This window comes from Sebastes fasciatus, chromosome 10 (genome assembly GCF_043250625.1).
Source record: "Sebastes fasciatus isolate fSebFas1 chromosome 10, fSebFas1.pri, whole genome shotgun sequence".
Lineage (NCBI taxonomy): Eukaryota > Metazoa > Chordata > Actinopteri > Perciformes > Sebastidae > Sebastes > Sebastes fasciatus.
The window spans coordinates 30,054,576-30,198,754 of record NC_133804.1 but is presented as its reverse complement, the minus strand read 5'-3'; the positions used below and the strand labels follow the sequence as shown (position 1 = coordinate 30,198,754).

Here is a 144,179-nt window from a genome sequence, read left to right as displayed (position 1 = left end):
GTCCCGTGAGTTACTAGTCTCATGAGTCGTGAGTCACTCTGTAATCACGTTAGTCGTTAGTCAGTGAAGTTAACGTCAGCAACAATCTTTTCCAAACCCTAACTAATTGGTTTTGTTTCCAAAACGAACGTATATTGATACGCCGCCCCAGACCAACACATTCTCATCCCAACTCGTCACAATCGCCGCTTTGTCATGCCCCCTTGGCGTCACTTTAGGTTTGGGCAACAAAACCACTGTAGTTAAGTTTAGGAAAAAACAACAGTCATTTAAACTGTACAGAAACACGACTCCAAATGAATGATAACGCTATTGCAGAAACTACTGGATGTGTAGCCTAACCAAGTGTTTGCCAACAATTTCGCCAAATCATAATCCTGGTGACAATACGCTGTGTTCACAACTTGTTTCTGCTGCCCCCAAGTGGCCAAAAAAAGAAAGTTATTGCAGGGTTAAGAATAAAGAAGAGCACTCATTACTTCGGTTTTATCTGAAAAAAAAAATCTAAATCCCCAATATTGGAAATACCTGGTTTTCATTGGACAGGGACAACATATGCTACAAACTATGCAGGGACATCAAAACATTGCTCTTCAGCGCCACTAGTGGTCAAAAACGCCACATGATACCTTTAACAAAATAACCTTAGTATTTAAACTCCAAGGTGAATATTACATTTAGTTAAGCTCCTGAGGCAGAGAAGGAAACACGGAAACATGCGAGTCAAATAAGTAAGCGAGCCCCTTGGGATTCTCAAAATTTGAAGGTAAGTCACCTACTCCTGTATCTTTGTTTGGTGTAAAAAATAACAAGCTCTACTGAGCCCGTGGGTAAAATTTGTGGAGACAAGGGGATAAATGAAGAGGGGATGCACTGCACAAATGGAGCGGCTCCACTAGCTTTGAGAAGTGCAGGTGACTTGTTATCTCTATCTGCCTGTCTTCTGCTCCAAGGATTTATTGTTGTGTAATAGAGACGGATGCCAACAGTGTGTTTGTATGTGTGTGTGTACGTGTGTGTGTACGTGTGTGTGTACGTGTGTGTGTATGTGTGTGCATGCGGGGGTCAACTTTTTTTTTTTTTTTTTTTTTTTTTTTCACACTGCTATGTTATCTCTAAAAACCTCTCTGACTGTGTCCTGATGGATTCCCTGACGAAGCACACACAGAACTTTGCGATATCGCGGTTTGGCCTGAGAAATAGGAAAATATCCAAAGCTAAAAGGAAAATAATGTGTGAGGGAGAAGCAGCGAGAAGGAGGGGACGGAGACTGAGAAAGGGTAGAGAAAGAGAAGATAAGACTGCGAAGATAGAGAAGACAAGAAAGGGCAGAGGTGCACACAGAGGGAGAGCGATGGAGAGAGGGGAAATAAAACACCACAGGGTCTATTCATTGAATGACCTCAGCCACAAAACCAATGACCTTCAGTGAGTTTAAATAATCTCACTCGTTCTGCCCTCTCGTGCCCCCGGGCTAAAGCTGATGGACAATTTCATGGGGCTGAAAAGTAGATGTGAAATGGTACAGTGCTGTTTCAAGATTAGCGATGTCTGGTGTTCAAATCCTTTGGTGCCAGTAAAGCTACAGTTCTGCATAATAATTTCTATTAGAATCAGTTCTTGTGGTCAACTTGTTTCCTCCTTATCTTCAATGTTTAACATCTTTGGACGCACCAGCATTTTTATCTAATGAATTTAATCATTCTTCTCCACCTTGTACCAGATCAATAGTTGCAGGCTTCTATTTGTAGCTTCACGAATCCCTCGAGGCAACTGAAAATTCTCCATCACCTTTTCTTCTGTTGCGCCTCTGTTATGGAAGTTATTTAATGAGAATGTGTTTGCCACAAGGGATGGGCCAAAGAAAGAGCTGAGCTGATGTTTTTAAAGGCAGGGTAACGTTGATGAGTCTCTAATGCATTCCAAGGGGATTGTTGACTTGGCTCTTTTCAGCTCAGGGATACACATCCTTACCTTGAAGCGTAATGCTGGTGTCCTCAGAAAGTGGGGCCAGCACAGAGGAATCAAAGGGCCAAAATACAACTTCCCTTCAGGCATGAATTCCTTTGACAACCCAGTCTCACAGGAAAGCGTAGAAATAGCACAACATTAAAGGGACATTGTGCGTAAGCCACTTCGTTAGGTTTAGGAAAACAACCTGTTCTCACTCCCAAGCTGCAAATGCCGCCGTTTGGTAAGTGCCCCTCGGCATCAAAAAACAACGCACAGAGGCACCCTTTAGCAATAGTATGTAACAAACAGGGCTTTCAACTAACTGCAATGTAAACCCACCAGCGGCGTTAATAGACAGTCGGAGCAAGTGACGTAGTAATAATAGCGTGAGAGTCTGCCATAGGTCGAGCGGGAAGGGAGGTGGATGGGTCAAACAAACAAGACTTTCAACCAGGAGACCACTGTTCATGTCCCGTGTGAAACTAAAAGTAACGTTGACTTCACGTCAGTCTTTAGTCACGTGACTCGTCAGTATCGTCAGTCCTGTGAGTTTCGCGAGTCGCTAGTCAATGAAGTTAATGTTTTTTGTTTTTTTAAAGGGGTATCCCGTGCATCGGGGGTACCAGACAGTACAATACATATACGTAAACAACGTAACAAAAGTATGGTAAACACATCAAAAAACATCACTAAAACACACTTATGTAACTTACAAAACAGCGGTCTCCTGGTTAAAAGTCCTGTGTTTGTTGGATTCATCCACCTCCTCCTCCCGCCCGCCAAGTGGTCTTTCTCAAGTTTTATTCTACGTCACGAGCGATTAGCGTGGCATATTTATGCGGAAGCATTTACATAGCAGTCAGTAGTGACTGCATGGCGTACAAATGACACCCCAAAAGCAAGAAAGGCGTTCTTATTGCACGCTATCGTGTCATTCATTCACCTTTTTCGTGCAAACGGGCTGCTGTGGAGGACTCGAGGGTGCTGTAATTTATCAATACAATGTTCACGTCCTTTTTGTAAAATAATTAATGAACTGTTCGTCACAACTTTTTATTTGTGAACAAATATAATTAATGAAAGATTAATTTTAAAAGTTTTCTGAATCTGCTCTTTTAGGGCAAACATTTGCAGAAGAATTACATGTTCAGATGAAGGCTGTGATATGTGTAAATAATTAAATAATCATTTAATTAGTAAAAATTATGGTTCAAAATGATGTAAAATTGCATAGATTTAAGTCAAAAACCTTAAAATGACCCCCAAACCCAATATCACCAACTATCTTTTATTCACTGTTGAAATTCAGAATATGTCTCTTTATCCTGCTGTATAATATGTAGGAGCATACTGACAGGGACACTGCTCCTAAAACCTGAATGATACCCGACTACAGGCTACAAATTACACAGGAAAGCACTTTAACTATTAACGCTAAATACAAACACACCACCTTAACCCTATAATGTTCCAGTTGGAATATTATTGCTATTATTACAGGCCTCTATCGACGATGCATAGCCCAAGTATAATAATAATATAGCAATAAAACCACAGCTGATTATGACTGTCACAGTAGAACAAGCTACAAGAAATAATGAATAAATAGGAATAAGTCGCTGCTTGCTGATACCGGCCAATACACGCGCCAACATTGTACTGGCACTAATCTTTTTCTCCACTTCAAGCACTGGACTCAACACAACAATCAAGTGAATAATGTCATAATTAAAGTGTCACATTTGCAGCAGCTTACACAAATATATATGGTTTGCTTTTGAGTCCGTGTCTTTGTGTATGTTTGCGGTTCTATCTTTAATGGGCATATGACAGCGGGCCCATCATTGTATGTGCGGTACATGACAGCAAATGCATTTCTTATGTTCTCTGTCCATGTCTTCTTAGTCATCCTAACATAGCTGGCTTTAGAAACAGTGGGGTGTTTGGTGGTTTGGACAAGAGGAAAAATACATTCGTCAAAACACAATAAGACAAGTCCCACCCTGGGGTGTGTGTGAGAAGAATAGTGGGAAAAGCCCTGATTCTTTTATTTGCGAGTTTGAATGTGGTGACTCTAGACTGTAAAGACCCTCATGAGGAGACACAAAATCTAACAACACTGAGCTCACAGCTCCACTGCAGACCCCCCAACACTGTTTATTTCCTCTCTTTACTCCATTTCTCTTTCTTTGACATCAATTTATCCTCTCTCATTTCTTTTGATTTCCTCTCTGCCAGTCTCATACCGCCCAGTCCCCGTCCCCCTTCTTCCCTCCCTTCTCTGGCTGTAAATGAATGAACTGTGTGTTCATTAAACATGACACTTGGAAATAGAATAGCCTGCCGCCGATTGAATGGAGTGGAGTATCATAATGAGAGGAAGGAAAAAAACAGAGCACAGCCATTCTTCATTTTGAAACGAGGCAACCACAAATGGTCATCATTATGGGCTCAGTCTATCTCCGCTAAATCTCACTGCGCTGCCAAAAAACAAAATATAACAACTTAAGTATGCATGTAGCTGATTGCATACGAGTGCATGTATAGCACGCAATGCCATTAATGTGGGGGAAAAAATGCATGGCACATAATAATGGGGCAAAATTGCATTTCACAGGACTGTGAAATGTACTAACTTATTTACAGCGTCATCAGAAAGCCATAAATAAAGTGAATGAGTCATTTCAGATATACAATAGAGGGGCCATTATAGACCACTGACTGCTGTCAGCTACTGCAACAGCTGCGGACATTTATTACTGTACATAAATAAATATTTCCAGCATGTATGTATGTATGTGTAATCCATTTTCTACCGCTGTAAAGCCAGAGATGTGTGTCTGCACAGCAATTCACGGGCTATTTCACTCCAAGTGCGAGACTCTATTGATCTTCTAGACAGAAAATTAGATGGAAACCACGAGAAAACACAATTTGTCACGTTGAGCAAGATGAGAAATTGACAACAACGTTCATTCAGACATTGTGTATTCAAATGGAAGCTGCTGAGGCAACAATGCGGAGGTGTCATTTTTAAACCTCGCTTAATGCGTTTTGCAATATCATATTGTTTATGGGCTAGGAGCGTGGAAACATTTACTGTAAGATTGACCACCATGGATCAACCAATGATGCAGAAAGCAGAATGAAGTAAAACCGAGGGGAAAAAAATGGATCTGCAGAATTAGACGGGGTCAGAAGGGGAAATCCCTTCCCAATACACTGGATGGTCCATTTAAGTCCCAGAGGATGAGGAAGGGGGAGGGCAAAGAACATGAGCTATTAGTGCAACATGGGGTGTACCATTAAAGCAGCATGCTCAAGTGATCGTGTAGTTGCTGCTGACATGCTTAAACCATGAGGGCACACTGAGCCTTGACGTCAATTTGACTCTCGAGAGCCGGAGGGGATCTCCATGAACATGTTAAGGTTCTACATTACATATCCTTACTGCAGGAGATGGTCTGTATTCTCTTGTGGCACAAAAACACTTTTTTTGTATTATTGTAGTGAATAAATCTTGGATGATTAATATTTAAATAATCTATAACTCGTCCACTCTTGAGACAAACTAGCACGCATTTAAAGCAATAGTTTTTTAAATCATGTTTTTTTTTTTATAGTTTCCTTAACAAAGATTACTACAACAACCTAAACCATAACAAATAAAATAATATGTATATATAATAACAGATAGTAAACTGTAAATTGAAAAAACAAAGTATTCAAAGACAAGGGAATTTTTTTTAACAATAATAATAATAATAATAATAATAATAATAATAATAATGATAATAACAACAACAACAACAATAATAGACAAATAAAAATCATACAATTAAAAAAAAATAAAAAAAAATAAATATAAAGTAAAAAATGAATAATTATAATAAATAGATATAATAAATAAATGAATAAAAACATTCACAAACCAGATTCTCAATACCTACTTATATCCCTGTGGTCCCGCTCCCACGTTAATCTATTTGCTTTCTTGCTGAGAGTTTATTCCATACCTCTCTCATGACTGTAAGTTAAATACAAAGCTACAAGACTAGAAACCAGGGAAAGAGCTAGCCAGGCTCTGTCTAAAGATAACACAGTTTACCTGCAAGCACCTCTAAAGCTCACTAAATTACTATAATTATTATTATATCTTGTTTTTTTTTAATACTGTTTAATTTGTTTTTATGTTTTTTGCACTTCGGCTTTAGTACAAATTAGATATACTTGTTAATCAGTGAGCTCAGCAAGAAACCAAATAAGATTATTTCCCTAAATGTCAACTATTCCTTTAATGATGATTTGTGATAGTTTAGTGGTAAATTGACAAACCAGAAATTAAAACTAGAATATGTTGCATCATAAACCTAGCAGCTGGTTACTGAGTTGACTTCACAAGGTCATATAAAAAAAAAATGCTGGATGCCGTGAAAACCATACAGAGCCAGTGGCAAGAAGATCAAAAAACACTGTCTTTGAATTACTTTCCAAAAGGAAGAGAGATAATTAGGCCTATGAAGGGAAAAAAGCAGCCTAAAGGTATTGGAGGACAAACTGTGCAGTCTCATGTGTCAGATTGGATCAGGGCTCCAGAGTGGTGGGCTAGCAGGCTGACAGCAGGAGGGGAGCGTTGGACTTTATGCCTCTAAGCTCCTCTGATTGCTTTGACACCCGTGGCATTCGCCAGTAGGAGAAAAACAGAGACCCCAGGCACTTTTATACAGAATGAAGAGAGGGTGGTGGTGTTCCAGTTGCATCCCAGTTATGTGAACGCACTGAAGAAGGCATAAAATATGGAGGATGTATGAAGATACGCTTCTAGATTAACGTATTTGTGTCATTGTCTGGTGAGATCACAGTAATCATTTTACAAATCATAGATTTAAGGTTTCAATGAGACTTTTTCTATTCATTCACTTTCAGTATTATAAAATGTTTGTATCCACGTTAAAATGTTTCCCTCGATGGATAGAATCCAGAAACACCATATTCATCTGGAAATCTCACCTGGACAGGATCCCCCGCTTCATGCAACTATGGGCACAACCTTAATTGGGAGATTGCGAGGCTTGGCGTCAAAAAGCGGTTTAAAGTCAGCCAGCTCTCTGGTGATTGAGAGATTGGCAGCAATAATGATGGTGCAATCATTTGCAAAAAAATGTCTCGGTACAATAAATACATTTAATTTTTGAAATGAGTTTTCTTTGACTTTAACCTCCAGAATACAGTATTTTCCAAGATAAATATCAATTGTTGTAATTATTTTTGTTTAATATATTAAGATGTTGTTGTTGTTTTTTGTTTTATATATTAAGATAATTAATTAAGTTCATTATTTAAGTTATAGAAAGGTTTTTTTTTTCTGCCTGTTCCTATTCGAACATATGCATTTGCTGTATATGTTTACAGGTTATTTTTGTTTTGTTTAAATATTTACCTAGTTTTACCACTTGAGGGCAGTGATATAATATGTAAACACAAATCATTGGCATTTTATCACGTTATAAAGTCGATATCTTAAACGTGTTAGCAAACAGTTGGCTAATAAAACACATCCAGCAGACTCAGAACAATATTGTAATTTATGTGGAGTCATGTTTCTGGCCATCTGATGAATGTATAAACCCAATATTCACTCTCATTTTAGCTCTGTTTTTGGTCTCCACCAACTCATGAGGAAAACATCTGTCCACTATATATGTTCACCAGCTAGTCACTAACTGTCTGCTCTTTGACACCGGGCAGGCAACATACTGCAAAAATATCTGACTAGCAATTAATTATAAAACTGACGATCTCAACAAGCTGCACAGATAGTTACTGAATATGCATTTCTCCATCAGGATATATAGCGGCAATGTCCTTTTCTGAATTGATATCATCCTCCATTCTGCACACTTGGATAATAAACTCACCCATATGTGATGAGTTAACATTCGGAGCACATCTGTTTAACAGCTACTGAATATTATCTGCAGAGTCTCACTAATGTGACAGACATGAAACAACTGTCAGCGGACTGAATAGTGCTGCGAAGCTCAAAGGGGCAGAGAGCATGCCAGCTGGTCAGAGCTGCTTCAGAGCCATAAAAAAAAACGTATTTAAGCCATTATGGTGAATGCAAAACATGTGGCATCTCATTTTAAAAAGATCCAGCAGCATGAAGAAATTACTGTCTGGTTAATTTTTGGAGATAGAGATTGACTTTAATGACCATTTAGGATAAAAACAAACAATATGAATACAAATCAGTCTCAATCTAGTCTAGTCTCAATTATATCTATAACTAATGGACATTCATTGTAAACTATATACCCTGATCAGTGGGCTACATCCGGGTCTGAGAAATGAAGCCAATACAGAAGTGCCTTAAACTTGCATTCTCTCTAACAGCCAGCAGGGGGCGACTCCTCTGGTTGCAAAAAGAAGTCTGATTGTATAGAAGTCTATGAGAAAATGAGCCTACTTCTCACTTGATTTATTACCTCAGTAAACATTGTAAACATGAGTTTATGGTCTCAATCCTTAGTTTCAAGTCTTCTTCAATACAGCATGATATTCATTTAGTAAATTATGGTTCCATCTAGAGTCAAATAGACCATAAAGCAGGGGATGCTTTATGGCGTGGCTACCTTGTGATTGACAGCTCGCTACCACGGCATTGTTCGATCTGGGACTAGTCCGTGTTTTCATCTTACAACTTTAACCGATTTCATGAAAGTTAACAGTAACATTTTGGTTGGTTGGCTCCACCCTCTCGTGTCACTTATGGTTGCAAAAAAACAAGTTGGCGACGGCAAAAATGCCGAACACGAGGCTTCAAAACCGTATTCCACAAACAAATGGGTGACGTCATGGTGACTACGTCCACTTCTTAAATACAGCCTATGATCCTGATAGAGAAGATGATCAGGATAAATCCTCTTTTCAATTGATAGCAATCAATTTCTATAACCTTTAGCAACAAAATAACAAAATGACAAACATCAAAGAAGTTAATTTTCCTCTCATGTTGTCCTACTTTATCCTCCCTCTACAGAAACACCTGTGGCAACTAAATACATATTCAAAAACTTCTTACAACTCTGACACATCATTGCGCTTTGTCAGAAATGAATGCATTATTTAACATAACTTTAAGGCAATAACAATTCCTTTAAAAGTACAAAAAGAGAAAGAAAGTTAATGCCAGATCTGTTCAGAATATTCAATGAGATAATGACAAATAAACAACAAAGAAATTTAACAAAACCAAGCAGCAATATAGTCCATCGCTGCAGCTACATCCCCTGGTTCAATTTAGCAGTGTAATATTTTTAATCAGTCTGCTAATCCTGCCCATTTAACCCTATTGCCCTTAGCAATAAAAGCTTAATAACTAGTTTTACACTGCTAAACACGGTCCATCCTTCTTGCTTAAAGGAGGTTAGTCCTTTAATGAGTTATTAGTGACAAGAAAATGAAAGTGCCAGATACGGTTTTCGGAAATGACTAAGAGTGACAAAAAGGTGACAGGAAGTATGATTTCAAGACCTCATTAATGCTGATAGATGAGATGGTGCATATTATTATGGTATCAGTCTCACAATCAAGTGTTTATAATATCAGCTTTATTACGTCCTGCGGGACAGTGTGTACACTCCACTCACTGTGCATTTTAATTAACTACTTGGCAATTAATGCCACAATGAGAATTAGGTTGTATAATCGCCTTACCCCTTGGCAATTTATAAAACAAATATCTGGCAAAGCAGTGACGTGAAACAAACAACTCATTCCCTATCATAGCCGTGGTGTATTTACTGTTTGACTGGGGAGTCAAACAGCCCCTGGCATCTTAAAGTTAAGAGAAAAAAAGCAGCTAAATTAAGTCCTGCAGTATTTATAATTGGAGTAAACACAACAGCCATATATATTAAAGTTATGAAAAGTAAAGACTGAGAAACACTATCCCAAAAAGCACACTCACATTGCAGTTTATTTTAGTACTGTGAGTTACAACTATTCTTATTTTTCATAAAGAGTGATGGATTTGGAAATTGAGAGGAAAGTCTTTTTAACAACACCTGACATCCAGACTTCCTGCCGTCCTACCTGCTCCTGCTGGCCGCCTCCAATTTGCTTTGCTCAGCGGAGCGCGAATGAAGAATGATAGGCCTTGTAAGTGTCCGGCCTCAAACCACTCTTTCTAAACTGCCCTCTCCACAAGTGCGCCACTTATTTATAGATGATGGGCACGGTGGATTAACAAGAATCCCCAAGACTACAGTTGGGAGAAATGACTTTGAGGGCTTTTTTGGCAGGGTCCAGCAGTCCATTTCCCAGCACAAAGCCCAGCTGAGCCTTTTGGCCGGGGTTATAGACGTGGTGCCCGTTGGTTTTAGACAGCACATGACGGACTGAGGCTCTTGGAGGGGGGGATACAGATTTGTGCTAAACCCTGATGGTTACAGTAGAGGTGCTTTGTTACACCATGGAGAGGAGGACTTTTACACCAGCAATAGCGTCACATTTGAAAATCGTATAACTTGTTTCATGTAATTTGGATCCTGATGTGTTTTGAGATTATGGAAATGAAACGCTTTTTACATAACTTGACATCCCCCCCTTCAAGACCTCTTAATAATATTATTTATGCACATAATATCTGAAGAAAACAGCTCTGACTGGGTGGTTTTTTTTACACTGAAATGCTAGTTAAATTCACTGTGAGTCAGCAGCAAAAAGCAGCAGTAAGGCTTGCACTGGATGTGAGTAAATTAGTGAAAACTGTGCCCTGTCCATGCCTGTCTGTGCTAGATTAGTTCTGGGTGACAGTATGTCCTGGCAAAGCTCTGGGTCTTGGCACATGTTGGCAAATCTATGTAGAGACTTTGTCTGACAGCATTTGGCACAACTGCACAGCATCAGCACCCATAGCTGCAACATTTCCACTTCTCTGACAGAGGCTCTAACAGCGTCGTGGCCGGCCACAACATAAACCTTGAATCTGCTTTCTGCTTTTCTCCCGTGTAGATAAGCAGCGTTGCTCTTGGTTTTACTCGATGCAACACATCCTTTCAGTCTTGAGCGGAGATACAAAGTGCAGCCATGCAAAGCAACCCTGGCGCTTTCGGGTCGTAGGGCGATATTTTATATTTATCAGCTTTCCAAAGAAAGTGCAAGCCTTGCTATAAGCTTACAGAGAGGAACAAAATAAAGCATTCAGGTTTTACAGAGTGCACATCTAAAGATGTTTACAGGAATAAAACAGAAAGCGTGGCTCGCCTGCGAGTTGTTTATTTATTTTTGAGTTAAAGATTTGTCAGCCTTTTATAGATAGTTTATAGTGAAGAAGGACAGGAAAACTGGAGAGTGATGAAAGATGACATACATTAGGTCTCAGACCAAGCAGGGTTGCCCTTTCATCAGTTTAACTTCACCAAATTAGCTTAAGAAATTCACAATCCCTCATTAGGCCTGGGGAAAAAAGACATTGGTGATGACACACAAAATCTTCCCCGTTATCATTTTGCAGAAATGTAAAACAGCAGGGAAACATTAGAAAAGAGAGAGAGAGAGACCATATGGAGCCGCATCATTACATTACCAGGAATTGCACTATAATTTTCTTTCTACCATTCTTATTAGATTTTATTTATCACACACTCGTTATTACATGGCTTTGTCTTTATAAAATGAGCATAATTGTGTTGGTGCTCTGAACACAAAGAGAGACAAACACTTTTCCCAAACACAGAATAATAAACAAAGAAGCTCTCATAAGTATAGTTAAACTGCAAAGTAAAGACAATGAGGTTCATAATAAAAAAATATATATTTTTCAGTAAAAAGGCTCTGATAAACCCAAGCACCAAATGACAGACAAAGTTAGCAACTAGCTGGTAAACATAGCGAAGCATTTAGGAGCTAAAAGGCCAGATATTTCCCTCCTGAGTTGGTGGAGACCAAAACAGAGCTAAAAAGGAGAATATTTGGTTATATGACTCCAAAAGAATGCTCGGTATCCAACCTGTTCTCACTACCAACTCGTCAAATGTAGTTTGCTAACAAGTTAACCATATCCACTTTAAAGAGGGTAATATGTCAGTTATGTGTTAACAATTTGTTTCTGCCGTCCCCAAGTGGCCTAAAAACATCTGTTACTGCAGGTTTAAAGTTTTCAGTCATTCCGTGGCAAGTTGGAGCTGAATGAATAACATTTAATTTCTGATTTGACTACAACTAATCTCAACCATACTGTACAAATATACTTTATTATTTACACAATCTTAATCCAGCAGCTCTATAACAAGATGAGAATTTACCGTCCAAAACCCTCAACTCCAGAATACTTCAACGACTCACTGTAGTCTCAACACTTGGTCACAACTCGGTCTCACACACAGACTGTAAGAGAGAGAAGACAGAAAAGTGCTGCTTCTACGTGATATCTATCACGCTGAGACGATCAGCAGTGTATCGCACAGCTCAAATCTGTGTGCTGTGGGGAATTCTCATCAAGGCTTTCAGATTGTGCTGGTTGGACAGAAGATACGGTTTCTGTTTTAATCCTCTGCCTCTGTGATAACTGTGATATCTGTCAGTGTTGAGAAGAGTCTCTCCTCGACCACAATTAAACTTCGTAGAAAAACACGAGATGAAGTTCAAACTTTCAGACGTATCAATAAAGTGCTGAATTTTATTATTTTATCTCGCTGTTTGGGGACTAATCTGAGTTTTTTTTTCTTCTCCAAGGGGAATCCCGTAGGATCTGATTAATGGGTTTGTCCCCTCACATTGTAAAAATGACAGTGCTCCACCCTCACGGCTGAGGGAACAGTAACCTCACCATCTCTTTAAACTTTAACTCTTGCCCATGGCATCATTTAAATTAAGACTCAAAGGGCATCCCTCTGCAGCTTCAGCCTTCATTTCATATTTAATGGGGTTACCATGGAATTGGAGGGGCGGGGAAAACAGCCTGCAGGAAGTTCAGACGTCTAACAGGAATATTCACATCTACTTCACCTCCTTTTTCCAGAAACACGTGCGCCGTCACCCTCCGAACTTCTCCGGTGGTTTTCAGCTCAGAAAACAGTCAGAGCTGGAGATTAGCGAGCCCTAAGTGAATATGCACATGCTGCACATTTTCCTTTGATTACAGCAGAGAGAGGAGCCTTTGCTATGGGATACTGCACTAGAGGGGATGGAAAAATGCTTTAACTGCTCCCTCACGAGTTGCTCCACTGCATAAATGAAAAGAGCCTACAAAGAGATCTAATGAGGCCAGGCTACAGTCCAAGTAATATGTTCTCCATTCATTATTTAGTGTCATTGACAGCTGTGGGTTGTATTGACGCACAGTTTGGGAATTATGTTAATGGCAAAGTTTCTTACTGTATAGCTTTGTACTTAAAATATTATATTTGTATGCTCTTTTAAAAAGCTCATAAAACTTTAAAAGACAGGTGATTGAAGTAAAGGATAGAAAAAGACAATGAAAAATTCTTCCACAACATGAGTAAAGTATCTCAAATCAACGTATCCTCATACAATGGTTTGTATGTTATTCCTCATTTTTCGTGCATTTTCCTACAAATGTCCAGCATCACGTGTCAATTTCCACTCGTTACATGAATACAGTATTTTCAAAATAAACTTACGTCTTCGCAGGAAACCATTTAATTAGGTTTAGGCAACCAAACTACCGAGGCAACAAAACTAGTTAACAAAACTTAGTTGGGATTAGGCAACAAAACCACTTAGTTGGGATTAGGAAAAGATCGACTTGGTTAGGTTTAGGCAACAAAACTACTTAGCTAGGTTAAGGCTACAAAACTACTTAGTTAGGATTAGGCAACAAAACTACTTAGTTGGGATTAGGCAACAAAACTACTTAGTTAGGATTAGGCAACAAAACTATTTAGTTGGGATTAGGCAACAAAACTACTTAGATAAGATTAGGCAACACAACTACTTAATTAGGATTAGGAAAAGATCGACTTGCTGAGGTTTAGGCAACAAAACTACTTAGCTAGGTTTAGGCAACAAAAGTACTCTGGCAATGAAATTACTTAGTTAGAAATAGGCAACAAAACTACTTAGTTGGGATTAGGAACAAAAATACTTTGTTAGGATTAGGAAAATATCGACTTGGTTAGGTTTAGGCAACAAAACTACTTAGTTAAGTTTAGGCAACAAAACTACTTGGTTAGGTTTAGGCAACAAAACTACTTAGTTAAGTTTAGGCAACAAAACTACTTAGTTAAGTTTAGGCAACAAAACTATTTAGGCAACGAAATTACTTAGTAAGAATTAGGCAACAAAACTACTTGAGCCACAAAACTACTTAGTTCGGTTTAAGAAAAGATTGTGGTTTGGGTTAAAATAAGTGGCGTAACTTGACTACAGAAGTTAGGTGAGGAATAAATCAAAGTTGTCTTCTCAGCATTCTCCTGGGTGAAAGTCTGGTGTTTTTTGACCTGCCCATACGCCCCGACTTCCTCTCTACACAGAGTTTGTCGCTCTTTATACTTCCTGGTTCAAGATTTCATGGGATTTATACGGATTACAGTGTAGTACTTTTTGTATAGCTATAACTACGAACGTTGTATGAGAGCAGCCTGCTCAAATCTGATTCTGTCTAGCACATTATTCACTGCCTTCACCTATATGCCAACAACACAGAGACATGCAACACTGGCGAGGATATGGTGTACTTTCCCCAAGCCGATTTGAATAATATCTCCACTACAAAGAACCCTGGGCTCACCCGGTTGGAAAAGCATAGGTGGGTGCTGCCTCCTTCAACAGCAATTGATCCGAAGGGATTTTAGGTGGATTACCATGTTATTCATCCTAGATGCCACCACAACCTCATTTTATGCACTGTATGAAAAGTGAGAGCTTTCCTCCAGCTTGGTTTGTCTCGCTCGCCTCTGGTTCCAGGTGATACTGTAATCTGTGTTCAGCGTTTGTATGCGTTGGGGATGAATTACAAAGCTTCGACTTCACGATCCCTGTGTAAAGACATTAATTGGCCAATCAAGCTTGGTTAATAATTACGCTATCAATATGAGTATTATCTACTGCTCTCTGTGTGGGCTGATTGTGCCTTCAGGTCAATCCAATTTGGAGACATAATATATGACGCTTTAATTTAACAATTATATCTTCAGCAGGGAAAGTTGGACGAGTAGACGTCTCGATGCAGAGAGATCAGAGTACACACGACTAACTCGCTGACTGTGCAGACCGCAAGATCATTTGACAAGGACACCAAAACACACGAAGTGAACAAACAGACACACCACAGGGCCCAATTTATCAGCATGCATTTAAATATTCTCTTTAAAGTGCTGCGCAGCTGCAACCTTGTTGCACCTCGGTAGCAGGCAGGAGGCCTTGGCCTGCATTCAGAAGACGGCGGTGCCAGAGAGAGCAGTCTCACACTGCTACGGTAAGTAAAGGCAAACCAGCCACTTCAGCAGCCATGTTTTTGCCAAGTCCAATTCAATTTTCCCTGCAGTTTCTCTCTGTGTGATACCTCCTGGTTCCAGAAACTGTGAAATGTTATTCACCAAAGGTAAATGTATTTATTTAGATGGGGGTACCTAAGTGTTTCAGGTAACAGAGTGTGAAATAAAGTTGTGATTTATCTTGCTGGTTTGGCTTGATCATGTGCCCACTAAGCAACTAGATTTGTCACACTAGATTTTTTTTCATCTCTGTATCTGGGAGTCACTTCAAGGAGCCACAGGGAGATGATGTTTGAAACATCAAATGTGTGTCCTTGATGTGCAGTAGTAGCCATGACGCTGCATCTATCCAGTAGCCGTTGAGTCCTTCAGCACAGTCTGCAGATTGTTGCTTCTCAGATCTTGTGAATATAACTAGACAGACAGACTGTCATGTGAATCTCTGACCTTCTAAAATGGTTGTCAGATTGCAGCTACAAAGGGAACAAAAAACTCTCCAGTCAGAGATGGAGGAACAATGCAGTTGTAAAGAAGCTATCGTGCTAATATGGGACTTTGTCCAGATCACACAGTGAATTTGGGCAGAAAAAAAATCACTTCATGATATTTAAAACAAATGGAACAAATTAAGCTGGTATATGAGCAGCTCATTTCTTAAAAAATATGCAAAGATAACTGAAATTCAGTGCTGTATATATGAATTTAATTAATGATTCTTTTGATGGTTCAATTTAAAATTGCTTTTTAGTTTTTACACTTGGTCATAATATTACAAAAGAACAATGCGTTGATGCCATTTTGTACCCTAATGTCCCTGACAGTTCAATAAACAGCACACATTCTGACCAGTGAGGTTCATCTTCACCTTAAATGGATAGTTTGGTTTGGTGTTTTGAAGTGAGGTTGTATGAGATACTTATCCATAGTCAGTGTATCACCTACAGTAGATGACGTTGGGCACGCCCCCAGTTTGGAGAAACAGACAGGAGTTACCACACAGGAGCAAAGCAGTGTACTGCTGTGGACAGGGCCGGCCGAAAAACATACTTTAGCCACCGTAAAGAATGACCCCCCTAAAAAAAATCAATATCAGTTTAAGTGTACGATATATTTAGAATATTTTATCCCTGTTTACCTTTCCGTGCCACAGCTATACAGTCTATATTTCCGATGGGAACTAAAGCCGTTATATATGCTCTCGCTAAAAACAGTTTTTCAATGGAGTCTGGTGGCTTTGTGGAGAGCATAGATTATTACAACAGCTTCAGTTCCCCGTCAGAAAAAGCTGTCTGTCGGCAAGGTAAAGCGATGAAAATATTCTAAATATAGCGTTCACTTAAACTGATATTGATTTTTTTAGGTGAGTCTTTCTTTCAGGTGGCTAAAAAACGTTTTGCTGCTGGCCCCGTCCACGACAGTACATTGATTTGCTTCTGTGCGGTAAGTCCTGTCTGCTTCTCCAAGCTGGGGGCGTGCCGACCGTCATCTACTGTAGGTAATACACTGACTATGGATAAGTACCTCATACAACCTCACTTCAAAACATCCAAACTATCCCTTTAATATTTGCTTTGAGCCGAGTTTCATGTGCCTACATTTTCTTAGAATTCATAAATATTATTATATCTACAAATATTTTAAAAATGCATGACGAATGCATGAGGATTTTCCAAAACAGGAAGCAGATTTATGTATAATAATAAATCTATGAGTAACACACTGAGGGATGACTGTAAATCGATTTCACAACATGCTATTTTTGACGTGTTACTCATTTAACCTCAGATATTACACTTCCACGCCGACACATGCAAACAATATATAAACTGTCCTCAAGCGTGAAAACAAGCAATTCACACTTAAGTGAGTGTGAATCTAAGTAGTGCCTCCCGGCCTGATGACTATCTTGTTTCTTAAATGTCAGAGGGAGGTTGGAAGATGTACTATTAAAAGAAAACAAACAAACAAACAAACTTGACCTGGTTTATATGAATTAGCAGGTAGCTGGATAATGAATAATGCCCCAAGGCAAACTGAGATGTACTGTAAGCCATATGACCTAACAAAGCTTGTCTCATGTATTGAATCGGATGGCCTTTTATAGTGAATTAGGCCGTCATTAGATCTATTTCCCGCTCTTGATGTGTTCATCTCAGCTTCAGGATCCCCGCTCTTATTGGAGATGCACGCCTGATTTAACACATAGGATGTCCTGTACAGTCCAGCGCTCCTCCCGTCATTCAGCCGAGGATGCTATTAAAAGGCTGAGTCAATATGCAAAGTGTTTTACGACCTGAAAACATTTGACTGAAACATGGATCGCGGAAGGGGTTAATTCTTCTTCTTGAAAACAAAACAATGCGATGTCAATGATGCAACGGGGGCGGAAGAAAGGGGAGAGTGAGATTACACCTCGCTGTTCAATAAAATCTAATCAATAGGAGCTCAAACAGAAACAAAGGGAAGAACATTGAGCTCATTCATTACACCTGGTTGACTTAATGTATTTTCCATCTGCGGAAAATAAAACCATTGGTTAAATATAAAGAATAAATTCAGCAACACATTGTACTTCTTATGAGTCTGAATGGAATAACACAAGTAGTTTGACAAGCATATGTCTTGTAAGCAGTCCAATCTTTGGTATAAACGTAGAGCTTTAGGCCGATTAGCGCAGATACAGCGTTGTTGTGCATGAAGACGCGGGTTAATGGAATAATGCAATGTGGCGCGCACTCCAGCCTGCAAGCATAATGCAAATATTTACCTTTCCACTTCAGCAGAGCGGGATGAGCCAAACATGCATCTCATTTACATCACAATACCAGATGTACAGGAGAGACAACATTTAGGCTGGAACACCAGCAAAGGAGAAAAATAAGTCCACTTAATTTCTACCCATGGGAGATGGAGGTTTTTTCCCGTCATGCGGTGAGAAATGTTGCCAAGCACAATGTTGAGCATTACATATTGACACCATTTCTTGTGCTTATTTTTAATCCTTTGCTCCTTTACAGAACATGATAAAAGAAAATAAGCATTTCATTCAGTCTCTCCCCACTGGTTTCCTAACACTTGCGATTTGCACTTTTTTATCCAGTTCTATGGCTTCAGGCAACAACAAATGGCTCCTAGTTTCGCCCGAGGCTGCGTTTATCAAATTACTCATCTGCCTCGAGCTTTCTACGCAAATGCGCTCTATGGATATGTAGCAGTTGCATTACCTTCACGTATCTATCATTTGTTTGATGGTGTATAGTTGAAACAAATGCACTTTTAATGGCTAAAACCTTAATGAGGAATTGAAAAATTCATGAAAAAAGATGACCATTAAGGTTAAAGCCTCGCTGAGGTTTCCCCTCCGGTGTGCTTCTCCAATCGCTTATTAATAGACCTTGTGCATGTTTTTGACACCGGCTGTCAAAGAAACCATTTGCACACTTAATGAAAGGAGAGCTTCTACATTCTGCCAATTCTGCAGAAAGATGGCAGAGCGCAGCAACAGCACTACATTTAATTTTATTTAATCCATCTCAAACTAGCGAGGAGGGCTGAACGCCACAAAGAGATTTGAGAGGACTAAAAAAGTGAATTTGTAAACTGTGGGCACTACTGCAGCTGTGTCATCCAGAACTTCTTTCTGCTCTCGCCTCATTTCCCCCTTTAATCAAAGTTGATTTCTAGATGCTTCTCGGTCAGTTTGCACTATACATTCAATCAATGGATGTGTTTTTACTAGAGCTGTCAAGCGATTAAAATATTCAATCCTGATTAATCACATGATTGTCCATAGTTAATCCCAATTAATCACAAATTAATTACACATTTTTTTCTGTTCAAAATTAACCTTAAAGGGAGATTTGTCAAGTATTTAATACTCTTATCAACATGGGAGTGGGCAAATATGTATGCTTTATGCAAATGTATGTATATATTTATTACTGGAAATCAATTAAGAACACAAAACAATGACAGATATTGTCCAGAAACCCACACAGGTACTGCATTTAGCATACAAAAATATGCTCAAATCATAACATGGCAAACTGCAGCCCAACAGGCAACAACAGCTGTCAGAGTGTCAGTGTGCTGACTTGACTATGACTTGCCCACAAACTGCATGTGATTATCATAAAGTGGGCATGTCTGTAAAGGGGAGACTCGTGGGTACCCATAGAACCCATTTTCATTCACATATCTTGAGGTCAGAGGTCAAGGGACCCCTTTGAAAATGGCCATCCCAGTTTTTCCTCACATTATTTAACCTCCTTCTCGACATGCTAGACTCTTTAGGTTTTTCTAGTTTCATATGATGTATCTTCATTCTAGCTTTAAAACTCTACAACCTAAAAATTGCAAGTTGCATTAATGTTTTAAAGAAATTAGTGGCGTTAAAACAAATTTGCATTAACATGTTATTATCGTGTTAACTTTGTCAGCCCTAGTTTTTACCATGGACTATAGAGATGGATGACATGACAGCTCCCCAAAAGTGAAGCCAAAACATCTCGACCGCTCCCTGGTGGCTGGATGCAGTAAAGGTCATAAAGCCTGCCTTCTCCATGTTAGCGGATGGGACATGGGCCAAACTAAAAAGTCAAAGAACACATCAAATACATTTTTCCCAAAGCCGGTTTCTGTCATTTTAGGCTCAGGCGGGTGTTTGGACAGGATCTCGATACCACAGCTCCAGACTCTTGATCCCTACTGTGCAGACTCCAAGTGATATTTTGGCTTCACTTTTGTACAGTGGGAGGAAATGGAGACGCGTCGTCCATCTAAAGTATATGCAGGTAATGGTTTTAACATTGTAAAGCTGTTCAATCAAGAAAGGTAAATAAGGGCTTGTGGCCAAAAATGCCACAAGACTGGAGCTCTCCTTCAAGCAGGCCGTCCTCATTGATATGCTACACAGGTAATCTGTTTTTGGACACACTCCATTCACTGTCACTTTGATTCAAATTAGAACTGTAATTTAGGGTTATTAAATGACCTACGAACCATGGCGAATGAAAAAAAAAAAAGTGATCCGGCTTTAAGGATGAGAGGAAAGCCGTGGTACAGGAATATTCCTTTTTCAGGTATTACTCCAGCTTTATAGTATCTTTTGTCCTCTTACTCCTTTACGTCTCATCGTTTTCTACCCAGAACAAATTTCCACGGTGGGACAACTGGAATCCCACGTGACAATCTTGGCAGGATTTGAGGCTCAGAAGTTATTAGAGCGAAACTCGTACTCAGCACAAAGTCATCGGGTATGAAACGGAAACCGGGCCCACCTTTGTTCTGTTCACACCTAAAGAGCCCTGTCAAAGTCTTTTCCTGTCAGCCTCGCCCTCCTCTTCCAAGCATCAGACTCTAAGGAATTCAACCTGTCAAACCAGCACTACAGCGATCTTAACAGCACAAGGTCTCTTCTCCTAAATTAAATTGGAAGGCAAACAACTACGGTGCTAACAACAGCTATCCCTCCCTGTTTAATTCAAAGGCAACTCACGCCTCATCTTTTTTAAACACCTCTTATGTGCAAAGGCGAAGTGGGTGTTTGAGAGTGGAGTCTGTTCATACATGAGTAAGTACGCTCTCACACACACACATGCATATAAATGCTTAAACACGTATGCAAGCACACACAACACACACATGATCCGAGGAAGAGTGGCAGGCCGATAAGGCAGAGGTGACAGGCTTTTTAGTCGCGCACACGCACACATGCATGCAGTTCCCAAGCGTGACTCGGCCTCTCCATCCAAGAACGTTAAGAGATTTCCCCACACCGAGGCCTTTCTCTCTCTCTCTACCATACTCATAATCGCCCCCCTCATCTCCCATTCGCCGTATTTGTCAGCTCTGTTTTGCTGGTGAGCCTCAGAGATGAGTCCAAGCTGGGCTCATCTGTTCACATGATTATCTCAGTGGGGAGAAATCTCCCATCTCACCTTTATTTGTCTCTGATATGCACTATAGCTTTCTCATCTCTTATCTGGGTTCCAGTGAGGGTGTTAATAACTATACGCCTTTGCTGCAGGATTTTTTTTCTCAGTCATCTGAGTCGGTGTAGAGCCTTTCCTTATGGCGGATAAAAATCATCCTCTTCTAGAAGTACACTACGTACCAGAAGGGGGATAAGGTACAGTATCTCATTGCTCATTTCTTTACTCTTGATTGTTCCTTTGGAATATAAGAGACTAAAATAATTTTTTTCTTACGCCGGGCACACACTACATGAGAATCAGGCCGATATTGGGCCCGATTCCCCCTCTGCCGACAATGGTCAGCAAAGGTTACATTTTTTTTTATGGTTCTAAAGATTATCTTTCCAGATATTCCTGTGGTGTGAGGTTTGTTGAGAGTGTTTTTTAAATCCCCGATCGGCTCGAAAGTCCATCCTGGCCGCACCAATCTTAAACATGTTCAATATTTAAGATATCCTGTTGTGTGTGGGGAACCCCGAAGACAGACGATGACGCCGTCACGCAGCAAAAAACGATAGCCAGTTGAGAACCAAGCTGACTCAAGATGGAAGGACAACCACTGCCGTCATGGCGGGCGCAGCAAATGCAAACACGAAGCATAAAGTAGCAGTGAGAAGGACCTCAGAAATGGACCAACTTGTTGATTTGTGGCAACAATACGAATGTTTATTTAGCATCTCTGTGACCTCATCCATATTTCTTTTGTTTTTCTTTGTGAATTTTAAGTAGGAAGTAAAAACATCGCTAATTCTTTCTGCCCGTGGTCAGCCATGTTTGTACATCACTATAGTCACGTTTGATAATGATAGATTTTGCGAGATTTACAGTTTTCCAGGGATTTCTAGGTAGGGGGGTTTATATTCCTAGAAAAAACTCAGAATTTCCAAGATTAAAGTCATAAATTTACAAGAAAAAAACTCACAAATTTGCGAGATTATAAAGTCATAAAGTTACGAAATGTACTCGGTAGCTCACGTTACCGCAGTGTTTAACATATTTGGTGTGATCAGGTTGATCCAACCTTGCAAAGTGAAGCCTTGTGGTTCCTGATAACAAAAAAAACTATTATATAACCGTACCCCAAATTTGTTGTCTTGTAAATTCATGACTTTATAATCTCACAGATTTGTGAGACTTTAATCTCAGAAATTCTGATTTTTTTCTCTGAATATTACCCCCCTCCCCCAGATCTGTAATTATTATTTTTTTAACCTATAATGGCCCTAAAACGCTGTCATAGTTCTGTTGAATATAGTAGAATATAAAAACTTAATATAAAGAAACCCAGATGAATGCCAGCATTATTAATACAACTTTTAATAATTTATACTTTATCACTGAGTGTGCATTCTGTTTAGAGGGCTCTCGTGTGCTTCTCCTGGCAATCTGGCGTTGCTACTGTACATGCCAGCATCTATTATGAAAGCATGACCCTTTTCTCATTATTTCTTTTCTTTTCAAGGCTTCCGAGAAACAATGAGCTTTGAAGTGTAAAATATGATCCCTCCACATCTGCCGCTGCAGCTCGGCCTCATGTATAAATAAGTTGTCAAATGCATTTTGCTTACTGTACACTATGACGCACTGTGTGGTGAATAAAAGGAAATGCACTTTTAATGTAACAGTGAAGTATGCAAGAAAGCGTCAGGGCAGTATAAGTGCACTTTTGCAGTATTTTTCACAGATATGGCGACTGCTTACAAATTCAGAACATTCTTCAGAGGCATTTTATGAACCTTCTTTGAAAGGTACCATATGCATTCAGTTATGTTGGGCCATTATGTAACGCTAAAACTATAGTTAAAGACTAAATAAAATCAATCAACTTTAAAAGTTAAAGCCACTCCACTCTGTTTTGCTTATTGTTACTTTACATGAACTTTTAACCTTCTACCCAATTTCACTGTTATCAGGCCATTAAATGTGTGTTATCTGTTGTTATAAGCACCATAAATGTGGGTCAGTAGGGGCCTACTATGTTGTAAAAGTGAAAGCGAAACTTAAAAGCGACACGTTTTAACACAATGTAAAACTGTCTTTAGGTTTAGCAACAAAACAACAACTTCTTCAGGTTTGGGGAACAAAACCACTTAGTTTAGGGAAAAACATTGTGTTTTGGCTTAAAATAACTTTGTTTCAAAAGTGCAAGTGAAACTTAACTCTTGTGAACACAAAGACAACTACACGTTGTTGGTTTCACACAGGATGCGAATCCCATCCACCCCATACAGACTTTAATGCCGTCTACAGCGCCTGACTTCCGTTTTTGCTCCTGTCATAATCACTACGGTCGCAAGACGTCTCTTCCATCTCCTTCATTCTATCGGAGATCGACCATGTGAATAGATGACAAAATCTACTAGTGGGCCCTACTGACCCACATCTATGAGCCTTATAACCACTGATAACGCCCCATTTAATGACCTGATAACAGTCTAACCGGCTGAACCTCCACTGTGCCTAATGATGCACGTGCAGAGTTTGACACTAGAAGGCTGTTTACACAATCATCTGCTGAAGGGAAAACTTTCTCTGTGCTCACCTTAACTCTGAGGGAAATGCATACGAGATGTTTTTGTGACATCCTTACTCATTTTTAAGCCGATCGTATAGTCCAATATGCCACATACGCAAGAGTGATGTGGAAACTTGGAGCCTGCAGCCCACATGCACTGAAAATATACTTTTTAGTGAAGTCGGAGACATCTTGTGTCCAAAAGTTACACTTCAGAAATAAAAGATATATTTGCATACACTCACAGATGCTGGATTTTTCAACGAGAAGGAAGAAGTTAGATGTCATTTTTAATGTTGATCAAGGTAATTGAACTTGTTAAGAGTACATTCCATATGAGACACAGATACATTTAGTAATTCTGTGCCTTAAAAGATGTGTGCATAGGAATATATATGCACTTTGAAGGCATGTGCTGTTGTAGGGTTCAATGTTGTTGTTTTTTTAACTTTCGGGCAAGTGATCCGAGATCTTCTCCCCTGAAGTAAATTTTTACTTATCCCCTGTTATTACTGGTTATCTGATAACAACAAAGACTAAAGTTAAATGTTGTGTTTTATCCGCCTTGCTCTCAGACTTGTGGTAAACTGCATATCACATAGGCTAGTTGGAGTTTTGTCCAAATCCTATAACGCAACCCAACTAAACTCTTCTTTCCAGGATAATTGAAAGGCCGGCTTGCACTTCAGCTCATAAACTTTGTCTTTACCCAACACCATTTTCTCGCGAGCGCCTGATAGGTACTGCGCACGTGCAACTCTCAACAGAGATGACAAAGAAGCGAGATGTCTAACTCCGCAGCTACTTCCATCATCAGCGTCAGAAAAAACAATCTGAGAGAGAGAGAGAGTGAGAGAGAGAGAGAGAGAGAGAGAGAGAGAGAGAGAGAGAGAGACTACACTTTAAACTATCTACTCATAATTTGTCTATAATTATAATTAGATGACTCATTGAACATGCAGCTTCAATTTAGCAAACTAATTGCAGGTTAGTGAACCTGTTGGATGTGTCGGACCTGCACAATGAGGAAAGAGTTTGTGTTTAGCAATCTACCACGACTGATTAGTACAGCAGATATAGATGAAGGCCATTCAGACTTTTGAGATTTCAACAATATCCTGAGCCACAAACGACAAAAAAAAACAACCTAATACAATGTCATGTGCAACTTTTGTCTGCTCGTCTGCTCTGTTACGTAAGATTTCAGCAGGAAGTGACAGTAACTGTCAAAACACAACCGGTCCTGTCAGCCCCAAACAGCCAGCTGAGGAAACAAGATGATCAGGACAGGAGAGTTTTCGGTGTTGGAACTGAGCCTGACAGCCTCACAGTGAGAGTTGGCTCTGCTGTAGCACAGTCACCTCTATCTCCTCTCTCTTTTAGGGATAGTTATCTACTTGTCAGGAGGAGAGAGAGAGAGAGGGAGAGAGAGAGAGCTCTGTAATACCTGTCTCCACCTTCAGGGACTCCTCACTTGATTAATGAAACAATTGACTCGGTGATTAACACCTGTGCATCGAGTTACTAAAAAAAGCCCAGGGAGACCTGAAATGTTGAGATATTGATTTCCTCTCTTCCCCGAGCACAGCTCCCATCTCCCCGTCACCTACCCTATGACCATGAAGAAGGAACCGAGCACAATGCAGTCTTTCTAATTAATCAACTCATTTACATACTCACGGGGCTTCATTTACATCTGATCACTCTGCGGTTAATACGAGAAGTGCCCCCCCGTATTAGCATGCAACTCTTTTATATGCATAAAGGGAAACTTGAAACTGCTCCCCAAACAGTGTTATATTTGTGTAGTTAAATGACAAGAGAGGCTGATAATGAATGAATTATGAGATCAGTTTAATGCAACATTTTGGACAGCGTGCCTAGTTGGTGTTGTTCCTGTGTCTTGTTTGCTTTAATAATGATTGATTGAAGTTGCTCTCTGTATTTGACCACTGACCCGGCCTTTGATTACCATACTGTATGTGTATATTCACGGACAAGTAACAATATATCCTTTATTTAACCAGGTAAAAACTCATTGAGATTAAAATCTCTTTTCCAAGAGTGGCCTGGCCAACCTACCAGCGACCTGGTAACGTGTCTGTGCAAGTGTCATAGTGTTTATGCATGTTTGGGCAACCTTATATCACGCCAAATGCATGTAATAGACTTGTTTTTCCACCAGAGGATAGCTTGTCAGTGCCACGTTCGGCCCTCGCCGAGGTGAGAGTATTACACATGTGTATGAAGGTGCAGTACCAGCAGGGGGGGACAAAACCACTCACTTAGGTTTAGGAAAAAACGTCATGGTTTGGCTTAAACTTCGTACGTAAACTAAGTACAATATGTACGGAAAACAACGTAACATAAGTACGGAAAACACGTCACAAACATCACTAACAAAACACCGGTCTCAAACATGGATCTCCTGGTTGCTTGGTGTGTTTGTTGGACATACCACCTCCCCTTCTGCCCACCATAAGCAGTCTTTTTTACTTTTTTATTCTACGTCACTAGCTCTGAGCGTATAGCATATTTACGTGGATGCATTTACATTGCAATCAGTACAGACTACATGGCGTACAAATGAAGTGAGAATGGTGTTCTTATTGCACGCTTTTGCCTCGTGCATTATCATGCGACCGGGTTATTTTGGGAAGTAGTGAGCTTACGACTGGATAAATGAGACTTGGATTATACTGCACGAGTTGTGTGAGAGTTTGTAAAGGGATGCTTTGATATAGTTTTGCTGTTGTTAAAGGCGGCCCTTCATTTACTTCAATTCATCAAGACTTTTCTCCGTTTTTGGTTTCTTCGTTCTCTGTTTTCTTCAAAAATTCAAGGTAACAGGGTGAGTAGTTGATATACAAATGGTCATTTTGGGGGTGAAGTATAGAAACAGTGTTATGACCCCACCACAGATCCAGTTTAACAAGATCATCTGCTCCTTCTTCACCCCAATGATGAGGGCAAATAGAACGAGAAAGAGGGGGGATGGTGAGAGGAAAAAAGGTGTTTACTGTCAGCATTTACATCTGTCCGTCCCTGGAGCTGTGGCATTATTCTGTCACATGTATAGATCAGAGGGGGTCAAAAGTTCCCATCTCTTTACACGGGATGCACACCTTCCCCCTCAACACTCCCTAATGAAGGAGACAGCAGGAAGTGTGGATTCATTAATTGGACCGGAGGTGCTGTGGGTGGGTGACGGCTTTGATGGGAAAGTAAATGGCAAACTTTCTATGTGAAAGTCGGTTGTTCTTCGTACAGGGACCTCGGCTGAAATCCACCATAAGCCTCCCTTTGGTGCCAAAACCGCTCCTATCATCTACTGTAAATACTAAAAAGGGGGATTATGTAACATGAAGCGATGCATAGGATGAAGATGGAATTATGTTACATCGCAGTCCTTTGAGACGACGGATCATATGAAAAATGGAGGGAATAATGCAAGAAAAGGCCTGTTTTAATTGAGTGTAATCCCAAGGAGGGAGGATGGGTAATAAATCTCTCACTCGTCAAGCTACAAGAAAGCTTTTCTTTGTAATTTGTTTGAAGCTTTTCTCTTTTTTTTTACATTTTCAAAATGATGAAGGTTAAACTTTATTTCATAAGAAAAGGTAAGGAGGTAAATAAATGAAAAAGCAATAAAAAGATATAACATTTTCTCTCCTACATTGCACTTTTTTTTCAAGTAAAAATAAAGTCATTGCCCTATAATGTGGATGATATTACAGAGAGCCCTGCATGGCCTCCAGATACGTCTTGTTTTGAAACACAAGACGATGTGCAGCCCTTGAGAGGAAGCAGCAGCAGTATCTCTAATGCTGCCACTTCTAAACATTCAGACACAATTACTTTTTATAAATGTCACCCTGTTTATTCTAACCATTTTATTTATGAGAGAACATTTGAGAACGGGAAGCGAAGGTGAGACGATATTCTCACACAAAAAAAAAAAACACTGGAGAGGGAATAGGATATAAGCAATTTTGTTTTCTTTGATGAGTCTATTATTTCAAATATGGAGCAATCATGCAAGAAAACAATTGTTTCACAAAATGATTTTGTCTGTTTACAACATCAATACAACAGTCTAACCCCCCCCACGAAAGGCTTTCGATCCCTTCCGAGTTGTTTTCCCAGAGTCACTCCGATTACAACGAGAATATGACGTCATACTTACACCAGACGGATCCTTTCTAGCCATAACTGCCCTCTCTAGAGCCAGTGTTTGGTTTGTCCATTCTAGGCTACCGTAGAAACATGGCGGGGCAACATGACGGACTCCGTGAAGAGGACCCGCTCCCTATGTAGATATGAAGGGCTCAATCTAAGCTAACGAAAACACAATGATTCTTAGTTTCATGGGATTATACACTAATGAAAACATAGTTATGAATATTATATTCCATTTCTGCTAATAGATCCCTTGAAATCCTTCAAACCGGACCTTTAATAAAGAGGTTATTTTTAACCATGATGACAAATATACTCTAAACTTAAAGTAGTAATTCTTACACAGACTATCTTTCCCTTGATCCTAACCTAACCCAACCCTTAATCTTAGCGGTGTAAGATCAGAAAAATGTTTTATTTTGGAAATTTGTACAGTTTTGGAAAGAACAGACCAACGGTGCCATCCTGCCGAAAGCACGTCCGATCAGAAATCCCTTACACGTGTCGCTCTAGAGAGCAATGACATAATAAAAATAGTTCAAATAACTGCGATTAGAAGTTGGTACTTGAGAAAGAGAGACCAGCATTGGTTGCAGCAGGAGTGACAGCTGGACTTTGAGCTGAGTCTGGCTCTTCCACCAGCAGATCGAGGACAGCCGGCTGCCCAGATGTGCTCTAAACATCTAAACAGAGTCCCGCATGGCCCCTCTGCCCCTGAGGCCTGTTAGCCTCAGATGGTGCCGTTCCTGCTGCCCGTCCAGACTCCACATCTCCACTGAGCAATGAGCCCGTCGCTGTGGGACAAAGTGGCACGGCAGCATTCCCACACAGATGTCACTGCTCAATTCATCACGCTGTGCAGAAGCACAGCGGTGGACCTGTGGCTCATTGACCCGCCGACACAGGTTTCTATATCTGTTTATTACACGGTGTACACGGTTACATTTTTAAGTAAGTAGCCGTGTAATAAGCGGGATGATGTACAGCTAGCGGGTCATTGTTGTGAAAGAATCCCCTGAAGGGGCTCGCTGTGCATTTTAAATACAAACCTTTAAATACAAACACACAAAAGCAACTGTTCTCAACATGACTGCTGCTCTATAATGTGGACTCCCCTGAAGAGAAATACAGCACATGGTAATAACACACTGCTGAAATGAAAAAGTATTTTATTAGCTTTGAAGAGAGCTCGAGGCATCGAAAAGATCTATATATGCTGTCATGATTTCATCATACTCTGTCAGGTGAGCATTGATTTTTTCTCTCTCTCTGTCATGGAAAACATGACACTTCAGCTGTGTGGTTTGTTTTTCTTACAAAACAAATATGGGTTTGAACAAAGCACACACAATCTTTATTTTTGCAGTTTTCTTCCTTTCTGTTTTATGTAACAAGCATCCTCAGTATTAGGAATATAGGTGATCACCAAGGAGGTAAACACTCAGAAATCACAGCTCAATTACTGCTTGAAATCACTTCTGGCATTGCACATCAGTTTGAGTAGCAACACTGTTGTTCTCTCAAGTTTAGGATGAAAACAGAATCAAACACATAAAATGTGTGCCCTCCCAAATTTATGCTTATTTAATGCAGAGCAGCAACCAAAGAAACAAACATTTTCAGCCTTTGGCTTTCATCATCATCATCATCATCATCATCATCATCATCATCACTATGAGTGCAAGAATTCATGTTTTTTTTCCTTCGTTATGTCCCTGAGTCTTTCCTCAGTATGGAGTTCTTTGAGGGGGATGGTAGAAGCCTGTGTGTCACAATATAATTAGGAACTCTACTGAAGCAGAAACTGGAATTAAGGCAAAAACTAAAGCTAAATACATGCTTTGCTATTTTTTAAATTAAGGTTAGGCTATTTTTGGATCTGATCGATCCATTTTATTCTGTTTTATTTTATTTTATTTTTCAGTTTTTCTTATAGACTGTTGTTTCAACGGCTAATGTAAAGACCTTTTAAGTAACTTGTACAAGAAATGTGCTATACACTTTTTTCACATCTATTTCATCAGTAAAAAAGATCTGTCCCAGAGTTTATTACATTCATTAATAAATTTGGACAGAGACATTTTAAAGAAAATTCTTCTTGCTGAAATATTCAGCCCGTTCGCACAAAAAGGCGAATAAATGCCACGATAATGTGCAAGGCGTTTAACGTGCAATAAGTACACCTTTCTTGATTTCTGCATGTCTTTTGTACGCTGTGTATCCTGTACTGACTGCAATGTAAACACATCCGCGTATAAATGCTACGGTAAGAGTTAGTGATGTAGAATAAAAAGTGAGAAAGACCACTTATTGTGGGTGGATGGGCCCAAAAAACATCAGACTTTTAACCAGGAGACACGTGTTCACGATCATTATTGACCGCTAAGTTGTTAGGGACGTTTGTCACGTGACAATCACGTGTTTTTTTTGTTGACATTTGCGACGTGTTTTCTGCATTCGTTTCAGTACGTGTTTTACTTAGTTTACGTACTTATTTTAAGCCCAACCTGGACGTTTTCCCTTACCCCAACTAAGTGGTTTTCTTGCCTGAACCTAACTGCGGAAGTTTGCGTGGCTTATTTATACGCCTTCCCGTGAGACCGGGTTGGAAATATTTCAAGATTCTCACATCACCGGGCGACATGCATTTTAATTTAAATGATATCTTATCCACTTGATTGTACATGCCGGCCTTTCAGTGACTGAGCGACGCTCTGATACTGTTTGTGTTTTTTTTTCTCTCTCCGATACGACAGAGGGGCATGAAGGGGTCTCTGTTTACTGCAGACATGTCACAGTGATTGCAGAAGCCATTAAATGTCGCTTCACTGACAGCTGTTCAGGGTCATTCATCAAATGATGGAGTGAGAGAGAAAAAGTTGGAAAGATGAGGCGAACAGGAGGGGATGCAAATCTGCTGAGGAAGGGAGCGCACAAGTTGATGAAACATTTCTTGGACGATTACCCCCCAGGTTCAGCTGGTCCTCGTCGGCCATTCAGACAACTCTCAGGTTGCTTTACTGTGGAGTTAGATCATGCCTGTCAATAATAAAGCGTTAACGGAAATTAGCTATCAATTTATAATTTCTTAATGATGGTTATTATATAGTGCAAAGTAAAGTATAAAGTAGAATGTTTTTTTTTTTATCTTATGACTTCATAGAAAATGGCAAACTTATATTTACCTACACAGAAAATGTCCTGAAAGAAATCCATTAAAAGTTACCAACCACATTGTGTCGATCAAGTCTAAAATGTTCAGCCCACCCTGATCTGATCTACCTGAAGCTGAACTCTCTTGAGTGGCAGCCCGATTAGCCCGAGCTGACACTTTCTCCTTCTGTCGCACAACACAAACACACCGCTCACCGGCACGCACAAACGTGCAAATGTCCACATGACAAAAGGTGAGGATCATCTCATGGTGTTTACTCTTTAATCACCTCTCAAGGACACGGACCTTTATCAGGGCTGACCAGCACTGTGTGTCCCACCTTCCTCCCCTCCAATATGCCACTGAGTTATGGAGTGCCTGCTGATGCTCCTTAAAGGGCAAGCGGGACGAGAGAGAGATGCAGCGTATGCTTAACACTAAGCCGATGGCTCCAGACACTCCCCATCCATCACTGTCTGCCCTGAGCAACCTCTTTTTGCCTGCCATTCCACCACTGAACTGCAGGCCATCCAAGTCGTACTTACATATAGTAGAATTATGCAAAACACTTCCCTGAAAGAGCAGCTATTTAGAGGATTTCTGGTAAATACAAAATAAAAATGAAATATTTTTCTATTTGCAAACAGCAGGTATAAATCAAAAGCTTGAATCTTCAAATGAGCAAAATCGTTGCTGTTGCCCTATGAGCACCTGATGCCTGAGGGTCTGCTGAGGTGGAAATATATTTTGTTATAGTTTAGGGCAATATCAAGTTCTTCCATTCTTTTGAAGATGCACAACCTTGTTGTTGTGCCAACCAATTAGACTGTTGTCAGGCTATTAAATAGGCGTTATCAGTCGCTATAAGCCCCATAGATGTGGGTCAATAGGGGCCTACTACACCCACTAGTAGGTTTTATCATCCAGATACATGGTAGATCACCCAGGAGACCGGAGTTTGCATCCCATGTGAAACCAACAATGTCTAGTTATCTTTGTGATTGTAGTTATTTTAACACAAAACACAATGTTTTTCCCTAAACTCAACTGTTTTTTGTTACCTGAACCTAAAGAAGTTGTAGTTTTGTTGCTTAAACCTAACTCTTTTGTTTTGCCTAAATCTAAAGAAGTTGTAGTTTTATTCCCTAAACCTCACTGTTCTTTGCCTAAACCTAAATAAGTTGTTTTATTGCCTAAACCTAAAGAAGTTGTAGTTTTAATGTCTAAACCAAATTGTTTTTTGCCTAAACCTAAAGAAGTTGTAGTTTTATGCCTAAACATAACTGTTGTTTTGCTTTACCTAAATAAGCTGTAGTTTTGTTGCCTAAACCTAAAGAAGTTGTAGTTTTATTGCCTAAACCTAACTGTTTTTTGCCTAAACCTAAAGAAGTTGTAGTTTTATTGCCTAAACATAACTGTTGTTTTGCCTTAACCTAAAGAAGTTGTAGTTTTATTGCCTAAACATAACTGTTGTTTTGCCTTAACCTAAAGAAGTTGTAGTTTTATTGCGTAAACCTAAAGAAGCCCTTTTGTTTGCGTTCAAAACCTGACGTTCATTCAGTTTTACAAAGTGTTGCTTTTAAGTTTCACTTTCACTTTTATAACACAGTATATGTAGTAGGCCCCTACTGACCCACATCTATGGTGCTTGTAGCGACTGATAACGTATATTTGATGGTCTGACAACAGTCAAATCGGGTGGTTGTGCATTGTTGTGTGGGGTCTGTTTCAATAAAATACTTTCATCTGAAAAAGTAAAGAAGCTGCCTTTTTCAGTTTTTTGTTGATACTAGTCTAGACGTCTGGCAATAACATTATATAACATCTCTCGTTTTATTTTTAAAGCTCTAGTTTCTCCTTCCCCTCTAGTGTCCGCTATGCAATTACGACTAGAACACTGTTAGTGCAGTTAAGGCAGAGAGACAATCGGAGGTATTTCCATCAGGGCAAAATAAAATTACTTAACCGCTCAAGGTTACAGCCCACTTGGTGATAAGGCAGATTTCTATTCGCTTTGTGAATGTATGGGAGAACTGAAGCATTCCAATCTCGTTAATGTATGTATCGTGGTGAGAGCGTCGGCGTACGAGATTATGATCCAGTTTAATTGGCGGCCTGTGTCATTCTTACTCTGTGGGTGTGACTCCTCTGGTCAAATATAATTTTCTCATCAGCGCTGCTGGACGTCAGCAGGAGCCAGTTAGAGCCTATGTGATTCCAAACGAGTTGGAATTAAGAAAATGACTCAATTAGTGGATATTTATTCACAGCTGCACACTGCCCAGGGGGGCAATTAACTCGTTTAATGCTGGAGCATGAGTCAGAGGTGCTACTAGAAACGTCTCACTGTGTGCAAGAAGTGAATGACAAGGTCAAATCATGCATGTGTATCATCAAAGAGAGGACCAGATGAGTGGTTGTGATGATGATAAGTGACTGATGATTTTACTAATGCTACACAAATAGCCGCGCTGTAGCCCCACTTCAAAATACATCTTGACTTAATGATCAGTCTCCTTTCGGTTCTTGATATTTTTGATTTGTCGCTTGACATTTTAGAATCACCAAAACAATATGAAATTCAGACTATAAATCAGAATTGAAATATATTACTGTAGATTACTGATTTGTATTGAATTTGTATTCAAACTAAAAAGAACAAGCAAGAAACAGCTGGAACTTGTTCAATAGTACCTTCAGTGTTATAAGTGTGATGTGTGATGGAGCTAACTCAAAATTTTATTCAAAGGATTCAATGGATGTATAAAAATAACTGGATACAGCGTTGGAGGCAGGCTCCTGTTCATTCCTATCAGAGTTGTTCAGTGGCGCATGAAGCCAAAATGGCTCGACTGCCGAGTGATTAAGTACCCGGATCATCCGTCGATCTTCCGCATCCATTGGGTCCATAGAGCAGGCGCAGTAGCGTTTCCCTTAACTCCGCCTCTCAGCCCTCGCTCCAGCCTCGGTCTGGGTCTCATTCACATGAACAGAGGAAGGAAAATAACTCTGGATTCAGCTATTAGTGCATATTACAACTTTTAGGACCTACTGATTTAAACAAGGGCTATTCAAGTGTTCGTTCTGGGAAGTTGATTCACCTCAAAAAAAAAAATCTGCCCAGTTACAGACGTCTCTTTCCCAATGTAAGTTTATGGGAAAAAGTATTTTCTGGCCCAATGGCATCATATGACGGACACGGAAGTTGTAATTCCACCGTTTGGCCACTACGAAAATCTGCTTTTAAGGCTTGCACACTTCCTAGGTGCTTGCTTCCTATCCCCTTACTTCCGTTGCTCTTGCTCGGACCACACCCACTTTGACCTCGACCTTCATTTTGATCTCAACTACACACCGAACTATTTGGCAGGTTTTTTGTTCAAAAATAAAGTAGCAATAATGTTCAGCAAACAGTTCATTATATTTACCATGACTTTGCTAATAGCTAATCCACTTCTGCTGCACATTTTTTTGAAAATCATTGTTCGATTAACATAATGTTTAAACAGGAGTATAACGTTTTAAATTCCTTCTGCATGTTTAGTTATCAATGCTTATTTCATTTGGAATTATTCAGGGGAGGGTGTTCAAGTTTTCATTTAAGTCAAGTGAAGCATCCAAAGAAAATATTAATTATGCTTTTTAAAAGAAGTGAAACATTTTTTCAGCCCAAAGGGTAAAACAAAGTATTTAGTTGTGGAATAATTCATGGAGTTCAGATGGAGTTCAGAGTAGCATTTAGCATTTTCATTATTTGAAATGTAACTTTTAATCTACTAAAAACAGCTTTGCTTTTCGTGTTTAACCATGGACTGGTTTTGAGTTGCCACTATAACCAGTTAGATAAACACACTTCTGTCTTTGTGATGGTTCTGTGTAACTACATCAGTGTTTTGCAGGGTGTGCATCCACTGTTCATTTGGCTCAGGCATAGATGGCAGCGGTGCCGACTTTGCCTGGAGAGCGCGAGTCTGTGTGTTGTTCCAGGTGATAATTAAGGTGACATAAAGTGGATAGCGCGCTGCTCGCTCATCTATGCAAGTAAGTACTGAGTTAATGGGCAGCAGGAAATGGAAAACTTTACTTTGCCACAGCGTTGTGTTTTAATTGTGTGCACCAGCCTTGGCACATTTTGCTGTATAGGTCCATGTTAATTTGAACGCCGCGCACATCTGACTGGTTTCCTTTTTAATCTGTTTAGTCACCAGTGTCACTTTCAATAGCGCTTGGTGTTGAATCTCGCTTTGGAGACGTGCCGCTGGGCTGTAAAGATACAAGAAATTTGTTTTCGTGGTGCGTTGGTGTGGGATTGTGCTGTGTTTTCACTGATGTCATCTCTCATTTCGTCTTTGTTGCTTATTCACTTACTGGTAACCTACAACGTTCAGCAGCATTGTGGCAACACTTCCCTTCGCTGCAGGCCATCTGTGAGAGTATAAACTGTAAGCAAAATCTCTCTGCATGCTTGTTTTTCATGATTCCTCCAAGGAAACATAAAGTTTCAGTCATCGTACCGTCAACAGAAGCAGCGAGAGGGAGATTGAAAACATCGGGAATATTGATGTTTCTCAAATTCACAAGCATATACAGTAAACACAGGTGCACACACTTGCACATGAAGACTGCCTGCCTTCATATCGACACACAAACAACCTTGAGCTTCTCCTTCAACACCATGTAGAAAACCTCCTATAAACATCTCCCCCCCCCGTCCCCTTCAAACACATATAGAATACATTTCTATTTTATGTGGGCCTGTCTTGGATTTATGAGAAATGGTGTATGTCTATACATCACATCCATCTCGTGCACTGAAAGAGCTGTGTGGCATCAATGTCCTGCTATAACGTGACAGTTTAAACCCTGTATGGGGCTTTACAGAGCACTGAAATGGTTGTATAGCAGCAATTAAGGTATTGTAGAGTGAATAAAGGAAGCACTACGGGTTTATGATGCAAAACTAAAGGTGCTATTGTAGATACATTTTACCTAAAATATACAGTAGTCAAGGCTGAATAAACAACAACACTTGAGTGCTTAGTTTTAAAGCCCATCTTTACTACTTTGGCATCTTTAAATTATTTCACATGGCAATGGCAGAAGCACAGATTTATAATTAAGGCATTCATAGTGAAATGATAATGCTATGAAGCTGTCAGCAGGGTGGTTATTATAATACCTAAGCCCATATCCCAAAGGGATTATAAAACATGAGAGAACAGAGAAAAGCTGTTTTCTACTTAATTTATTACAACTTCCTCTTTGTCCTCATTTTCCTTCTGTAAGAATGCACTCTTAAAACAAAACACAAACAACTCTTTGGCTACTAAGTTTTATTGGACGATAATTATTGCAGGTCTAATGCCAAATTACATTTGACTGTGCAAGAAGAGATGAAAATGTCAACAAAAACATCGGGAAGCCAACCTCAACACACGTCCTCTCCATCTCCATCTCCATCACCTCTGGGGTGAACATATCACATATCACATATCACATAACCTTATTTACTATCTACCACTGGATCTGGGTTTTTATTACGGTGGAGAGCGAGAGCTTTATTGGGCATCCCTCTTCGGGGTGTTTCCATTATGACTGCCGAAGTGGTACACGTATGAACGAAACAGAATTATTACACGATTACATCTCGCTCCTGCTCTTTGTACTCCCCCCACGAGGCTCTTGATGATATTCTGAGCTGGTGTCCTACATGCCGCTCGCATACCCTCGCATATAAATCCAAAGGCAAGATGGCATTTGGGATTTTACGACGTACGCAATCCAAGTCAACAGTAGAGCCTTGTGCCAGCTAAAACAGGCTTGTGTAAAATTAGAAAAGTGATACAGAAGAGATTGAATGGCAAGAAGGTTAAATATAATGTCATATTGTTTTTGTATCTAAAGCAGTATAAGTGATCAGTAGTTACAGGAATAAGCTCAGCGTTAGATCCCTTCTCTCCGGTGGCCGACAAGTACAAACACGCTACAACGGCCCAAAACGTTTCCATTAGGAGAAACGTGTTGCTGCTTCAGAAACGATGCCAACTCACATACAAAAATCCAAAACAAAATCAACAGAAACATGCTGAAAATGAAACAACATGTTGCAGAAGTCAAAAAAACAAAAACCCAGAAAACAAATGCATCAGAAAAACGCGTGTCCAGTGAACACAGCGGAAGTTCTCCGGCAACATGAAAAGGTACATATTCTTTTTTACTTTTGCTACGTCAATCTGTTGCTGTTTTATAATATTACAAAAGACTAACTACATACCTTCTTATGTCACCTCTTCACTCCACTTTTCTTCCAGCTTCAAAAACAAACACACTCACGTCTGGTCTCTCTCTCGGGTCAGAAATCAAGCTGTTCCACGTATGCTGTGTTCACACTACGAGCGACAAAGCAACAGGCTACAAGCCATTTTCAATGGAAGCCGGTGACAGGAAGCTACAAACTGACGCACAACATGACACACTGCAAATAAAGTTTAGCTGGTCTCAACTTATTCAGCGCTCCAATGACGCGGTGCATCAACCAATTATAGGTTTTTGTTTCACCCTGTTGCGTTCCGTCTAAAATAATGCCGTCAGCAAGTTCCCAGTGCTATTTAATGACATAACTACGTCAACCATGGATGTATAAAGAGAATTGGAAACAGCGTTGGAGGCTGGCTCTCCCGTTCATTCCTATGAGAGTTGCTCAGTGGTGCATGAAGCCGAATGGCTCGACTGCCGAGCGATAAAGTACCCGGATCATCCGGCGATCTTTTGCATCCATTGGGCCCATAGAGCAAGCTCAGTAGCGTTTCCTTTAACTCCGCCTCTCAGCCCTCGCTCCAGCCTCGGTCTGGGTCTCATTCACATGAACGGAGGAAGAAAATAACTCTGGATTCAGCATTTCACAACTTTTAGGACTTAATTATTTAAATAAGGGCTATAAGAGTGTTCATACTGGGATGTTGATTCACCTAAAAAAAAAATATCTGCCCAGTTACAGATGTTTCTCTCCCAATGTAAGTCTATGGGACAAAGGCTTTTTGGGCCCAAAGGCATCATGCGATGGACACAGAAGTTGTAGTAGCACTGTTTGGCCACTACGAAAACTTGCTTCACAGCCCGGCGCTCTTCCTGGGAGCTTGACATCAACGAGCACTTCAATGGTTACTTATCGACAATGTAGCTGGCCACACTTGGCTGTTTTGTTGCTTCTGTCGCTCATAGTGTGAACATAGTTTTAAAGCTCGCCCTACAGGCCTGGAAAACTTCAGTTGTGTTCACTGGATACGCAGCGTTTTTCTGTTGCATTTATTTTCGGGGTTTGTGTGTTTTTGACTTTGCATTGTTTCTGTGTTTGAAGCGTGTTTGCTGTTAACATATTTGTTTGGCTTTCTGCAGCACATTTCTTTATTTTGCAACATGTTTCCGTTGTTGTATTTGTTTTAGATTTTCTAATGTGTTTTTGAATCGGCATCATTTCTGAAGCTGCAGCACATTTCTTCTAATAGAAATGTTTCGCCCCTGTCGACCATCGTACATCTCCGTTAATAATTCAGCACAACAAAAAATAGATTCCACAGAGATTAAGCCCATAATTAATCATGATTGATCACCTGAGTGTGTCATTAAATAAAATTGATAAACTCAAGATATTGTTCACTTGCTACAGAAATACAAACCCCTTTTCCCCCGTCGGTGCAGAATACAAACTGGGTTTGTGTCCATGTTCAGCATCTGTGTGTGTGTTTGTGTCTCTGTTAAGGTGGGCTTCAAAAGCCAATGGTTGCCATAGAGACGAGCATAGAGAATTAGGGGTGGAACAGGCGCTAAGGGAGACATCAGCGGTGTTTGTGTAGTTATTGTTCCAATATGCTCCCATCCCTCCTTCGTGGTCTTCTTTCTCCAGCATCCTTAGGGTCAGAATTGACCTCCATGTATGTATGTTTTTGTTTTATAGCTTTACACAAACCTTAGTATTCTGTTGACGTGTAACCCCTACATACGCTCCGACTTGTGTTTCCCATTAACCGTATTTATTGGTGTAATTCCTCACTCTTAAGGCAGGATGAGCAATATTGCGTTCCCTGCTATCATTCCATTAGTGTCTGCTGGTTTCATTGTAATGTAACAGCAGCGAGCAAACATGAAACCCATTATGAAATCCCCCAGCGCCCACCCACCCCCCACTCTCTTCTCAAAGTCTTGAGAAAAGTGTGTTTTAAGATGAAGTATTCAGTGCTGCAGTGAGAGTTTGTTGCAGTCGGCTTAATTTGTGAAGTAAGATCTGGCTCGGGGTGAATGCAAAAAAAAAAAAAAGGTCTAATTTTCTCGCTCTCAAAGAGACAGACGGCAAAGAAAAGGTTGTGCTTCTCTTTTTGGCAGCAATAACAGCGTCCAAACAAACCAGACAATATCAACAAAAGACTAAATCCCTGCTTTTATTAATCAGTGGATGAAAACAACAGTTTCAAAAGAATTCAGTTTTGTGGTTTCTCTTAAGGACCTCAGCTGAACGTCAAATCCAGAGCACCTGACTCTTTTATTTTAATTATTCCCATTCTCTCTATTCCTCTCTCTTCCCTACACATCTATTAGGCCATCACACACAAAGAAACCCTATGTGGACATTCTGTCTAATTAAGGGATTAGATACACTTCCCTGGTCCGGTAGAAAAGCCCCATTTATTTCTTCTTATTGAATTTCCGTTTGTGTTGTTTCTGTTTTATTCAATTCTGCTCTGCAGTTTGTATTCATTACGGGGGCAGCAGAGAGAGTCAGTGGGCATCCCAAACAATGCCACGCAGAGTTTAAGTATCTCCGCCTGAGCATTGATCGGAAAGTATTTGCGCGCATTACCATCTAAATGTTCTCGACTCTTCCTCCATCAAAGAAGGCATGGCAGACATCCAGACCTCGCTCATATATCATGTTAAAACATTACCCGACTTTTATTTTATAATCTGCATTGGCTGCAGTGTCAGAGAGCATCAGGTCGCTTGTCAATCATTATGCTATATTCTGAATACACTGCAGGGTGCTTTCAAATACTTCCCTTTGAGGAGAACAATAACATGAACACTTGTCATTCGTTGCAAATGTCCAAAGCAACATCCGTTTATGTTCAAGTGACAAAGACTGAAGAGGCCAAAGGAATAATGACTCTTGTTTGTCTGGAGGAGGAAATAGTGTGATATGTTTTAAATCTACAAAGTCCCAACACTCAACTCGTCACATATACTGGCGCTTTGTCAGGACCCCTTAGCGTCACTTTCTAATGTAGCCCAGCGCATCAAACGATGGCGCTTCACTAAGGTCGCAGTAAACACGTGGTTAACATTGGGAATTCACCTGATGATGAGTAATAGTCATTCTTCCACTAAGATCCAGGTGTTTGTGTCCTTTCCACCCCTATCTCAAAACACATCTTTTCTCCTCTGCATATCCGTAGACCCCTCCCTACCCCTACCCATCAGTCCGTGTGTATGTATGAGAGTGTGCCTGTGTATGTCGCCTGTTTTTGTCGTTCGTCTCCTGTCTGTCTCACACCGTTTTCCCCCCGAATATGTTAAGCGTCTTTGAGATCCTTAAAAAGCGCTATATAAGTTTAATATATTATTATTATTATCTCTGACCCCTGACCCCGGCTGTATCGCAAATCGCTGGATTGAATCCAGGGGATTCATTTTCATTATCCCAGTAGTTAAGATAGACTGCTTCCTTTTGTCCGGTGTTAATGAATAATTTAAGCACCAAGAGGAGGATGAAATGTTATAGTAGTTTTTAAAATTCAAACAAAACAAAACCACTTAGTTAGGTTTAGGAAAAAACACGGTTTGGCTTAAAATGACCATGTTTGTAAAGTGATTGTAAAGACATTGTTGGTTTCACACAGGACACCTCTGTCTCCTGGCTGAAAGCCCCGTGTTTGTTGGACCCATCTGTGTTTTTTCGCTATTTAAATTACGTTACCCCACACCCCGACCACTATTTCTGAGCATTTAATATTTTACATTGTATTTGGTTTACATTGTATTTACTTGAAAGCCCGGTGTGTCTCACACAGATGCTAAAGGGTTCCTTGTGCGTTGGTATCACACGGCGAAGGGCGTGACAAAGCCTCGGTATTTGACGCACTGGGAATGAGAATGAGCTAAAAGTCCACGGAGGGAGGTACTGTACTGTAGTCATTATTTTAACCGTGATGACAAAGGTCTCCCAACTTTATCGAAATAGTTATTTAAACCCAAACAGGTTTGGAAGGCACTGGAGGAGGGGTCAGATCAGAAAACGCTAACATGTTACGAGATGTATTTAGTAATTTCATTTGGAGGATTTGTTGGGAATGCACTAAAATTCAAACTTCACTGACTCACACTTTCTGACCAATGAGACTCATGAGCCAACACAGAATATAGCTTTTACTGTCAGACAATGGGGAATACAATCATTTTTCCAACCTCAAAGCTACTTATAAGGAAATGTTAAAACCAGTCAGAACCTTCAGCTTCAGTTCAAATCTGTGACAACCTGCACCTGTGTGTGTCAAAGGAACAAAGGCATTTCTCATTTTCCGTCCTCTCCATCTAAGTACAGATATACAATTATCTACATTGAGACTTTTAAGACGGAGAAGAGAACTTTCGATATAAGAAAGAGGATACTGTCAGTTGGCTCCATGGCCTTATCAGTGCATCTCAGCAGGGAGGCCAGAGCCAATCTGCAGCGGCTGGTTTTGTCAGCATCCATGCCACGTTAGGGCTTTTGTTCCTTCAGCCTCCCCGGAGAGCTAGCCATGAGCCTGAGAGACGCGACTGAATGTCAGCTTCTCTGAAAAGAAGATCCCGCAGGTGTCTCAGCAGGACACTGTTTAAAGAAGGCCTCCAAGACAGTTGAGCACAAACCGGCAAAAAACCCTGCCTGAATATATCTAGGTAGGGCATCGTGCAATTCTGTGGTCTGAAACAAAAGGTGCAGGGGGAGTTTTTGTGAGCCATGAAATCGAAGCTGACATAAAAAGTTCATAAAAAGAAGTGAGAAATTAAAAATAGTAGGGTATTTTTACACCAAAATAAGCAGAGGCTCACCATCCTAGTCGCAAGCAGAGTCATAGATTTAAAGATGCAACTTCTTGGAGCTTGGAAAGTGTTTTGCAAATTTGAAAAAAGGCAGTGAGACAAGTCCCAGAGGGTGGCTGTCATTTAGGTGATATATAAAAAAACACAAAAGGTTCTTTGTGAGGCACCGTTGGGGGATTTGAAAGCAGGAAGATGATAATTACCAGTATGATGAAGATGCAAACAAAATGGTAAACATACAGGAGAGAGTGTGATTTTCATTAACAAAGACATTTATGTCGGAAGGAAAAAGTACTGAGTGAGCATGTCTGAATTTTAATAAGCCGTAAACAAAACACAAAAAAGAAGAGTGAAGGAAAATTCGAGTGTTTTTTGTGGTCCCTCCTGAGTGGGTGGTGTATCCTACAATAGAGACATGTAGTTGCAGGGCACAAAAGCCATCTTAACCAAAGAAGGGTGACCTAAATGTTCATGTACGGACTCGGTGATTAGAGGGATTCATTCATAAGAGTAAGCATCTTATTTTGTCTGTGGGTACCAATGAAAAAGTTGTTTCCTCCATCAGTATAATGGATATTACACAACAGGGTGAATTATACATCCTAGAGACAGCAACCAAAGTAGTTCAAAAAGAGATTCTGACGTGTGTAGCCGAACCGGCTCTCGTTTCCAGACTCTGCATTCGGCTTTCCTCCCCATTAATTTTCAAAATAAGATGTTGTGCCTTTGCATGTCATAAACCTAATTACCCATGATGAATGTTAGACAAGTTTCTGACACAAACTAATAACTGTGTTGATCATTCCCGGAGAGTTTGCTTCTTCCATTTCCTCCCACACCGTAACCCTGCCTTCCATCATGTCTGGGGATGCTTTGACAAAATAAACCCACAACATGCTGATGAATTATTCAAATTTGACTCAGTGATGTATGAAGACGGAGTTGCAAGAGATAGAGATGCGGTTAGCACTACTCGGAAAAACCCCTCCCCTCTCGCTGACTAAACCTCCAGTCAAACCAATTACCTCTCCAGCTCTGGAGCCTCGTGTGAGAAGAAGAAGTGGAAGCGGCTGCTGACATTATTCCAGAGTCGCTGCAGTCAAATACTGCTGCCGAGCAAAGATGGAGGTGATGGAACTTATCAATTCATAGAGCAGCGGAAAGTGATTTCCAGTTGTTTCAGCGGTTTGTCGATGGCAATCTGCTCTACTGAGAGGAACAGGAACACTGATGTGATGTTTTCATGACAAATTATTCTGATTTCTACCTTTTATTTGAAGTGAATACTGTTTGTGTGTGCAGGGCTCTAAGGATGGTGTCATAAGATGAAGCAGATCCACTTGAAGGCTGCTCATGGGGCTTTTATTCTATTATTATTACATTTTTCTCCCAGCTATATACACATAACATACTGTATCACACTGTACCTCGCCATATTGTTTTCACTGATTGAAATATATCAGCCATTTGGAGTCACTTAGGTTTTGCTTGCAAGCATGGCAAATGTGTTGTGGTGCCTGCTCTCAAACAAGTCCAGTTGATGTCACAGTCAACCGACTGACTCAAGATGCAGCCCTCCCCCTCCTCATCCCTATCATTGTAGCCCAGAGGTTTATGGAGCTTACCATGAATCGCATTGTCCCTATTTGAGTCCGGTCAGGGACCCATGCATGTCTTTTCCCATCTGCCTTTCTGTCATCTCTCTAATGTCAACTTTACAGGAAGACAAAACACTTTATTAAAAGACTTCAGTACTTTACTCGCTCCTGCAGAACAAACAAGCTTTCTTTTTCTTCTGTGTTGTTTCATTATAGGACGACCCAGTCACCAGAAAAAAATGTTGGCATGGCACGTTTCTGCAAACCACGGGATACGTTGAATGTAAACGTTTCTGAATCAAAAATATGTTTCATAAATACGTTTCATATCAGCCTTGTATCATGCTTGCAGAAATGCCATGTTGTGAAATGATTAGTTAGGTTGTGGCAATAAAACTACTAGGTTAAGGTTAGAAAAAACCCTGATGGTTTGTCTTGAAATAAGAATGTAACAACATAACATAACAACCGTAACAACCTAACTAAACAACAACCGCCCTTAGCAGACTTTCTTACGTCACGTTTACGTAACAAGCGTAAAGTCACCGTTCACTTTTGGTTGCACACGGGACATGAACAGCGGTCTCCTGTGTGAAATACTGAGTAGACTTCCTCGCTTGTTATACTCCTTATTATACCCCATAACTTTATTAGCGGTCGCTCGATATATTACATCACTTGCTCTGCACTTCATTCGTTGTTCTACACTATACTTGCTCTGACCGAATGCAGGAATGTACAACGCCAACATGTTGTCCTGGTGACTGGGCTGTATAGGGATAGGAAGGGTACCTACTGTAAAGCTGGGTAGTTTTGATTTGCGAGGTGAAAAAACACTAAAACTGTGAAGAAGAACTGAAGATTTTTGTTGTTAAAGTAAAACTCAAACATGTGATCAACGCCATTCCAGTTATAAAGCAACATGGTTTAGGTCCTGACTGCAACAGCTCGCCTATAGGTTATCTTGAACCAATAGAAATCCACTATAAGCCTTGCTCTTTATTAATTACCCTGTATTAAAATTGCCTTCATAGTGTCACATTGTCAAGAATAATGATAAATCCCTTTGTTAAAAACAATCCGAACAAAAGCATTGGTGGAAGCGGTTGGTCAGCCGTATATATGGAGAGACACTACGGTATATTCGACCGACCTATTGCACAACTTTTGTTCCTTTGGGCAGCAGCAGACAGATATAATGGGGTCTCCACTGTCGGGCTGAGTGTATGGCATTGACCCACAATCTCTCACTTTCTCACTCTCCTCACTTTTAATTCCTCTCCCATTGTCCGAAACTGTAACTGTATGATACTCTTTCTCTCTCTCCCTCTGTCTCTCTCTCTTTCGTGTTGCCCCCGGCTGTTGGTCTGAAGCTCTCTTAAATATTCATAACCAGGGAGAAGGTTGAAACTGATGAGGAGAGCAAAGAATCACACACAGTCTCAGGAAAAAAAGTACACCAGTATTGCACCTTGTTGCTGGTGAGGCTGGTAAACTACACTAAGTCACGTTTTGGACCAAAATTTACCTTTGTGTGCTACCTTTTAATGATCTTATCTTTACCAGTTTCACCAGGTCAGCATGACCATCATTCCCTACAGACTTCTACCTCCTCTACACCGACACCCTGACCAGTCAGTAGGAGTCATTATGATCCCTCACTGGCTTCCCACCCCTAAATGTGTTTGATGGAGGGCCCGGCCAGGCCAGATGCTCCACAGTTGGGAATTATTAAACCGATCTCTATGAACTATCTTAAAGATAGGGTCAACGAGGTTGGAAAGTTAGCAGAATTTGAAAGTAGCTTCGCCTCAGGAGCTCCGTCTAAACCCACCAACTCCCCTCGGGGTTCCTTCCAAGGCAACGCCCCCCCACACACATGCACGAGCACCGCCGCATCGTAACTACTTCACAGACACAGAGCGGAGAGAGGACCTCAACTCAACAACGCTACCTCATGACAAGTAACCGTGGCAGTGCTACTGCAGGGCTGAGTTTTCTCTTCCATTCTCCAGTAAACTTGCGGCGGCGACGCGCTTTGAGTTCAGGCTGGTGCACGCCAAGGGTAGAGTATGAGCAGGGAGGCATCTGATTGGTTCTGTCCAAGCGGACCGCGAGGCAGTGATTGGTAGATGTTTTTACAGGATTACAGCAGCTACAGATGACGGATCTTTTCCGGTCCTTTTTCAGAGCTCATAAGTAATGGATCGCTGTCGGGGTGTAAAGACCATTTCAACCAATATAACAAACAGTGTAGACTGGAGAACATCATCAACCCTGCCTTTAACTGACTTTATGTATTGATTCTGACACATTAAATGTTAAAACTGGACTCATAGAGGAACAGAAACCAGCAATAGACAATCATTTTTTTATCTTGACTAAAAAACCCTTTCAAACCTTTTGTAATAGAATATAAAAACATGATGCATTGCTAAAAAGGTTATCTGTAATAGCTCACTCTATCTATTGCAAAATTACGTTCCCATACAACTAAACTGCATTCTCAATTATGTTTTGGCGGAAATATATTTTCTCTTGGATTACGGTCGCAGTTTTAAACACGTGGTTAATGCTGTAAATTGAAACAAAAACACACAAAACTAATTGGTTAGGTTTAGTAAAATATCATGGTTTTGCTTCAGTATGTTTCTTATGTTTGTTACGTTATCCAAGTTACGGGCGGAAATTAAAATAAGAAAACATTGACTTTTAGTTTCACACGGAACACAAACAATGGTCTACTATGGTACATCTCTTAAAAGTACACAGACATGTACTCCTGTATCTTTATCTCTGGGTGTGCAGCAGTGAGTGTCCGGCTGAACTGTTAGAGTGTGAGTTCCCCAGGTTGTCTTTCTTTTTGTTGAAGTACCAGTAGGTCATGGCTGTAAAAGACCTCAAACTGTCTTGTTTACAGTGTTGTTGAACCTCCTGCTGTTTTGCAGCTGTGGGCTTATTTTGAAGCCAGTATGTGAACAATGTTGCGCAGCTGAGACAGATGAAGGTCAGGCCCCCCAATACTATAAGAATATTTAAACCATGTTTTTTAAACCGAAGTGGTTGCTCATCGGTTCGTCATGGGTGTCTTCCAGAGATTGAGAGAAGGAAACAATCATCTTTTCTTTAATTTAAGTGTTTATTTTGTGTACAGTTCAGAGTGTTTAAAGGGCTGACTTAATCTCACCTCTCTTGAACCTTTTCTCTACTGGTCTCCTACATTCATTGATTATCATAAAGTGGACATGTCTGTAAAGGGGAAACTTGAGGTCAGAGGTCAAGGGACCTCTTTTAAAAATGTCCATGCCAGTTTTTCCTTTTTGGAGCATTATTTAACCCTCTTCACGACAAGATTCCTCAGGTTTTCTAGTTTCATATGATACCGGTATCTTCACTCTTGCTTTAAAACTGAGTCCGCTACAACCTCTAATAGATCGATTACGTTAAAGAAATTAGTGGCGTAAAAACAAATTTGCGTCAACGCATTATTATCACATTAACTCTGACAGCCCTAATTAATATACACATATTTCTGAGTAGTAAGGAATGACGAAGGAAAAAAAAACATTTTGTGAATGTAGCCATTGTATCTGTTTGCTGTTGCACTTCCTGCAAAGCAACGGGGTACTATATCACAATGAAGAATTTGCTATTACTCTTGAGAGATCCTTATCTTCACAAGGTCCTGTATAGAATAAGCTTTTTTTTATCTTTGAAGCCAGTACGGACTTCCTTCTGCTTTGGGAAAGATGATATAGGATAAATAATTGATTGGTAAATTCATAGATATGTGGTGTAAGAAATGCACCAACACTATAAACAACACCAGCTACAGCAGCTAGTGGGGTCGGTTGTTTGACCTCAGGAGTCACGATACATCCAGTGAGAATCAGAGTCTAAAGTTTTGTTGGAGAAAGTAAAAACTTCTGAATTGTCTTCTGCGATAGTCTATTTGGAAATGACCTCACAGGTAAAACACAATGAATCATTTGAATGCTATAAAACACCTTTTCAATATATCTACAACCTTCAGTGTTGGCCCCAGTACATCCCGTGCCACCTCACGTAAGCACATTCCTGATACTGCACCATGAATCATCCTCTCCCCCGTTTACTGCACTTGTTCTCTTGTTGCAAGCACAATTGTTGGTTATGCCGCCCTTTCGCTCCGACTATTCTGAAACGAGCAGCATTAGCTAACAGTCTTTTTTCCCCCCGAAAAATCAGCTTTACCCTTGAGCAGCAGGTATATAATGTGCAAAGCAATTGATTTCTGGGAATGGTAACCTCTCAGGTCTGTTACCTGCTTAAGTGGAACACTACAATGTCAACCTTTTCCATTATAAAAAAAAGATTAGATGCAGTTGCTCCTGGTTTCATCATACCTTATGTAAGAGACATTTCTTGTTGAACTCTGCAGGTTCGTCTGGACACCTCTGGCAGCTGAGAAGAGCTTCTGCCTTGTTTATTTTATGTAACGCAACTCAAATCCCTCTTAGACCCATTAACTCGGAGAAGCATCTCCAGATCCCATCGCATCAATAACAATTGAGAGCGGACAAATGAACCTGTTAAGATTCAAGGATTCTGACCACAAAGGGGTCAATCAACTGTATGTTAATTGGCTCTATTTTCACCCTGACTGATTTTGCACCTAATTTGTATCGCAGCTTAGAGTCACTGATCAATTATGAAAACGTTTTCGGAATCCGCATGCACCTCAAATGCACTTTCAACCGTGGTAGAATATGAATTAGAGGAGCCTATCCGTTGTGAATTCCAATTAATAATTTACATTTAAACAGACATGTTCATTTCAAATGCCCCTGTTGGTCTGTTGTTGTGCTCCGGTCACAGTGAAAGAAAGATATCTCCCCTGAGTGGCTCTCATACGTCTTTGTACTTCAGTCTGAGACACTCAGGATATGGAACTAAACCAATTTCCGGTGTATTTGCTCAAAACATCAGATGGCGCTTACTGTATCTGTGCAGGTTTACGTGGCCAAGTAGGATCATTACTCATGTTCAAACATCACAGCACACTTCACAGCAAAGACAGATGCTCAATCCGACTGTGTCAAATTATAATGTTGATATAAAAAAAATCTGTAAATCAATGGAAATCTTGAGACTGAAGCCAGCGGGCAACCTCTGCTTCTGAAAAGTGAAGCCAATGCTGAAGTGCCTTAAACTCACATTCTTTCCAATAGCCAGCAGGGGGCGACTCCTCTGGTTGCAAAAAGAAGTCTGATTGTATAGAAGTCTATGAGAAAATGAGCCTACTTCTCACTTGATTTATTACCTCAGTAAACATTGTAAACATGAGTTTATGGTCTCAATCACTAGTTTCAAGTCTTCTTCAATACATCATGTATTCATTTAGTAAATTATGGTCCCATTTAGAGTCAAATAGACCATAAGCAGGGGATGCTTTAGGGCGGGGCTACTTTGTGATTGACGGGTCTTCCTCCCCGTCTGGGAGTTGTTTGTGTTTTCGTCTTACAATTCTAACCTTTTCACAATGTTATTTCAGTTCATGAAAGTTAATTGTAGCATTTCAGTCACCTACAAATGTCAGCATTCGGTTATACTTAGCTCGACCCTCTCGTGTCACTTCGAGTTGCAAAAACCAAGATAGCCACGGCCAAAATGCCGAACTCAAGGCTTCAACGCGGCAGTCCACAAACCAATGTGTGACGTCACAGTGACTACGTCCACTTCTTATATACAGTCTATACCTGAATAAAATGCTCAATAACAACATATTTTAAAAAGCCCGTGGCAAGTGAATTATGACTCCTATAGTGTGACATAATAGCAGCACAAAGTTTACAGATGGAGGAGGTCGGACAGGTTAAGTGGGTTCACAAAATGTTGAACTTTAATACAGGAGACCGCTGTTCATTTCTCATACCCACAGTCAATGTGGCTTTCCTGTTACCATAACCAAAATGTTCCCCTAACCCGAACCAAACCTGAATCAGATCTGCAGTGCATAGGATTGTTTTTTTGTGTAATTTTGCCTTTATTTGACCGTTAACAGCATAGAGAGAGAGTAAACATGGGGAGAGAGTTGTTGTGGGTGTTGTGGGTAGGTGGTATGCACCTTAACCATTTGCTTATGAATTATTTGAGTTAAGTGTATTATTACTATTTCTGTATACTGTGCAGCACAGGTGATTTTCCAAGAAAAGTAGAGGTTAAAAATGGATGTGTGCTATAGGGTCTCTGCGTCGAGACATACTGTACGTGAACTTCACAGCATCCATGATTGATCATAAATCCATAAGTAATTTAAAAACATGCAAGGACACAGGTTCAATACAACTCTAAAGAATACACACAGAAAAATTCTACTTCCCATAAGACTGGTGTGAAGGATAACTACAACCAAGAGGCAGATTTCTTAACTCTTCACTGTCTGTAAGCTAATTAAAATTTAATGCATTACCACATTGCTTTGCATTCTATTCATTTCCATCACATACTCACAACAGCAACATAAAAGAAGCCATAGGGCACAGTGTTGTGTTGTCTCTCACTGTTTCTAGGCCTGCGAGTGTCACAGGCACAACGTGGAAAATAGGACAGCCATTGAATGCTCCTTCAAAATCCACTCCAACAGAAATGAGTCACACAGACACCGTTCAAGAACTGCAATCTTCAAAAACTTATTTTACGAGCTGTCTCATATTAAATATGAAAAAAGATCCACAGTTCCACAGTTTATTGACTACGTTTTGCTTCAGTAAGTTAAAAGGAGAACAAAGACGGTATAGAGCGCCTTGTTTACGGCTGCTTGCAGGCTGCTGCCCCATAAAGCTGCACATTCAAGCCAACACAGATACAATTGTATTTCATGGTTACAACTCTTTGATACGGCGGCTCGTGTGTCGTAAAAGACGCTGCAATTAAAACCCACTGCATCATAGTTGGAACATGACACAAAGCGTACCGGCTCCAATCTGCTCAGTGTGTAAATCATTACAAGTCCTCCAAAGAGGATGGTTGTGTGTGTGTGTGGAGTAAATATAAGAGTGTGTATCAAGTACACAAGAATACAAGCATGTTTTATTCTTGGTTGCCTTGAATGTCATTGTGTGCAATTTGTCCGTTTTCTCCACCACTCATAATTCAAAATGTGGATTGTTTTACTTAAAGGTATAATATGCAAGAATTTAAAAAAAGGAATTTAGAAAAAATAATCCCTCTCAATCATCACTTTTGACCCACTAGAAGTGTGTGGTGGTGTCAGTTTCTGCAGAGACCCTGCAGCCCTCGGCCTGTATTTTCTTGTTTTATTTCTCTGATTCACTGCTGTGTTCTCACTAACGCCACTCCCTCTCTTCATTCACTCTATAGATCGCTCGACCATCGCTGCTCTTTCTCTCCCTTGCGCCCTCGTTTAGCCGAGGAGCAGTGTCGGAGGAATGTACCACAAAGCATTCGCTATACTATGTTGTTTGAGGACACTGTTCAAATCAAACAGCAGACTATGTTGAAGACACAGATAGCATCGCTTGTTCAACGCCTTCTATAGCATGCAAGACGGACGACACAGGAATGCAGAACGGTGAGATACGAACTCTCTGTGATCGGGCCTCAAAGACATTCACTCCTGACCTCTCCTTAGGGGGCCTGCCTGAACCTGTGTCTCAATATTCACGTCGTGTCATTTAAACTTGACCTTTGATTTCCATTTTAGTCTGTTGAGTTATTTAGGCTACAGTTAAACATCACATGCCCTCAGTCAAGCTGTGCAACCCCTCCCTCCCTCTGTGTGGCTCTGTGCAGTTGTTTGGCAATATCAAGAGATGCCGTGCTCTCCTGACAGGGGTCACAGACTGGCATATAGCAGGTCAGATAGAAGGAGCAAGGAAGCTGCACATCATATATTTAATTTTTTATTCTATCTGGGTTAGTGTTGGTAGAGTAGAGAGTATGTAGCACTTTGTGAGTTTTGTTTACATGTTAATCAAGTGATAAAGGCTGTCAGCGTCAATGGAAGCTTGAGTCAGAGGACATGTGATACTACTAAACTTAGATTTACAACAGAGTGCACATGACATTCCTATGTGAAGGATTAGACAGTAAAAATTGGGAAGTAGGTTAGGCCAAAGTTAAACCAGGAGGCAGCTCTGAACGGCAATGAATTACAGTAGACGATGTGGGTAATAATGATATTGACCTTTTGTTTTCAACTCAAAATCTGTTATTCACATAATTTTGGTTAAATGGGGACTTCCAGTATCTCTAAAAATGAATGTTTTCACAACTGATACGATGACCGAAAGTACAAAAATAAAGTTTTTTATTTAAGTAATAGTTGGACATATTGGACAAATATGTATATATGCTTTCTTGCACAAGGGTTAGGTGAAAACATCGATACCACTGTCATGTCTGTACGCTAAATATGATTCCGAAGCCAGGAGATTAGTTAGCTTAGCTTAGCACAAAGACTGGAGCAGGGGGAAACAGCTGGCTGGCTCCATTCAAAGATAAAAAATGCTAAGCTAAGCTAATCATCTCCTGGCTGCAGCATCGTATTCATCATATTTATTGATTGTTTCATTTACTGTCGCTCTCACAGGAAGGCGAATAAACAGCACAACATTACACGGATATTTTTGGCTTTTTGCCAAAAAAGTATGGTAACCAACAAAAAAGTATGGTAATGTCTGCAGTTAGGATTAGGCAACAAAAACACTAAGTTACTATTAGGAAAAATGTCAAGGTTGGGCTTAAAATAGGTATGTAATCTAATTAAAATACGTATGGAAACAACATAACATACGGAAAACACGTGACAAACCTAACGTAACTTACAAAAAACCCATCCACCTCCGGCCATTAGCAGTCTTTCTCGCGTTTTATTCTACGTCACTAGCTCTGAGCGTAGCATATTTACAGGGAGCGCTTACATAGGACTCGGTACAGACTACATGGCGTACAAATGACATGCGAAAAGCAAGAAAGGCGTTCTTATTGCACGCTAGATGCCTCGCGCATTATCTTGTAATTCATGCGCCTTTTCATGTGAATGGGCTGTCAATCAAGTGTATTCCCCAAAACATCAAACTATTCCTTTAATATGCAGGTATATGCATGTTTTATATTACCTTATTACAGCAATTAGGAACAGCTCTTAAAACATTCACTACATCTATGCTATTTTGTGTTTTGCTCAACGAGAGGATCCACACAAATGTGTCTGCACTGTAGAAGAAAGTGTTAAAGAATCAAACTTTAGATTAAATCAAAATGAAGATCTGGCTGCATTCTCACAAACATATCCAAACATAAGTGTCTAATGCTGTTTTTTCAGGCTGACTTGTGTTTTGTTCACAAACTAATCATAAAAAATGTAATCACCCAAAGCGAAACCAAACCTTAAACCTCAAATAATACAGGTGGAAGTTCCTTTATTACAGTTTCTCTCCTCTCATATGTTCTGTGAAGGAGATTGCTTCTGAATGGAGGGCTGCGGTGCTGCAGTGAACTACGTGCTCATGAATCCTAAAAGAGTCTTTGAGTACCACTAATATGAATAACATGTAGAGCCCATATTGTGTTAAACTTACTTTGACATTGTAATCTTCCAATAATTTGGCTGACTGCCTCTGACTGACTCTGTATTGCCCCGTCATTTCATTCGTGGCGCCCATGTCTGTCTGTCAAAGCCCATCAGTTCTCTTTTGGATTGGCTGTCTACTTTGGCTGGCTGTACAAATTGAATGGATGCTTTATGCATGCAGACTGATGGACATGTCTGTCTGGATTATTTCTTTCCCCTTTATACATCTGTGAAGACCTGTGGAGCGTTATCTTTACACGTTTATGTACACACGGGGAGAATTCATCCCTTTTTGCTTCATACATCTTATCAAGTGATTTAAAATAAAAATATTTACAACACACTTTTCTCCTGAATAAAGTTTGTCTGAAGTCAAGTTTTTAGAGTTGAAAACGTGACTGAGCAAACGGCAAAGGCCATGAGGATTAGGCTGAAATGGGTTGAGTCCTATATTTATGTATGAGGAGTTTAGATATGACCAAGCACGTTCTTCGTTGAATGGTGGGTAGTTCTTGAACAGGTTTATCCTCCTAACTTTTAAAATACCTCATCAAAAAGTTTCTTTCACATACACATTTTTTTTGCTGATAATTCAGCAGTTATCCAACACTGCCTCATTAGTCCACACAGAACTACAGTACTCAATTTATAAGATCTGAGCATTGACAAAATGAGACAGCAGAACATCAAAGATTATATCAAACCAAAAGTAAAACCTCAATAAATTCATCCAATAAAAAGTAGAGCTACAAAGAAAAAAAAGGAAACTAAACAAGAAGAAACAAAGATATGCATTTTTAAATTGTACTGTATTGTTTCTGCACTCCTTATTTTTGTTGCTCATTGTGTTTTATTGTACCACATTAAACATGCATTTATAAAGCACTGTGCTACTGAGATTGTTTTTAAAGTGCTACACACTGTAACTTAAAGGGACAGTGTGTAGGATTTGGCAGCATCTAGTGGTGTGGTTGCAGATTGCAACCAACTGAGTACCCCTCCGCTCACTCCTCCCTTTCCAAGACTGAACTAACGTGAGCTGTCGAGTGCAAAACCGTGGTAACGCCATTTACCTCGCTCAGAGGCCATCTTTACTATAATAACTCTACTTTAGGAGCAACGGAAGTCAGACCGCGGCTACCACGGTTTTGCACTCTTCAGCTCACGTTACTGCAGTTTCAAAAGCGTGTCGGAGGACTACGGTGGCCTACAGGTAACATAAAAATGCCAAACTTTACAAAAACTGCTTGGCTAAAATGATACGTCACAAATGTAGATTTATAAACAAAACTCAGTTAAAAGCTAAAAAAAAAAAATTAAAAACAATGCCAGCCTCCTTACACATCTGGGGCTATTGTGATTATTATTAGAACAAATGAGTAAATGATTTGATTAATTGATTGACTGATTGACCTTGCTCTCTGCTTATTAATTTAAAATGGTTTTATCATTCAATTGAAGACATTTTTAAATATGTTTACTGACCATTTTCTAGTGAATCTGAATAAGAAAGCACCTCTGCCGCCTCACCAATGACAACACCTTGAAAATATAGACAAATACATGTAGACATTTACAACGTGTAGATGCTGTACATTGATGGAAGACGACAGTTGTTACCAAAGTACTTTCAAATCCAGACAGCTGAGATCCAACCAGAGAGGATGGCACCTTGACCTTGTCTCCATGCAAGTTTCTGTAAACATTTTGAGGATAATCACGTCTTTAGGCCATGAACAGCATGGACCGCTGCACAAAGCTTTTTGTATTCACCCAGACCAACGTTATTTACTCTCCAGCTGAGGATAAGGAAGAGGTTGGGGCCACAAACCGGCTACTCCAGCCACAGGTCAATCCCTCAGGTGGGGGGGGGGAGCTTGAGATTGGGATTTTGTGCAAGGCTGAGCAACCATTTCTCGGGGACTAAAGGGGGGTGAAAACCCTCTGAGGTACAATTTAGGCAGCTAAAAAACACTTTCACAGCAAATGCAAGGCTGCTGGACACGATGACAACATAATGGAGAGCCGATAGTCGGAGAATTACACAGAAATGTTGGAAATGTCCTCTCTATGGGTATGTTTCTTGTCAAAATCACGGTCTCACGGCGCCTGGGTTAGCTCAGTTGGTAGAGCGGGCGTCCATGTATTAAGGCTTGGTCCTGACCGCGGCGGCCCGGGTTCGAATCTGGCCTGTGGCCCTTTCCGCATCCACTCTCTCTCTCCCTCCTTTCAAGACTCTATCCACTGTCCTGTCTTAAAAATGGAAAAATGCCCCCAAAAAAATAACTTTAAAAAAAAAAAAAAAAAAAATCACGGTCTCAGGATCTTTCTTTCTTTCAGAAACAAGCCTATGATGCAACGTGGGGAAATATAAAAGCCAATCTCAAACATATGCTCCTTAGGTTAGCGAGTTAAAAGGTCAAGTTTGGTAGTGACCATGAATAAAACAGCAGGTGTATGGTTATATTATTGTAGGTTGGTCAAAGAACACGTTCCATTCGGTTGTACGGGTGAAACCTCAGCTGGAATGTGACCTTTCATTGGCAAGCGAGCCATTAATATACAAAGCTGAGATCAGAGCAGGTCGAGAGGTCACGGAGTGACAGGCAAGATAAACGGGGTGACATTTTCAGCATTCGCTTCAGATATCACTTATCAGCAGCGTCTTTTCTGTTTGCAGAGTTCTTTATGTTCATGTTGTAACATTAAAAAAACTCTGAGGTGTAAGGCTCTGTTCAGACCTGGCATTAGCATGCATCCTGAGTGATACAATCACAAGCGGACAGCTCTAAGTACAGCTGTGAACGCACTCATTGAGGACGCGTTGAGATCCGATCTTTTAGACCACATTCAGATATGGGCAACATATGGCCACATTCTTTTAGCAGTGTGTAAGTGAATGTGTCCCGGGCCACATTAAAGACCGTCTTCTCAACTTACGTCCCTCTGGGATCCGCGGGGTCTCACTGCGCTCCTCCTGTGAATAGATGTGCAGACGTGAGCGCGTGTCTGCCTCGCAGCATGGAAACGGCTTCTGTGCTCTACTGTATTATGTCAGTACAACTGTATTTTATTAAAATATATCTGATCTATTTTATTATCATTATTATCATACTGTCGGTGATGTGTCTGTGTTTTTGTTCCGGTGCTTTGCACAGAGCTGACAACATCTCGCTCTCATATACTCACTACCAAACTAAATGTATATTAATCCGCTGCTGAAAATAGTCCCCATCAAATGCACCTTTGACTCCTGTTTGAGCAACTTTTTCTAAAAACTGGCCCAGATGTTTAAGGAAATTAGTTTTTAAAAAGTGAAACTATACTATTTGTGACATGTATAGCAGAGCCAAACACAAAAGCAACATTTAATTGCTGATTAATATACACCATTTAGTTATTAATATATTGTATCAGAGTGGAAAGCCAAAGAGGCTTATGATGTTCTGTCTCTCATAAGAAGAGAGAAATCCAGTGCAGCTTTTATACCCATGCTTCAGTGAAGCAGGAACAAGGAGATTGAGTATTGTATAAAGCAAAGGTTAATCTGTGGTGTTTTCCCACATAAAAGAGTGACACCTCCGCCTGCTTAGGAAACACCAGATCTGCTGGCTGTGATCCACTCGGGGAAGACGAATGACTGCAACAGAAGCCATTTGATGGTCAGACCCTGTGAGTGATGTGTCACATTGTGCAACTGCCCTGTGATCTTTAATACACAGAGACTTTAATGGATCCTGAATGTGCGGACACACTGATCTATAACATCGCACATCTGACAGACACCTAGCAGGTATGTGATCGCCACAGAGATTTATTCTCTGATGGGGAAAATACAGCCCATTCCCACACAGAGGGATGATACTGTATTTGAGACATCCCAATTGAATTGTTAGTGGCAAATGATCGGTAAAATCTAAATATGTGTACATCATAAAGGAATAATAATTATCATAGTTACCTAAACCAAGTTATTTTATCAGCCCAATCTTAAAGCCCCCTATGTATAGGATTTGAAAAAGTCTCTCGGGGTCAGTGCAACAAGCTGAAAACACAGCACGGACATTAGCCTTCTGCAGTTGATATGGCAACCAATTTCCTAATTACACATCTATTTAAAGATAAAATGCTTAAATAGCATATTTTTAAAGTCGTGTTTATGTCCACCTGATGAATATAAACACAATTATCACTCTGCTTTTGGCTCTTTGGCTGCTAAATGCTCCACTATGTCCACCAGCTAGTCGCCAACTTTGTCAGGGTTTTTGCACTGTGGATTTATTTGAGGGAACAGGAAAGTTGGTTGATAATTTTCTTTGGGTTCGACCGTATACTGTATATGAAGTGGACGTAGTCACCGTGACGTCACCCATTGTTTTTGTGGTCTGCCGTTTTGAAACCTCAAATTCTGCATTTTTGGCTGTCGCCAACTTGTTGTTTTTGCAACCAGAAGTGACACGAGAGGGTGGAGCTAAGTATAACCGAACGCTGAATCAAACATTTTTAGGCGATTAAAAGGGTATAATTAACTTTCATGAACTGAAAACACAAGTTAACGTAAGACGAAAACACGGACAACTCCCAGACCGGACAACGCCGTGGTAACGACCTGGCAATCACAAGGTAGCCACGCCCTAAAGCATCCCCTGCTTTATGGTCTATTTGACTCTAAATGGGACCATAATTTACTAAATGAACATCATGCTGTATCGAAGAAGACTTGAAACTAGCGATTGAGACCATAAACTCATGTTTACAATGTTTACTGAGGTAATAAATCAAGTGAGAAATAGGCTCATTTTCTCATAGACTTCTATACAATCACACTTCTTTTTGCAACCAGAGGAGTCGCCCCCTGCTGGCTGTTAGAAAGAATGCAAGTTTAAGGCACTTCTCAGACCCGGAGGTTGCCTATATTGTGTTCGACACTACAAGCGACTGCTCTCACGTAACTCATTTGATCCAAGTTATATTTGAAATATTGATAACTGCAGCTTTAAAGTCTATCGCAAACTATTTTGACACACAAAATAATAAATCTTTGTTATTGTTTTGTATCTGTTTTTATTTATTTTATGTTCGAAATAAAGTCTTTCATTCATAATTTACTGACACAATCAACAAAAATCTCAAAACATTTTCAGCCCATTACAAAAACTCACTCACTGCACTCCCACACACACACACACTTTATTTTGCTGAAGACCTCCTCCTCCTCCAACGTCTCCTCCTTTCTAGAAATGTTTCACTCCAGATTGGTCATCACCACAATGTATTCAACACTGCAATTTAGCTCATCATCATCATCACCATCATCATCATCACTCCCTCCATCCCAATTAAGCCTAATTACACACGAGGCAGCCATCAAAACAAAAGCTACCGTTCCTTTAAATCTTCATCCCCCTTTCTTTTTTTTTTTTTTTTTGGAGCGAGGAGGGAAAATAGCATGTGAAACCACACTGTCACAAAAAAACACAGACACTCCCCTCCTTCATCAGGAGCACCGTCACACTGACTGACTGAGCTTCCTGCTGCTGTGTTGGATGTTGGATGTGTGCAGCCCTCTGGACTCTGGACTTGGTGGGAGAGGGAGAAGTTTCCCCAGCAGACAGAAGCTGCTGCTGCTTGGATCACTGAGAGAGAGAGAAGAGAAGAGAGACGATGATGATGATGCCTTCCTCCTTCAGCCCAGTCTCTCAAGCTGCTCAGTGGATTTGCTGATTTTTTCTCGAAATTAATTTTCTGCAAGTTATTCACTGAGGACTGAGGGGAGATTTTAAAGCAGAGGATGCTCCCACAGGTCATTCGGATTCTGTATGTCTTGTCTTTCTGCTTTTTCCAAGGAGGCTTTATCAGGTGAGGCGCACTGACATGTATTATCCTCTCTCTCTATGTGTGTGTGTGAGTTATTTTCTCTCCTATTTTCTGCTTGACATCAACTTTTCGACCATCACAGTCGACGCTCCTTGGTGCTCTTCACATCATTTTGTCATTTCACAGACTTTTTTTTTACTTGATTTCTATGCAGCTCTCCAGATAATCTCCCCTTGTTTGTTTGTTTATATTGTTGACTCGAAAAGAACGTGTTTACCTTCAACTAACTCTCCATTTATCAGCTGTTTTTTGGCATTAAATAAAATGTAAATAAGCGCCTCTTTCAAAGAGGTTGCAGGAGAATACATGTGCGCATTATTTACCAAAAAAAAAAAATAATCCAGCATTTTACGCACAAAGAAAACTGAGATTTCTCGTCAACAACTCGCATACAGATCACATTTTGATCTCATGGTTGCAGTTTTTTAAACTATAAGTGCATTCACATTCAGTAATAAGCATTCATGCAAACAATTTACCATGAAAATACAGCATCAGATATGAAACCTTGTTGTCTTGACGCGCAGAGAAAACCTCTCCTGGTTGCAAACTACCTGTGGATTTCCAGCTTGTATTGCAGGACTGATTGGTGGCTTTTTTTAAAGGGTATCCTTAAGACTCCCAATATATGATATAATATTTATTAGGTGATAAACAATTCACCAACAACATGTGGGAAACATCCCATTCCTTGCTTGCTTACTGGAGCATGAATGATGTCATGCATGGATAGAATTTGCACATCTGATGTTTTCAGAAAAAGCAAGAAAAGTGTTTGGCAGAATCGATAATTATTGTAAGAAAAAGGGGGCAAGCTCCAGTCAGTGTGTGTTCAGTGCGTCTGGGGACAAACAGAACAAAAACACCTCCATCTCTCTGTCTGTCTTTCCCTTCTTTATTCTCTCAGTTGGTCCTAAACACACCTCATGTTCCTCTTTCGCTCACTCAGATCATCTACTAGCCACCAAGCTTCTCTCTCTTCCTTACCTCCTTCTACCCTTCCTTCCTTCCTCCCCCCTTCTATCCTTCCTGGTGGCAAAAAACTTTTATTTGCATTGAACACTTTTCCTTATTTCATGCCCTGCCAACCTCAGGTGTGAGCGAAAGGGAATTAAGATCTGCATAATCCTGGAGCGGAACAGAGCCGTGACTCCGTTGAACCCAGGGGCGAAGGAGAGCAGCTCTTAGCCTGGAGAGCAAGTCAACTGACAGCACCTCCTCTCACAAATTATATGCTCTCCCACCAGCCCTGCTCTGCTCTGCTCTCCATGTAGGGAGGGAACCAGAGAGGAAAGGGGAGGGATCGAGGAGGAAGAGGAGGGCAGGTGTAACAGACATGCAGAATCTGATGAAGCTGTGGAGAGGTGGTGGTGGGAGGGAGGGGAGAGGTGGAGAGTGAAAATGGGAATAGAGCAAACTGGAATGGAGAGAAATGCGAACAAGAAATTGAGAGGGTGATTCATTTAGCTGGAGGCGGCGTGGAGATTAGTAAAGTGGAGGACGTGGCCGGGAGATGGAGAGAAATGGTTCAGATAGGAAAGAGATGGAGCAGAGAGAGAGAGGGGGGGTGATGGGTGTGAGAGACAGGAAGTGTTGTAAGAGATTTGAAGAAAAGATTGTCATGTAAAGTAGAGCACAAACTGGATTGGTATGATAGGTTAGGGACTGTATGGTAGTCGACAAGAGGAAATGAGAAACAGGAGTAAAAGGGTGTGATAAATAAAGTTCATATCGTAGTCTGAGTGGGTGGTGGCTGAGGGTTAGGAGATCACACCGATCTCTCTCCTGTGTGTGAGAGAAAGAGAGACTGTTGGGTCTTGTATTGTTGCAGGTCAGCTTGAGAGGAAACCCTCAATCTGGTTTCCTGAACCTAATGTGTGTGGTGACAGATTGCGTATCCCCTCCGCTCACTCCTCCCTTTCCAAGGCTGAGATAACGTGAGCCACCGAGAGCCGCTTAGAGGCCGTCTAACCATATTAACACTACTTTAAAAGCAACGGAAGTCAGACGGCGGCTGGCGGTACCATGGTTTTGTGCTCTGCGGCTCACGTTACTGCAGTTTCACAAGCGTGTCAGAGATTTCAGTGGCCTTCAGGTAACGTAAAAACATGAACGTTTCTCTTTGGAAACCAGTGTTTGGTTTGTCCGTTCTGGGCTACTGTAGAAACATGGTGGACTCCGTGAAGAGGACCCGCTCCCCATGTAGATATGAAGGACTCATTCTAAGCTAACGAAAACACAACCATTCTTAGTTTCAGGTGATTTTACACTAATAAAAACATAATACTGAACATTATATTCCATTTCTGCTAATAGATCCCCCAACATCCTACACACTGGACCTTTTAGCACCAGCAGTTGAAGCTGTGAGCGCTCAGTTGGGGGACTATAAAGACTCTTGATGTATCGTATAGTTAACTCTGATTTGCAGGCTCCTCCATCTGGTGTGGAGTGTCAAGTCACGCTACTTGCCTTCGTTCACAGTGGGCTCTTAAACAGCAGTTTGGATTTGTTTCTGGTAACACGACACCCTAAGAACTACACATTGAGAGACTTTTGTTCACTCTGAGATGTTTCGTTTAGCTCAAAATGATCACACACTTGCTGACTTCACCAGTGTGTGCAGATCACAACAGCAGACGCACGAATTGTGCAAATGTATATGTAAATGTATATCCACGCCCTCTTGTCATCTGATGTGTGTCTGCTCATTAGCAAATTGAGAGTGAAGCATATAGTGAACTGCATTGAAGTGAAGGGCAGAGAAACGCACCGAGGATCCCTGCTGTCCTTGCCTCCGGTCAGTGAGAGATCATGAGTCAGACTCAGAACTGGAAATATTATAGAAGAAGAAGTCTTATCGTTCGATGCAGTTGGGTCCTCATAGCCTGGTTGTGTGGTGTCCACTTGACTTGTGTGTGTTTGTGAGTGAAAGAGAGAGGTAGATTTGGTGGAGGCCTACTGTGTTTCCCTCTTAACTGTAACTAATTAATTCAAGTAGATAATGGCTTTACTTAAAGTCATCACATCGTCAGAAAAGTGGGTCAGTAGCAGAATTATCAAAATAAACAAATTATATGACTGACTTCTTTGGAATGAACTTTAAAAATGCTGTAATTCAGTTTGGGATATAACAAGGAAAGTTATTTTCTTCTTCACTGAGAGAATCCTCACTTAATTGCATGATCATGTGTCTCATATTTGGTCTTAAATATGTGGAATTATTTTAATGTACGGTCACTGAGCTTACAGAAAAAAAAAATCCAACTTAAAAGTTTGTTAAAAAACTATTTCAGATTTGCGTTTCGGAGTCCATTTAGTTTCTTGTATCCCCATGGATGCCCAATTAAGATGATGTATATGCCACTGATATAGTTCTACTGTTACTGCAATTTTGTTTAATAACAGAAGAAATGTTCAGCTATATAAACAATCATCTTTAAACGTCACATTTCAGAATCAAAGAACAAAGACTTCCAGACTCTCCAGTTTTTGCACCAAAGTCCCAAAATCTGTGTTTCAGGCTGAGAGCTCATTATTTCTGTTTCAAATCCCTGTTTACTGTAAACTGTGGTGAACTGCGTCCTCTTATAGCGGGAAGCAAAACTACTTTTAATGCATTCTTTTCTATAAAGTTTGTAAAAATTAAAATGATGAGTGTTACTAATTATATCAGCAGCATCTTATAACATGACATTAACTTTGCTCCCAGTTTGAGCTTCTTTTTTTACAGCTACTGCACAGTTTAAAAATTGCAAGTCAGAGGGTGTGAAGTGCAGGGAGAGGAAGACATTTTAGGACTGGCTCTGGTCAGTGTGAAAAGGAATGGATGATAACATTTTGTACCAAATGACGTCCCTCAGGATAACTCGCCTTGAACACAGTTAAACTTTTTCCCTGAACACCGACTTCTCATTTGAAGCACTGCTGAACGGTTGCAGGTTTAGTGGCAGAACATTTTTCCTCAAATACTGATAATATGAAGTGCTGTACTTGATACTTGCATAGTAGGCTTATTAAGAATAATTTGGAGCTCTTGTAATAACCAATTTAATAGAGTTGCTTTTCTTAAGGCCCGGTCACATTAGCGTTTAAAACAGCAAACTTTTCAACTTCATAGTTCTGTCCTTTGAGGGAAACGTTGAACCAAAGTATCCAAAATTGGAGGAAGCTATTGCAACTTACTAGCTGTGTTGCATCATCCACTTTTTTAGAATAAACTATAAAGTCAGAGTATAAACTGTTCCACAAAAGAGGGATGTTTTGCAGACAGTTGTGGGGCCTAAAAGTTGTCGATCAAGGACTTAAAAGGTGCAATGTGTAAGATCTGGCCAGGATCTTAGAAATAAATCAAATTAAATAACATAAACAACGGAATGTGAAGACGATACAGTGACATAATGTCAAAGATGTCTATGTTGTGTTGCGGAGATATTTACGAAATGAGCATGCTAACCAGCTACAGTAACCCCGGCCTGTCCTTACTTGTAATACCACTTGTTCCTCGAGAGGCGATAGTGAGTCACTGTAGCGTCCAGTCTGCCCTCAGTCCAGAGAATGAAGAAGTAGAGCTGCCCCGAGGGCTTGTCAATAATGCATCCATGGTCCGTGTGTGTTTTTTTAGTTTATTTATTGGATTAAATTGCACCCTCGACTCTTCCTCTCCGCTGCTGGGAGGCTGCTTCACCACGAGTACAGCGTGCGGTGGCTCCCGAAGATGGACGATGCTTCAGTCAGCTGTTAGTTCGAATTCACCCAAAGCAAACCTCTCTCTGATCCCGGGAGGACTGCTGCCCCGACTCCCCGCCTGATCAGCGCACATTCTGTTGCTGCTGTTACACAGGTTAGACCCAGCGCTCCACCAGCACGCTTTGACTCCCGGCACTTGGGCCTTCCGCCGCCCAAATCCAAGCCGCCACAGCCCGCTAACTGAAGCTTGTCCCCTGGAGCCACCTCACGCTCCCCTCCCGGCGAAGCAGTCCCCCCGTTGGCGTGGAGGCCGAAACAAAAACACAAGTCATTTCTTTGTCTCCGTCACCCCGGACCCAAGCCAATAACTTGTACAGCCCCCCGTTTAGTGTCACAGTAAACACAAAGATGGCTAACGATAACCATACGTGATGATTATAAGATAGCATTGTTAGTTTGTTTCAGCAGTTTGATTGAATTTTACACATTCTTGCCCTGCTGTTGGTTGGCGTTTTTATATATAACTGATGACTGTAAATTTAGATTGTGTGTATTCAGTAGTAGAGGTGCAATGCTGCCTTCCATGTCTTTGGAGCATGTGGCTGACGTTGCATCTTAAAGCAGCTGTTGCACTCAATATTGTGCATCACAAACTTAAGTTAAAACATAAAGTGAATAAGGGCTTCCTAAGGATAAAGATTAAGAGGTAATAAATAAAAAAAAAAACTTTGACCAAGTCAATATGCGCTTATAAACTCCCCATTCAAATTACTTGTATCAAATGTTTCCTTTTGAAGCCCGTTCTAAGAAACACCTGTTATACAGCAAAAAAAAAAACAGTATTCACAAGAAACACTGTGGAAAGAAGTAAACATAATTTAGCCAGTCCAAACTTCAAAAGCTCAGTTGTTGGGCGAGGACACAATCTTTCTGTGATTGCTTTAATTAAATTCTGATGGTAGTCCCAGCTGGTATGGAAGTATCTGCAACAGCAAAGTAATATCTGGAGGCTAGTAAACAGGAGAGGGATGAGGAAAGCAGTTTGAGTGCCTTCATTTTAAATGTTTCTCAACCAACAAGGAGTTTAAAATGTGGCTTGTCCCTTACTAAAACAAATTGCATATGAAAACTTGGGTGAGAAAAGGCTATTTCTTCCTGTGAATTTGAGAAGTGGAGAACACTTTTGCATTGAAATTGTTGCACTTGAAGCGATTAGTGACACATTTAGCAGCAGATAACTAAATAAAATTGGTCATGTAAAAAAAAAAAACATGCAAAAGAAAAAGCAGACATGCTTTGAATTCACATGCCGGGTTTTAATTTGTCATTTTCTTTGTACACAGCAGTGTGAAAACAGTATCAAGTGAATGTTACTGAGATGTCACCTTGAGTTACACTGTCACAAACACTTTTAGGGCTCTCTTATATCCTTTCCAAAAAAAACAAATCCCCGCGTACTTGGCTGATACACAGAGTCGAGCAGCGAAGAGTGCTGACGAAAAGGAAGCGTGAAAGGACGACAGATGGGATGTTTACGTGAGTTAATGACTAAAAAATGAGCGCCAAGCTGGAGACAAGAGTCGAACAGACGGTTTGCTCTCCACTTCGAGCGCCACCAGTAGTGGTATACTTATTAATGAAATATGAAGACTAGGGATACAAAGAAGATTCATCAAAAGATAAAGTTTAATTTTTGTGCTGGTGAGGTTTTAAATCCCGTTGAGGATATGTAGAAGATTTAATTGTAGCTTGTCAAAAAAAGAAGTAATTATTTATTCAGCTGGTTCTCAGAGGAATGTTTTGATTTGTTTTTTCTACAATTGGTTTAATTTTCACAGTAAAAGTCAGTGAAACACATTAAGCAAAACTAACCATCCTCCCTCCTGATTATAAATATTTGTCATGAGCAACTTTTAATAAAAAACAAAGAGTTGGTGAGCATGCAGTCTATTCTTAAAACCCTGACAAGAAAGCAGCGTCCGACACAGATCTGCCCATTGCTTCAGTGGCCGTTAGATTTGTGTTTGGATATATGGTGGAGGTGACAGCCTGCTGATGGTCTCAGCAGTCGGCCGGCGCTTTCGGTGTTCAGCTGACACCTCGGGCTGAGAGATGTGACTGATGGTTTGCTGCCCGTTTCAATCAAACCACATATGACCTTTCCCCGTTTCTATTATATGAAATGTGCATATCAACCTCCTTTGCCACATCTTAAAACATAGTTCCTGATTCTGGAGGATAAAAACTGTAGTTTTGCCCTGAAATATGCCAACCATCTTTTCCCTTATTAAGGGCCACACATGAGTTTAAAAGCTATAGACATCTTACAAAAATGTTATTTTTTTTCATCAAGGCAGAGAAATGCTCCCAGTCTATTCCTTGCCAACACTAAACCATGTGTTTGTGACATGCCTCGGCTGCCAGCTGAAATCAATACTCCAAGCCACTGAATAATAAATGCATCATGAAGTGTAACTGATGGGCATCAGCTCAGGGTAAACTTTTAATCCCCACAGATATGTAGCCAGCTAACGCCAAGCTGGAAGAGCATTAACATGCAATATTGTCCATTGGTCATGCAGGGAACCACAAAAAAACACATTTCAAGCATTTATTCACAGAGGTTAAAAATTCAAATGTTCTTTTGTGCTTCACTCGTTTCACACACATGCATGAGAACAAGTAATGCCAGAGGTTAAAGAAAGCATTGAGTTGATCATCTCATGGCCACAAAATGTACTAGCCTGCAAACTGCAAATAGATTTAATCCAAGACAACCCGAATAACCTGGGTAAGTAAAGAGACATTTCTATTGTATGTCAAAAATCCATCAAATTAAAGTACTTGAATAACTATTTTCATTTTAATACTGGATTAGATGACAATGTATAATTTGAAAGGGGCCACTCAGAGACAAATCACAGAGAATTATCACCTGGCTCTGCAGTTCCCCTCAGCTCTGTGGAGCTTTATTAGCATATTTTTGGTTCAACAGATCCTCATACAACGGTTCATATGATAGCTTACGAAAAGTTGTTCCTAATTTTTTGTTCATTTTCCTACAAATATCCAGCAACACGTGACGCACATGTCCATTTCTGCTCCAGTCTTTTCAAAATAAACTTCCATAGGTTTAGGCATACAAAACTACTCAGAAGAAAATTATGGTTTGGGTAAAATAACACAGGAAGTGGTGCAACTGAAGTACAGAAGTTATGTGACAAAAACTCCTTAGTTAGGTTTATGAAAAGATCATGGATTGGGATTAAAATAAATCCAGAAGTGGCGTAATTTAAGTACGTAAATTACGTGACAAAGAACTCAACGTAGACTTCTGGTTTCACTCAGGGTACGAACAGCGGTCTCCGAAAGTTCGGTGGTATTAGCCCCTAAGCGGCATGTGTCGCTCTTTATACTTCCTGCTTCACGATTACAAGGATTACATACAAATTGATTTTGTGTATGAATTACAATGCTTTTCGCAGGTGCAGCTGTGTATGTATGAGCACAGCCTGTTTTGGTTTTATAGCCTGTAATTTTACTGTTCATTCTCACCAGCATCATTTTCAGGTGCAGGCAGCTGTTTTCAGTGAAAAAGCTCTTATAAACCCACTGTATACTACTTGCCCTGCAAACAGCATATAGACACAAATAGTGACTAGCTGTTGATCACAGTGGAGCAGCTCTAGAGCCAGATGTTTCCCTCAGGAGGCAGCGGTGACCAAAACAGCTGTAAGGAAAGTTGGACACAACTCTGAACATTCAAATGTTTCAGTTTAAATATCTGCTCCTCACATGACTTTGTTAATTAATCAAACACAACACATACTGTTAGATCAGTCTTGTATGTATAGGCTTTGGAATTGACAAGCTTGCAGCTAAATGTACATGGATGCATATTTGTGTACATTTGAGGAAAGTCCCATACTACAGCTTTTATATTACCACTGAAAGCCTCTCTGTCCATTGTCAGTAGTGATAACAAACTCTAAAGTCAGGCAGGCTGACTGTCTGCAAAAAGACATTTCAGCACTTACTGTAGACACAGCAGGTATAGTCAGAAATGAATGGCAGATGTTTGGTTGGCTTCACTGGGGTTATAAAACCACAGATGTGTGCCTACAAACACATGTGCTTCTTTATGTTTCTCTCACTCTGTGCACAGATCAAACCAACGCAATATACTGTGTGAGTCAATATCTAGATAACAAAATATGTGACACAGTGGTAAGGTAATGCAATTAAGTGGACCTCTCTCTTCAGATTAAAATGGCCACTTATTGACTGGAGCAGCACTTTGGCTCTGAGGTTCACCGCTGTAGGTCATTATGTTCTCTGCAATTAGAAGCATGAAGTGGGGGCCCATTATGAAACCCTCCATCACGTCATTATGTCGGACCATACAGACCGTGCTGATTACACTTTCGGGGAGAGGAAAAGTCTGTCCTACAAAAAATAATCCTCATAATATATGGTTGGACAAAAAGAAACAGTGGGCAGTGGAGTCAAACTGCAGCTCTGCTTTGTAATTGAATCAAAACTGAACCATTAACTAAACCATTAAGAATGACCGCGCCACAATAAATCAGTTATTACAGAGGACTTTAATTTATCAGCCAAATACTGCAGGCTAAAGCTAACAGTAGTAGAGCAGACTGCACGTATTAACCATGAGTAAAAATTACACCTCAATCAAACCCACTGGCTTTCATTTTGGTCATTTTGGCTGTTTTTTAAGAAATCTAAATTGGTCCTAAATTGCCCTAAATTAACTCTTTAACACCCTCCATCTTTTGGGATGTTGACAATAATATTAAAAATAAATGTAGCCATTAATTAATTGATAAAATGTGACACAAATTTATATTTCTGTTTTAATTTGCTTCTTTATTTATTAATATTTGTATTAATTCCCTTATTTATTAACTCTTCTGTTTAATTTTGCCTTTATTTTGTATTTATTTTTGCATTCATTATTTATTTATTTATTTTTGCATTTATTATTTATTTATTTATTTTTGCATTTATTTATTTATTCATTTACTTTTTTTTTTAAATCTATTTGTTTATTTATTATTTTATATTTACTTTTAAATGTTTTTATTTATTTATGCATTTTCCCCTTTGCATTTCACCCCTAATTTATTTCCCCAAACATATTTCTTTATATATTCTTTTCTTTATACATTTCTTTATGCATTTCTGCCTCATTATGCAAATGAGGGGGCTGTCACTCAACGTGCGTCATGGGGTCAGAGCATATGGGTCAGACTGCATAGATCTCCTCCCCGAGGTTTAGCTCATTCAGAATGGGAACCTCCAGGCTGATGTAACAAGAAACCGTCGAGAAACAACAAAGTCTGATTAAAATGGAGCAAATGTTGGCTTGTGAAAGTTCCCCAAATTAAAACAAATGGACCATTTTTTTTATGTTAGACCCATGCAATGAATATTTCATTTTTGGACTGCTTTGAAGGCACATGTAGGGTAGAACAACATCATCTCAGCTGTTTTTAATAATGACCACAAATCACCTAAAAGACTTATAGTCTAATCTTTAAATTCATATATTGCATATTGCGCATATAATGTGACATGTTATAGTACCAGCAGTATGTAAAAATGTGGTAGCAGCCTAATTTTACTAAACTCCCTTGTGCCAAGGGAGTTTGGAGGAAAACAACATTCAATATCACAGAAAAGTTTTAATTAAAAAGATGTTTGCTCATACTATTAACATTTTCTTTGCAATGATGCACTTATTATAGTCACTGAAGAGCATTCCTATGACTGTAATGTAGCATTTCACCGATTAAAAAAAGCTTTCTGTGTGACTCATGTACACACTGTGATCCTCTTAGAGACGAGACGGCACATAGTGACACCCAGGTCACTCATATAAGGAAACAGACCTAGCTGCAGTGGAAATAAAAACCAAAACAACAAACAAATCGTCCCTCTTCCACCATTTCACTCCAGCCGAGGTCACACATGACCAGCGGAGCGGAGTTTGTTGGGCGGTAAAGGGGGTCGAGAGGGTTGTTGAGGGGGATTAAAGCTGTGTTCCTAAGATAACAATATGGCAGTACGGGGGTCTGTCCTCTCCAGGAGCATGAAATGAAGAGTGGTGCATGTTGGGATACAATGCAGGAGCCTGTGTAATTCCTCTACACACTGAATGAATTAGTTTCTGATGTTAGGACACACAATTCTCACACACTACAGGAAGAACTAAATCACCGTCGGTAAAGAAAAAGATGTATTTATGTTCATGGGTTGCTATGTCTGTGAAGCAGAATAGGTATGTTTACCTTATTGACATGTGCCTCTCTCTAACAGCTAGAGATCCAATAGGGTCTCCAATAATCAGCTACCATAGAAATAGCTCTGTATTGATGGGTAGACTTACTGTTGGTGTCCAATATCTGACACTTTGTGATATAAGTGGGCTGTTTGCCTGCAGGTTACTCAATTTATACACATTGCAAAGCTGCTTCAAGGGTAAAACACCACAGATCATGTACTTCCACAAATCCCTGGTGCTCTGACCTCTGGATCCCTGGCAGACTTTTCTCCCCACATTAGTGAGATGACTGGTCGTCCTTGACAGGTGAAGTGCTGTATAAATGATATCATAGTGTGCTCGAGTAAGAAAACCTGACAGTAGCTGAACCCAGTTTTTCTTAAGAGGAGAACACAACAATTTGGAGCTTTGAAAGTTGTTGTTGCAAAGCCCAAGTATATTTTTGGGTTGCAGCTTCATAGAGAGAATGATTTTGAAAGGATGCAACTCTGACTATAACTCTGCCAAGAATGTTTTATCATAATAATTGCTGTCTGCAGTTTACAACCAACGGCACTGCTGTAGAATAAACCTTATTTAGGAGTAAAATATTTGACATTCTAGCCCCTCACAGTCTTATTTTACCACCTGATTCGACTGTTATCAGGCCATTAAATGTGCGTTATTGCTGACTAAAAGCACCCAAGGAGGGTGGAAAGAAGAGATGTCACGCGTCATCAATGCGTCATATCTTTGAGGTACAACACATGCGCAGTAAAGTTTGGTCTGCAATTGCCGTAATTGAGCCAATTGCAACGCATGACCGCAGATTCAGTTACACTGCGCATGTGCTAAACCCCGTACCCCAAGACCCGTGTCCGCCCGTGTCCCAGCCTCTTTCAATAGACCTTGTAAGCACCATAGATGTTCACGTTGTTGAAAGCGAAACTTAAAAGCAACACGTTCTAACATGTAAAACTGAATGAAACTTTACGTTTTGAACAAACAAAACAGCTTCATTTAGGGTTAGGCAAGAAAACCACTTAGTTAAGTTTAGGTGAAAAACATTGTGTTTTGGCTTAAAATAACTACGTTTCAAAAGTGATAGTGAAACTTAATGCTTGCGAACACAAAGACAACACATTGTTGGTTTCACACAGGATGCAAACTCCTGTCTCTGTCTATACTAGAGCGTCTCAAGTCTGCTTTTGCTCCTGTCGGTCCTATGGTCGCTAGAGGTCACCATCGTCTTCTTTTATTCCTTCTTTCGGTTATCGACCATTTGAAAAGATGACAAAACCTGCCATTGGGTGTAGCAGGGCCCTACTGACCCACATCTCTGAGGCTTATAACCATTGATAATGCCCCATTTAATGACCTGATAACAGTCTAATCAGCTGATTTTACTATCTACCATCGAAGCAGAAAAACATCAGTCTGTTGATTCCTAGAACTGAGAATGAGATACTGTAAGTAAGCCTCATTTTGGACAAAGAGCATTTAATATGCATCTCATTGAACACAGTACTGTTAAACCAATTTGTGAGCTTATTCATTTGCAGCACATACTGCTGATGGGAAGTTTGTGGGTTATTTGAGACAAGCAATATAACGTAATTGAAAAAAAAAATGATTTTGAGTTCCTGCTGCTCTGCTTTTCTATTACAAGTGCTGTGTATGTTAGTTATGATGGTTCTGGTCTGAGGCGAAAGCATACACTCCTTGTTCTGTACTTCTTCTAATGAGGTGGATGGAAATCGGATACTAAACATATTACCAGTATGGCAGGCTTTACACCAAATGTTTCGGACTCTGAAAGTAGTCCGAGTCCATATTTATCAGTCTATTAAATCCTATCCTGAGTCTTTAATTAACTCTTCCCCCTCTCCTTGATTCAATCAATGACCTGCCAGGCGTTTATCTTCCCATGAAAGGACACATTCATGTTAGTTGTTGAAATCATGTTAGTGGGGTCCGACTGATAATCATCAAATTAACAATTGTTTTATTCATTAACAGTTTAATGTTTAATACAGTAGTAATATTTAGATTTTATCGTTGATCTCTAGGGAGTAATTGTAAAAGCTTGTAGAATTAATCAATAATTCATTCTGCATGTTATATAGAGTTCATGTGCCAATCTAGACTATTCATAGTTGTTACTGTTCTACATTAAAACAGTCTAGAAACAGGCTCTAATGCATGCACTTGATTCGGCAAGGGTAAATAAAATGTAATGAGTGTTTTGAGGTCAAAACAGGACTATTTCAATTTATTTAGATTGCCATACAGTATTTGAGCATGGAAGCGTTAACATTTAGATACCTATCACAATGGGCGCCTAGTTATATTTAAAAGTGTGGTTGCAACATAAGGGACCGTCAAGGGGAGGTATGGTAAGAACATTTTCATTTAATTAAAACACCTGAAAGTGCCATTTCCTGCAATATAGAGCCTTCAATCATGACCAATAAAGCGGAGTTTGTATTACACTATATATTCAAATATTTGTAATATTTTCTCCAGCTGTAAGAGAATAGTTTTGACTGCAGTTTTGTTTTGACTAGGCCTGAACACTATGCTGTGAAGCTAGCACTAATGGGAAAGAGCACTTCCTGCGATTTCTTATAAAATAAAAGCCGCTTTTATTCGTGGTGAAAAGCTTAAAAACGCCTAATTACTGTACAACCGCAGCATTATTCGCGTCATGTCCTGCCTCCTGCACCCCTCACCTAAACCAAATGTTTCCAGGAATGCCAGTCGATGAGAACATGTCTGACATATAACTATTTTAACATCCAAACTCGCTCAAATAAAATTGTTTTGGGGGAGCAAACGCGTGTTTCTGCATCACCACTTTTTGATCATACAACTTTGCTAATAATGGGGTGTGCAGCTGCTCTGCTTGCTCCAATGCTCAGGCGCCTATGCCTATCACAACTTCTATAAAAGTTCATCTTCACCCATAAACTTTTGATATGTTCCACTTGATAAGTTGATAGGCAACAAGGGAAGTTGGTAGGTCAAGTAGGTAAGTAGGGAAGTCACACCGATGTTACAGTCAATATCTGTCGAGTGCTTACTTTGATCTTTACCGTTGGATGGCTGTGTGTCTGGCCTCTCCAATCGAGTTTTCACTGCGGGTTTCCACCTCGTGCCGCTGTAACCATTCCGTCCTCCGCACAGCAATTGCCTCATTGACATTATGGTTCCCTTATAGCAATGGGTTTAAATCTGAAATATTGGCACAAAACAAAAGAGGCTTCCGTGGTTACATTCAACTCGTGTTGGAGGTAAAATTCAATTAAAGCAAACAGTTGAAATGGTCATTTCAAGGTAATCCTATTCCAATGCCCTATAGTTTTATTGACGTCACGTTTTAAAGTCACATTGACATTGAGTAAAAATTATAGACACCGCGGTCATGAAGAATGTGCTCGGACATTTTATTATGGCTATTTGGAGGACACAACTTGGATGCCTTCCTTGATGTTTAGAAGACGTGATTTTTATCGTGTTTTTGTAGCTGGTGACGCACACACACACTATTAGTCATGCATGGCCATACTTTGAGCCTAGTGTGTGGCCCGAGATAACCACGAACAGAGCTTCCTAACCATCCATAACAGGGCTGGAGACACATCTCTTTATCAGGTTCAACAGACACTGTGTGTGTCCTGAGTGCGTTCTTCCTCTCACTTTGGTGCTTGACCACTGAAACACCCTTCATTTGTCTGTTTGTCCCCACAAGACGCCCACATTGTTTCCTGGAATGGTGTGTCAAATCCGGGGTCCTCTGGGGACGAGAGATGTTTGCTTTTCAATAAATGGGTGGTACGCTCGAAAAATGTGTCAAGGACTCTGTTGATGACGCCGGGTTATGCTGTTGTCATTAATTCCACCAGTAATTTCCTGAAACATTTCAGATGTGTTGTTCGTCTTTGTAATATGTGCCTGCAGTGTAGGGCACATTACACCAACACAAAAATAGTCCAATTCTAGTGAAACCAAGAGAGATTTCTCTTGTACAATAAAGTATCGGGGTATTATTGTAACAATATAATTTGCAAATGTGTGTGTAGAGATGTGAAACTGTATCTCAATTCCTATGTGCGTAAGATTTGTAAATGTGTACGAGAATTTGTCAGGGATGGCGTGTCAATATACGCTTGTTACATGCATAGTGTCCTTTCAAAATAAACTTCACAGGAAGTTAGGTTTAGGCAACACAACCACTTAGTTAACTTCACTGACTAATGACTCATGTGACAAAATAAGTGAACGTTGACTACACAGGCCAAGAACAGCGGTCTCCTTGTTGAAAGTCCTGTGTTTGTTTGACCCACCTGCCCTAAGCGGACTTACACACTCTTTATACTACTTCAGTTGCTCTGACCGTCTCATAACGCCAAGGATGGGTTTTCATTGGTGTTAGTTGAAAAGCCTGCTGCGACGCATCCAGTCGCTAAAGGGTGCCTCCGTGCGTCATTATCCGATGCCGAGGGGCAATGACCAAGCTGCGTTATTTGACGAGTTGGGAGTGAGAACGGGTCGGATTTGTCAATGTGTACAAAAAACTACATGTGCATTAGATTTGTACATTGATACAATCTGAAAATAGTTGGGCTGTCCTTGACCAAAGAAATTCTTAGTCGCCTGACGCCTTCTCCACAAAGGATTGCACAAAAGCACCACTTTAAAACCAGAAATGTGCTCATAACTTTCTTAGAAATAAGTCATTCAGCTTGAAAAAAAGGATAAAAATTACTAATCGACTAAAGAAATCTTAGTCGACTAAGACCAACAATTTGTCTTCCTAATCGACTAAAAGGGTCAAACCCTAGAAAATAGCTACTCAGTGAACCTTGAGGTGAGAATATGTTTTCAACTGCTGTTTTCCAAGGTCAAGTATCGACTTTGAAACTCTACATTACACAATGGATTCAGCTGTGGATTAGGCTTTTACTTCCTCTGATTTACTCTGACTGTCAGCGTCTTCTTGGGCTTGCCATCATAACATGACATTGTCTGACACCTATTTTTATCTTTTTTTAAACACTGCAGTAAAAATGTCAGGAGAGACTTTCCAGTCATTAGGAATTTATTTCCCCTTGGATTGCAAATAACTTTGGTTGATTAAAGTGAGCTTATAGACACTTTTTGTAGCTGACCAGCTTGCTAACTACACCTGCCAGCCGATTGTAAGGACACAAGAAGTCCATAATATATCTCTCGCTTAAAAAAACAGGCTCGTCCTAGTAGAGAAAGGAATCACCTGGGAAGAAGTTTTGAACAAAATCTTCTCATTAACAAAAATCATATATAATGTGTATTTGAGAACACGTGTTAACTGGTGTTTACTATTCATGATTTCAACTTTAATTGCATTTTTTAGGTGCTCAGGAGGGGTAAACCTTCACAAAAAACAAAACTGTTACAAATGTTAACATCAAAGTAGCTAGAAAGATTAACATTTCCATAAAATATTTGATGATTTAGCCAAAAGGGATTTTTTTCCTCTTATTAGAGCTGACAGGTACCAATTAATGCTTTATTTTTTCTGAGGCGGGATAATTACGAAAAACCAGCATGAGGTTCTCACAGTAGGAAATGGAAAACAGTGCATAATAAATAATACCTCCTTGTTAATGATTCTTTTTTTCTAAATAATGTACTTGACAATGTGTTAAAGTGGGTAAATACATTTATCTTCTCAGCAAAGATTAATAAATTATTATATTTGCGAAAATGACAAAAGTAGCAGTAAGTAACAGAATGTATTTTGGGATTTGATTATGATCAGTTGCAATGATAATTATCTTCAATAAAGATAATGGCTAACCTGACATTTGTCTTCAAAACTGTGACAATACAGTCCATCCTGACAGGATGTTTCGTTACACATCTGTTAGTGGCCAGAAATGTACCAGAATAATTACACAAAACCCAAAACGCATAGTAAAAGTTCTCATCAAAGGGTTTAAAACCAACTTCTACCTTTATACATATAGTGTAGTTCTACGTTAGCAGCACTGGGTGAAATAAGAAAGTAGCATTTCAAGAAGCATTGTTAGGCTGCCTCCTTTATGGGTATGATTCAGAAAATCCCTGGTAGACGCGGCTCCATGGTGGCTTTGTTATGACGCTGTTGGTTCCAGCCAGCAGCTTGATCAAGCGAAACAGGCCAGCGGCTATGCCTACAACTTCTTTTGTCCTCACTGTCATGTCCAAAAATATGGGTCATGTAGAGTGCAGTGGCTGTGTGTGTGTGTGTGCGTGTCTTTGTGTGAACCATTTTCTGTACGACAACCTGCTTTACCTCTGCTGGGCTGAAACATCGCTTCACTATACAGATTGACAGCAAAACCCCAGTAGCTTTCATTCTTTGGTTTAAGGCACAGACGGACCATACAGTAACTGGGGCCAAGCGCACACTGACTCACCCGCTGGCCCTTTGGCTTTCACATGCCTCTCTTTTAATGCAGTAGGTGCTATGGTGCCGTGGTCCCCGGGGCAAAATGATAGAGCCACCAAACCCCTACCTTCTCCATAAGCAGCAACCGTTAGCAGTTAATAACTATAATGGAGTAGCCAGAGGAAAGTCAGAACTGTGGAAGACTAACCCAGGGCTAATGTTGTATATATATATAGAAGGGATAACACAATTGCATAAACCGCTCAAAGCAGTTAGACAATGGCTTATAGAAAAAAAAAAAAAAAAGATTATGGCAGCTGGAAATGACCTGCGGGTAACAGGAAAACAAACATATGCTATCAGAGGATGTGATTTATACTGCGACTGATGGGAGCTGACACCTCTATCCATATTCATATAGGTGCATTTAGCAAATGGAAGACATTAATCATCACAGTCAAGCAGTCTACGGCGTCTAATTACATGTTCACTGTACACAGATTGTTGACTACTTCTGTGATAATCCAGCTGGAGAGATTTCCCAGTGGCCTTTAAAAAACGGAAGGAGGAGGATGGGAGGAGGTGGAGAGCCCCAACATGTGGAGGCAACACACAGCTGATGAAACCCTCTTTTTTTTATAGACATGCACAAACACACACTGCGTAGTGCTTCATTATGTCATGCAATTACCATCCCATTCTGGTTGCAGCAAAAAAATCCAATCTCTCTCTAAATCGCTGCATTTCATTACCTTGACTACAGTACATGGAGAAGATGAGAGAGACAAATATACAGCTTTGATCATGGTGTTTATACCCCCTGCAAGTGAACACAACCGCTTACATCAAGCTTCATAACAGTGGCATAAATTGGCATACATCAGCAATGATAGCCTAAGGAAAGCACAAGAAGTGTTGATTGTGCAGATGATAAGAAGATAGATGTATATACTGTATATATGTGCGTGGTTCAATTTGCATGAATCTAGATGTGCTGTATTTTCTGTTTGATCCAAGCGAACAAAATGGACAATTATTGTAGCGCTTTACAGCGCCCCAGCAACATGACAAAACAAACCTAAAGCTTATGTGGTGAGGAGCTGACTACTGTATGAGGATAAAGCCGCAGTCCGTCTCAAGCCCCGAAGCGGACACATCAAAGCAATCTTTTGCCGTCAGTATACTCCCTTTCTCTCTATCAGGAATCCTGCTAGCTCTGTTTCACGGAGAGTGACAGGAGGCAATCCGTGCTGATATCAGATCTTTGACGTGGAAAAGGTGGCCTGAATACAGAGAGGCTCGGAGAGACACATCCGGAAGATGGGTAGGTCTGAGAACGCTCTATGCTAGATTCATCTCCCTTAAGGGGAAAGGTCACTTCCTCAGGTTTTATCACATAGATTGCCATTTAAACTTTGTTTGTTTGATTTGGCTTTGGGGAGAGCTAACAGGAGCTGAATGTGGAACACTTCTTATGCAGTTAAATACATACTTCTCCTTCAAAGTTTAATGCTAATGGCCAGCTGGAAAGGAGGCTGTCATTTAAACAGCCTGGGTAGAGTCACCATTGATTCAAATGTCACTGATAACTGTAGGTTTAAGATAAGAATATACATGTGATACCATTCGTAGCACATATTTAACAGGGACAAAAGGGCTTAACAATAGGGGCTCCCCTCTGATGGTCGTGTCGAGAAGGTAACATGCAAATTGCGAAAACTCTGGTGAGATGGTTAAAGTTAGGCATCGACCTCGAATGGTTAAGGTTAGGCATTGACCTCGAATAGTTAAGGTTAGGCATCGACCTCGAATAGTTAAGGTTAGGCATCGACCTCGAATGGTTAAGGTTAGGCATCAACCTCGAATGGTTAAGGTTCGGCATTGACCTTGAATAGTTAAGGTTAGGCATTGACCTCGAATGGTTAAGGTTAGGCATTGACCTCGAATGGTTAAGGTTAGGCATTGACCTCGAATGGTTAAGGTTAGGCACTGACCTTGATTGGTAAGTTTTTCGCAATTTGAGGGTTACCTTCTAGACACAACCCTCTCTGAGGATAGTATGTGGATAGCCAACCAAGCAGACTGTTCTTATACACTTTTCGTAGCTATACCTTTTATAATTCGTATATAACCCTAACCCAAATAATCTATTATTATTCAAATCTCGGTGGCTTTGTTGAAGTTATATCGTTGAAAATTGGGAAGCTGTTGACCGTGATGATCAGGGCTCGAGTTAAATTCACATGAATGGCATCCCATTCCATCTCCAGTGTTGGTATGTGTGACATATGGGGCATAAGGAGAACCACCCAGCAAAGGCAGTGAAAATATCAGATCAAAATATAGGTTGACGGCTAAAATTACAACCCTACAATCCTGGTATCTAAAGTAAGCATACAGCACACAGTGAGCTCTCATGGCTCTGACATTTCTGCAAGTTTTTATTAGAAATTAAAATTCAGTTCCTTATATTCCCAAAGTTTTAAATGTAAGAACATTTTCTGAGATGAGCACAAAAAATAATATTTGCTAGATAATGTGTGTGGGCTGAACAATTCATTCTCTCGTTGACAGCAGTTGTAGCAATTAGGAGTCAGAGAAGGTGGACCGTTTTCTTCAGTTTTAATCACAGTGTTCAGAAACCCCAGCAATAGAAGAATTCAATCACAAAGAGAAGGATATCATATTTCACACAAATAGGAGTTTTAAATCACTAGACTGGGATGTGTTAGAGTGCTGAAGATTAGTTAAGGCTGCATGGGAAAAGCCCGGGGGTGGCAATACGAGTTCAGCGTAGTAGAAACGGGCCATCGTGAGCATAAATCTGTCATCGGGCCGCAGCTCATTGTGCCCTCGTCATTACCGTGGCACATCCTGGAAACATAATTTCTGCCGGGTACTCCAGAGATGTCAAGCCTCACTCCCACAAGATTAAAGATTGCATTACAAATTACAACGCATGAGCAATGGCGCAGACTTGCGATTTACACTGCGTTAGCATAGATTAATCTAAATCATTAAACCCCGGGGTTTGCATTGAGACAGCTAAATAAACCTTAACAAGAAGTAGATTCTACCAGTAGCGTTGGCTCATGGCTGAACTAATTATGCTTTACGACAAAACAAAAGATCAAATATAAAACAGAGGAGAATAGAAATAGTTCAAAGGTAGGGGGTGGTATTAAAAGCAAGCCCGGTAAACATCCCGACATCTAATGGGAACGATTCCTCTGCCACTATTTAAAGTCTGCCAACTATCTTTGTTCTTCCAGCTGTCTAACCCTTTGATCCAAACTGAGGTGCATAAAAATAGTGATGGAAGCAATGTAATATACACTATGTTATGAATGTATACATCTATTCTTAACTCTTCCTTGACATATACAACGGAGCTCGTGAAAAGACCAAAGCCAACAATAAATTGATCCTACTTGCATGAGTAGCCAAAGCGTGAAATAGTATTGCTCTGCACCATAGACCTCCATTGATGTCCACAAACTATTAAACACACATTAATGAGCCACACCGTTGCGCTGGCTGATATGTTCCCTCATTACAAATAACATGGGTGATGTAATTTATTTTGAATCGATTCCACGTACACCGCACGTAGTGCCATAAATACTTGTGAGCGTGCTGAATCTGTAGCTGGAAATTGTCCCTTTATTATATATTTATTATTGAGTAACATCTAAAAACAGCAGTGCCTTTTATTTGCCTTTTTTTTAAATCAAAAGTATTGATTTGTGAGGCATTTTTAAATAATTATGTAAGTCAGAAAGTATTGAGAGACAGATTTATTGACAAAATAGAACATCGGCAGCCTTATGCTGCATTCACATGGAGTCAGGCAGCCGGTAGACAACACCTTCTGGACGGCACAGTCCAACAGAATGACAGGACGGCAAAACCAAACCTGCATGGCGATATGTTGCTATGGTGATGGAATAAAATATATTAAACTAAATTATTTTGAGTCTACTATTTTATGTAATTATTCTAGTAATGCATGTAGCTATAAAATTCAGCTTTCTCTTAATATTCTATTGCAAACTTTCTCCGGTGTGAGAGAGCTGCGTAACATTGCTCTACAGATTGAGATCATATGCAAAAATAAAAGATTCAGGAGTAATCGCAAATCATTCCGTCTTATATTTTATCTACTGTAGATTGAATATGCATGTATGCCCTGTAGGCTTCTCCCATGACATCATAAAACCACCGAACAATTCAGAGTAATCTGCCTTGCAAAGGAGACCTCTGTACTGAATCTGCACATCATTTCGATTAAATAATTGAGTCGCGATTAATTGCATGATTGTCTGTAGTTAATTGCGTTTAATTGCAAATTAATCACACATTTTTTATCTGTTCAAAATGAACCTTAATGGGAGATTTGTCAAGTATTCAATACTTATCAACATGGGAGTGGGCAAATATGCTTGCTTTATGCAAATATACAGTATGTATATATTTGTTATTGGAAATCAATTAACAACACAAAACAATGACAAATATTGTTTAGAAACCCTCACAGGTACTGCATTTAGCATAACAGCTGTCAGTGTGTCAGTGTGCTGACTTAACTATGATGTGCCCCAAAGTGGAGTCTCGTGGGTACCCATAGAACCCATTTTCATTCAAATATCTTGAGGTCAGAGGTCAAGGGACCCCTTTGAAAATGGCCATGCCAGTTTTTCATCGCCAAAATGTATTGTAAGTTTTGGAGCGTTATTTATTTTTCACGACAAGCTAGTATGACATGGTTGGTACCAATGGATTCCTTAGGTTTTCAAGTTTCATATGATGCCAGTATTTTCACTGTAGCTATAGTCTATATCTGTATTTCCATACCTAGAGGTGTCACTGTGAAGGAGTGGCAGTGGTCATGTCATTGAAGATAGATGTGCAAGGTTAAATTGCAGTGTGCTTCACATCCCATTCCCCAATGAGCTTATTGATCAAAGGGGACGGTAGTAGCCATCGGCCATCACATACAGTAGTGTGAAGAGGCTGCACAGGTAATTAAAGACAACAAAAAAATTACAAATCAATGTATTACCAAGCATGCTGTGGTTGAATGTACTTTAATAAAAAGGCCTGTCACTAGTCCATTCGTATGGTTTGGTTGCCTGATAGAAAGTTGTGATTGTCAAAAAGCATTCAAGCTCAAAGTGAGAGCCCTACTATGAGAGCAATACCTAAGGCTCAAGTGGATGTCAAGGGCAATTGGACAAGTAGGAAATTAGAGCAATGTGTTTCAACAGGCGGCGAGAGCAGTTTTGTTCCGTTTCCCATTATGCTAATGGCACTAAAAAGTTAGTATGTTCATGCATGGATGTCTAATGGGCCTGATATCCCCCAGTGCTTTCCTTGCAGGAAACCAGGGAAGAGCCATACTGCGCTATGATGTGCTTTTCTGATCACCAGCTTCTTAATGAAAAAGCAATTAAAAGAATACGTTTGCACTCCATGGGCAGAATCCCATCCCATCTAATTAGAGGTAATTTTCATCGGTTACTTCCAAATCTGAGGCTCTATGAGGTAAAACAGAATAAGATTACAGACAAAAATGCTTCTTGTTGTTTCTAAGTGAAAACCAATCAACCAGTCTTGTGGACTGAATACATATTAACCTAAATCTAAAAGGCAAGCATTTAGCATTTATGTCCGTCCATATTTGCACTATATACTGAGGAATTGTGCAGATATAAAGAAATGTTGGTCTCTTGCTGACCTCGCCTCCCAACCACCCTCTCCCCAGTCCATTTACGTCCACATACATTTGGACTGTATGTACTGTATACAGGATGACAGCTCCAGCTCCTTTTCTTTTACTGTGTATGGTTATATATTCCTTGTAACTAAATGATGCAACACACTGGAAACGGGTACCAGTTACACTGCTTCTCATTCCTTGCCTGAGCTGTCTGGTCACTGAAATTCAACGATGGATATCACTTACAGGACGTTGTACTTTTAATGGAAGCTTGTGATGATCAGCAGCTAACATTGGCTTACAGGATCCATTTCCCCACTTTGTGGCTTTACGTCATAACTGGAACTCAGCATGCATCTCAAACACAAGCTGCAACAGCCCAGTATATGTAGGACTTATATCCATATTGGACGATTATACACACACCTTATGTTTTAAATCCAGTGCCAACATTCAATCCAGTGCATGTTGTGAGCCGGGAAAAAAATTATGTTGTTCTTTTCTGGTGCTAGGGTTAGGTTGAACCATGGATAGATTACTGAATGGGTTTACTGGGTACAGGGCCCCCCCTGGCCTTTAGCTACAAAATGACACTCAAAGAGGCATGTACCAACCAGGAAGAGAACCAAAATGACCACAAAGAGACATCAAATTACTAGAAAGTAACACAAAATTACTACAAAGAGACAAAATTACACAATATGACCCAAAAGAAACACAAAATGACCACAAAAAGGCAAAACATTACACAATTTAACTACAAAGAGACACAAAGTTATCACAGAGACACAAAATGACACAAAATGACCCCAAACAGACACAAAATGACCACAAAGAGACACAAAATGACCACAAAGAGATACAAAGTTATCACAGAGACACAAAATGACATAATATAACCCCAAACAGACACAAAATGACCACAAAGAGACACAAAATGACCCCAAACAGACACAAAATGACCACAATGAGACACAAAATTACATAAATGACCACAAAGAGACACAAAATGACCACAGAGAGATACAAAATGACACTAAATGACCGCAGAGACACAAATTGACCACAAAGTGACATAAAATGATATCAAATTACCACAAAGTGACACCAAACAGATACAAAATGATCCCAAAGAGACAAAAAATTACCACAGAGACACTAAATGACACAAAAGAACCCAAAAGACACACAACAACTACAACCAAAAGAGGCTTAACGACTACAAAGTCTCTGTGTGTCTTGCTCCTGTGTAGGAAAGGTGGTGGGTCTTTTTGTATGTCTGTGCCCAGGGGCCCATTGTCTCATAATCAGCCCATGGGTTGAACACATATATAGTGTGTCCTTCACCCTGATGAGGTCTCTTCGGACAGAAAAGAATGTTTTTCTGTGCGGAAGAATGGGAAAACCAACAATGCAACCTTGGCCATGCATCCATCCAAGTCTGCAGAAAACGACTACACGCTGTTTCCCTGAACCGTTGGTCCCGTGCACGTATACTTTGATTAAAATTAATGGCTGAGTGAATTTTTTTTGCTTAAAGCCAGGTGGGCTGAAACGGTTATGAAGTGCAGAGCAGCTCCTCAGATGAGTTTCTCATACAATGGTTGATCTGCTGACAGCACAGTCCTGACAGGTGTCATAACAGTGTTTCTGTCTCATAGCTGCAGACTGTTGAGTTTATGTGCGCACGGGATGATGAACAACTGCCATACAAACTCCATCCAGAATAGAAGTACTGAATCTTTAATGTGGTTACTCTATAGCTGCAAAGGATGCCAAGAATAAAAACCACGTTTTCAACGTCTATTTAGACTTCTTCTCCTCAGAGAGAACAAAATATGTACAGTAGTAGCTGGCTGGCATACTGACATTTCAAAGAAGACTAAATCATTTCTGAGCAGCTGTTTGAATTCTACATTTGTATAACCACCTCTGTTTTCCTAGCACTTGAAAGTGTGTACAATTGTGCTTCAGTTTTGATTCAGCTTTGCTGTCAGAGCCAAATAAAGTCACTTACTAACAAGAGTGACAGCCAGAACTTGCTCTATAGAGGAAGGAAAGAAAGGGCTGTTACGTATTCTCGACAGCAGTCTGACATGGATGCTCCAATGAAAGGGACGTGGGGGGAGGCAAAAGGTCAGGCTCATTAAATGTCAGCAAAGAGCATCTTAATAATTGAATCACTCAGACAAAGAACCACATAATTTAGCTTTGAAGGGACGAGGAGCCACTTGCAGTCAAACTTGTGGTTTTGTAGTCACTAGAAACTGCAGATATAAGATTGACTTTTGTACAGTGCATTAACCTCAAAAGACCTAACATCCAAAAACAATTATACAGGATATTGTTTACCAATAAAGACATACATTTTTGGAGGTTGCCAGTTTTGATTGGTTTTATTTTTGACCTGATGCACTGCCTTCAAAGAGTCACACTGGATGCACATTTTCTGGTGGTTTTGTGTCAAAAACACAACAACAATCATTTCTATTTGGGATTATTCTTCTCTCACCCTCTCCTTGATAATGTTGAAGCACTGATGACACCATACACAATAGTGAGGAGTCCAATTAGAAATGCATGAGGGCTGATCGAGAGGTGATGTGAGCCCTGAGGGAAAGCACCCGCAGCTCAGGGTGAGAAGTTCAGCTGTCGACCTCACCACAAAGAGTTCACTTAAAACTATGATTTTTCTCTGAATAACATTATGCAAGAAAAATGATCCTTAACAACAAACCCTTTCGCTGTTGTACTTAAAGTTCATATAATTATAATTGCTAAATTTCTGATACTTCTGAAACCTCTGATATGAATACCCCAAGATGTACTGTATAGATAATAATGTCTTTGTGCTCCCAAATTAATTTAAAGATACAAGTTTTTCATCATTAATCTACCCAGAACCACAAAATTCTGCATATGTAGAGAACATTTTGTCATCGGCGTATAAATAGCACAATATTACAAGGTCTCCACGTGTCGTGAGGAAACATTTTAGGCTTTTTGCGTGTCATTTGTGACCGCCACGCAACAAAACTACGGTAACGTCCGCAGTTAGGTTGAGGCAACAAAAACCCTGAGTTAGATTTAGGAAAACATCATGGTTGGGCTTAAAATAAGTACATAAACTAAGTAAAATGCGTACGGAAACAATATAACATAAGTACAGAAAACACGTCATTAAAAAACGCTAGCTTATTGCACGCTAAATGCCTTGCGCATTGTTGTTTCATTCATATGCCTTTTCAGGCGAACGGGCTGATTAGTGACATAGAAACAATGACAAAGGCCTAAATGTAAACGTGTTTTAATATTTTTTTTTAAGATCTGATCATATAGTAAATGCATACTATATGCAGACCATTGTGTTTGATAGGTATCATAGAAATAACAGGACTATTTGACTTACAGCTGACGAATCTCATACTGTTGTTTCATGTTTATTAGCATCAACTAGCAGAAATGACTCAGATCCACAGATCTAGGCTGCATTTCACTGAAAAATGTGCTGTGTATGTGTTGGTGAATAGTTTTGACTTATGAGTCTCCGAGTATAGAAATGAACCTTGTCTGTGTTAGAGACCTTTTCTTCTTCTATCAATACATCTTGAAAACTATACTGAGTTTCTTCTCACAACCATTTGTCTCTGAAAGCTTGTGACCACCTCTCAAAGAAAATCACACTCGAGACCAAACAGGATGTTTTATTGTTTCGTGTCGATCCGTAAAACAAGCGCAGCCCGAGACAGACAGTTCGTTATCAATGGCTCTCTGTAAGCGCAAGAGTCTGACCATCAATCCATCTCCCTGTGTATGTGTGTGAGTTTCTAACTGTGTGTGAGAGGGAGAGAGGGAGAGAGGGAAAGGGAGAGGGATGAAAGGAGTACCAATATACTGTAAAATCAGCAACACTACAGAGTGGACTCTAGCCAGGAGCAGTGGAGTGGATCAGGGGACCAGTGAGAGCTGAGCTTTATAATGTAAGAAAGACTGAGATCTGTGCGCAGCAGCTCCTTCTGGGAAAATCAACAAAAAAGGTGCTGGATGCTTGTGTCGTTTTTAGCTGTACTAGTGGTGTGGCTCCAGGGATGGAAACTATTGGATTAGCAATAGAATTTGTTATGTTACCATGATAACTGTTACCATGATAACATGCTAATATGGTAGATGATGTAATGTTACATGAATTCTCCGGCCCTCACTATGCTTGTACAGCTATGCAGCAGCAGAGGAAAAATATGAGGCCGTTGGGAATATCAACATTTTCATCAGATCTATTTTAAAATTATTAAGAAAAACAATATACGACTAAAATTACACTACATTCACTTATTATGCACCGAAAAATAAATTTCCATGCCCTCCGCCATTTCTGACAACGTCAACAAACACGTCACAAGTCATGAACTCGGAGCTTTCAGAAACTTTCCACTTACGAGGTTGTGAATACGACATATGGACTCATCTCGTAAACACGGTAAACACGGTAAACACGGTAAACACGACCCCTTTTGAAGGCACCAACAGAAAACAGCTTAATGTCCATTCTCTCATTCTATTTCTATGGTTCTCTTCCTGCAGCACACGCTGTACTGAGCTCAGGGAAAAGGGAACCAACTATGTAGCCAGTGACTAAGAAACTTTGAAATGAACGAAACGATTCAAATCAGCAAAGTGATTCGTAATTTACACCTCGACACATGAGTTAAAGTAAAATGAGTAAGACACATAAAATTATAGCTGTAAAAAAGTACTGTCTTGTGTATTTGGAGAGGGAATAAAAAAGATGGTTTAACTGCAGCTGCTATAGAACTTTGCCAGTAGTGGTTGCTACTAGCAACAGAAGGTTCAACTGACAAGATTTCCATTGTCTTAAAAAACAGACTGCAAAAACACATAGTGTTATTTACCACAAACCGTACTGTAGTAGTGTACAGACGTTAGCTGTAACCCAGCCTGCAACATACACACTGACAGTTCTGTTATTTTATCTTCAGACCGTCTTCTTTCTCTTATTGTCTGTGTATGTGTTCGGTGTAATGTCAGCAGTGGAGTCACACAGCTTCAGGAAATGTACAAATGTTTTGCTCAAGTTAAAACGTGTAATAACATTGTATGCAATCAAAACACAACACCAAAACTGAGTATGCATGGCATCATGCCAACATGTTAATAAAAGATACGCTCCTAACCATAAAAACAACCCGTTTATATTTACCTGACAAGGAGCTCTTGTGGGCGTGTGAATTATGACTCCTTGTCTGATTCAGGAGCAAAGACGCAGTGTCATATTGTTATAGAGAGGAGCTCACCCAGTGGGTGATTGGAAGTAAAGCATCTGACTTTGACTCAGAAGACTGTTGTGTACCAACAATGGAAATTGTGTTCTTGTAACCACAACCACAATCCTTTCCCAAGTAGTTGTTGTGTCTAAATCTAACCAAACAATAACAATAGCGGTGGCAGATCTAGTGGGACAGCTAAGCTGAAATATACATAACAATTGTGCATTTTGCAATAACAGCAACAAATTTGGCACAGATGTAGGTTTATATGTTATGAAAAGTTAAGATATCGGGGCACTGCCAATTTGGCCCCTGGGGGCCGTGGCAGCCATTATTTAAAATGGGTGCCAAATAGGCGCTGAATATAAAAAAACAAAACTGATTTTATGACTCTTGATGATTTCCAAAGTGTGGTCAAGCTGATTAGATCAGATGTCAGAAGACCACAGACATGTTTTCTTCCCCCTCTTTATCTTTTAAGGTTGCTTTTTAAAAGCTTTTAACCTGAGAAAAACGCGAAAACCAAATAAAAAGAGCATGGTCACTTCAGTGTCAAACTTCACTTTCTTGCCTTCATGATAGAATGACAACCAGTTCACCTTCAGATCAAAATAGTCAGTCAAATTAATCATTTTTGTAATCGTCAGTATTTATTGTAAGTTTTGTGCTGCGGAAAGCTAATAAAGAAATGAGATTTTTTTTATTCTTTAACAAATCAGATGTGGTCTTGATGCAAACTGCAGGTTCACAAGATGTCGAATGGTTCGGTTCTGGCAGAGGTTTCCACTCTCTGGAGTGTAATTATGCCAACACGACACTTAACTCTTACTGTAGTTATGCCTTGATTGATTTGCACAGATGGCAGCCTTCACTCAAATTCAGACATATATCGAAGGACAGACACCGTCATTTCAGACCAATGAGGAATTGACAGCTTGCTGTTTTCCGTCTGAAACTGGGAAGCATTGACAAATCATGCGTGAGCGAGGACACTTCTAATGGCTTTTTAATGTATACGCTCTTAAACATATTGTTGCTAGATATTATGTGGAGAAATACTCAGCATATTTAACCTTAGATTCATGATTATAACGCAGTGAAGTAGCCATCATCATCACGCTTTATTCCCTAACAATTCCTAATTGTTGCCAACACGATTAAAAGTGGAAGATCTCTCAGGATCAGCTCAGCTTCACTCTTGACGTCCCAAAAATATCCTCCACAAAGTCCTTCTATCCTGTAGCCCCTGACGATGCGGTTTATGTGGCTCTAAATACAGCTAAGAGGCCGTAAGATTGGTGGATCAGTGACTACTGGCTACACACACTCACGAGAACACAGGGCATCAGCAAAGCTGCGCCTCGGAGGGGATTGAACCAGCCATCTGTACTCCGGAGTTTCAGATCATGACAGATCGTGAACTGTTAACAATTGTATCAAAAGCATGGGGTGCAATCAGCTGTGCTACAGCGGGGGCCGGCAACAAATCTAATCCATTGTGAACCTGAAAGAGCGTTTTTTCCTTGTTTCCTTCCATGTTTCCTTACGTCTTTCTTCTCTGCCTCCCTTTCCTCTCTTTACTTTCACTCCTGTTGGTTATTCCTGTCAGCGGCTGCCTGAGCCTCACCGGAGCTTGTATCAACTCCTTCCTCTCCCCGGTGTGACATTCATAGCATTACAATTGAGCCATCAATCTGTCAAGCCTTACCCCCGCTAAGCCACGAGCTGTGGGAAGCGCAGGAGAGGGACAAGTTTACCTCTGCTGCTGTTTCACTTCTCTGTAGTTAGGGCCTAACAACTACAATAAGTCTCAGACATGATGTGGAATAGATACGCTTTTAGCTGCCAGCGGAGGCGAGCCATTCATCGTCATTTTTCACACTCATTTCCTCTTCCACCGCTGGGTACTTTTTGCTGATGACAGAGTTGGAGAAAGCTGTTCTTATTCAGTTGGATTCTCTCTTTTTTTTTTTTTTCACCACCCCCACTGCTACCTCCATACATACACATACCCTCCTCTGCTGTTTCTCAAATCTTCTCTCTTTTCTTTCTCCTTATATTTGTTCCCCCTCTCTCTCTCCCTCCCTGGGTAACGGCAGACTGAGCTCCTGTAAGGAGGAGATAAAGCCCCCCGGCAGGGCAGGACCACAGCTGTCGCCTTCTGACTTCCTGGACAAGCTCATGGGGAAAACATCAGGATATGATGCCCGCATCAGACCCAACTTCAAAGGTAGAGTATATGCCAAGGCAGACCGTCACAGCAGCCCTCAAGAAAATAGAGCAGAAAGCACACAAACACTAGAGAAAAACAAAGAGCGTTCGATCGGTGCTGTGAAAGCCAAACAGCTGACCGTTCTCATGTGTACGAGCCGTATGCCGGTCTGTCAGAAACTATAATAACTTTCTGAGTTTTTCAGCTTTCCAGTATAAATATTGCATCAGCTTATCCGCCTTTTCACCCTGTTTGGTTTCACACAGTGTTGTTAGTTCAACCTAACATCTAATTAACCCTTTGTGGTGTCGGCCAGCTACTTTATTGTTTGGATTTTGACTTATGAGACATAATATGTCACCATGCAGCCCAATCACACTCCAACCCTGTCTCATGAAGGAACTGATTGCTGCCTGGAGTTCTGGTAATGTTTTGTTTGTTTGAAACTTGGTATTTCACCCAGAAGGTGGTGCCTGACATCTTGTGTCCCACAGAGTGTTGTGTGCCTTATTTTCATCGGCTCGCATTGGGTTGTCTCGTCACTTTTTGGATAAAATAGCAAAACCGTAACCTAAAAAAGTTTTTTATTAACCTAATCTTTGCCTTAACCCAAAGATTAAACCTACAGGAGACCTCAGGCCTAATTCTACAGAGATGAGATTTTTGCTCCTTGCAAACGTTGCAACTGCGACAAGACTTTTACCTGACTGACAAATCTCAAAATTCTAATGTTAGCATGAGTGGATAGCGCATATTAAAAGTAGTAACCTGCATTATTTGTACCAAACTAATGTAACTCATCAAAGTGCACTCGGAGCGTGGGCTGAAGGCTGAGAGACGGTCACACAGTGCGTCGAAGCATGCACCGCTACATCCTGCAAAACCATGCCCATCCGGGTAAATGTTTTTAGGGAGTTCCCATGCAAGTCATAGGGAGGGAATCCTGCATGTGGTTAGGTCTAGGGTTTTCAAAGTCTGACACTGTGGACCCCTCCATCAGACAAAATTGAGACAACTGAGCACATGTCCTGTGAGAAAAAAAAAATCAGAAATGAGTATTTTATATATTTTTGTTTCATGATGGTGCCCCCTAGTTTTGCATTTCAAAGTCAGTTTGCAGGCCAGATAGCCAATTAGCTACTCAGCTGCAGCACATTTTAGTAAACTGCATGTAAACAATACATTTAAAAACAAGTTGACTAATAACTGGCTAAATGGCATTTCAGTTGGACTTTAAAAACATTAGGTTATAAGGAGCGTATTTTTATATTCAAAGTGGATTTGTTGACGTTTATGCATGATAATGATATCCTCGGAAAGCACAAGTCATACTGATTCTATGATTATGTGTAGTTATGACTCAGAGAATGAGCAATATTTTTGACGCAAATTCAAAGCAATCGACCACTAAGGGTTTTTAAAGTACCTTCATTGCCTCCATGAGCTGTGTGTCACAGCTGCTGCTGCTGCTTCAACTGCTGACGTGTGTGTTGATAAGCAGGCAAAATCAATGAGCCAAACAACGAAAACTAACTTCCCATTGTTTGTAAAACACTGGCATGAACCTGTCCCTTTTACCTCACGCAGCATCTTTGCCTCACATCTCTCCCACCGCGTCGCTCTGGGGAAAATCTGCAGAAAATCTGCATTTAGGCAACAGAAGCACTTGCTGTAGGTGCTAATGACATGGACGTTGTATGGCAAGAGTTACTCCCAGAATAATGTAGTGAAAAATTAGCAAATACAAGTGCAAAAACAGTTCCTCAATATGTCGATAAAAACATAATTCATGTGACGTTTTCTCACTGAATGTATTTGCTGTTGCAAAGTAGTAGCATAGAAATGTAATTTGACATGGCAGGGTTGCACACTGGCGATTTTCTCAGACACAAAAATCCTAGTTTTAACTATCCCAATGTCCCTAGAATTGTTTTTCTTAAAACTTTTTTTGAGTTTGGTTTCAGTAAATGAGATTTCTTTTGGGCTATAATTACAGCTGAAGAAAGGCTTGAGAAAAACACATACTTTCTCTTATAGTGCATTTAAGGATCTTCAACAGCAGAAGTGGAGCTTGCATGACTGAAAATGAATGAAGAAAACTGCAGTAAATCTTAAAAAAGCCACAGGAGATGTACAGTACAATATAATAGGTATATTTTAATATGGTGTGATCTCATGAATCTGAGGGGAGAGATGTGTAAATTCAGTCTGTTTTTTTTTCTTTCCTCAGGCCCAGCTGTGAATGTCACCTGTAATATTTTCATCAACAGCTTTGGGTCCATCACAGAAACTACAATGGTAAGAAGACCTTGGAGATTTCAAATGTTTCACATGTTAGAGAGGCAAAAACAACTTAAAATCAACATAATGAGGTTTAAAAAACCCTCAAAGATTATGTATTATGGTTTGTATTGGTTTATAATTGTACCTCTCCTGTGATTTATATATGGGAATATTGAAACACTCCATCCTCTTTCTTTCCTACCGACTTCTTTGCTAATCCACTCGGTGCTGAAGCCGTTCCCTCATTTCTGTGTTTCCTGGAGCATAACAGTGCAACCTTCAGAGACCAATGGGTCACTGACATGCTGATAATGAACTGTCCACTCTGCAATTAAAATGAAAAATTGAGAAAATGGATGAAAAAGGAGGTATGGGAGAGAGGACGAGAGGGGTTCAGGGAGAAATGGCTGTCCTCAAGTGTGCATTTACAGTGTTATAGTTTGCTGGGTCAGCACAATACCGCAGTGGACTGTTTAAGGGTGTCTGAGGGAGGCCCATGGTCAGACCGCCAGTCAGGTCGACAACACTAATGATGTCATTGTATATGCGCTGGTGAAGCATGCTTTTCATTCAAACAAATGAAGAGAACAAGAAAGAAAAAGGAACAATGTTTCGATGCCTAAAGATGAATTCTGAATTAATTGCACAGATTAGAATTCTAATTTAATTACTCATCTATGCTGGCTGCAGGCAGGAGTGATTGTGTTGCGTACTTGTCCTTGGCATGGCTCGCATTGCCAACCCTCGGCTCACCAGCAGCACATGGCTGCAACGGTTGAACAAACAGTACAACCATCTTATTCAATCGGTTAGGAAAATCTGATGAATATGGTGAGGCAGGAGCATTTCAGCAAGAGTGATGCCTTTATTATCCTGAACCACTGAGGTTACATTACTAAAGATGGATCATCTGTAATAAACCTAGCACTTGCACCAGTCATTATGATTGGGAGATGAGTTAAATAGTATTTTTACAACCTTTTACAGTTGCAAACAATGATGACATACGTACAGTAAGTGTGCGCGCAGTTTGGCAACGGAAGTACGATGGAGTGCAATAGCTTGTCAAGCTACGCAAGGACATTAACCACCAAAGATCACAATTATAACCTAAACAAATTGACTGTCCAGATTTCTGTGCTATCAGTGAGTGAGTAGAAGACATTAGGAAGTGGCCAGATATATACACGTATGTGGTGGAGAAACCTAGCCTGTAACGTTAAACCAGCGAGCATACACGAGATGCTTACAACTACGTTATCTGTGGTCATGTTCAGAACATCAAATACCATGGAAGACTCAGACAGTTTTGAGTTTATTGAGTTTTAAAATGGGCACTACAAACAACCATATGCAACACGTTTAGCAGCCATAGACGTCGTTGGTGTTTTGGTTTAACGAGTGACCGTGTTAACTGGTGCCTCTCGGCTGAATGTGTCGTGGTTGCTCGTATGTAGTGACGGCAGCTGTTGAAAACATGAACCAAACCAAAGCAAATGTAGGTGTCCTCGAAAAAGCCTTCAATAAATTTGAAATACGCACTCATCTGTGTGTGTGTGTGTGTGTGTGTGTGTGTGTGTGTGTGTGTGTAAATTCGATCGAGGCATATGGCCGCTCATCCACAGCCTGGTTCTGCCCAAGGTTTCTACCCATTAAAGGAGAGTTTTTTCTTGCCACTGTTGCACCTAGTGCATGCTTATGGGGATCTCTTGTTGGGTCTCTAAATCATAGAGTACGGTCTAGACCTGCTCTATATGAAAAGCGTCTTGAGATAACTTTGGTTATGATTTGACGCTATATAAAAATAAATTGAATTGAAATGAAATTACCACGAGCACCACGGACTTATTCGTAGAGTACAAAAGCTTCAGTCATCTTAAATTCAATATCAGTTACAATAGACTCCAATAGTAACCAGTAACAGAACATTCCCATCTCTTCTGCAGCAGAATGATCCACTTCCAAGCTCTCCATCTGTGCTACAACCTTCACCGATGGTATATATTTCCATTAACTACCCTGACTTCTTCCACAGGACTACAGGCTCAATGTGTTTCTACGGCAGAAATGGAACGACCCTCGCCTGGCGTACAGTGAATACCCCGACGACTCCCTTGATCTGGATCCATCCATGTTGGACTCTATCTGGAAACCTGATTTATTCTTTGCAAACGAGAAAGGAGCCAATTTCCACGAGGTCACCACTGATAACAAGCTGCTGCGGATTTTCCAAGATGGCAGCGTTCTGTACAGCATCAGGTAACTACAGATAATATTCCCAAAACCCCTGTTGGAGAATGACATCAGAGGGGCTTAATGGAGATGTAGCTGCAGTATGAAGTGGAAAATCCTGTGCATGTCATTCATGCATTTAACAGCTTTGATAGTAAATTAAGAGTTTAAACTTTATAATGATAAAAACATTGCTATGCCTTTACATATATCTGCACTTTAATTTATATAATCAACATGAAACTAGTCACCATACATAAAAGCAGTTTATGTAATTTTGGGAACATTTCTGCCAAATAAAGTGAAGAAAACTAGAAGGCAAACAAATCCCACTCATACACGACCTCTTGACCACAATTGCAGCAGTTTGAATTGAATTGCCAATCACACACACTCCCTATTGCACCTTTCCGTCCACTTAGGTGTCACCGCAGGTCACTAAAATACTAAATGGGGGCAGGCGTGGACAAAATGCACGGAAATGTCAAGTGGCAAGTGAGCGACTTTGAAGTCTGTTTGTGTAATGACTACACTGGATGGGAAATTTAATCTATAAGAGGGGATGACACCTTTCAGGCTGTTCTCATACACCGTTTGTAGCTATACCTAAGAAAAGTGATGCACTATAATTCGTATATATCCAACAAAATGTTTCGTATTTATTATTTACCAATTGGTTGGTAAAAAAAACACCGGACTTTCGCCCAGGAGACCGGTGTTCGTACCCTGTGAGAAACCAGAAGTCAACGTTGATTTATCTGTCACGTAACTTCCGTACTTAAGTTACGCCACTTCTGGAGTTATTTTAACCCAAATCAAGAACGTTTCCTAAACCTAACTAAGTTGTTTTGTAGCCTAAACCTAACCAAGTTGTTTCCTGTGAAAACAAACGTTTTTGGTTTTTTTAAAAGACTGGTGCGGAAATTGACACATGCATCACGTGGTGCTGGACATTCGTAGGAAAACGCACAAAAAATTAGGACGTTTTGTAAGCTATCATACGAACCGTTGTGTGAGGATACGTTGCACCTTCGTGGTCCCTACTTGCGTGTCACATGAGTTCCCATTTTACAATTTTAAACTTCAACATCTTGAAAATGTAATGAAACCAACATGTGGACTAAATGTGTGCAAACATTAAGTCTTTGCACATTCCAGGGATCAAATCAAGTGCAACACATTATTTTGCATATAAAAAAGACACTCATTTCACCACTGTGAAGCCCTCTCTTGGGTACTTTTCTATAAAATATGATGTTGTTTTAAAAAATTAAGTGCAAACAGTAATAATGTTTTGATTTCATTATATTTCTATGTTTGCTTTGGGAAGAGGGAGAGCCATACAACTTAAATCCTCTGTTGCAAATCCAGATAATCACCACCTCATACCTCCGATTTACTGCGTCCTCTAGATTTGCTTACCAACTAGGTTTAGTAATGATGGATCAAGCATCTTTGTGTGCACTAAATACATGACTCAATTAATCCAATGTTAGGAGAATCAATCACTTGGGTATTTTGTAGTTGGTTCTTCAGCTGAAAAAGATAGTGTGTCATCATAACACAGTAGCAAATGGGTGCCTGTGTGTATACTGCTGGCGGCTCTTGTCTCGCCTCTGGGCGATGCATTACAGCAGGTAATTACACAGTTTTCCTCCAGACAGACTCCCAAATAGCGCTCTCACTCTCTTCTCTGAGGATTGTTTTGAAGGCTTAATGCATCAACACCACAACACATAAAAGTAAGGATGACTCCACCAATTACTTTGCCATTACTGTGGTGCGACATGTAATCAAACGGTAGAGTAACTCAATATGCTTTCCAATCTCTTTTTAAACAGAAAAATCTGTTTGGTTTTCTCATTTGTCCAATTGTATTTGAATTGAACACACACACTCTTGACTCCTGTTTCATACTTTTGCAAAACAAAGCAGCTTGGCACTGATTTATTCCACTGTTCTTGAACTCTGTTAACCCATCATTTCTCCTTGAGCTTTTGGTGTCTTTTCCTTGAGCCCCTTCTGTGCCTTTTGACATCCCCTATTGCTCCTCTTCTCTTTTCCAATCTGTTTTTCTATCTCAGGCTGACTCTTGTACTGTCCTGCCCTATGGACTTGAAGAATTTCCCAATGGACATTCAGACCTGTACAATGCAGCTTGAAAGCTGTGAGTCTTCTTCTCTTTTTCCTCTTGTCTCACATTCCTCTTTTAATCTACCCCCCTCTTCTTGATTTTCTACCTTTTGCCTGTCTTGTAAAGTGTCTAATCTTGCTATATTCCAAGAGATAGGAACTGCATCGTGATTATAAATGTGTGTCATTATTGGGATATATTATTCCCAGATTCCATGTGGAGAATGGTTCCTTATGTTTTCTAATTGCATCTCATGCGTTCTCCAAAATCAAAAATTCAACAGCCAAAGTGCAAAGTATGGACTAAACCGTGTGTGTTTGTCTGCTCCGATCTAGCTTAGACTACTACCTACAATAACCCAGCGTGACTTCCAAACTATTTTGTGGGTTTTACAGGCTAAATAATTAAAAAAGCCCTTTTCACGACAAGCACATCCATTGTGTAGTATTTCCCCACCGTGTGAGAGCCATTCATGGATGCTACTAGATCAGAGTGGAGGCTAACGTTAGCGTCTCTCGCCAAACACATTGGGTCATCACGCTAAAAGGCTTTTTTCTTCTCTCAAATATCAAAGTAAAACATTTAATATACAATGTTCTCGTTTTGAAATGAGTCCGCTACAACCATCAAGTCAGCCAGAGACAGGTTGTGTTCGAAAGTGCAAACTATGGTACAGCATATCACATACCAACTGTACGTACTGCCTTCTAAATTAACAATTAAGTATGCAATTACCAGCAGACTGTTCACACTGAAGTAAACTTAAGCAATAAGTCTTCTCTGCATCACATGACTGTATCCATCATGACGTTACAGCCACCGTTGAATGAAAATTGTTTATCACAAATGTAAATCAACATTAGAGCTTCCACTCAATTTAATATTTTCCCGTATTAATTCAAGGCATATCAAAATTATTAAATATTTTAGTGTTAAATATGATTTCTAGGGTACATTATATGAGTGAGCTCCAGCGTTTTTCTTCTTAACTGTATCTTAACGTCACTCGCTATCATTCATAATTATTTTATCCAATCAAATCAAGAGCCGCAATGCATTTCAGGGCGGTTGAGTGTGTCCAGTAAGCTCTCGTCTCCTCAAAAATTCTTGCTAATACATCTGGGCATTTCTCACGTACAAAAAAACTACATACCATGCAGTTGGAACACAGTACATTCTCAATTTTTACGTCAAACTTAGTATCGACATTATGTCTAAATTATTATGTATAAACAGCCACTGACGGCGTTTATGACCAACTTACTAAGGTTCGTGTCTAGTTTGCGAAAACGTGCAAAAACTCTTGCGAGACACGCTTCCCGATGACCTAACCTTAACCATTCGAGGTCAATGCCTAACCGTAACCATCTCACAAGAGTTTTGCAACTTGGGGGTTACCTTCTTCACACGACCCATATGAAGCTAACGAAGGCTCAATAAGCTAAATATTAGCTACATCTGACTGTTTAAACAAAATCAGTGCTTGCTGGTTATAAATGCTTTTATCTACCACTGTCTGAGATCAAGGACCCATTATTTTGAAAATTACTAAGAATATTAACAAAAAAATCTGCACCAATTTTCATTGTAAACTGCATAAATGCAAAGCTTGACAGGTGTAGCAACAGAAAGGGGTGGTGGGGCTTAGCAAACGGGTCAATTGCTCACTATTCTTTACAAATTTACTCCACATTTATTATAACTGGAGTGTTCAAGAAATGTGCAAAAAGTCATTTGAAACCTTTTAAAATGTTATTACATTGATAAAAATGTAGGCGAAGAATAATATTCTCCCCCTTTCAGTCTTCCCTTGCCTTTAGCAGAGATAGCATCTGCCCTCGTGAAACCAATTTCCAGGATATAAATAATAAAACTTTAATTTTGTGTCCCTTTTATTATATGTGACCCACCCCCTGTGCCTAGAGGTGACCCAATTTCCCGTCATAGGGACAAAAGAATTTAAGTGATAGCGAAAGGGAGGAAAGGAGCACTCGTACCATGAAGTCACTGCACCTTTTCAGAAGCATCTCTCACAAATAAATGAGTCAAGCTGAATGCTGGTATCTCTACCTGCGTCCTTATCTGATTCAACAACAACAAGAGGTATTGGTTTGTTTAGAACTAGTTACTCCCTCTCCGTACAGGAGGCAGCATGATTTATGTCTGCAAATTAACACAGGGACAAACAGATAAAAAAAAATCCCATAAATTTTGTGCACAACTTACGTCAGACAGCATAAAAACAAAAATATAAAGACAGTTTACCCTTTAGGAGTGGAAGGGAGAGGACAAACAGATGTGTGCTTAAAGCAGATGTGTGTGTGTGTGTATCACATCACAGCGCCATTAGAGGAGACGTGATCATTCCTGATTAAAGGCCTGCTGAGGAAACTTGGCCTTGTGTTGACAAGTGCTAGTACACCACCCAAGGGTGTGATCACCTTGGCTAGAGCTCGATGTTAAGAGGACATTATAGATTTTACTGCCACTACTGGAGCTGCCGAAAAACATGAGAAAGCGAGAGTGAGGCGGTTGATGAAAAAGAAAAAAAGAGAGGAGATCTTTGGGGTTTGAGAGAGCCAAGGCCAATCTTCTTTACTGGCCTTTGATGCCACGGGTTGTGTAGATCTATAAATAGAACCAACAATACGATTCTGCCTTATTCTGACACATCAAAGCTCCGTATATGCAGCTTATACCACTTCGCTTTGCCTTGAGCCATTAGCGTCCAGTAACTTCAAACCCCCACTTTGTAACTTACACCATAAGTGAAAAGCAAGACGAGGAATCTGAAACATAACTGTGGCTTTTGAGGTTTTTATATCACTCTGTAGCTTCCCAGTGATGTTCCTTATGTGTTCAAATCCCAAAACATTTACATTTTGGTCAAAGTATATATGTTTTAGCATCAAAATGCTATTTTCCCAAGCCCTTCTAAAAACGTTTTCCCACGAGACCTGACGTAGGTTTCTGCACGATGACGCTGCTACATGTACAGTATATATACATTCTTAAAGTCAATGCATTAACGTTATACACAGTAACTTAGATGGCGGTCGGCATGCTCCCAGTTTGGAGAAGCAGACAGGAGTAATGGCATGGAAGCTAAGCAATATACTGCTGTTGACGCCACATTAGTTTGGATCCGAAAGTCACACAATAACAAACTAACTAACTGATCGATCGATGCAGCAGTAGACCAGCAACTCCTGTGTTCTGCGAGGTAAAATGACTGGTTTTGTGAATGGAGTCTGGTGGCTTTGAAGACAGCAATATAACGGCTTCAGTTCCCCGGCAGACAGGGCTGTCTGACGGCGAGGTAAAGCGGTGTGCACATTATTCATAACCTTATTGTTTAGCTTCGATTAGCTTACTTTGGTAACCTACGTCGCTGCTTTTGGCAACGGCTGAGGGGCGTCCTTTAAGATAGTTGCTTTCATTAGGTGAACAGCTTTTTAACATGAAAAAGACATGTGGCTAACTCATTCCTTTACCTAGCTGAGATATTCCAGACATTATGCCTCATGAATTTCATTGTTATTACATCTTAAACATTATATCACATGTTTTTTTTGACACCTCTCAGCTGTAACTGGCTCATTATCTTGGGAAAGCATTGGTATTCCCCTTGCTTGTTGCAGCAGGTTGTGTGTATGACAGTGAATTCATAAACAAGATTTTTTGTTTTCCCAGGCATGTGGACTAATGTATAACATCTTGAATAATTGATGTCTTTGTACCTCGGGTCCTAAAGGGTCCCAGTGGACATCGGTATTATTCAGATGTGCAAGAAATTCTGTATCGTTGTTGTTGCATGTGGCATGTGGCATGCATTTTTAATACACTTATAATCAGGTAGCTGTGAGAAGGAGTGCAACACTACATTACTTTTATTACACACACTAATCAGCTCGGTACGTGTTAGCACATACAGCATCTCCAACCGTCAGAGGCAGATATGCTCCTCATGTCCCCCCTTCATTCTGTAACCTTCAACAACACGACTGGAGCTGTGGTGGGTGACCTTTACTGTGACAAACATGATGGCAGAGGGTAGCTGGTAGCTGGACAGATGGGCAAAAGCGACATTATATATCACCACACTTTTCCAAGTGTCATTCTCTCTCTTTCTCTCTCTCTCTCTCTCTCTGGGTCTCATTAGCCAAGGTTTCTCATGTTTCTCATGCATAGATGTTATACGATGGTAACAAGATCCCAATTAGAGTTGTGGTGTAGGAAAGAAATTAGGTTAAGGAGGAAGAAGGGGATGAGGATCACAGCAGTACTGATAACAAGAATGGGAATATTTAACAGCTAGTGCAGCTATGCAATATGTTGAAATATACAGTAAAAAGCTTCATTTTTCTGGTACTTATAGCAATAACAAACGTTAATGATACATCCATATATTGTATATAAAAAGTGGATGCAGTCACTGTGACGTCATCCATTGGTTTGTGGACTGCGTTTTCAGTTTAGCATTTTGGCAAATGCCGTGGTGACATAATGAGATGTATCATCTTAGCAAGGTTTGCCAAAATTTGTCTTAAATTATGTGCATGGAAAGAGGAAAAATAGGAGAATTCATCAATATAATCTAAGCTAAAGTGTAAAAAGATGACACATCTTCAATCTTCAATATCTTCTCTTTATCTCCTCTGTTCTCTTTTCACAGTTGGTTACACCATGAATGACTTGATCTTCGAGTGGCTGTCTGACAACCCCGTTCAGGTGGCCGATGATCTCACACTCCCCCAGTTTGTGCTTAAAGATGAGATGGATTTGGGCTACTGCACGAAGCATTACAACACAGGTACATAATGAATTCTAGATACGGTGTCGAGAAACCAGGGACCCCACGCTGAAAATCCAAATTGTAATTGAGTGCTTCAGCTTATTTCTTCTCCAGAGGCATGTAAAATGAGTTAGGTATGCAACAGAGATTACTCAGCAACGACAACAACGTGAAGAACACTGTAAACTGTTGGTTCTTGTTGGGATTTAACCTATGACTTTGCTGTATGGTAAAAACTTACACATACATCTACTTCTATTGTTCTATTGTGTCTGCAGGTAAATTCACCTGCATCGAGGTGAAGTTCCACCTGGAACGTCAAATGGGCTACTACTTGATCCAGATGTACATCCCCTCCCTCCTCATCGTCATCCTCTCCTGGGTGTCTTTCTGGATAAACATGGACGCTGCACCAGCCAGAGTGGGTCTGGGCATCACCACCGTACTGACTATGACCACGCAGAGCTCTGGGTCGAGGGCCTCGCTGCCCAAGGTGGGTCTGGAGACGAGTGACAAAGATGTATAGATAGTGATGTAGAATAAAAAGTGAGAAAGAATGCTTATGGCGGGTGGAAGGGGAGGTGGATGGGTCCAACAAACACAGGACTTTAAAACAAGAGGCCGGTGTTCAAGACCGGAATTTTGTAAGTTACGTTGTAGTGATGTTTGTGACGTGTTTTCCGTACTTATGTTGTTTCCATATGTATTCTGCTTAGTTTACATACTTATTTTAATGCCAACCATAACGTTTTTCCTAAACCTAACTAAGTGGTTTTGTTGCCTAAACACAAGTGAGTGGTTTTGTTGCCCCCTGCTGGTACTGCACCTTCATACACGCGTGAATGCATTTTATTCCCTTCCGAATAAGCAAGTATGTGTGAGAGGAAATAGGCATTACATAATGCTCAACAAAAAGGTCAGTGACTAAAATGGAAAATAACCTAATAAACAGATTTTACAGTTCAAAACTTCTCCAACATTTTGCTCCAACATATCCCCCAAAACGTGATAAATGATTTAGAACTAAATTACATTACCTTTCGTACCTGATATTTCCTTACAAGGACGACCCAAGTGCTCCATGAAACAAGTGACGCACGCTCAATGGAATACAGTACCGAGAGCTTCGAAATATATACATATACTGGTTGTGTCGGCCAAAGTTGGGTAAAAGAGGCATTTGGAGGGAGCTTTGGAAAATGATGACATATTAGAGCGTATTTAGTCCTGAAATGCTGACTCTGCATGATGCAGTCCCCGATTTAGGACGAGGCTGGAGATTAACGAGGGAGACAAACAAGGGCCAGGTTGGGTTAGGACACTGGCATGTGAAAGACATGCAGGGCAGAGCACACAGATCCCTGAGGAGGAGGTTAGGGAGCAGAGGAGAGACAGACTGTATTATACCGTCATGACGGTAAATACTTTTTTTCTGATTGGATAAAAATGTGTTTTAGAATACCTTGACGATAGACGACCGGCCAACAGTTTAACCGACGTTCTAGATCAGTGCACAAAGTATATTAGATTGCTTGTAACCATAGCAACAGCACTCCGGCCCGGTGCTACATTACCAGTTAACTCTCACTGATGGTGGTGGAGTCTGTCTGCTTCGTGTGCTTTTTTACCCTCAGGAAGTCTTTCTTTTTTTTTTAACTTTATTAAAAGGGGGAATAATCGCTGAGAGCCAGGTTCCCTATTTAAGTATACTTTCACACAGCTACACACACATTAACACCTGGATGTTGCCCAGTACAACCACAGTCTTATCTGCCAGTCACTAAGCAGCTCCTCTGGAACAGCATTCACGGTTTCTAGGAAACAACAACAGTTGCATCAGTTATCTGATATGCTCGGTCAGCGGCAACTGAGGTCAAAGTTGAAATAATTTGAGCTTTGAGCGCAGAGCTCAGAGGCAATTTTTAGCAGTGTGCCATGCCAAAGGAAAGGCTTCCACCTAGCACCGCTCTCCCCATAGGAAAACGATGGTAATAGCAATTTTACTGCTGATCATGTGTGGGCGGCTCAAGTGGTGGTAATTTGGCAGGGGGAGCGCTGCTCTTTCCTTACCCAAATTTAATCAATGTTCCCAAACTTTATGGCTTGCAATCCCTTAAAATGAAGAGAAGTCTACATGGGTTCTGGCTGTAGTGTGGATGGGAGTTAGTCCTTCTTAGATTGTTTCATTTGAAATATATTTAGAGGCCTGAAGAGGTCAAAGTATCCAGTATTTGTCAGGAAAAAATAAAGTGAGAAAATCTGCAGGTACAGCGACAGTTTCACTTGTTTCCTATAGTGTATCTTAGTGTATCTGAATCTTGAAACAAAACCAACACATTCTCACTCCCAACTCGTCAAATACCGACGCTTGGTCAGTGGCCCTACGCTTCAAACTATGACGCTCTAGGAAGCCTGCCAGTTTTGGACGTGTCAGGTACAGCGTGTCAATACACACTCGTTACATGCATAGTGTCTTTTCAAAATAAACTTCCGTTTTCAAAGGAAGTTAGATTTAGGCAACAAAACCACAGAGTCAAGTCGATCACAATCTTTTCCTAACCCTGACTAATGACTCACGTGACTAGCGACTGACGGGACTGACGATACCAACAAGTCACGTGACTAGCGACTGACATGACAAATAAGTCAACGGTAAGTTTTAGTTTAACGCAGGACACGAACAGCGGTCTCGTGGTTGAAAGTCCTCTGTTTGTTTGACCCATCGACCACCACTCCCATCCGCCCTTAGCCAACTTCTCACTCTTAAATACTACGCCAGTCGCTCTGACCGTCTAATAATGACGCAGATGGGTTTACATTGGAGTTAGTTGAAAGCCAGGTGCGTCTCATAGTCGCTAAAGGGTGCCTCCGTGCTTCGGCATCAGACGCTGAGGGGCACTGACCAAGCGTCGGTATTTGACGAGTTAAGAGTGAGAACGGGTTGACAAAACAGAAGAAGACTTGCTCTTACTCTTGAAAATGAAGAAAGGGTTCCAGGTATATACCTAGATTTATGGTAGTCCGGCCACCCTTCACATTTACGTGTGGTTTTCCAGTGGCAAAATAAAGTTTTTGTTAAGAACGACCATGGAAGGAAGAGATAAATTATAAAAGTATTTCAACCAAAATGAAATTTGTATTAAGATTATTAGAAAACCTAGTGAGGAGGTGTTAAATGGCATGTTAACACGGTGAAAACAGACTTGTTAACAGTGTCAACCTCAGACTAAGATGTGTGACAGCTGGAGTATGAGACTGTAATACAGTGGAAGTGTTGATTAATACACAGCGGAGGTGTTTCCAGAGTTTGTACCCCACTGATGTGACATTTTGCGTCGTTATTTCATCCACTTTTATGCACTTATCTGTAACCGTCAGCAACAATGCGTGCTCAGTGGGGCGTTGCTGATCTGCTGTGACACATCTTCTCTCATGATGAACGACGCGGCCGGGGCTACCCTCAAGTCCTGAGCCGTGACCTGTCTCATGGCTGTGTGTCAATTGCCCACATCCCACTGACTCATTACGATGCTAGACCATCCTAAAGATGTATGTCACTGCGTGCCGTCTATAGCTGAGGAATGGAGTAGATTGTGATTATCCGTTAGGCCTTATTGATTAGCTGTTGATGACTCTGTGACCTTGTCTGTTTCCCAGGTCTCCTATGTGAAGGCCATTGACATTTGGATGGCGGTGTGCCTTCTGTTTGTGTTTGCTGCCCTGCTGGAGTACGCGGCAGTTAACTTTGTCTCAAGGCAACACAAGGAGTTCATCAGGCTGAGGAAAAAGCAGCGGCAGCAAAGAATAGTAAGTGTAAATCACACACACAGACAGGCTGAAGCATGTTCACACACACTTAAACATAAACATTGTAGGCAGATTCTAAAAAGTATACGCGCGAGAAGCACACACACACACTCACTCCGGTCCTTGTCAGCCTCTATAACATTGACTTATGCCTCTTGTTATTGTGGATACGCTGTATATTCAGGAACTGACAACATCAACACGCTACAGCTGGCTGTCATATTACATGAGGCAGATCGGCTCATTTCAGTTTTCCATCGTGAGCACGACCTGCGAAGAGCCTTTGTGATCCTCTCTCTCCGACACAACAGCCTATCCTACCAACTAGGCCAAAACCTTCAATCCCTATATAGATCATTTCATATCTCAAGAACAATATGCATCACGATATAGCATGTTTTCTAGTAATTCAATAAATAAATAAATAGTGTATATGAAATAGCCACATGGTAAAGAGTATTTTTGTATACTCAAATTAAAGTATTTTCTCATCTTATTAAAAACTTTAGAGAAAAGTGAACATAAGTTTCTAGTGAAATTATAGAGAAAAAAAATATTTCCAACCATACACAGACTATATGTTTACATGCATGCACACAAATAGTGTTTGATTTAACTACACTAAGCAAGCAATAAGAAAAACTCTTATCAATTCCGATTTTTTTGTGAAAATTTGAGTTAGCAGTATGCGCTTGTTATTGTCAATTTAGACGACGTAATTGTTTATCGTGATATCTCGATACATGATTTCATCACAATACGATTGTCATATTGAATTATCGCCCAGCCCTGCTACCAAGCCTGAGACAGTGGGATAACCCAACTCTGCATTCACACTGCAAAACTGATTCATTTCTGTAGTCTGACCTGTTGTGGTCAGTGTGAAGCACTTTTGTTTAACAACGCCAAATTCACATAGCGGCTCGGACGTGTATTCATGTGTTTCAGGCAGGAAGAAATTCTTTGTAACATAGGTCAACATGTCACAGGGTCTGTTTACCACCACTAAAAGTTAAACCTTTCCCAACTTTTGTTTGGTCACACTCACTTCTCAGAGTCAAACAACCATAGCTACAGTAGCTGAGCTTGGGAGCGGTCACCGCGGCTTTTCGTAGACATTCCATGCAGCTCCCTCAGGCCGCACTTCGCCGCTGCTCTGGTGTGAATTTGGCTTTAGGTATCCATAACCTATACGTTTTGATGAGTAAATATGGCAAGCTAGCAAGCACTAATTAGATAGCTTCATTTACTTTAGATGGGTCCCTTCAAATACTGGCATATCTTTAAGTTGTTCTTCTGTACCATATTCTAATAAGGCATGCATTAAAGCCCTTTTGACACCATTTACATCCCCTAAATTGGATCCATATGTTGAACGACGATTATCAAGGCAAACAGCTTGCAACTTGACAAATAAGAGTGTTTACAGCTGAGCTGAGAGAGCCTTGTGTGACATAGGAAGGTGTGTCTCAAGAGAAACAGACGGGACATCTTGAAAATCCCATTAAACAGCTCACTGGCTGGGCAGCTTCCCGGACTCATGGCAAAGTTCCCTGTAAAGGCATGAAGAGTCCAGAAGATTTACCGGGCAGGCTGCCCTCCTGCATCGATACAGGAGAGAGAAAATGATGGTCTGTCGAGGGAAAAGACTTCCCCTGTCCACATCAGCTGCACAATTACTCCCACTCAGGAGTTAGAGGTCACAAACTATCCATCTGAGAGGTACTGACGCACGACCCGATGTGTACTGGAGAGAGTTTAGGAATCTGATGGAGTGTACAAATCCCAGACTGACCAGGTTTAATCAATGCAGTTTTCAGCTCTGCGTCTGACATCTCTGGTGTTCTCTGAGCCGAACAGCAAGTATATCCGCACAGCCTTCAAAATTACAAAAATAAACAATAGAGCTTCCATTTATAGTATTAACAGAAATAACTTGAACCGACTCCTTGAGGATTCTTTATTCGTCTTCAAAGCCAGTTCCCTAAACGAACAGCCGCAGATAATGTCCCATATTATCACACTCACAGTGCCTCTTTAATTAAAAGCTGAGAGCGTCTGCTTGAGTTTTGTTGTTCAAATGTGAAGTTTGCATCTTTAATCACTTTATTTTTGGCACGGCGCAGGTAGGTTTTTCATTTAAATGAAGCAGGGGGAATTCTTGTTCCCAGCAAAATGCAAAAGGCCCACGTCCAAAACTAATTATAAATTCAACACTAATGAATTTCTCTAACGAGAGACGACCAAACTCTTGTTTTTACAACTAAAAGATGGAATAAGGAGCAATAACTCTTACTTCAATTTGTCTACCTTCCTTTCCAACGGAGGTGTTTGCCAGTCATCCAACAGGGAGTGTTGAGTCGTTGCGGAAAGCGAATGACATTCCTGATAAGAACTCAACCTACAGGAGCCTGAATCAGCACTGCAGCGCCTGTGCTAGGGTAAAAAAACAAAATTTAACCCTATGTCAACCCTGACCTTCGAACCCAATTTTTGTCCATGCCTCCGGTCTTCAACCCTGAATATATCCTGGAATCTCTCCCACATCCAAACCCACATTGTGCTGATCTCGCCCTGTCGCTAAAGCCTTCTCTTTCTGACCTTCTGCTCCTTTATACCAACAATACTTGCCCTTTGTTCCTTCCCAATGTGTAACTTGTTTGACTGCCAATTCAAATTCAACATACATTTTCCTCCTCTTGTTTCTCTCCTTGTCAAACTTTTAATCTTCTTTCTTTTCCAGGACACTCCAAGAATGTCGGCATTTACGAAAGACAGAACAACAGCTTTATTTTTATTCTCTTAATCATCTAATTTAAAGAAAATAGTTCAACATTTTTGGAAATAGGTTTAATTGTTTTCTTGACAGCACTTAGAGGAGAAGATTGATACCACTCTGATACTATAACTATTAAGCTACAGCCAGCAGCTGATAGCCAGAGTAACAAAATATGCCTATCAGCACCGCTAAAGATCACCAATTAACAGTTCACAACTTCTGTTTGTTTAATCTGTACAAAAATATGTAAAAATGAAATTTGTTTCCTTTGGACAGAGCCGGACTGGCTGTTTCCAGTCTTTATGCTATAAGGTAAGCTGAACAGCTGCTGGTTGTAGCTTCATATTTACTGAACAGATATGTATATATGATAACTCTCGGCAGGACAGCGAATAGGCGTATATATTTCCCAATATGCCAAACTATTCCTATGTTTTACACAATTCTTTTAGCTTATTGTTAGCATTATTTTTATATAAAGAAGGAAAACTCAGATTGTCACTAATCACTCTGACAGTGTTGCCAGATCAGATTGACACCTTCCAGCCCAATCACGACTTGAAAATCCTCCAATTCAATAAATAACGGACCAAAACCTTGCCAGAAACCTGTGTAAAACTGTAGAAAAAACATTACATTCGCAATAGAAAACACAAAAGCATACAAAGCTTCATATCTGAATCAAATAACCAAAGATAAAATGTTAGATGAAAAGGCTAATAGTGCAGTCAGACAACCAAATACACAAATTGTCATGTCAATGTCAATGATGATGAAGGTAAGAAGGTCCTCCCTTATCCCTACAACTCATGTCAATCAAATATTTCTCAAATTAACCAACTTGTTTGGTAATATTGTTTTCACAATATCTTCAAAATCCTGTCAAATGTTGTCAAAAGCATCCCAAATTTCATTGACCAGCCCAACGCAATTTTTCCCCGCCCCACCTTAATGAAAAGGTAGCATAAACCAGCCCAATCTGGCAACACTGCTCTCTGAAAAGCACCTCCACCGGTAACTTTATCACATTGTGCTCTGTGGAGAATAATCAGTCTAAACTGATCTTATGCCAACAAATCACAAAGTGTGCGTCGGCTGCTGAGAGCACAGACGAGGATGAGCACCTATTATCTTTATAGAAACGCACCATTAGACTTTAGAACATGATGTACTGTATCGTTTAGGAAGGAGTAGGAGGGATAATTAAGCTATGCTAGAGAAGCTACAACTCCCTATCCCCCTGTTGTACGCTGCAATTTGTCATTGGGGCAACAGATAGTTAGTAACCATTCAATTACTCACAACCAGGCGATTGAAAGGAGGAGGAAGTTACAGTAGATGAAGTTAGCGTTTAAGTCTTTAGTTTATCTGTCAAGGTGCAAGCAAAGGGCAGAGATCGGAGGTCGGGGAAGTTTTTAAAGGACTAAATTGAATGTACCGTGCAGGAACAGACAGGTGTGAAATACATTACTAGCATTGGACCTTTGACAGGAGCTGGTAGCGCCTCACTGCCAAGTCTGTCCAGCACCGAGATGTGAATTTCGGCAGAGTACCAGAGAGCTGCCAGGGTCAGTGAGAGAGAAACAGAGAGCGGGGAGATGCAGGGATCAGAGCTTTCAGGGCATTTCACACTGACTACTAATCATCCAATTTAGATCCCACATCTTCACTTTCCCCTGCTAAAGTGAATCTGTCAAAGTGTCAGAGGGCTGTCAGAGTTAAGCTGCATGTCTATTAATATTCTCTTCAGAGGGCGGGAACAGTGTCTCATTCACTGTAAAAAGTGCCCCGCCATTCATCAAAGCATAATGCCAAGTGCAAGTTTTTTTTTTTTTTGGTGGGGTTAAGATCATGACTTTTTATTAATAGGCATTTTGAAAGGTCTATCATTCTGCAGCTTTGAAAGGAGCTGGAAAGGAGAGATGGAGGTTAATTTTTTGATTAACTTTCAGAATTATAATTTCCTTTTCTTCCTCCTAATGATGATGCCCTCAGATTCTCCTCTTTGTGACTTCAAAAAGCTTAATTGAAGAAAGTTTATCTGAGGCTAGTGCCTGATCTTGGCAGTTTCAACCTCTAATGTTTTATCATTATATGTTTGAAAAACCCAGAAGGTCATATAACAACACACAGTATTCTGAATTTATTTTTTAAATCTCAAAGACTCTTCAAAACACTTGACAAAAAAAATGTTTTAACCTGTTTCGCAAGTTGCGACTGTATTTCCTAATCCAAACAAAGATGGCAACAATTTCATATGACTTTGCTTAATTTATACAACATGAACCAAAATGTTAAAATGGCATTATCAGTTATCAATTTTATAAGGATTTTACTTTGTCATTTTACATTTTCATACAAATAAATGTGTGAATATTTTCTTGTGTTGTACCGAAACAGCGAGGACATTATGTCATCTCATGGAAAATATAATCACAACTTGACCAACGGATCCAAAATCTTTTTTGTCATGCAGCGGATCGAATATTTATCCATCCAGATGGTTAGAATAGTCTTTGAGGATTTGGGAAATACATTTATGTTGTTGGATGACCATGTGGGTTTTTCAAACATCACCAGGTATTTCTTTTTTTCAGAGAAACAACTCTGTTATAGAATATAAAATAAATAATAAAATAAAATAAGAAAGAAAGAAAAGAATACATAAATAAATAAGTTTGGGAAATATAGGAGGGATATGCAAAGGTAGAATTATGCAGCAATAAATAAATAAAAAAAATACATACAATTTAATAATTATATTAATAATGAAATAAAAAAAAAAAGATTAATGCAAAAAATAAATCCATTTCTTAACATCTGTTTAAAAGGTAATAAAAATAAATATAAAAATAAATAAATGGGAAAATGAAATAGAAGAGTAGATAGGGGAATTAATAAATAAAGAAGCAAATTAAAAGCAAAAAACAAATATCAATTTTGGTCATATTTTATCAATTATTAATTCCTACATTTATTGGCATATTTATTTATTTATAGAGTCATTTATTTATTTGTATTTATTTTCTATTTTGGCAGGTTCCATCCTCCATACTCTGTGACATGAATGTACTATAATGGTAAAACATGAGGCACAACCTACTGGTTTTACAGACAATCACTGACAAATCATTTACTATATTTAAAATCATCCCTGAAGTCAACATTTCCATGCTTCCGTGTTTTTTTTTCTGCGGATGTTCTCACCCTGCTGCCCTTTTGTGCTGCTGCAACCAAAACACATTTGGGAATCCGCCACGGAGAGGAAACGTAAAAAGCTGTGAGCTAATTCTTGTTGACAGCGAGGCCAATCTGTTTTCCATATGCTTGACTCCACAGGAAGAGGACATGGTGAGGGAGAGCCGTGGTTTTTACTTCCGGGGTTACGGAATGGGTCACTGCCTGCAGACTAAGGGCGCTCTGGAGGGGGCCACCGTGTACACCCCGCCGCCGCCGCCGCCGCCGCCTCCTCCTCCTCCGGTTACCTTCAGCGATGGAGATGTACTTCACAAGCGTTTTGTGGACCGGGCCAAGCGCATTGACACCATATCAAGAGCCATCTTTCCTTTGAGCTTCCTCATATTTAACATCTTCTACTGGATCACCTATAAAGTGCTGCGACACGAGGACATCCATGCAGCTTTGTAGAACGCTCTCTGCCGACCCTGTTTTCTCAAAACCAAAACTGCCTGTCAGATCTACATTACAACGAGGAAATGTGTCAAGAGGCATATCTGCTTCTTAAAAACCATTGCTACAAACTTTGTGCTCAGGTGCGTCTTCAGGATCTCAGACGAAGGACAAGGTTAAGCTGTTTGGATTCAGGCTGGTGTCTGCGATCGCCGTCTCGTATCTGTCTTCATCCGGATTACAACAGAGACTAAACACCGCTGGTACTTGTGGGTTCATGACCTTTGTTTGACATGATGAGTCGATGTTGATCCTGGCTGGATGAGATATACTGACTTGAATTTTGACACTACGCATCTTTGAATGAATGTTTTTGAAAATTCTAAAAGATGAAGGTTTTTTTCACACCTTTAGATTATCTAACGGGTACCAATGGGTGCAAGGGGGAGGGATGGGTCTTTGAGATTTATTAATATTCAAAAAAAAGTGGTGATAATTGAATTAAGATTATATCTATACAACAGTGTATAAAGTGTATATTTAAAAAAAAAAAAAAAAAGCTGTTCATTAAACTGCACAAAGCACAAATATGTATTTCCTTTTTGTCGAAATTTAAATAAATTGATATTCTGCCAGGAAACAAGAAATGATTTGTTCCTCTTTAAGCTAAAGATTCAGTTGGTTACTCTGGAAAAAGAAAAAGGATGCAGGGGTTGTGCATAGAAATGTTTTTTTTAAAAGTGGATAAGAATTCAGTCACAGAATAAGTGCATCAATTACTTTTCCATTTCAGTCCCTAATAGACCCCATCAGCTCCAAATCCCAAGAGGGAATAAAAAACAACATTTAACCAAAAAGTGGAAATCAAACTTTACAATAAAAGCAAATTGTAAATTCTGCAGATGCACAATACGTAATCAGTTCACATCAGTGGTTCTGGGTCTTTTCTTTTTTATCATGGCTGTAATTGTTAGCTGTGAAACCATAGTGTGGTTAATCAATCTGGGAGGAATCTGGACAAACTCGTCGAGAAAATCACACAAGAGCTGCCATTTCTGTCCCAGTCTCAGGAGTGGCTTTGAAGGTGTGGAAACGCAGGGATGTGGCGGAGGGGGAGCATCGCCAGCCAGGGAGGACGAATGGGTTTTTTAATGGGAAATCAGAGGGTTGTTTTATCAACTAATGAGTTTGAAAAGGGCTTGGTGTTCCACTGCTAATGACAATGAATTCAGAGAGGCAGCTGGAGCCTACTGTCCTTTTGTCGGCAATCCTAATCAACTCCTCTGTATTGTATGGTTCCCCAGGTAATGAAAAAAGAGGGAGTGTGTGTGCATGTGTGCTTTCAAGCATGCCTTTGTTTCTACTTTATCTTCTCTCTGTTGTTATATTGATATAGATTATTTTAAATGTATCCAGTGTTCCATATTATCGTCTTGAATCACAGCCTACTGAAGTGAAATGAGGGAGTTTTATAAGGAGTTGATGGTGTATACATCTTAGGAGCATAAATAAAGACAAACGAGAGGAGTCGACTTATTGCCACAGATAGCTGATGGTTTGCAGAATAAGGACGGAGTGGCTTGACATATTCACTGAAGTCCTTCATACTGACAGCTTAAGTAGATTTCTAAAAACAGAATGTGAGGGCATGCAAATGTCAGAAAGATTGGCCGTTGCTCTTCACTGGCGCTGCTTTCCCCCATCGGTTAAGTCCCAATTCTAACAACAAACAACTCCAAAATTGAAAACCTTGGATTGGAGCCATTTTCCGTTAAAGCCACTGATAGAAAGGACTAACAATAAGTGCCAATTTTTATGTTAGCACACTACATACTCATAAAAAAACATTCTTGACATCAGTATGCAAATGTAAAAAACAGGAGAGTGCATGTCACTGGCACTGCTTTCAAAACTCTTTAAAAACAAAAAGAAAACAGTGACTTTCTATTAAGTCACCCTTTATAAAAAGGTCTCCAGAGTTGCAATGAATGACTTTATTGTTAGTAAATCTTTTATTAAGGCTTTATAGATCCATTAATACAAGCAAAGTTTGGGTTGCCAGGTTCTGAAAAGTCCTTCTGGGTGGTGTTTATCCTCCTCTAGCATGAAACTGTCTTATTAGTCTGGAATAGTACTGTATTAATGATGTATTAACATTTAGAGCAGCTCATGGCTTAGTGGAAAGTGAGAAACAAAGTATTTATTAATGGATTACCAACAATTTTAATTGAATTATTACTAAATAGAAAGTATAAGCACCAGCCAAGGCGACACAAAAGCTGTTCTTTTAAATGGCTTTTAGTTTATATATATATATATATATAATATTAGTAAATGTTTTATTAACCAATTATAAAAAGGTTAAACTTGTCAACCCTTTATTAGAAACGTGATACCACAAAAATGTGGATTAAAAATAAGGGCTGCAGCTGCAGATTAATTTTTTTAATCGATTCATCTCTCGGTTATTTTACCGCCGTGCCGGCGACAGCCGTGGCCCAAGGCATTATGTCTTCGGGTTGTCTGTCCATCCATTCGTTCTGGTCCATTCTCATGAACGCAATATCTCAGGAATACCTTTAAATATGGCACCAATGTCCACTTGGACTCAAGGATGGACTGACTAGATTTTGGTGGTCAAAGTCAAAGGTCACTGTGACCTCACGTCTGTCCCATTCTCGTAATATCTCAGGAACACATGGAGCGACATTCTTCAAAATTTGCACAAATGTCCACCTGGACTCAAGGATGAACTGATTAGAATTTGGACATGACTCAAGAATTCTTATGCTAATTTTGACAATTTCACAGAAATGTCTATCATGATGAAGTGATGACATTTTGGACGGACATGGATGTAAACTGCAACTTAACTGGTCTGCGGAGGCATACAACTGAGAGGAGGTAATTCTGGTTTTCATGATTAATCGATATACGTATATATAAAATGTCGGAAAATGGTAATATATATGTTTTAATTTAAAGCTCTAAACACTATTTCTAACACTACGAAGATAATAATCCCAAACCCAAAAACAAAGAAGCAGTATCATTAGATGTTCCGTGGCCTTACCAACTACTCTCCTTTCACTGTATTCCAGTGATGGTATCATTTCAATAATAGTGTCAAATACAGCACGTTTGTGGTAATGTAAGAAGCTTTTCTAAATCCGCAAACCCTGACTGACACGCGCAAAACAGGCCCGCGATTTCTGGCACATTACGCTCCATCACGTCTACCAGAGAACAGCACATCCCCCTCACAATGTGTATTATTTCAAGGACACGGGAAGACTGATGGATTCCAATATTGTGGGATCTTCACTCAGCCGAGCGGATTCACGCGCTAACTTTCATTACGCACAAAATCCCAAAGGTGTGATGACTTGAACAAATGCACCCCCGAAACCCCTCAACCTGTCACAACCCTCAACCAAAAAGAAAACCACCGCTATCAGTCTGTCTAATCTATGAAAGTAATCCTCCATGGACCCAAATGAGAACATTAAATATTCATTGTTCCACCGGCTTTAAACATCTCTGACGCTGTGTTGTGTGTTTCTGAAGGCTTCCTCTAAGGATTGCTTTATGTTGATGAATGACACGTGTACTCCAAGTCACCAGATTATGTAGAAATGAACAGAAGAATGCACGTTTGATGTAGCTGCTGCGGGGTCATCATGTACAAGGCACGCCCTTGCAGTTTCCCTCGGGGGTAATCAACACGCTTTCCCCCCTCCTCATTTCAGCTGAATGTCAATGGTGCCACAGCTAAAACTGATGTGTGAGCTTTGAGAGAGCAGCCTAAGACCTGCAATCAATACGTCTGTCCCTATAGAGCCACCGGCTTCTTACGCTTTCATGCACATAAAAACAGAAACACATACGTAGACACAAAAATAACACTCTGTGTGTCTTCTTCACATGCAATGACATTTTACGACAGCAATAAGATGAGCTGTTATCTTTTAGTGGTTGGCTTTTCTCCTTGGTTGCTTTGGAAAAACATGTTTATAGGGAAAACAATTTCTAATTTCTTTCATGGAAAAATGTAGTCCTTTACCATCTAAAATGAAGTCAGCAACTGTAATGTTGTAGCTGAACTATCTTTTAAAAACAAATGAGCATTTACGTGAATAACCAGGATCATTAACAATAGAGTAAGATAAAATCTGTAGTACCAAACATGATAAATATCCCTGCATCTCTACGAAACCGCGTATGAAGAATGAAGAAAACAGCAGCCGAGGGGAAAATATTGTTTTCTTTTGACAGTGATGTATTAATGAGACAATGCTAGACGTGTCACCTTTAAATATATGAGTGTAAACACAGGGAACCGCTTGCTCCACGCAGCATTATGGATGCAAATCTTGTGAATATCTCCCAGCATGTGGAAACAGATATCCATGCACTGTAAATACACCTTTCTTTTCCTGCGTGGGTGGGGTAAAGGTTTAATGCAAATGTCCTGCAGTGCTTGATGATCTAATGCTGGGACACATGCAATTTGGTCTTATTGTGTTGGTTTGTTTTCCAGTAGGACTCACTGTACATTAGCTGTGTGATGGTATTTATATTGTTTTAATCTATTATTTACCTATTAAAAAATATGATTACAAAAGAGATAATATGTACACAAAGACACTTCTACCTACATATACTCAGATATACATAAATCCAAGAGAGAGGTAGGAAGCTAAAAGCTGATACAAATACCTCTCCTAGAACGTCAAGGCAATACAAACAGAAAGACATTAAGCGTTGTCTGTAAGCTAACCATAACTCATAAGAATTAATTTTGTGTACATTCCAGTGCATCTTCTACTTACTGCGTGTAGGACTATTTGTATTGGTCCCATGTTTTAGATTTCTTCGCTATTTTTCAATTGGCAGTGCCAACATTTGCATTTGAACATATGGTTTGCAGCCTAAGGTACATATTAGACTCATGTTCAGTGAAACTGCTCCACATTCAGCCCCGAAAAAGATGTAATATTGCGGTCCTGATGTGGGTAATAAATATTAATCAGAGTGATGGCACACTGTAAAGCGTGTATGAGAGCGACGCTGGAGTTTGTAGCCTCGGCTGAAACAAGGTGATGGCACGTCAGGGGGATATGACTTCTCCATTTCTAAAACACAATGTTCACAAATGATTTCTATTGGCCAACAGCTAATTTGCAGGGAAGAGTTGAACAAAAGGGATCTCTGGACCCACGAGTCCACCAGAAATTGAATATAATATTAATAAAGATGTTTTCTTTAGTGTATAATCACCTGAAAATAAGAATCGTTGTGTTTTCGGGTCCTCTTCACGGAGCCGGCTGCCGTGTTTCTACAGTAGCCCAAAACGGAAAACCAAACACTGGCCCCAGAGAGAGCCTTTCGTTTTCACGTTGGCCACCGTTCTCCTACACACTTGGCAGATGGGAGAAGTTTCAGTTGGTTACAATCTGCAACTTCACCACTAGATGCCGCCAAATCCTACACACTGTACCTTTAAGCAGATCCAAAGTGTTGCTGTTGCTGGATGCTTTCTGATTTAATAATGATACCTAACGTAAAGAAAAACAATCTGGAAGTCATTTACTTTCACTGCCAAACGATCCCATGCCACTTAAAATGCATGCAATACAGTTTTGTTCCAAATATTCTTAAAATGGAGAAGAACAGCCATTTCCTGTGTCTTTTGCCTCATCTGTTTGGGCAAACAATCCAAAGGTCGGTGGCTCAAAACCCCAGATAATGGATGGTACTTTGAGGCAATGAAGCAACAATATTGTAACCACATTCCTGAAGCCGACTGCAGTGTGTTGAGAAAGGATGGAGACAGGATGTTGTTGTGATAGTGAGAAATGCAAAAGCCATCAAACATTTTCTGCTGCTCTTGCATCTACAACAGCGGTTTAACATATTCCACTAGATTTATTCTCTGAATTCGAGCTCTGTTGACACTTTTTTTACACCAAGAACACACCTCTAACAGACAACATCAGCCAGATAGCCTATGTAAGCAAACATGGTGCTGAGAAGGGTTGACAAGTCACTCTCTGTCCACCCTCTTTGCATGAGTCAAGAAGGTTGATGCACCAGTATGATGAACGTTCCTCAAAGAAGGTCAGATAAGCACCAAGGCTCTTCAATTTAAAACCTTTTTCTAACTTGAATCATATCTAGAAAGCAGAGTTTCCTCATTGTTTCCTTTTTGAATAATGAAATCAGACAACATGCATCTTCAAATGACATGCTTTCAAGAGCACAGCGGGGGAAACAGCACTGAAAAACTCATCCCTGTGTACAGTATACTTATACAGAAAATCCTATGTGGATTCATTTCCACTAATCCCTCACTGCGCTTCTACATTTCTGTAATTCCAACATCTGAGAGAAGCCCTACAGCTGGGAAGACAGCAGCTCGGGGGGGTTTACGTGGATAATAGTTATAGACACATATGCACCCTGCATCTCCTTTGTGTGCAAACAGGAGAAACAAGGAATTAGTCCCTTCCCAATCCCTCTGTAGAGAGAATAGGCACCAGTCGGAATTATGTCAAACCCCTTTTCAAAAGTCCCTACGCTTTATGAGATATTCAGAATTTCTTGGGGAGAGCTGAAGCTTGACGATTGAATTAGGTATGACAGCAATTATTCATACAAGGTGCCAGAACATGTGTAAGGGCTCCCTTCTACATGCAACACAGTGGATGTAAAGTTATCTGTACAGGCAAATATTTTATAGGACTAGGTTTAAGTGCAGTAACAAGTTAAACACCTGCATCGTACCTTTAAGACATCCACAGAAAGAAGTTCTAGGAGATAAATGCAGTAATGCGATGGTGATACAGTTTTAATATTTTAAGTCCTGAGGCCAGTTGCATTAAGATAAACTTTGTCTTAAATATAATTTTAAGTCAGACTTAATAGACACTTAAATACCTGTTGCATAAAGCTTCCTTATAGAGTCACTAATGTAAGACTGACTTAGAAAGCCTGTCACGCAATGCATTATGGATGAAATGAGACACTTCACAGGAGAGAAACAAAATGGCAACACCACATCAAGTATGCGAGAATATAACAGAAAAGGTAAAACAACGGCCACATTACAGCATCATATAGTCTGGCATGGCAGCCTTGTATTCCCACACACAGCTGACAGAGAGACAGACAACAACATCTTTAATCATGTGTACGGACGCTTTGTCTGACCCCTCGGCGTCACTTTTTCCGTCGCACTAAACATGTGCTTAACGATCCCTCGGCGTGACTTTTCGGTCGCAGTAAATACGTGATTATTGTTGTGAATTAAACAAAAACACTTTCTTAGGATTAGGCAACAAAACAACTTCACCGGCGCACAAGGCGCCCTTTCACGGTGGTATCAAATGCTGAAGGCTATGACATAGCATCTGTATTTGACGCCCTGGGAATGAGAACACTTACAAAAAGGACTTAAACATTATTATTTCTCCTCCGTGCCCTTTCACTTTAACCCATTTCTCCTTGACAGACTAACTGCAGTGAAAAAGTCTTCAGGTAAGTAGCCATGACTGGCGTGGAAAAGGAGATGTGTGTGTCTGTATGGATGAGCATGTTTGTTTCCTTGCTAAGTTCCTCAACACTGCGTCCGTCCCTCATCCACCCTGCTCGCAGGCCTCTGCTCCACCGCTCTTGCTACTATATAAGTAAACAGGGGATTTTCTCTTCCTCCGTTTCTGCCCTGTCCATCAGACACGACACGCTCTACGGTTAATGCCCAAGAGAGCGAGCAAGGGAGACAGCTCGCAGCCTTTTTCCTCTGCTGCTCTGACACTGATTCAGTGCTGGAGGTTGGCTGGGAGAGGTGAGCCAGCAGGGAAAATAATTATTTCCATGGGAGACGATTCATGTATGTGCAACAGCACACGCGCGTGCATGTAGTCGAGACAGCTAAATGTCTCCTTGGCTTCTCACCAAAGAGAGAAAATAAAGAGACAAACTGTTTCACTGGCTCTCAAAGAGTGACCATTACTTTCATTACTTTTACCTCCGTGACTCTCAGGCTGTCCAACACCAGACATTTTGGTACTTTGATTGTGTTGGAAATGTTTCAGATTCATTAGACTTGTAGACGGGCATAAACGCAGCAAGCATCCAAAGAAATGCTGGTTTGATGCCACTTTTCAATTAGTTTAGTGGAATTACTTTTTACGGCCCATTTCTGTTACTGCGAGAATATATTTATCACAAGAAACAGAGAAAAGAAAACATTCTCCAGTAAGCCTCTCTCTCCTGTGGTCGTGTAGCTATACGAGGATCTCGTGAGCTTGGTTGATGCAACTCTACAAGTCTTCAACTCAAATCTCAAAACTCTGACCACTGAGCTGAGTTCGCTCTCTCAGCATCAGATTTTTAAAAAAAAAAGCAGTAAGGATGCAGTCACATCTCAACACCATTGCAACATAAATCCAGCTCAAAAATGTCCAACTTACTTAGAAAGGAAATCCTCGGTATAGGATGGCAGTCTGGAAAACATTCGAGGAACTGATTGTGAATTAAAAATCCTTAATTAAGACATGGATAACACCAACACGTTTCAAATCAACAAATCAAAGTAAGTTAAATAAGTAAGTCACTGTTTTTCTATTTTTATTTGACCACTTCCCATCCTTTAAGAACACCTGTTTTTTTACTTCAACATTTCCAACACAGAGTTTCTTGACCCAGTGCAGCTCTCCCAATGTTTTCTTCACCATGTCAACATGTTTTTGTTCTTAAGATCACCTCAAAATGGCTCATATACTTTTGAGCACTTTCCACTGCTTTTAGTGTATATTATTGTGGCTCGATTGCATTCTGTATGAAGAATTCTTATCACAACTCAAGTCTGACTCAAATGCCTCCATACCTGGCCACCGACAGAGAAACTCTTCAAGGCATTTGGTGCAGTGCAAACTCAGTGTTATTATGTGACTCATTCAAACAAGAGATGAGGGTCCCAACAGTGCAAGTTTCTTTATAACGCTTTATAATAACTTACCTTATCAGGTGGTACACTTTTTGAGTAAATGCTTTCTACCACTGACAAAGTGGACAACCCATTGTCAGTAGTCTAAAGTCCAAGCTGGCCATAATATTTATAATTTCATTTATGAATATTAAATATTAAATGCTGTAATCCAAACACATTATCAATAATGCCAAAAAGCAGATGTAATCTCTTCTCTGAAGGTGACACGCGGGCCGTGATGATTCAAAAAGGTCATTTTCTTCTGTGCTAATTAAAAGTGGGGCAAGGAAAAGACCCTTTGTTAAATATCACGTATCCCAGAAAATGCCAAAGACAGCGTGATAATGAATGCTTGTGATGTCTCTTAAGGTTAGCCTTTCCATCTTCATCTCGCTTGTTTTCACTGGCAGGTCAAAAGCAAGGCTGAGCCTGCAGGACCCCGTCACTCTGCTAATTCCTCCACTTCCTTTTTTGCTCCAAATTAGCATGCAAGCAAAGAGTTTGACCTCTTACATCTAATATGCACAATTTATTTATATAATTTAATACATTCAGGTTACATTCGAAAATAATATAACCATATACTGCCTAACTTGATTAATTCAATACCAGTTTTACAATATAAGCTCTCAAAAGTTTAATCGTCTTGTAATCAAAGACCTCTGGGTAAAAGTTTCAGTGATATCTAAGGGTTTTGAGGAGTGATGTCTTGTCACACTGACCTGATATTAACAATTTATCAAACTCTTTCTCCCTCTCTGCCATTCTCATTCTCTGTAAGAGGCTTGTCTTCTTTCTGATATTTCTCAAAATACTTAATTACTTAATTAATTATTAGTTTTGTCTTTTAAGTGCCTGAGATGGGGATATTCTTTTACTGAATTAGTGAATTCTCCTGCAACTGTCAGATACAAATAGTGATTTTTGTTGTTGTTACTGCGTTGAAGTTTTCGTTCATACAGACTTTGTCCTTCAGGGCCTGAATGTTGAAATTGGCACAAACATGCTCAGGATTAAACTATGTCCTCACTGACTTTTCTTCAGCCCTCCACGATGGATATCAACACCACCAACGATGGCATCTTCGCTCAAACCCTACAGGCTATACATCACATGCCTCTGGCCCTTATCCACGGTGAGGTGACAGCAACACTGGCAGCATTTTCACTGCTCTCCTGATCTCCTACAGCGATGTGATTACTGTGAGTGTGGTAGTCGGTCTCCCATGCCCGGCCCTGCTGCCCTCATATCTGATCCCACACTGTTGGTCTTCCCCCTTCCTGCTGAAGCCGTTGATCTGATGCTGCTAAACGAAACAAAGGAGGGTGACCTCTCTTTTTTTTCTGCCAAAGTTGTGTCATGCACCTTGACCTCCTGTCTCACCTCCCACAGCCACTGATGATTTTTCTATGCCTACTGTACTGTGAGTTGAGGAAGAAACTGAAATGGAGCATCTGGGGGGATAAGTTCACTGCAATAGTTTCGGTGCAGCTACTATAATTTTGTCTAGTTTATCAGCTATTGAGGAGGCAGTTCAGAGAGTACAGTGCAGCAGCTATTTTCACCCAGTGGGAGTGCTACACTTTAGGCTTGCAAGCACCTCGTGACAGTCCTCGCTTTGGCCAGGAGGGACCTGAACTTTTGGAGGGGCTCTGGCAGTACAAAATGCTATCGGTGATGATAGTGATCACAAACACCTCCAAGACAGGTTGAGAGGTGGCCTGTCATGCGAGGTGAACGGGTGGTGTGGGTCCTTTGAGGTTGAGTCGTAACGCCACTCTGCTTTAACTGACAGAGGTGTCGTTGGTCCTGCAAAACTTCAGCCTGTAAGTAGATATAGTATGTTGGCCAGGATCAGCCACTGGACCACAGCGGACTCTGTCAACAAGGTGGTGTTTGAGCCACCTGAAACAAACATCTCAGTCAGGACATTCACATAAAAGTTTGAACTGTTGTTGTCCAGTTTGGTGCACAAGACTGCTGGCTACTCAATGATTGAAAAACAAACACAATCCACTCTTAATCTGTCTCATGCTGACTCTGAATTAAGCTTTGTGGCTGGTGGGCTGCCACTGCTGTCCCTTAGCTGATTGATACATTATGAAATATTCCATAACCGAGACATCTGCTTTACTTTCGCTTCCATATTTCAAATTCTGATCTGGGTAAAACGGGTGAGGCTGACAGTCTTTCTGGCGGCTCTCATGCTGGTGTCCATATGCAGAAATTACTCAGCTGAAGGGAGAAATCCACGGAACAGTTCCTCAACGCTGAGCAGTCTGTCACTGCTTGTAGGGCCTTATGTAAAGGTTCTGCTCCTCACAAGGACAGGCTGAATTGTATAGGATCGACTATTCATAGCTCACAAGCACAGTCCAGCATTGTGAGCGATAAAATAGCTGACTTTTTACACAATTGTTTCTCTTTTCTCCAGCTTCTGATTGAGATGGTCTAAGTGGTGTTATGCTGTTGACATGTCAGTGAGTTCAATAATCAGGCTTCATCTCAAGTCTTTTCATAGGGAGTTGTCCTATGGTGTTGACAAGGCTTGTTGTGATGCACATGTACATTTCAGTGAGCAAAGGTGCAATAGTGCATCTTTTAGAGGGCTGCAATCAGAGAACAAGCCTGACAATGCATATCAATACCATGCTGAGTTAAAGGGACAGTGTGTATGATTTGGTGGCATCTAGTGGTGTGGTTGCAGATTGTAACCAATTGAAAACCCCACCGCTCAATCCTCCAGTCGTGTCTAGAAGGTAACCCTTGGGTTGGGAAACTCTCATGAGATGGTTAAGGTTAGGCAATGATCTCCAATAGTTAAGGTTAGGATAGGTCATCGGGCAGCAAGTCTCGCAAGAGTTTTTGCAAGTTTTTGCAGATTTCAGATCAGATTTCGCACTTTGCAGTTACCTTTTAGACACGACCCACTCCTCCCTTTCCAAGACTGCGGCAACGTGAGCTGCCAAGTGCAAAACCGTGGTAACGCCGTTCACCTCGCTCAGAGGCCATCCTTACCTTAATAACACTACTTGAGGAGCAACAGAAGTCAGACGGTTTTGCGGCTCACGTTTCACAAGCATGTTGGAGACAACGGGGCCTTCAGGTAACGTAAAAACATGAAAGGCTCTCTCTAGAGTCAGTGTTTGGTTTGTCTGTTCTGGGCTACTGCAGAAACATGGTGGAGCAACATGGCGGACTCCGTGAAGAGGACCCGCTCCCTATGTAGATATGAAGGGCTCATTCTATGCTAACAAAAACACAACGATTCTTAGTTTCAGATGATTATATGACTAATGAAAACATAGTTATGAATATTATATTCCATTTCTGCTAATAGAGCCCCCGAAATGATGTTACACACTGTTCCTTTAAGCATAATCAATAGGAATCATTCATTACTCAAGGATAATAAAAGCCATGTGTTACCTTGTTCAGCATCTTGGAAACAATATTTTTTGTCTATTTCTGGTCAACTTTTTTCCGTCAAGATATGGAACCTTAAAAATGCTGATTGTCTAGACTACAGCAAACCCAACACATCCACTAAGTCTTGTTGCCTTGGAAACAAAGGGCCTGCTGAGGAAGCCAAGAGTGAATAATAATCTGTGAGATGTGGGGATGGTGTTGGAGGGGAGGCAACCAGTCCTACGGGGGCTGAAGCATGAAGGTGTACGAGTGTGTTTGTGTGAGCATACATGATTCACATTGCATATGTGCTGGAGTGGGGGGACTTTGGTGTTTGAAGAAGATGCACCAGGATCAACACCAGCGAGTCGAGCTTGTGTACTCTTCCTTCACCCTTTTTTTTTTCTCCCTATCTGCTCTAAACCTCCCTCGTCATCGCTACGAGCAGTCTCTGCAGGAGCTTCAGAAATAAACATCACATCTTTCTTTGTTACGTCCGTGTTGAGCTTTGCATCACAACACTTGGGGTGGACTTGAAATGTGAAAGACGAGCCTCAGCAGGGGGATGCTCAGCAGGTGCCACAACACCCTTTTATTTACTGTCCGCTTCCTGCTGAGTAATGGTCTGTCCCATCCAGTCACCCCCCGCTACACACCCCTCATCCAATGTGTCACTGTAACTGCATGTACAAACTTGCATTTTTCCATTCCCTGCCATTGCTCGTGATATATAGATATTAAATGTATAGTCGACTGTCATAAAATGTCCTTACCTCAGGCCATTTGTCACGTTCAACCCTGCTGTGAGTGCTGAAAGCTGTTCCACATTGTCACCAAGAGAAGTTCATCTAAACAGAGAGGAAACTATTTCAGAAGATTTGTATTGAAACTGACATTTTAGTTTAAAGGGGACCTATTATGCTTTTTTGCTTTTTCCCTTTCCTTTAGTGTGTTATATAGTTTTGTTGTCCATGTAAAAGGTCTGCAAAGTTACAAAGTCCATACCAAAGGGAGTTACTTTCCCTTACAGAAACACTGCTCCTGAGCTGCCTGAAACGCCTCGCTTGAAGTCCTGCCTTTTCTTCTGTAACATGGTGATGTCACCAAGTAATACGTTTGCATAATACCTGCCTAGCAGCTAGTTTGGCACACCCTCAAACAAAGCTAGTTAGAGCAGAGATGCAGCACAGCCGGTGTGAGAAAAATAAGTTTTTTTTAACATTAAAGCATGTAAACATGTGCTAGTAGAAACCCAAAATACAAATATGCACCTGAAACTTTATTTTTGGCATCAAAACCACTGTAGTTAGGTTTAGGAAAGCAATACATGGTTGGACTTAAAAGTACTTTGTTTGTACGGTGAAAATGACACTGAACATTGTGAACATGCCTCGGTATTTGACGCCCTGGGAATGAGAACGGACTGGTTTGTCTCCCACAGAGAGTGTTGCATTATGGGTTGTTTTTACCCTTAATGTGGTCAGGCTAGACTGTTAGAGTCAGTCAGCACTAAAAGTGTTTCATCAGTGTTTAATCTACAGGAGTTTCTGAAGGATTGTGTACCACGTTTTGCTGCCACGGAGGAAATTCATGACGAGCGAAAACTAGTCCAAAATCTCTCCCAATGGCTTCACTGCAGAAACAGACCGTGGACTGAATCATCTGTCAAACAGCTGAGAATTACCACAATCACAGATGACGAGGAGCTCAAACAGACAAAAAGACAAATGCTAACTGTCAGAGAAAATAATTCTGGCTATTTCAAGAGCCTGACAGGAGAGTGTACGAGAGTAGTTATGTGGCTGATAGACAAAATGTGTTATTTCATGTTTCACTTTGATTCATGACGACTCCCTTCTCCTCATATGTCAAGGAAACTTTCCCAACAGAACTATTGACAAAGTGTGTTGTAGCTTCAAAAAGTATTTTTTCCAAAAACAACTGAATGGCTGGCGGTCGAAATACAATAGAACGCTTTCAAATAGAAAGCATTTGTTTATGGTCTTTTATTAAAGATCTTTTCAATAATTGCAGAATTGTAACTGTCACCCATAAAGTAGGCTACTATTGACATCCTCCCTGCGGACGCCTCGGTGAAACAAATCAATCATCCTCATGTTCTATGATCGTGCGCCAGTGAGCCTTTCCTTCAAAATGGAGTGCTGAGATTGATTTCCGGGTCACAAGACGGAGAAGCAAGGAGATGAGGAGGCACAACACTGTATATAAGAAGTGGATGTAGTCACCGTGACACCACCCATTGGTTTGTGGACTGTCGTTTTGAAAACTGCCGTAGGGATTTTTTCTGTCGTCATCTTGGTTATTTGCAACCAGAAGTAACACAAAAGGGTGGAGCTAAATACAACCTAACACTAATTAAGACATTTTTAGTTGACCAAAATGTTACAATTAACCGTCATAAACTGAAAACACACTATGAAAGGGTTTAAGTACTACGACGAAAAAACCTGGACAATACCTAGACCGGACAACGCCGTGGTAGCGACCTGTCAATCACAAGGTAGCCACGCCCTAAAGCATCCCCTGCTTTATGGTCTATCTGACTCTAAATGGGAACATAATTTACTAAGCGAACATCATGCTGTATTGAAGAAGACTTGAAACTAGCGATTGAGACAATAAACTCATGTTTACAATGTTTACTGAGGTAATAAATCAAGTGAGAAGTAGGCTCATTTTCTCATAGACTTCTATACAATCAGACTTCTTTTTGCAACCAGAGGAGTCGCCCCCTGCTGGCTGTTAGAAAGAATGCAGGTTTAAGGCACTTCCGCATTGGCATCACTTTTCAGAAGCAGAGGTTGCTCACTGGTTTACAGTTTGTTCTGCTGCCGCCAAGTGGCCAAAAAAAACAAATAACTTATTGCAGCTTTAATCATGTGAAGATCAGAAAAGTCAGTTTAATTATAAATTAACAATATTGGTTAATTTTGACTTCCAGATCAAACTTGCATACGCATTTGTAGTTCTTCTGTAACTAACATTTAGACAATAGCTTCATCTTTATCTCTGACTGGAGCGTCTCACCAAAAACAGACAGCTCATTAGAATAACACCTTTTTACATCCCTTTTGTGTTTCACCATGTTTTAAATGTTGTAGGTTTTTGATGTTGCAGTTCTGATGAAGAAAACAGGCTGAGGTTATCCAAGCTCAACGAATGCCAAAAAATGTCTGCACATGTCTGTTCTGTTTTTGTCTGTCTTAAATAATTGAATCACATTAGATGAATCATGCTAAAGTGGGCTTCTAATCCTCAAAACCAGGTGGGAGTCGTCCTTCATCAAACAACTTTTTTTTTAATAAAAACTCAGATGCACAACGCCGTGAAAGAAAACATTTTGCTGAGAGTAATAGCAGTCGCAACCTTTAATCTCTCGAAGGGCTGTGAGTTGGCTTCGCTTTGACCTACCAATTCCTCATTAGCATTTAATATGAGAAAGAAGTGAGCATTAAAATTTTAGCATCTTCCAGCACACAGAACATTATTCTAATAGGTTAAAATCTCATTTGAATCCAATTATGTCTTTGCCATTTGATTCAAGTGTCGAAAAGCTTAGCAGTGAAGTGTAACAGGGGTAATGAGCTGAAGCGTCTGTTTTAGCATGTTCGAGATTTCACAGGTCTGTAAACAATGAGGGGGGGGGAGATGTTTGGAGTATGTTGCAATCATGAGATCTCCTGAATGCACAGTGATCCTGCCTTGAATCCTGCATACATTGACCATGTTTTCTTCTCTAGACTATTCACAACTTCACAGAGAACCTATATTTTCTTCCTCACATCTGTATTTCTGTCCGTTGAGGTCACACGTGGTCTTTTGCTGTCATAACAGATAACGTTCCTAGTTTAACTAAGAGGGGAAATACAACCTCACCACCTTTTTTTAAACCTTTTCCTGCCTTCTGCATGACCAGATGGAATAATATGCCTTGATATCCTGCTCCCCTTAGGCTATACTGCTTATTTCCATTACCAAATAAAGCAATATTACAATACATTTCATGTGATAACAAAGAAGTAGAATGGTGTGCGTGACATTATTTGTTTTTTACTCTCAGAGAACAAAAAGAAAAATGTGCTCCGGGCTGCAAACCCACCCAGAGAAATCAATTTGCAGGTTGGTTGTAACCGGAGACGTATTGAACTCCTATACGGAATAATTTCTCCGGGTAATACAGAGGCAGTGTCTCAAAGAAAATAGGAGGTGATTTTTTTTTCAACCTCAAATGAAAAATTAAACAGACCAAATTGATTTTACTCTTTCAGAATCAGTGGGAAGTGCTCAGCTACAAAATGGAGCACATTAAACCTTGAAGGTCTTTAGTTTCACTTAAAGTGTAAAGTATATCTATCCAATGTAGGTTTAAGCTCTCAAACTGCTTGGTACATGGTTGATATGGCTTATCTCAGCTCTGGGGGGCATTTCTGGCCTCGCACTTTATCTCTATGTGAAAAGGTCAGGCCTGCATCCGTTACACAGATGCAACATGTGAACCATGAAAGATAAGTGTGAACTGGTAAAAAGGCTGACTTCATCTTCACTTCATGTATGGCAAAAGGACTTTTGTGTTATGCCCAGTGCTGCTACTGTACTCTCTGTAAAAAAAGGACTCACAATCATAAAATGACCTGCAGATATTATTGACTCTATAAAGCGAGAAAACACCCAAACAAAGGTCACACTCTGTCTGGAACTTACGCAGCAAAACTGGTGAAGTAAAACACAGTGGCAGTGATGCAGGGCTAAAAACCTGCTCTCAGCTATTCAGTAAACGCTCTCTTCAGGAAAAGCTTTTCACACGACTGATGTGTTTTTAAGTTTAATTTGGGGTATATGTAGTTTCTCCAACATGCAACTACTAATGAACTGCAATTAAACCTAATAAACAGTTATGTCTTTACACTCAAAAATATTTCCTTATTAAGACATTTAGTCACCAAATGTCCATTCCTCAAAATAAGTTAAATATTTTTACACATTGGGATGTGATGGGTCAACTCTTCTTAAAGCAATTTAAGCAAATCACAGTGATACTGCCACCATCCTGCCATCAAAATCCATGTCACATACTAATTCTGAGCAGGTTTTTAGTATGTAACAAATTACATTAAAAGCTTGACAGCATGCACACCAAATACAGTTGATTTTTGATTGTGCTGTTGATGGAAACTATTCTCCCACATTGCAATGTACAGAGGAAAGAGTAAAAACCTAATAAATTGTACGTGGTGGTGAAGCGGCGCCAAGTAAAACAAAATGTTGGAAAACCAAAAAAAGGGGATTAAATCTTATTAAAAACATTTTATGTTTCTTTGTGAAGTTAAATTGGCAGTAGCTTCCTGCTAAAACATTATGCGAGCATGATTAGTATATAGTACATATTGATATGCCTATGTAGTATAATTGTATGGATTTGGGACGCAACTCTAGTTTAGTGTGTTAGCATGCTAACATTTGCTAATTACCACTAAATACAAAGTAAAGGTGAGTCTGATGGGAATGTCATTAGTTTTGCAGGCATTTGTTCATTAACCAAATTAAAAACTTGACCTGATGTAAAATGAAAAGTTAAAGTATCAATGAAGTTATTACAATTCATCCTGATGGGGACATGAATGTCTGTACCAACTTTTGTGGCAATCCATCAAGAAATGTCACCCAAAAAACACAAATGTCAACCCTGTGGTGGTGCTATAGAGGAAATGTCTGCAGGGGATCACCAAAGTCATTAGGATTCATCATCTTGGCACCGTGAATGTCTGCACCAAGAAATACTGTGCATTCCAATACCCAAGCTACCATACTAGTGCCAGAAAAAGATGTGTCAGCATGTCAAATGCAGTACGCCAGAAATACCAGGATGTCCGACTACAGCCGGTCACATTTTGCAGTATGCAAGCCAGCATGCTTTTATGGCTATTCTGACCCACAATCCTCTGCACAGCAAGAGGGTCAAAGTTAAAGGCGTAATGTTATGATGAAGTAGTATGTCCCAATTGTATTTAGTCCAGACTGAGATATTTCAGTCTGGACTAAAATGGTGGACCAACCAACCCATTGACATGGCAATCCCGAGAGCCATGCCGCTAGTGTGGCTAAAAAATCAATCACTGCTCAATCAATACAACAATAAAAACTAAATTACTCAATATTGGTCTAAATGACTCAGTAATCACTTGGTTCACATTAATCTGGAACAACAAGTTCCAGTTGGTGTCAGGCAGCGGGAGAAGGACCCAAAGGCAGATAGTGACAGTTCAGTGAAATAATGACCAGTTGAAGATACAAATAAGCTTACAGATACATGTGGGTTGACAGGCAGGTACAGGTAGCTCACGGCAGCAAAGAAACTACAACGATCTGACAACTGACAGGGGAAAAGGGGCATATATGCTGCAAGTCTGATGAGGAAATGAGGTGCAGGTGAGGGGGAAGAGGTGATTGCAGTGGCAGATGGGAGTGGCAGGATCTGGAATAAAAGGAAAGTCTGAAGCCATCTTGTGGACAGGTAAGTAATAACACTGAAAGAGTCTGGAGAACTGGAAATGTGTCTAAGGAGAGGGATAGAGAGGCAGTTGGAAAGATTTAAAGGAGCCTTTTTTATGAGACTTTTATCAGAATTGTATCTGAAGTGTCCTTTATCCATCCGCTTTGACTTAAATAGACAAAGACATGAAAAATGCCACAGAACAAGACGCCAAGTAGACGGCCTCGAAATATCCTTGAGCAAATGTCCTGCATACTGAGCTGAGCAGATCATTGATTCCATCAGAAATGTACTGCCTCTCTTTGCTTGTTATTGATTTTGCAATGCACTTTGTTTACCAGCTATAGCACACAATACGCAGCTCTATCTAATTATTGTGGAGAACGTGCATCATCAGGTCTCCTCAAAGGCAGGATTAGTCCTGGCAGGTCCAGAAGCGAAGGTCAGTCTTTGTGTACTCCCTGACTTTTTAAGGGCTACAAACTGACTTATGTATCAATTACACTATTAAAATAGATTTTCTCAAAATATACTGAAGTACCGCCTATACGGAGGCTCTGCTCCTACCATCATTAGTAATAATATTTCAGATGTAATCACTAGGAGACTATTATTGAACATTTTCACATTGGCAAGAGAGTAAAATCATAATCAAGCACATTATTTCCAGGACAGAAATGTGACAAATGTTTGATGATGTCTGGGCACGAGAACAGAGGATTTTGGAGGTTCTCTTTTCTCTCAGAAAAAAATCACAATACTTGTGGTTTACTTAGTGCTTCTTTCGATTAAACCCTTCAGCTATAAGGCGGTGAATAATGTATTTGGTGAATAATTTATTATGGAGGTTTATTGATAAAAATGACTTGCCCCCAGTACGACGCCTAAACATCTACCGCAAGGGAGCTGCAGCGAAGCAGAAAGTAAAGTGATGACAATTCCTACATTTGAAAGCAAATTAAACCCCAGCCTGTTTTATGTGTCAAATGTAACGCCAAATAATTCATCAGAGACACACAGAGAATCACTAAGGAGATGAAATGAACTTCAAATTAGCTGGTTAAATACATTTAAACAAAGGATGCATGCATGTCAGCCCCCTACTTTGCTCCAAAATGTCTTAATGTGATGGAATACAGAACAAGCAACACGCTGCGGACCCCTTCTGTGAGTCGAGAGATTTCATCTAATTCACAAAGAACTGAGAAATCTATCTTTGCGCTACATGCTTTCCAGCTGTGAGCATCTAGGAAAAGTGGAGAAAAAAATATATTTTCGACACTCTAGTGCAAGCAAATTTAACATACATTATATAAGATTGTATTCACATTAAAGCGCACTCCATTTATGACTTTCTAATTACATTTTGACGAGTAAGAATGAGCCATTGAGAATCCAATTAAAGATATCTACAATTCAGTTTTGAATCACCATACAACTTAATGGGCCATTCTTACTAGTCACAATGTAATTAGAGATATGTTAAATTAAAAAATGTGACTAAATATTCAATCCAAATTCTATATGTGGGCATCTGGTGGTAGAGTTGTTTTCATACTTGACTGACATGAATCTGCGACCGTAATCCAGAAGAAAATACGTTTCCCTCAAAACTTATTTTGGTTATGCAGTTTAGTTGTAAGGGAATGTAATTTTATTGGAGACAGGGTTGTATGGTAAGGTTGGCCTCTGTGCGAGGCGAACAGCGTGATCACAGTTATGCACCCGGCGGCTCACATTACCGCAGTCTTGGAAAGGACGGAGTGAGTGGAGGGGTACTCAGTCGGTTGCAATCTGCAACCACACCGCTAGATGCCACCAAATCCTACACACTGTACTTTTAAATGAAAAAAAAATTAACTGAACATAAAAAAAATATCATAAATTAACAAAGTAATTAACAGGTCATTTTGTAAGCTAATTACCAAAAGCCATTTCTCCATTTCTCAGCTCAACAAGGACCTAATTAAAGTAGCAACATCAGCACATGTGGGCTCCTTCTTCCCTCCCGTCACAGTCACATAAACAACTTAAGCAGCTAATTACAAGACAATAAATGATTTTCCACTGTGAGCCACACAAAACAGTGTTGTGTTTATGGAGGCACAACTTTTTGATGACATTTGCTCGTGCTGTCACCCATCCCCATAGATCAATACTGTAATGGAGCTCCTTGGCAAGAAGGCACACCATAACACTTTCATTTTATCCCCATAGCAGCCTACACACTTCATAACAAAGTTACACACATAAGTCAACCATGACAGTCTCTTCAATTACGTGACGCTGGCGAAGAAGGGAACATGATGGATTGGTGTCAAAGCTGCGGGGAGCCATAAGCCAGACAGAAAGCATGGGCTGCACATCTGTCAACAATCTCAATTAACCACTGTACAGATACACGCTGCTCTTTTAAAAAAAAAACACAACATGGGTCTCTATCACGACGGTGGGCGAGATCCCATTTTTACAAAAAGAAAACCGTGTATTCAAGTGAGCTGGATTGGTCCATCCATCAGCAGGGGGGGTGAGTCAAATTGAAATCTGACATTTAGAGCCCCAACGCCTTTGCTCGCTGCAACTGATATGAACTATAGCGAGTGACAAATTGTTTGTATCAGGCCTGTCTCTGGGTGACGCCTCTGATAATGTTTAGGGTTGAAATAGGCAACCTTGACATTTCGCTGAAAGGTCAGGTTTTGTGTTCATTAACGCTCCCTTTTTACATATACAGCCAGCAGTGTGGAGATGAGGATTATTGTCATAATCTGGGTTTGTGCCAACTCATGAATGCTGCCTCGTTTGTTTTGACTCAATATCGAGACACAAGGAGTCGTGCACAGCAGCGACAGACTGACAGGAGCGAGATCACAGGAAGGTTTTACCGAGGAAGTCTTCTGATTCAAACAGTGTCACCCACCTCTGTAAAGTTTCAACTCTTTTTGCACAAACTTTCTAAGTGTGATTATAGCAAATAAACAATTTACAGCTGCCTCCTTAAATTTCAACAAAGTACTAACAATAAATACAAAACTCATCACTCTCTCTGCGTGTGTGAGAAGATCGCTGACAATTTCACAAGGCAAAACGTCCAGGATTAATTTGGTTCTGTAAGCAGGGTGTCCGTTTACAGCTAAATTAAAGAGACCTATCTGGAATTCATTTAACGTCTGCGCCAGACAAATTAGTGCCTTGGATCCGGAGCTAATAAACAGCTTGAAGCGGCGTCGATATGTATACATGGTCCTACATTATTGCTGATAGTGTGTGTGGCATTTTTGATTAGCAAGGCTCCTCCTCGAGGAACAGTGGGGTAAATTGGGCCATTTTCTTTCCTTCTTAGTGTCAGCTGGAAAGCGAATGCAAATAGATACCCTGTTTTTTGACTTACATTTAAGGATCTTGCATGAAAACCTGACTTTAATTTAAGATGGTGTTTAACACCCTCACTTTACCCTTAAATGCTCTAATGAAAAAAGACTATAGTAAATGTGGGGAGAGACATTTGAGGCGAGAAATAGTCATTAAAGTAACAGAATATTGATTCATATTTGATCAGCGCTGCCTAGTTTTACCGTTTGATTGGAGTTTGCGAGTGATTGACAGCTGCTCAGAGATGGCAAGGCTCCAGCTCGGCTCTGATTGGTTGTTTTCCTCCGGTCTGTGAAAAACCGGAGGACACCAGAGAGGCACATGATTTTTTACAGATTACCTGTCTCATGCACTACTGCCAGGATATAGTCCTGTTTTTTTAAAATAACTTCTTTTTTTAATTATATTTGCTCCATTTCTACCTACTGCTGCTTTAAAGCATGTCAACTTGTTCTAGTAGAAATCCAAAATACAAGTAAGCATACTAGGTCCTCTTTAATGAACTTCCAACATAGCAAACTTGGTGCTATGTCATTGGTATATAGGCTACTATAAAAATTTGTAATGCAGCTCATTTTTGCCCCATAAGTGTTTTTTAAAGGTCCCATATTGTAAAAAGTGAGATTTTTATATCTTATATATGTATATATTATAAAGCAGGTTTAAATACGATATAAATACTGTTAAACTATCAAAATTCTCAATATACGGAGAAATACACACAGCCCGTATTCAGAAATTGTGCATTTTAATCAAGCCGTTAGGATTTCTGCCCATTTGTGATGTCACAAATATGCAGCTATATAGATCATTACACAGTTTTAAACATAAACATTCTAAATGTGTCCCAGTTTATTTCCTGTTTCGCAGTGAATGTAAATAACATCAGCTGACAGGAAGTAAACATGGACCCAAACTGTTGCCTAGCAACGCAATTCCATTGAAACCCAGTAAAACAGAGCGTTTCAGACAGAGGGTGAATACAGGCATATTCAGGCAGACAGTATGAGGAAAATAAAGTTTGTTTTTAACATTACAGCATGTAAACATGTTCTAGTAGAAACACAAAATACAAGTATGAACCTGAAAATGAGCAAGATATGGGACTTTAAAGTGTTTTTACATAAGATAAGATAAAATATTCCTTTATTAGTCCCAAGGTGGGGAAATGTGCAGTGTACAGCAGCAAAGGGGATAGTGCAAAAAAAAACAAGATGCAGCAGCTAACACAGTAAAAAAAGAGCTAAACAAAATGTAACAAAATATGAACCATTTAAATAGAAGGAAGTATAAAAATAGGAGCAGTATATACAGTTTTGACAATAAACAGACTGTTAACAAAATTGCACAAGTGGAAAATGATATTGCACAGTGAGAATGAAATGAAATTCCATGTAAATAACATCAGCTGACAGGAAGTAAACATGGACCCAAACTGTTGCCTGGCAACGCAATTCCGTTGAAATGCACTAAAACAGAGCGTCTCAGACAGAGGGTAAATACAGGTATATTTAGGCTGACAGTATGAGGAAAATAAAGGTTTTTTTTAACATTACAGCATGTAAACATGTTCTAGTAGAAACACAAAATACAAGTATGAACCTGAAAATGAGCACGATATGGGACCTTTAATGTGTTTTTACATCCCACATGCACTTACACATCTTTTCTGTATTTTTTCATGCTTAAGTGTTTATTTTTTATTTTTATTTTTTTTTGCACATTTAAGACTATACAACATAACAAAAAAATGAGTTTAGTGTTACAAGAAATCACAAGACATGATTATTACCTTGTCATATATCATGTCAGCTGACTTCATGTTTCCACTACCAGCTGACCTTTATGGCTTCCTGGTTTGTACTGAAAGGCTATTGGACAGTCACAAACGCATTCTGATTCTATTGGTCCAGAGTCACGTCACTCATCCAGAGGGGGCGGGGCTTAGCGCGTTCTACACGAGGAAATAGATCCAACATTCAAACACAAGTCGCTTTCCTGTCATTGTTGTGCGAAAAGTGTCGAGTTTGAAAGTGAAAATGTGCAGAGCTGCGTGTCTCCTTGTGCTCGTCTCTTTAATCAGCTCAGGTATTAACGCGTTGGACAATGGTCTGGCTCTGAAGCCCACTATGGGCTGGCTGCACTGGGAGAGATTCATGTGCAACATCGACTGTGATTCTGATCCAAACAACTGCATCAGGTAAGAGACACATCAGAGCTGATCCAGTACAACCTGTCTGTCTGTGGGCTAACACACAGTGAATGCACTTCCTATTAACATGGTCTTCTATGAGAATTACTACAACTCCTCCTCCTATAACATCTCATTTATAAAATGTCTTGTTTGAAAATCACATAGAAGTGATTCAACATAAAGGAAATCTCTTAATCGTGAGCCTCTACTGTAAATGAGTCATGGGATCTAACAACCTCTGTGATGAGGAAGTGACAGTATGGGGGGTTGTTTGCACCATTGACTAAATAAAAAATACCACTAAAACAAAAAAAAAGAAGCACATTGGTTTCACAAAATAAAAAAAAAATCCTTAACTTTTTTGTAATTATGGCTGTTCTCGAACCAAAGAAATGATTAGTCGACTAACACTCATACGATTTTGTCGACTAATCGATTAGTTGATTTAAGATAAGATAAGATAGGATAAGATGAATCTTTATTAATCCACGGGGGGGAATTCAGGTGTCAAAGCAGCAAAGAGCAGATACAGAGGTACAGGTGTACAAAAAGATTATAAAACAATAAATAGAAATACAGAATGTACATATTGAACATAGTGAATGGAAATAGCGTGAACCGTCCGTTAATAAAAAATGTAGTTTACAATAAATAGATTTAATATGTACAGCAAAATGTATATATATATAGATCATCACACGGTTTTAAACATAAACATTCTCAATGTGTCCCAGTTTATTTCCTGTTGCAGTGTATGTCAATAACATCAGCTGACAGGAAGTAAACATGGACCCAAACTGTTGCCTAGCAACGCAATTCCGTGCAATTCCGTTGAAATGCATTAAAACGGAGCGTTTCAGTCAGAGGGTGAATAGAGGTATATTCAGGCCGACAGTACGAGGAAAATAAAGGTTTTTTTTAACATAACAGCATGCAAACATGTTCTAGTAGAAACACAAAATACAAGTATGAACCTGAAAATGAGCCCGATATGGGACCTTCAATGGACAGATCAGTAAAACTGAGTTTCTCCACAAAGAAATCACACAAAAGCACCACTTTAAATCTGGTGTTTATGAGAGATGTGCTCATAGAAATATGTAATAAAAAAAGCATAAAAGAACAACTATTCGACTAAAAAAAATCTTGTCGACAAAGACTAGGGCTGCACAATCAAAATTTTATCGAAATAGCATTATGGCCTTCTGCAATTTTTGTTAAAGGCAAAATTTGTCAAAATACCATTTTATATTAAATATTGTTGTAGCTGCAGAGATGTCCCGGTTTACACATCATATTCTACAGACTTAAGAAAACATCTTTGTTTGGTACAGATCCCTGCAAGAATCACACCATAATCATTTAAGTATGTTTTTCAAAGCAAATGAGAATAATGATTTAAAAATTATAATTCCCTCTAATATTGCAATTGCAATATCAGTCAAAAATAATCACAATTAGATATTTTTTTTAAATCGTTCAGCCCTAACTAAGACCAAAACGACCGATTAGTCGACTTATCGACTAAGAGTGGGCAGCCTTACTTGTAATCAAGACTTCTCTCAGCATTATAACCACAAACTCATAACATGGTCATGCGTGACATTTATTTCCATGCAACCATTATATCCTAATTATGACAGCTTGTAATCACAAGATCTTTATTTCATAATTGAGAAGGAAAGAAAATGAGAGCAGAGACACGTGATCGTAAAAGAAGTGGACATTTGATAAGACGGGGAATATAATGACACCGCCTGATTTAATTTGCCTTTATTTGTTCTTTGGGTTTGAGGCGCTGGGAGAGATAATGATGTCAGTGTGAAATGTAATAAACTAAATTTGCAAAGCACTTTGTGAGCGACGAACATAAAAGACTGCACACATTCCAGAGGAGTTAAATGACAAATCTGAATTGAAACATACTTCTTAATATTATATTCCATTTATGCAAATAGATCCCCCTAAATGCTACACAAGGTTCCTTTAATCAATCAATCGATTATCATAATAAATGCATATGGATTTTCTTACAATGGACGAATCAATTAACTATTGCAGTTCTAGTCACAATTACAAGTTAGTAAAGTCTCCTTTTTGGTTTGATGAGTGCAGAGCACTTCAGAAATATTTGAGGGATCTCTATGCTGATTATTAGTGACAAACAACTGACTTCCTGTGCAGAGCAAACATTATTTTCTCCCAGGAAGAGCTGGCCAACAAAGAAGCCTTTAGAGCACCAAATGTCAGCCTGTTGGTTGAATTGTTATTGTGTTATATCACTCGACAACGAACAACAGAAAAACTGTCATTATGAGAATAGCGTGTATTAGTGTCTGCCACGCCGCTCCTGCACATGACATTGAACACTGGCATCCTAACTGATACTCTCGGCGCCGCCTGTCTCCTCCTGTTGCCCTGGCAGCGAGCGTCTGTACATGCAGATGGCAGATGTGATGGCGAAGGAGGGCTGGAAAGAGGCCGGTTACGAGTATGTGTGCATCGATGACTGCTGGCCCTCCCACCAGCGAGATGCCCAGGGCCGCCTGCAGGCAGACCCAAAAAGATTCCCGGGGGGCATCAAGAAACTGGCCGACTATGTGAGTAGTAGGAGGCACGGAGACTCTGGATGTGAATATACTATTAATGCCATAAATCCTCCATAGGCATCAAAGAGAGAGGAGCTCAGATAGACTTAAGGAAGGAGAGAAATACTTTGATTTCACCAGCTGGAATGAGCAAAATGAGAGTATGCACTACGAGGGTATTTTATTCTAGACTATGGGCTGCATTATGAACACTACACACAGTTATATAAACGATGTCATATTTAACACATAACCAGAATCCGTGGTGCAATGCGTCTAAGTTTGTAAATCTTTGACAAATAAAAAAAAGTTTGGGAACCCCTGGTTAAATAACTCGAGAGGTAAAAGTGATTACGCAGTCAGATTACATATTCATTATACATCCATCTCAGCCGACCTGCAGGTATTTACATAATGAAGGGGAAAGCACCAGATGTGGAACCCAGGTCTCACATTTCATACCGGTAGATATTCAGCACCTGGAGAGCCGGGGTAGATACGTAGGCATATATTGTCCTGTGTAGGTGTAATGCTGTCGTTCGCCCTCTTAGCTACAGTACACAACTCTCTGGAGTTGGAGGCCGCTGTGACAGGCTGATTCCTACACAAGCAGGCGGCTAAAAAGTGATGTTCACCAGGAAATAGATCTGTTTAGGCCCACTGAGGCAGAGCTGTGTCCTGTAACAGAGGAAGCTTTTAAACTGTGCAACATCGCCACCTACTGGTAAACGTATAAACTAAATCAATGAATTCAAAATGTATTTCTCTGTTTTAAGGTCCATTCTAAGGGACTGAAGCTGGGTATCTATGCAGATGTAGGGAAAAAAACCTGTGCTGGGTACCCTGGCAGTCTGGGTTACTATGAGATAGATGCTAAGACCTTTGCTGACTGGAATGTGGATCTGCTCAAATTTGACGGTTGCTTTATGGACTGGAAATTGCTGGGAGAAGGTGAGCTTTTTAATTCTGAAGTATAATTTACAATTACTTGAACGTGGCGATGCCGGTCCACACATAGACCACAACGTAGTCGGGTCATTCCTGTTATGCAGCAACGTTTCGGACTTATAACTTTTGAAAAATAAAAAATGAATTTCTCATATTTTTTACATTATATAAGAATAATAATCCTTATGGGTGGACTGGTTTATATTGTTCTATAGACCTAAATTAGCCATAGCTCTGAGTGATCCAGATTTAACTAGCGACCCTTCTACACATAAACAGAACTTTTATAACTATATAAAATATATTTTTACATTGTATTATTTATATTTTATATTTTATTTGTTTAATCGGACCAACTTTCTTCATAATTTAGTCGAACAGAGAAGAACTTTAAGAGTGTGACAAACATCATGAAACGTTATGAGACATTTGAGTTCCCTCCAAAACAAAATTACATCACTTCGTGAAAATGGTCTCATAGGAACTGTAGTCTTTTTTTTTTGGAAGGCGAGAAACTACAAACTAACAGGGTGTAAAATTACCTCAGGGACACACAGTAAATAATGAAAATGGTAAAATAAATAAATTACTATATTTATTCATAATGTATATACCAAAAAAAGGTCACTAAAAATATATATTTTGTGTTTTCTGTGTTTATGTAATAAAGACCATAATCTATAATTGAAGCCATTTGTTATAAATATTTGACACATTTTAAAGACAATATGAGGAAGTAATTTATGGGGATAGAAGTGTTGCTGCATAACAGGAAGTCCCTGATTATTGCGATGTACTTCACCTAAAGCAATTAAGTGCCATTGATATGTATGTAAATAACATCATACATCTTTATCAATACAAGTTTTTTGCTTCTCCTCTAATTCAGAACCCCCCCAGACTCAATAGACAAGGTGTTTTATGGGGTTTAATCTAACAGGTTATGATTTATTCTGTTTAAGGTTACGTGAACATGTCGATAGCACTGAACAAAACCGGAAAAAGCATCCTGTACTCCTGTGAGTGGCCTTTGTATGAGTGGCAATACCAACAGGTGAGAGAGAAGTTGTTTTGTTTTTACACCACTTTAAATTAGAGCTGCAACGATTAGTCGATCCATCATTTTAGTCTATTTTTGTTTTTCGCCCTCTGGTTCCAACTTCCACCATGTGAGGATTTGATGCTTTTCTTACATCACATTCATTTGGCGATAAGTACATTCAAACCACGTAGGAGCCAGAGCAATATATTATCAAAAATTAGGGGTGTATTCTTTTAAAACAAATAACTAAAAGCATTTTCAGTGCTACAGTGAAAGTGCTCAGAGATTGGAAATTATGACATTTTCTAGTCTAAAAACTACTCGATTAACTGAGTTAATCATTTTATCGATAAAGAAAAAAATAACTTTAAATCTCAACATGCATTCGATCTCTGGTATATTTTCTAACATTCTACCCCGAATATTTATTAATGATTTATCAACTGCTTGATGACACCATACATCATATGTTATAAGACACAAAAACAGCATTTCTGTGCCTGCAGCCCAACTACACAGCCATTCGTGAGACGTGTAACCACTGGCGCAACTTCGGTGACGTATTCGACTCGTGGAGCTCCATCAAGTCTATCTTGGACTGGTCTGCTTCTCATCAAGACATCATCGTCCCCTCGGCTGGACCCGGAGGCTGGAACGACCCCGATATGGTACTCTGCTCTGCTCTTATACGCTCCTCTGTTTGACCTCAAACTGAGCTTACAGCCAGTGGCCTTCAAAGTGCTTTATTATCGTTTTAAAAACGTTTTAATCTCTTGCTACATTTTGAAAACGGTGCAGTTTTGTAGGAATAGTTTGACATTTTGAGAAATTAACTTATTTGCTTTTATTGCAGAGAAATAGATGAGAAGATCGGTACCACTCAGTCTGTACAGTTAATATGAAGCTGGCTATCGTAGCTTAGAACAATCAAAAATATATCAATATATTTCCCAAAATGTCGAACCATTCCTTTATAATTCACTAAAAGTGACTTAGTTTACGCTCTTGTATTTACATCATTTATTATTCATATAGTCCAGTGGTTCCCAACCTTTTTCCTTAGAGAACCGCTTTTCTATGCATAACAACAACAGTATAGAACTGATAAACTGTACAATTATCCCAAATAGTGAACGCAACAAAAGTACACAAAAGAAGTTTGTGTAAAACAAGAATTAAAAAATGAATTAAAAAAACTCCACATTTCTCTAAATTTATTCGACATTAGTTACTTCACAGATTCTGTTTATTAAAATAAAATACAATCAACAAATAAATTACGAATATTTTTTTATATATACATATATATTTCTTATTTATTGTAATTATATTAGTATTATTTTACTAGTTACCTTTTTTTTCCTCCCTTGTTTTTGAATTTACCCATTACTCTCTGTTATCACATGTACATATTATACTATTTGTTATTGTTTAGGTTGTTGTAGTCATTTTTCTTAAAGAAACAAGTAGTAACAAGTATTATATATAATAAGTAAATAAGTATTTTTTTTTTATAGCTTCTCAATTTTGACCATTTTCTGCTTTGGTGTTTATAGAGTTAAATGATTTAGATATTAAAGAGTTATCAAATAGTAGTTTCAGTACAGTCGAAACTGTAGGATTATTTATATATTTGATATTTATGGTAATAAACAGCTGTGTATAAAAAAATACACATTTTTGAGTGAAAAAGGATCACATCTCTCAATAGTAGGTTGTTGTTGTACTGCATGCTGTCAGCAAGCCTAAACTGCCCTGTTGTTTTCCTATTTAGCTCGTGATTGGGAACTTTGGCCTCAGTCATGACCAGCAGGAGTCTCAGATGGCTTTATGGGCCATCATGGCGGCCCCTCTGCTCATGTCCAATGATCTGAGGGACATTTGTCCTCGCTCCAAGGCGCTGCTGCAGAACAAACACATCATCGCCATCAACCAGGACCCGCTGGGCAAGCAAGGATACCGTACAGCCAAGGTGGGTGAGAGGTGACACACAGCTTAATCACCTCCTGGGATGACAGCTGTCAGCATTTATAGCACGTTTAGTCTCTATAAAGAAATGGTAAACGCTTTTGGTCATCTTGGCAGAGACCCAGACAGATCTTTTAAGCAATGATCTTAATGAAATCAGTAAATATGTGTGACAAACATATCTTGTTCTGCAGGTGGACAGTTTTGAGGTGTGGGAGAAGCCTCTGTCTAAGAACCGACTGGCCGTCGCCGTGCTGAACCAACAGGAGATCGGCGGTCCGCGAGGGTATTTCATCCAAGCGGTTCCCGGCTGGAAGATCTGTGACCCCCAGTGTAACGTCACACAGATCCTGCCTCAGTACAAGGAAATGGGTGTTCAGACTCCAAAATCCACACTGATTCTATCTGTCAACCCCTCAGGCACAACTCTACTGACTGTCACTCCCGTCAGCAGCGACATCACGGGGCTTTACAAGCTGTACTGGCAGGAGGACTCGTCTGTGAGACGCAAGCACACCACTTTGTAGTCCTACGATGGTTATGCACTTTATCTGATTACACTGATTCTCTGAAATTGTAAATTGTTTTGAAGAAATGCGTTGCTTTGTAAAAAATGTTTAAATTTAAAAAGGGAAAATGTTTGTAGTCTATAGAAGTGATGCCAAAGACTGGGTTGGGACCCACAGATTTTATCAGGGTTGCCAAATAAATGTGAAATGTACTCGTCTTTTATTTAAGATTTATATCTGCAGTACACCTTTGAGCCACATGAGGGAACCTGAATGTTCATATTGTTCTGGTACTGTAAGTGTAGCCTACTTATAACATTACAGCTAATATGAAAGGCTAGTTTACAATCGGTTTTACCGAGGGAAAAAATGAGCCCACTAACTCAACCTAAATGCATTTATTTTGGATTCATTTATAAAGTATTTAACATGTGTATAGGTTTTCAATAACATGCATAAGAAAAAGTTGTGATATATCAAACATCTCTTTGAAATGACTGGTTTACCCATTCTATATAACATAAGATGATGCAGAAATGGTAGTCAAAATGGTCAGGAATGTTCCTTTATGTACAAATTCACTTCTCACGATTTATAGATGAGGCCTATTGTCAATTTGGTTTGTCATTTTTTTTTTTAAAGTGGGTCCCCAAATAAAGAGTTCAGGAAACACTGGTCTATTTTACTTGAATCAGCCTGTGATATAATGATTACACCTGCTACTTTTTATCATGTTGAATAAATCACTGGAAAATGTTTTGAACACATGCTGTGAATTGTAAGACAAAGCTTGAATTTTGCACAACTGACAAGCATAATGAAACAGAGGTGAAGGAAAGGGCCAAACTCCAAAACTTTGTTTTAATACATTTATTGAAAATTGTGACAACTTGTTCCAGAAGATCGGACCACAGTTTAGAACTGGATGACCTGGCCCTGTAAGAGAAGAGAAAGAAATTCTGTTAAGATGATGCTCAAGCAGAGTTAAACAGAAGAATGTACTATGAGGATTATTAAACA

The 144,179-nt window shown here is 40.0% G+C and overlaps 3 protein-coding genes and 2 long non-coding RNA genes across 12 annotated transcripts in view; 2 read left to right on the top strand and 3 right to left on the bottom strand.

Annotated features, from left to right (window-relative positions):
* Positions 1-58,669: 58,669 nt before the first annotated feature.
* On the bottom strand, positions 58,670-130,545 carry LOC141775731 (uncharacterized). Its single transcript, XR_012595668.1, has 4 exons — positions 130,356-130,545; positions 124,801-124,875; positions 73,420-73,570; positions 58,670-59,123 (listed from the first exon to the last, which is right to left on the bottom strand). It is a non-coding gene; the product is annotated as an uncharacterized LOC141775731 (long non-coding RNA).
* On the top strand, positions 58,998-113,118 carry glra4a (glycine receptor, alpha 4a). Of its 5 annotated transcripts, XM_074649355.1 has the most exons (11): positions 58,998-59,346; positions 89,855-89,985; positions 92,198-92,265; positions 94,286-94,509; positions 96,567-96,649; positions 101,292-101,429; positions 101,690-101,904; positions 105,069-105,218; positions 107,546-107,659; positions 108,274-108,309; positions 111,337-113,118. In XM_074649355.1, exons 1-11 carry the CDS (start codon positions 59,279-59,281, stop codon positions 111,643-111,645), a joined length of 1,536 nt encoding a protein of 511 aa, XP_074505456.1. In that variant the 5' UTR covers positions 58,998-59,278; the 3' UTR covers positions 111,646-113,118. The 5 variants fall into 5 exon arrangements, with proteins under 5 accessions (XP_074505456.1, XP_074505453.1, XP_074505455.1 ...); XM_074649352.1 differs by lacking the exon at positions 107,546-107,659 and having other exon boundaries at positions 111,337-113,117; XM_074649354.1 differs by lacking the exons at positions 107,546-107,659; positions 108,274-108,309 and having other exon boundaries at positions 111,337-113,117.
* Positions 101,341-103,395, bottom strand: LOC141775729 (uncharacterized). Of its 2 annotated transcripts, none has more exons than XR_012595666.1 (3): positions 102,449-103,395; positions 101,700-101,910; positions 101,341-101,477 (listed from the first exon to the last, which is right to left on the bottom strand). It is a non-coding gene; the product is annotated as an uncharacterized LOC141775729 (long non-coding RNA). The 2 variants fall into 2 exon arrangements; XR_012595667.1 differs by having other exon boundaries at positions 102,458-103,395.
* Positions 130,546-135,841: 5,296 nt separating the features above from the next.
* On the top strand, positions 135,842-144,116 carry gla (galactosidase, alpha). 3 transcript variants are annotated; one of them, XR_012595664.1, is made up of 8 exons: positions 135,842-136,110; positions 138,530-138,704; positions 139,469-139,643; positions 140,603-140,694; positions 141,189-141,350; positions 142,457-142,654; positions 142,845-143,374; positions 143,599-144,116. XR_012595664.1 is itself a non-coding variant. In XM_074649365.1 (7 exons), the coding sequence occupies exons 1-7, from the start codon at positions 135,950-135,952 to the stop codon at positions 143,175-143,177; spliced, it is 1,296 nt and encodes a 431-aa protein (XP_074505466.1). In that variant the 5' UTR covers positions 135,842-135,949; the 3' UTR covers positions 143,178-144,116. The 3 variants fall into 3 exon arrangements, 1 of the variants encoding a protein (XP_074505466.1); XR_012595663.1 differs by having other exon boundaries at positions 142,845-143,401; positions 143,620-144,116; XM_074649365.1 differs by having other exon boundaries at positions 142,845-144,116.
* rpl36a (ribosomal protein L36A) overlaps positions 144,015-144,179 on the bottom strand; it is a 4,144-nt gene continuing 3,979 nt past the window's right edge. Inside the window, exon 5 of the mRNA XM_074649373.1 lies at positions 144,015-144,095. Within this exon, the coding sequence (XP_074505474.1) occupies positions 144,075-144,095 (21 nt within the window). The 3' untranslated portion in view covers positions 144,015-144,074. The remainder of the gene's footprint in view (positions 144,096-144,179) is intronic.

Bases quoted from the DNA above. Each gene is read 5' to 3' on its own strand.
- gla (XM_074649365.1), top strand. From the start codon at position 135,950: ATGTGCAGAGCTGCGTGTCTCCTTGTGCTCGTCTCTTTAATCAGCTCA. The intron at 136,111-138,529 runs GTAAGAGACACA...TTGCCCTGGCAG, and splicing joins GATCCAAACAACTGCATCAG to CGAGCGTCTGTACATGCAGA. The intron at 140,695-141,188 runs GTGAGAGAGAAG...CTGTGCCTGCAG, and splicing joins ATGAGTGGCAATACCAACAG to CCCAACTACACAGCCATTCG.
- glra4a (XM_074649355.1), top strand. From the start codon at position 59,279: ATGCTCCCACAGGTCATTCGGATTCTGTATGTCTTGTCTTTCTGCTTT. The intron at 59,347-89,854 runs GTGAGGCGCACT...GGGTAACGGCAG, and splicing joins TTCCAAGGAGGCTTTATCAG to ACTGAGCTCCTGTAAGGAGG. The intron at 105,219-107,545 runs GTAAGTGTAAAT...TTTCCAACGGAG, and splicing joins AGCAGCGGCAGCAAAGAATA to GTGTTTGCCAGTCATCCAAC.